This window comes from Parasteatoda tepidariorum, chromosome 5, assembly GCF_043381705.1.
Source record: "Parasteatoda tepidariorum isolate YZ-2023 chromosome 5, CAS_Ptep_4.0, whole genome shotgun sequence".
Classification (NCBI taxonomy): Eukaryota; Metazoa; Arthropoda; class Arachnida; order Araneae; family Theridiidae; genus Parasteatoda; species Parasteatoda tepidariorum.
Genome location: NC_092208.1, coordinates 11,336,982 through 11,481,160, shown reverse-complemented (window position 1 = coordinate 11,481,160; position 144,179 = coordinate 11,336,982). Strand labels below are relative to the sequence as shown.

At 29.5% G+C, this 144,179-nt stretch overlaps 5 protein-coding genes across 22 annotated transcripts in view; 3 read left to right on the top strand and 2 right to left on the bottom strand.

The window, feature by feature from the left end:
* Positions 1–17,200, top strand: part of LOC107450925 (ras-related protein Rab-35) — an 18,045-nt gene extending 845 nt beyond the window's left edge. For both annotated transcript variants that reach the window (XM_043046094.2, XM_043046095.2), the window contains exons 2-7: positions 3,313–3,363; positions 4,226–4,349; positions 5,436–5,560; positions 9,656–9,780; positions 11,669–11,795; positions 15,319–17,200. In XM_043046094.2, coding sequence (XP_042902028.1) covers positions 3,313–3,363; positions 4,226–4,349; positions 5,436–5,560; positions 9,656–9,780; positions 11,669–11,794 — 551 coding nt within the window. In that variant the 3' untranslated portion in view covers position 11,795; positions 15,319–17,200. The remainder of the gene's footprint in view (positions 1–3,312; positions 3,364–4,225; positions 4,350–5,435; positions 5,561–9,655; positions 9,781–11,668; positions 11,796–15,318) is intronic.
* Positions 17,201–27,175: 9,975 nt separating this feature from the next.
* On the bottom strand, positions 27,176–34,601 carry LOC107438974 (putative leucine-rich repeat-containing protein DDB_G0290503). Its single transcript, XM_016051407.3, has one exon. The coding sequence runs from the start codon at positions 34,446–34,448 to the stop codon at positions 27,393–27,395; it is 7,056 nt and encodes a 2,351-aa protein (XP_015906893.2). The 5' UTR covers positions 34,449–34,601; the 3' UTR covers positions 27,176–27,392.
* Positions 34,602–50,569: 15,968 nt separating this feature from the next.
* Positions 50,570–116,838, bottom strand: LOC107438973 (NAD kinase). 15 transcript variants are annotated; one of them, XR_006225589.2, is made up of 13 exons: positions 116,526–116,838; positions 109,581–109,703; positions 72,283–72,366; positions 68,474–68,603; positions 65,611–65,719; positions 63,289–63,374; positions 62,433–62,535; positions 60,727–60,824; positions 59,905–60,004; positions 57,078–57,235; positions 55,482–55,564; positions 54,056–54,329; positions 50,570–51,450 (listed from the first exon to the last, which is right to left on the bottom strand). XR_006225589.2 is itself a non-coding variant. In XM_043046096.2 (13 exons), exons 2-12 carry the CDS (start codon positions 109,688–109,690, stop codon positions 54,128–54,130), a joined length of 1,263 nt encoding a protein of 420 aa, XP_042902030.1. In that variant the 5' UTR covers positions 109,691–109,703; positions 116,526–116,838; the 3' UTR covers positions 50,570–51,450; positions 54,082–54,127. The 15 variants fall into 15 exon arrangements, 10 of the variants coding, with proteins under 10 accessions (XP_042902030.1, XP_042902031.1, XP_071037094.1 ...); XR_011636816.1 differs by lacking the exon at positions 116,526–116,838 and adding an exon at positions 111,769–111,907; XM_043046096.2 differs by having other exon boundaries at positions 54,082–54,329.
* A 15,227-nt stretch (positions 116,839–132,065) lies between these two features.
* Positions 132,066–136,172, top strand: LOC107438975 (protein starmaker). Its single transcript, XM_016051408.3, has one exon. It carries the CDS (start codon positions 132,347–132,349, stop codon positions 135,431–135,433), a length of 3,087 nt encoding a protein of 1,028 aa, XP_015906894.2. The 5' UTR covers positions 132,066–132,346; the 3' UTR covers positions 135,434–136,172.
* A 3,843-nt stretch (positions 136,173–140,015) lies between these two features.
* Positions 140,016–144,179, top strand: part of LOC107438976 (uncharacterized) — a 65,836-nt gene continuing 61,672 nt past the window's right edge. The window contains exons 1-3 of one of the 3 annotated variants that reach the window (XM_016051410.3): positions 140,016–140,143; positions 141,022–141,127; positions 142,557–142,747. In XM_016051410.3, the coding sequence (XP_015906896.2) occupies positions 141,103–141,127; positions 142,557–142,747 (216 nt within the window). In that variant the 5' untranslated portion in view covers positions 140,016–140,143; positions 141,022–141,102. Of the gene's footprint in view, positions 140,152–140,218; positions 140,315–141,021; positions 141,128–142,556; positions 142,748–144,179 lie in introns of those variants that run through there. The other 2 variants (XM_043046103.2, XM_016051411.3) reach the window with 2 other exon arrangements.

The following is a 144,179-nucleotide window of genomic DNA, read 5'->3' as shown; positions in this document are numbered from 1 at the left end:
TAGTAGAAAAACAGGGAAAAGTTATGTTGTGGGTCAAAGCTATTTAATCAAAAATTGATTGGTGCTTTTAGATTCTGTTCAAAATGACTTACAAGCACGTAAGTAATTTTCTTTACTCATATGCAGGTAATAATTATTAAATAAATAAAAGTCTTGTAAATCAATATATCATTCTTTGTATAAAGTTAATTGCCCTGAGGTAAAAGGTACTTAATTTATTGTAGGGGTTCCTTAATAATCTACCATTCTTAAGTTAATGCTTAATTGATTACTTGGTTGTTTGTCATGGAACAAAGAAGTTGAAATTTGAGTGGCTTTGCAGTAAATTTATAAAATTAAGTTGGAATTCAAACTAATATATTACAGGGTTCGTTGATTTAAATCAGCTTGATTTAAATCATGATTAAAATCAAATGATTTTTTTAAAAAAATCATTGATTTAAATCAACTGATTTATATATATATTATATTGATTTTAAACGTTAAAAAACAGTGCTTTAAATTATTGATACTTTTATTATTTTCTTTTCTTAGTTTTAAAATTTATTTTAATTAAATTGCTGCATTAATTAATTTTAGTTAACGAAGTTACTTTCTTTCTTGGAGTGTGTTAAACACATTTAAAATTACATGTTTAAATATCTTTTGATTCTTAACATTGAAAGTACAGATTAAAGTAAATATTTAATGCTGTCTTAATATAGACTTGCATAGCTGTAGAAAGTAAATAAACATGCTTTTTTTTCAAAAAGCAAATGTTAATTAAAATTCTACCTTTTGATTAAAAAAGCATGAAATTCAAATCTACATTATAGTTTATTGATGGAAATTTCTATATTTCTAAAGCTTGAGGTTATATTAAAAAGAAATGACCTTAATATGCCAAAAATAGAGGAAAAAAAAAGCTGAGTTCAGATATTTTTTTCCTGATATAGTGTCATTCTTCCCTATCAAAATCTATTTGAAGCAGTAGGGTTATTAACTGGTTTTTATTTTTCTTCTCATAATATGTTTACGGTATCTTTGAAATTATCAGATTTTCTTTTGTGAAAAAAAAATTCCAATGAGTACATAAATTTTTTTAAAAATGTTTTTTAGCTTAACTTATGTATTTTGATAAAGGATTAAAAATGAATATTTTAACATAAAAATATATAGATTGAATATTTATTTTTTGATGAATAACAACATTTATAAACACAATCTGTTGCATTTATTTTGCCATTTTGTAAATCATGAGAAAATAAAGAGATCACAATTTTAAATTAAAATTATGCTGTGCTAATTGAAACTTTGTGTTATTAGTTAAAGCAGTATTCTTTAAATTATCTATTTTATCTTGTCTTTTAATTTCAATCATGCCTTTGTATCAAAATGGTCGCTATGCATTATAATGAAAAATTATTTTAGTAAGTTAGAGCTTCTAAAATATTGTTATAATATAGTTTTAATATTAATTTAATTTTGATTAAACATTTATAAAGTTTTTTTGATCATAAATTAAAGCTCTTATAGTGTATTTAAATAAAAATCAAAAAAATCTGATTTAAATCAAAAAAATCTGATTTAAATCAAAATAATCCGATTTTTTTTTTATTTTTTAAAAAAAAATCCAAAAAATCACGAACCCTGATATATTATCTGTGCACTAAAATTCATGGCCATGATACAAATAATGAAATAAAAAATCTAAAAGAATTATTTTATTAAGTAAAATTTTTTTTGTTTTTCTGTTCATCAAATATTCATATGCCTATATTTTCTCTAAAATTTTTCAAACACAACAGATTCAAAAATTTTATTTCCTAATGCAGTGACCTGTGTCGTCCCTCATTTCAGTAAATTTTCTAGTTAAATCGGTTGACTAGCTTAAATATTTTCTTTTTTGTATACTTCTTGCATTTTACGGAGGTATGGTTTTCTTAAAACGTGTCTTTCAAACAAACAAAAAATTTACTTATTTTACACGACTTGGGTTATCTTTAAACTGTTTTCTTATTTTGGTATAGATCATTTCCTCTAAATGTTTTATTAACCGTATACATTATCAATTTTGAAGGTTTAAAAAATATTACTTACTGCTAAAATAAAAATTTAAAAAGCTGAAATATCTCATGTTTTACAAAATTTATGTGCAAATTTTAGAATTTAGAATAATTTGCAAGGTTTGGAAAACATCAATAATTTGAGGAAATCTTCATGGAAATTTGCACCACAACGAATTATCCTACTTTAATTATGGTTATAGGTACCTAATATACTAGTAATGCTATATTACACCTTCCCTTTTGTGAAATAGATAAGTATTGAATTATGTAGTGAATTGTATATATTAATAATATGAACAATTCACTACCTAAAAATATATATTAGATAAGCACTTTTATTTATTAGTAATAATTATAATAAGTACTTTTATTTATTAGTTTTAATTATAAGTAATTTGATTATACTTCTAATTGATAAGTATTGAATTATAAGTTACAATTCTGTAGTGACAAGATTTGTAAATTTATGAACTAAATTACACAGCAAATTATAACATAAAGATATACAAGAATAGAGTAGAAGAAATTAAAATTATCATTTATTTGAAAAGCTATATTTAAGTGTTATACTATCCATGTTACTATTATAATATTAACTTATCCATGTTGGCAGCTATATATATCTATTAATAGCTTTAACCTGAGGACAATTTGATCAAGTGAATTAAGTTTTGTGTCCTTTTACACATTTAGTAGTATTTTAACAAATATATAATGTAGCGGAAAAAAATTTCATATATTTTTTAATATCTTAGATAGATTTCTATGAGGTTAGAAGAAAAAAAGCTATTTTCTAGTTTTAAGGTATAAATAACATTTTGTGCTGTTATAGAACAGTTGTGGCATGTTTATACTGTTGTTTTTATTTATTTACGGTCATAAGAAAAACATCTTGTTCCAACTAGAAAATATTTTTTCTTAAAGATATCATAAAAATCATCTTAAAATTTGCACAGACACTAAAAAATCTAATTTTAATTTTGAGTTTTTAAAAAAATAACTTTAAACCATGTTTAAATTTTACAAAATATCTTTAAAATATTAACAAAATGATGCAAAATAAGTCACATGGCTCTAATGTGACATTTATTTAAAAATTATTAAAGTAAAACTCAAAAGCAAAATGTTCAAAAAGTCTGAAACTTGTTATTTTTCAGGTCAGGAGAAGGTTTAACAAACATTATAATCAAAATTATTAACATAAAATAAAGATAATATTTGACCTATCTGTGATACTTGCATTAATAAACACTTTTCGTTCTAGGAGTTGGGAAAAGCAGTCTGCTTTTGCGCTTTGCTGACAATACTTTCACAGGTTTGAATTTTATTTTTTTTAGTTAAAAGTAAAATCTATGAATTAAATTTGTGTGTGTGTTTGTTTTTTCTTCTTTTTTTTGTAATGATAGTGTATATAATCTTAAAACACTTATAGTTATTAAAAGTTAGGAATGTACTATTTGCTTCAATGTAATTTTCTATTATATTGATGCAACATATTTTCCTAATATTCCATTTAACAGAATTATCAAAATATTCATAGGATGTATTTATATTTTACTAATTTATTCTTTATGTTTAGCTGTTAAAATTTAGTAAAAAATTTACGCTTTGAATTACGCAAAAAAAAAAAATTATAATAATGAATTGTTCATGCTTTGATATGAAAATGTAAAAGATTGATGATCCTTACTAATTTTTTAAATTAAATTAATTTCAAAGTTTTTTTTCTTTTCAATTTTAAACACTAAACTAAAAGTTAGATACATAAAAAAAAAATTAAAATTTATCAGATAAGTCTCCTTAAATTTCTATTTTTTTATAATCTAATTTCTATGCATCCACTTACAAAGAAAATAATTTCTTTTTTCAATAATTNTTGTTAAAATTTAGCAAAAAATGTGCGCTTTGAATTAGGCAAAAAAAAAAATTTTAATAATAATAATTAATTGTTCATGCTTTGATATGAAAATGAAAGATTGATGATCCTTACTAATTTTTTAAATTAAATTAATTTCAAAGTTTTTTTTTTCTCAATTTTAAACACTAAACTAAAAGTTAGATACATAAAAAAAAATTAAAATTTATCAGATATGTCTCCTTAAATTTCTATTTTTTTATAATCTAATTTCTATGCATCCACTTACAAAGAAAATAATTTCTTTTTTTGATAATTTCAGGCAATTATATTACAACAATAGGGGTTGATTTTAAGATAAGAACAGTTGAAGTCGATGGAGAAAGAGTGAAACTTCAAATATGGGATACTGCCGGACAAGAGAGGTTCAGAACTATAACATCTACGTGAGTAAATTTCATAAAATGTCATTTTATCAACATTGTTTTTATACTACTTGAAAAGGCTTTAAGAAGATGTATTGTAGAGTTAAATTCTGATAAAAGCTGGTGATTTTATTTTATTTAAATCTGATTTTTTATTTTTTGAAGTCATTTCAAGAAGTATAGTGTCCTGCAGTGGGCGATCGTTAAGACAAGGTTCCCCAGCAGATCACTGAAGTCAAGCATCACTGGCTGCGGTCAGTGTGCGAGTGGGTGACCACTTGGATCAGTCTGCATAGGGACCGAAGATGTGCGATATTGGTCCTCGTTAAACTGTTCTACCGTAAAGTGCTCAACTTTGCGTGCAGGTTGTCGGGCTACCGAAGCGGGGTGCCATCCCCTCTGCAGAGGATCAAAATTGTGATTGCATGTCTTCGGATCATCCTCAGAGATGATTCCCAAACCGTCGCCAATAGCCCATTGTGCAATTCTAGTGTGACATAAATGAACTACCACAACAACAAGAAGTATAGTTTATAATAAATTAAGTGTTTTAATTGAAATATCATTAAAAATAAATCATAATGCATTTTAAACTATATTACTAAACTAAATTTTTTTATTTTATTTTATAACCGTTGTTGAACAGCCAACCCAATTTTTGGGGTTTACGACTACTAATTTTTAACTCCGTAGCCTTGTAATTTTTAACCCAATCCAGAAGACAAGGGAACTCCTGGATCAAGTATTAGGAGAAATTGCCTTCGTGGAGGAATTTTTGATGAAACTAACCCGCATTAGCTTTACATTGTGAGGAAAATCGCAAAACCTCCCACGGTTAGCCTGATGGCAAGGGGACTCTAACCCATGATCGGTCTACTACTGAGGATATTTTACAGCAGCACTGTGGTTGATGCAAGCCAGATGCGGAATTCGTATTGATTAGCCACCGTAGGAATTCGAACTCCATTCACCTCATTAGAAACAAACCCTCAAAACTCAGGTGGAAGTTTTTTCTAACCCTGGCATATATATTCTTTTATAATCATTTACCTTGTCATAATTTAATTTGTTTTATCCATATGCATAATTTTTTTATTTCTATTTTAGATATTATCGAGGCACTCATGGTGTGATTGTCGTATACGATGTGACGAATGGCGAATCTTTTGGTAATGTAAAACGATGGCTACATGAAATAGACCAAAACTGTGAAGTTGTCAATAGGATATTAGGTATTGTGTAATACTTCCAATGCATTCCAAAAGAAATAATTTTAGACCATTTCTTCATGTTTTGTCCAAAAAATGTCTACCATAAAGCTCAGTCATTGTAGTTACTTAAATACCTTATGTTAAATGTTCAAATTATGAAAATGCTACATGTGTTGTGAATTTTCACCACTCAGAGATCTGTCCAGACATTTTGTGAAAGGTCCTATTTTTGTAAAATTGTAAAAAAAACTTCTCATAATTTGTAATTATAAAATAAGCGTTAAGTCACATTCTTTCAATCGGGATCCTGCTTTTGTGAATTTGTGCAAATAGGGTCCTGTTGTCGCAAAAATTGCTAAAACTTTTTCAAAAGGTTTTTAAATTGTAAATAGATACAAGATTCTGCGTAACAATTGCTGCTACTAAATTAGAGATGCAACATACAAATATTTGGTATTTAGCTTATACTGCTCAACACAGTATATTCATTTCGGACGAATAATGGAAACAAAATCTCTCACATTTTTAATAATTTCAATTGACATATTTTAAATAACACAATTTAGTAATGTATCACTTTTAATGTGTTATGCATTAAGTAAATTTAAACAATTCTTAAATTTATAATTTATTTACAAAATTGTAAGAAATTTATTTTTCTTTACATAATATTTTTTTAATTAATTTTGTGAATAAATATAAATTGATCAATTATTTATTCACACGATGTTTGTAAATATAGAAATATTTTCTTAGAATTCTGTATTTGGAATTTAAACTTATGGAAACTTAGAAAACTTAGTTCCTTTTAAATTGTCTTTCTTTCTCCCCCCCCCCCCCCCCTGGAAGGGTTTATTCCATTAACAAAACAATACTGAAAATAAACAAATTTGTGAAGGGTCTGATTAAAAGATCAATTATTTTGTGACGGTCTGTTTTTATGAAAAGATATTTTGTGAAGGGTCCGTTAACGGACCCAAATATCTTCTGAACGGACCCCTGCCACTGTTTGTGTAGATATTCAGAATTTATTTGAAAAAATTGTTTTTTGTATTTTTATCAAAGTAGAAGCTTAGTTATGAAGTAAATTATTCAGATTTATTTTTTATCCTTTTTAAAACGGCTGTCGAAACTATAAACGGTGATATGGTTCTACATACTGTCATCCCATTTATTGATGATAAAGCTTACCTGTGTGTGCCACTCTTCAGTCCTAGGGACTGAAATCAGTCTTAAGGGAAAATCAGTTGATTAAGTTTCATAAATTAATATCTCTTTTACCATTTATTTTTAAGATTAAAATTTCAGTTTTTCCTTGAAAATGTAACAAATATTTCCTGTTATAACTCAGTAATGAAATAATGAGATTGAACTTCAATGCTACTTGCTTAAACAAAATTTGTACTATTGTATCTCAATTTTCTTGTTTTTATTTTTCCCCAACATTTTGAAATGATGGCCAAAGTTAAAGTGACATTTTCAAAAAAAGAGAGAGAGAGAGAGAGAAACATAGAGATGGAGCAAAACATAAATAATGGTAAAGTGCAAAATAAGAAGTGATATGTATAGTTTCATGAGAAAAAATATGTATATAGCTTCATGTAAAAAATAAATTAAATAAAATTAAAATTACATAATTGATTTAAAATGAGCTCTTATCATAGAAAGTTACATTTTGGAGTCAGTGAGCTCTAAATTTTTGATAAAATTGTAGTAAACAACTCTTGATTGTGTTAATTGGTCAAATAAATAAATTCAATTTTGAAATATTTTTAGAGTGGCCCCCATGCTTACCTTTTCCAAGCAATAGAATATTTATCTGTATACATTATATCATACTCAAGTTATGGTTCTAGATGTATGTGAGAAAGTAGTGCAGCATGTAATGGAGCATTTGGGATGAGTTTTCTATCTTATCGCGAAACAGTGATGAAAATTATTCAAATACTTCTGTTGTCTAACCCTGTGGCAGAATTTTTTCGGGCTTTCTGCAACATACCTCTCTAATACAGTAGAGAACCGATTATCCGAAACGATCGGGACCGTCGCGATTCCGGATAACTGATTTTTCCGGTTTTCTGAAACGCTACAAAATGCCGCTTTTTTAATGTTTATAAAGCGAAACTAAAAAATTATTTTGAAATAGTTTTAGAAATAATAAAAAATGATAAATAATAATACACTTAAGTTTAAAAAAGGAAAGAAATTATGAAATAAAAATTATATACAGGCTTATATATGTTATTATTAACATTAATAGCATGTATGAGCTATTCGTGCTTATGTGAGATTCGTCTACAAACTGCTTTTGATCCATCCTCTAAATCAGTTCTTTCGTCAACTCGATACGCCGTACGCTCTAAATGACAAAATGAGCTCAAAATCTTGCATGAAAAGAAAATTTTTTTTAATGGAGGAAAATTCATTTCCGATTCCGAATTTCATTCTGGTTTTCCGGTTTTCTGATTTCCGGATAAGAGGTTCTGCACTGTACTAATATCTTTCTGCAAGATACTTAAAAATCACAGATATGCATGTTACTAATTTAAAGTAACAACAGCGTTTACTTCAAATAAGTAAAAAAATCGGATCAAATAAAATAATTTTTTTAATTGAGTATGTAACATTTCTTTTTTATTCTAATAGAATGGCCGGTATTCTCGCATTTTGTAGGAAGATAACACGCTAATTATTTCCTTTTTTCTCATTTTGTAATTCATCATCGCATTAAAAAAATAAAGATCGTGAAATCTGTAGCAGTAACTATCAAGGAAAAAAGATCGATGACAAAGTCACATGAATTGGACTCTTCAAAAAAGGGTTGCTAAATGCGTGTTTTCATTTCGAGTTTCAGTTGTAATAAATAATATCGTATTACAAATATCGGATTTTAAAAGCTGTGTGGTAATAACTGCATAAAAAATAGAACAAATATTTCTGCAGAAACAAAAACCAGATTTTTTACTTTATTTTTCATTATTCTCAATAAGAATCGTAAAATCACAAGCATTTTTTCCCCACTCTGATGTACGAGAAAGGCATCTTTTGAATATAATTCTGAAAAAAAGATAAAATCTTTTGAAAATTTGTGCAAAGAAAAGCAAAATTTATTACTTCCCAAAGGAAAAATCTTTATTCAAGAACTCTAACATTCTGCACAATGTCGCCACAGGGTTTTCGAATATGATATAATGCCTCGAACTCATATTTATTGTGGTTTGTGTGATTTAATACCTACCAGACAGATTTTAAATTGCTGAAGTTAAATTCATAAAAAACTTTGACAATATCGTGGACATTTCTAAAAAATAGTTAAAATTGAAGTCCAAGTACTTTTGAGCTGGCAACAGATAGACGGTAACAAGATCTCATTTATTGTTTATAACTTATTAAGATGTTAGGATCAGAGATGGAGTTGAGGAATTACGATATTTAAATACAGTTGTGCTGTGCATTTGGCTTTTTCCATTGGAAGTTTATATGTTGTACAAGATAATTTTAATAGGTGATCAAAGTGGTTGCTAATGATGACTAGTTTTATAAATTTTCTCAGAAGTCTTCTAAAATTTTATGGTTTGTGGAAATAAATGAAAGAAATGAGTTACAATATATCATAAATTAAAAATTCCATAAAATTTATGAAGTTTATTAAATCAGCATCTGACGTATTGTAAATATGAATGAAAATTTTATCAAATAAGTCCTTATATAAATTTTTATTGAATTAGAACCATAAATTGTATCATTTTATGGAACTTTTAAAAAAAAAACTTCATTTCCTCAACTATACAATTTTAGGAATTTGTTTTTGACTGTGTTTCTATAAAGATTTTTTTAAAAAATATATATAATATTTTTCCCATCTATTTAACCATTTCACAGAATCAAAATTTTTAAAGTAATTTAATTTGTCCAAAATAAAAAGATATTTGTTCTTTTGCATCTTGTTCTTACATTTTATCGATAAAAAAAAACGTTTATCAATAAAGCATTCTTTGTGTTTTGGAAAATAATAAAGATTTATTGTAAAATTTTATGCAATAACTTTGTTCTTAATGACTGGTGTGTTCTAATGATTTTATTTCCCTTTCAATTTTTATTCCTATTATTTTTTAGTTGGCAATAAAAATGATGATCCTGATAGAAAAATAGTTTTAACTGAGGATGCACAACGATTTGCCGACCAAATGGGCATTCAGTTATTTGAAACAAGTGCAAAAGAAAATATCAATGTTGAAGAAGTGAGCTTTGCTTTTTAGTACTTGCACTAAATGTTTTCTTATTTTTGAACTTAATAATAAGTGATCATTGATAAAAAAAAAATAAATAAATAAATAATTACCAACAAAAATACTTTTGAGTGGTAACTTATAAATTTTTCTTTTAATGTATATGAGTGTACACTTTTGAGTAAGATGATAGGGGTTTTACATTCTGATAACATTCAAGGTACATTTACATTCAAGATATAAATGAATTAACTGACTATCAAATACATTCAACTCAAATAATCTTGGTTTAAAAAAAATTTCAGTTTATTTCTTTTTAAATGTGTCTATAATGATACATTTAGTTTAGTTGTTTTTAAAATACATTTTAGCACTGCTTTTCTGAACCTAACTGAAACCACTGGTTAATAATTTAAATGAAAATAATTTCAGGTATTTAAAATCAATATGCCGGGCACAATTTCATCGACTTGCGAATAGCAAAATGCCATTTAAAATGGCCAAATGCTAGTTACAAACAAAAAATGCAGAAGCAAAAATTGCTAGTAACTTCTGGTAATCTGGATTTTTTATTGTTTTTCCATCTTTATTTATCTTAATTTTTCAAATTCCAATATTTTTTGTATGATATTATGACACACGAATTTCAAATTATAGAATTATCACTTCTTGGCATTCTCAAATAACGAGGATTCCATCGTTTTTGTTTTGCAACATTAATAGTTTTTTTTGGTGAACTCCACAAGATATTTGAAAAATTCTGTTTTTTTTTAATACAATGATATTTCGACACTCGCAGTTTGAATTTGAGTAATCACATTTTGATGCGCATGATTCGCGGCTATTCCGTCATTGAATTTCTTTGTTTTCTGATCGTTTTCTCAGAAGTTAAAACTGACTAACTCTCTGGCATTACAGTCCATGTTGGACCCTGGCCTCACTAACAATTTTTCTCCAAAATCGCCTGTCTCTAGCTCTTTGTTGTCAGTTTTGGATCTTTAGAATCTTGAGGTCTTTTTCCACCTCGTCTAACCATCTCTTGGCCGGCCTTTTCCTTTGGCACTGGCCCTTGAATATCTTGTTTACCTCCATTCTCTTAAGGTGCCCTAGCCATTGAATTCTTTATGCTTTTACATAATTGATTATATCTTTTTCTTTGAATAGTCTTAAAATTTCGAAATTTGTATTCTCTCAGCGATTACTTTAGCTATTTCTTGTTTTCACAGCATTTTTACATGCTCATATAAATTTCAATACTTGGAATGCAATGTCACTTCAACACCCAAATATCGAATTTGAGTAATCACTTCTTGGCGTGCTTGATTCAGGACTATTCCATCATTAATCCACATTATTTTCTCAGCAGTTATTTATTTATTTTTTAAAAAAAGATATTTTTTAATATCATGTTTTTACGACACATGAATTTCAAATTTGACACACTCGTGCCGTCATAAATTACGTAATTTTTTATTCTTTTTCTTGGAAGTTATTACAGTTTTTTGCCTACTTCGAGCCTGGCAATTTTCAAGTCATTTTTAAAATATTGTTATTTTAAATATGATATTATTACTACCTAAGTATTTGGAATCGTGCACTTCAGTATTTGCACTTTGATACAAGTATAAATATTTTCCATTCAATGATTGTCTTACTGCGATAAGTTGCACAACAATGATTATGTAGAATTCTTTGCATCACATAATGTATTGTGATGCCGCATTAAAAAATACTTGTTTGAACCGTGATTTTGCTAGCAGTATTTTTTAGCGCTAGCAAACTTTGCGACTGATTTTGAAAAATGAAATCACACTGTGCTATGGTGTAACTTCACAGAATTAACACAAGTGTTATTTTAGAGATAAATGCTCGTGCATATAATAATGATATTTCATTCCAGATGTTCAATTCCATAACAAGAATGGTGCTGAAAAGCAAAAAAGACCAAAAAGAAAGACAACAGCAATCACATGAAACAGTGAAACTACAGAAAGCTTCTCAAAGAGGAAAAAAGAAATGCTGCTAGTGTAAGTCAACTTAAATAAAAATTTAACTAGTTTTTAAGCTTTTATTTTTTTATTACTTAATTTTATTTTATCATAATTAAATTTTTATTGTGACATAAACTGTTAAGTACTCTTTTAAATTGTATTAATTGCAGTTGGTGTATTATATACACTTGTGCATAGTGTTTTTAAAAAATATTTGGAGATGCTTATTTTTGTTTTTAAAAGCCTCTTATACAGTTTCTTTTTACATTAAGTTTTTACAAAAAAGTGCCAAATTTTGTATTTTTCGAAATGAGTTTTTTGTTCTTTTCCATATCAATTGTCGCCATGATGCAAAAAGCGTGATTTCCACAATGTACAATGTTTTCGCAATTCATTCCATAGCCATTTCGGCATGCCGTTGGGCTGCAGCGTATGTCTGCATGCACATACACTGTGCCCAATTTATTGGAAAAAATTATTACATTAACTTGTACAACTCTGCAAGATATTTCCAATTTCAGGCTTCAAATCGAACCGAAAATCTTTTGAATTTTTCTGATTGTGCAGGGGTGATTGTATTCCTGGTGTATCCCAAATTTCCGGGTTTTTCGTATCATCCCTCCAGGCCTAGAAATTAGGAGATGACTGTGGGATTTTTTCACAGAATTCCACATATCTCAAGACCATTGATTCGCAAACTTCCACAACTCAAAAGGTAAAATCAGACAAAATTTTGCCTGTAATCTAAAATTTAAAGTAGGAATTAAGTTCTACAATCTAAAATTCAAATTTTGAAGCCTTAGCTAAATCCCATTAATGAGATGTTTTTATACGCATGGCTCATCTCCAATTTTATTTTTATTTTGTCTGATTTTCATTCTTTTTAATATTTGAAACTATGCGGAAATTTGCTAATGTCACGATTCATATTCATGTCATTATAATATCAAACATCGATTTTCATATTTACCTGATTTAAAAGTTACTCATTATGAATTGTATTCTCATGATTTAAAAATCGCACATCTCGATTCGTATTTACCTGATTTAAAAATCCAATATCGCTAAGTTGGCATATAATTTCTTGTCACTCATAATCTGTGTTTTTTTTTTTTTTTTTTTTTTTTTTTTTTTTTTTTTTTTTTTTTTTTTTTTTTNTTTTTTTTTTTTTTTTTTGTTCTAAGTATAAAATAAATTTATCAATCTTACTTTATTTGAAAATCATATTCACTCCTTTTGTGAAATTTTCACAAATCTTTGTGTAGTTGTGATTTATTTTAGAATTAAAACATTTAGTCTTTACAGTTAACTTGACCTATGTTATTTAACAAGAATGGCAGCCTTGAGACGCCATATTATTTTTAATGCATGTTTCAAATTCCTATTAAAATAAAACATTGCTTTGTTAAAATTGGTCAATGTTTTTTTTTTTTTTTTTTTTTTTTTTTTTTTTTTTTTTTTTTTTTTTTTAGCACTTAACATTTACAGTATTTTTGTGCACAACTGTACATTTTAATGCCCCCTTTTGTCCAGAGCACTAGGATCATTATATAGAGCATTGGCTGTACTATAATAAAGACAATATAAATAATATAAAAAAGTTGTTATTTTTTAAAAACAGTAAATATTAAAAACTTTCTTGTACTGCATTAAATTTTATTTGTTACATAAAACTGTAGTTTTAACTCTACCTTTAATACTTATCTAATTAATTGTGTTAGCCATTTTTAATTTCCAAAACAAAACCCTACTTCTGGAATATTTAAATTAGTTTTGGAAATAGAATTTCAATGAGGAAGAGGGCTTGGAATGACCCCTTTCCTCTCAACCAAAGATTACTGTGCTCTGGAAAAAATCCAGATTTTTCGCTAATTGCAATCCGGAAATCCAAAGTCCAGAAGTTTACAGAAATCATCGATCACATTTATGTATAAAAATTCTTGTATATTTTATTTATTACCATTAGAACTAGAATTTATACTTGGCATCTCTTTCATTTGTAAATATTTTTTCTTGTAGAATAATAAATGTGATTAGAGATAAAAGTAAATTAAATACATAATTATTAATTTAAATTATGCTGCATATAATTTATATAGAATTTCACATTGTGAAAATATCAATGATTTAAATTTATAAAGCCATTAATTTTTTGAAATGCGTCTAATGATTTTACTCAGGAAATTTTCAGGGCTTTTTTAATTGGGCTCACAATCACCCCTGCTCAACTGTCGAAGCATTGGAGACGAGGAGGGATAATTCTAAATATGCTTTTAATTATTTTCATGTATTTTTCGCAATTTAACTTATTGTGGTTATTTACTCTATTTGGCAGTATCTTTCGAAACATGTAAAATACAAGGCCATTATTCAATCACAGAAATATAAAGTGTGTAATAGTTTAGATTCTCTATTAATTTTGTTTTCTGATAAAATATACCACAGTTATGTAATTAGCATTTTTTGAAAGTAAGTTTATAATACATTTGTCTGTTTTTAGATACTCTATAAATATATTTGATTTTGCATAGTTTATGTTTAGAAAAAATTAGCATATACTAAATTAGTTATTGTTTTAAACTGTAAAAAAATTTATTTTAAAAACCTAAAAATAGACAAATGTGCAATTTTAAAGTTCTCAGAACCACAAATGTTAAAATTTTGTTGCTTTACATCTTTGAGAAATAATCTATAGAAGCTCTAAAAATAATCTAGTATTGTTTCTCCCAATCTTATAAAGCCATCTCATTTATTTTCAATTTTTCTTAAATGTTAATGTTTTGTCTAATGACATTCTATCATCAAATACTTGTTAAGATAGTGAAAAATTAAACCTTAAATCCAAGATGTTGAGGGAAGATGCCTGTAGCTACTTCTAGAATTATGTATTTATATCAAACTTTTTCCTATTCTTTTTGTATAGAAAAAAATATTATATGTTGATTATTTAATTATTTCTATATCTTTGAAAATATTCTAAAAGCAATTTATGGTGTTTAACTTTGTTATTAGGGTACCCTTCCTTTAAACGGATAATCCTCATAAATCAGGGGTTTGATTGTGAACCCAACTAAAAAAATCCATAAAATTTCTTGAGTAAAATCATTAATGATGAATTTCAAAACATTAATGTCTTTATAAATTTAAATCATTGTTATTTTCAAAGCATGAAATTCTAAATAAATTATATGCAGCATAATTTAAACGAATAATTATGTATAAGTTTACTTTTATCTCAAATCACTTTTATTATTCTACTAGAAAAAATATTTACAAATTAAAGAGATGCCAAGTATAAATTCTAGTTCTAATACTTTTAAGTAAAATATACAAGAATTTTTATACATAAATGTGATCAGGGGTTTCTTGAAACTTCTAGACCTTGGATTTCCGGATCACGGTTAGCGAAAAATCCGGATTTTTTCCGGGGCACAATCATGTGTGATAAATTTACAATTTTTTCAGTTCCACGAATGTCCCCTTAACCGAGGTTTCACTGTTTATATATATATTTCCGAAGTGTTATTATTAAAGTATCAATTTGTGTATTTATTTTCAGATAATATAATTATATGTTCCAAAGAAGAATGCTTTATACTCCATAGCTCAACTTTAGAAAGTTATCATTCATCATCAATTTGTGCAAGATAAGTGCCTGCAGTATTGAATGAAGCAAGTCCATCGAACATATCTGGGAACTGTTCCAACAAAATTCCATGCTACAATGGAACTTTTGCATGAGCTACACACGTTGAAAAAGCAGTACTCTCCAAGGGGGAAACATCACCATCCGATTTATTCTGTGAACTGAGAGCTTTCTTTTTTTTTCAGTAATGTAAATACATATTTTTAAGCTTGCCTTAGTGATTGAGGATCTGCTTTTAAAACTAGAATTCTTTTTTAAACCCTAAGGAGATTCTGCGGATAACCAGTTATGTAGATGATGAAACTCCGAAAAATATTCTGTAGCTTGATTTGAAAATTGCATTTAATTTGGTTAGCATTGCTTCAGTATTGCTATAGAGTATATGTTAACCATTTCAATTTCTAGAGTTATTAGTTCTTTTACTTGAGAATAATGTTTATAATTATGCTTAAGTGTATATTAATTTTTTTTACAAAGTTTGGTACATCCACGTGTATACTAGTCTAAATGTTGTTATAAATTATATATCTGTATAATTTATATTTTGTAGTAATTATTACTGTGGTTTTTATAATTTTGCAAATAAATGACATATTTTAATATTTAAATTGTACAAATAATTTCTTTCTGCAATGAATTGTTAATTTTTTTAAACATTCCTGAATGTATGATATTTTTTAAATTAATTATATAAAAAATTAATGAATTTAAATTGCTCATATTCATAAATAAATATTGTTTAAACAAGAACTTGTTTCAGTTTTAAAATTGTGACTATATGATTCGATTTATTGTAATAAAATAAATATAAAACTGTTAACATTAAATAATTATCTCCATACTTTGACAGATTATAGAAAAATTTCAGTGATTCAATTTTTAAATTTCCAATATTTATTTTAAAATTAGATAATTATGAAAATCTTATTTAACTTTTGCTATGTGTGGCTTTATTTTCTACTAATTAAAAAAAATAGTTATCATGAAAAGTTATGTTACAATAAGATGGCTTATGAGCTGCAGCTTTTTATCTTTGATGAGTTTTAATGTAAAATATATATATACAGGGTGCATCGCCAAATTTTTAAACAAAAAATAAGCACTCAAATATTTTTAAGTACTTTTTTCTAAAGAAAATCATAATTAGGATACATGCACTAAGAAAAAATATTTTCTTCCTATTGTGGAAAGTTCTTCATGTATATATATTAATAAACAAGATGCAAACACATTACGAAAACTTTATAATGATCAGGATAAATTAGCTATATTCTGACGAAGAACTTTTTCTTGATTATATTAACCTCCATAAAAAAAATTTATGCAAAATTTTAAATATATTCAATATTGAATCGTGCGTCCTGTTTTTCAAATTAATAATTACTTTGATTATGAAAAAAATAATTATTTTAATTCAAAATTATAATTAGTTAAACTCTAATTCAAAAAAGCTATTGGGTGTGTTTTATTAAGATTTAAATAAAAGTTACTTGTGTAATTATATTCAACAAAATATTAACAAGATTAATATTATTGATCATACTGAATTTATAAAGATATGTAAAGAATTAATCTAACTGAGAAAGCTTAATAAATTCATATTACTAATGTATGTTAGTGAATGGCCCATATTAAATTCTGTTACTTAGTTCAGTATTTCTTTAATAAAAGGATTAAAAAAAATTTCAATAGTTCTGGAATGTTAAGACAATAAGTAGTGAAGCTAAACATTTTTGTCAGAAATAAATTATTATATGGTCCCTACTTCCATAGTATTTAGCAAATCTGAAATTATTGAATTTTTTATTTCAATTGTTTTTAAAGAGAAGAGACAAATTAAAGTTTTTGGGAATGACAAATCTAAAGTAACATAAGATTTTCTACTGCATTCGCTATATATTAAATAGTGACACTTTTTTTTTAAACATCTTGCCTTCAAATATTATTCAGTTTTTTCCTAAAATAGCTTAAGAGAACTGAAATTTTTATAAAAAATTTTATGCAATTAGTGCATGATCCCTCAGTTAATGAAGACCTGGGATAAAAAATCTCAATTCTTATCTTTTGTAAATTTAATTAATAGAAAGGAAATGGAAATTTTGAGATGATGAAGCTATGAGATTGTTGAATGCTCTGGACCTGCATGAAAATACGTAATAAATGTATGAACCCCAAGTCAAGATCAATTATGGTAATAAAATATTGTTAAAAGGCCATTGGCTTGCCAGTGACAAAGAGGATGGTGCTTCGCCAGCTATGAAATTCACAAGAAAAGAAAAAAAATTTGATATTTGGTGAGAAAAAATTAAGCACTGTTTAGATTGTTCCTATAATCAGCAAAAATTCGAGAAGTTTTTCGCTTCGATTTCAAAGGGCAGAAAATGAAGCATGAGATATTTTGCAAAATGCAGTAGAGTTGCAGTGCAAGAATCCTTCCAACCGAATCCACCTCAATATAAGCACTTGCGAACTGCAAGTATTTCATCAAACATGTAAAATGATTGACACTTTCATACAGTATGCCAAAATGGATTGTGGTTGATTGAATTGTGAAAGGAACAATATGAAAACCACGCTTTTTGCGTAATTCGCGGCTAAAATCGACATGGTAAAGGAAAAAATCTTTCTTTGGAAGGGGGTTAATTAAGCACCTTTTAAAAATGCTATGCACCCTGTATATTTATATATATAAATTTTGTAGCTTGTGATGACAATGAAAATCTTGCTAAACAGCTTTATAAAATAATTTATTTATTATAGTATTTAAAAATATTTGAGAAAATAATTTATAGAATAAGAGCAAAATGAAATCAATGTGCTTAAAAATTGCTTTTATAAAATTATCTTTAATAGCTAACTTTTGTGTTTCAATAGTTTTGCTGTCAACTTTCTGTTGCTTATTTTTTAAAGGTATTTTTTTATTTCAGTTAAACCATTCCCATTCTTTATTTTATATTTAAAGCAATTACCATTATCTAACAATTTTAAAGATGTGCATTTAAAGGTTTGGCAAGTTTTTTTCTTCCAATATAGCAGAGTTGTATACACTTGACAGGAATACCAACTTCTATAGATTTTCTTTAATTCCTACGGATTTCAGCCAAACTACTGTCTTGTCATTTTTACTTCCTGTTGTATTCACTCAGTGGTTGCTTTCTTTCTAAGTTTTATAAACACTTTTAAAAGATTTTTTTTAATTTAATTTTTTAGTTCAGGAAATAAAAAATTCCGATTTGGGAGTCATACTTTATGTTAAGCTTATTTTTGCTAAACATCCTTTACTCGACACATATTGTTTTGATTCTTTCTTAAATATAAAAAATAATTATTCGATCTGTTAAACGGATTTCAAAACTTATACCTTGAAGCAGATTTTATGGATTATTTATTAAAGTAGTTACACATATATTTATGAGTTGAACATTTTTCGAAATTTACATTATCTAATGTTAACAAGTTCTTGTTATAACTTTAATGTATGAATATGTAATTACGCAGACATATTGTTTGTGGAAATCAAGTTATAAATACCAAATTTGTCTTTTTTTAAAAGGCAAAAATTGGTAATTAATAATTTTAAAAAAACACCTTTTTTTTTTCTAAAAGTCACATAAAAATTTTCTGCACGCAACGAAATATTAAATAATTTATATGTATAGCTGCACTTTAATAAAATTCACACATATTTTTTATTGATTCTGAAATAGGTTTCATTGTTGCATTATAGAAACCTATTTTCAGGTGATCAACAAAGAAGTTTATTTATACATTAGAGTCTCTAATTCCCAATAATATCTGCAGTGAGTAAAGATTCTTAAAAAAAAATGTGTTTTTCAACTAAATTTATAGAGTTTTTTTAATTTTAAATATAAAAAAGCATCAAGGCATTTTTTTTAATGACCTTTAGTATATTCTAATATTTCTCTTGATACTTTCTTTTGATGTTATTATTTCTTATTATGTACTCCTTTTTATTGTACAAAAAGTTTTGTGTTACAGAAATAAATATGGTTTAAATTAAGTAATATAAAAATCAGAGAATAAAAAGAAAGAAAAAGTGTTCACTGTTTTAACTATGTGCAGACTTTTAGACTATGTTGTTAAAATAGCTGGGGGAAAAAAATTCTTTTTACTTTAGGAAAAATGTATATAAAACTTTTAACATGTTTATAAGTAGGACATCGTATACGGCCAAAAAAAATTTACTGATATTTATCCAATAATCATGGAAAAAAGGCAATTAAATAAATATCAGTATTCTACAAAATATTTTACTCCAAATTGTGTTTATTAGAGACACTATTGTATAAAGAATCTTAGAAAATTAATCAATTGTACAGTACATTGTATTTTCATTTCAGAGTTATTCAGTAAATTCATAATAAAATTTTTAACTTGAAATTTCAAATTGTGTATTCATTTATTTCACAGTTGTTTAGTTTAAATTGGTGTTTATAATCTTTATTTATAAAATGAATCCAGGCTGCTCAGTAAAATGTCTTTTTGAAACCGAACTATCCTTCAATTTAATAGATATTTTGAGATTTTAATAAATCTTAATCTGGTCTTATGATTACTTCTTGCGGCGTCAATTCTAACTAAGGAGTCTGGATAATATGGACAGGAAATAATAGCTACATGCTGTGTGTGGGAAAAAATGTGCACTTGTCTTTTAAAAATGAAGTTGTAAACTTGTTTCCAGGAGCTTCTGCTCCATTTACAGTTTGCAATTATTTTTAATTTTTTTTATTTTCCTTAATAAAAATTAGAATGGTATCATCATTATACAGAAAGAGTATTAAAATAGACTGTAAATAAAAATCTGATGGATTAAAATTGCAGTTGATATGCATTTACGATGATATGGTTCTAAATGATAAACTCAATACGAAAGCATAACATGTACAAAAAATAAAAAAATTTTGTATATTAATTTTTCACCATAAAAAAAATTAAGCTAATAAATAAAAGCCTAAATGTCAGAAAAATATGTAGATAATTGATGAAGTCAATCTAATGTAAATCAGTACTATAATAATTTATGTGGTATTATATAATTAAATATTTATTCCAAGGAAATTATATATATATTTGTTTTTTTTTAAAAACTAAAGTTCATGGAAAGAATTTTAAGCATATCATGCTATTTAACAAAATTTTAAGGATTCTTAAGCAGCACCATATTTCAAAAATATTTAGATCTAACTAAGATCATATACATTTTTACATACTTGGTGTGCTGAGCATAGCATAGAGCATTTGCCTCAAAATGAGGTAAACCAGGTTTGAATCCCAGCCTTAGCTAGTCTACGAATTCCGCTTCCGACTTGTACCAACCACAGTGCTGACGTGGAATATACTCAGAGGTTGATGGATCATGGGTTAAGAGTCCCCTTGCAGTGAGGCTAACCGTAGGAGGTTCTTGTGGTCTTCCTCGCCATATAACAGAAACACGTTAATTCCATCAAAAAGCCCTCCACGACAGCAAATTTCTCCCAGTACTTAATCTAGGAGTTCAAAATTACAAGGCTACATAGTGGGACATTAGTAGTCGTAAACCCAAAAATTGGGTCGGTTGTTCAAGGACAGTTATAAAATGAAATACTGTGAGTGCTAAGTTAACAGTAAAATATATTTATGCTAATTGAACCAGCAACAATCATCCAGGTTGGATCCAAAGCACACCATGCATATACCATCAGATTTTGCTGGCCTAACAAAAATAAATTATCTTTCTTAAAAATGTTATATTTTAACTTAAAGTGAGAAATTTTTGGTACTTCTCTACCTTAATTCTGTCTTCAAATGTAAGTACTATAGAGTTTCATTTTCCGATCAAATTGATGATAAAAATTACTCACCAACTAAAAACACTAAAAGGAGTTTTTAACACATGCATCGAAATCCTGAAATGGGTAGCAAAAAGTAGCCTTTGTTACATGCATCAGCTTCATACACTGAATGCAAAATTTCTCCACTTGGTGGTGCAAATTATTACACTACTTAACACTTAGTAAGGCAGTTAGTTTTTTTTTTTTTTTTTCGAAGGCTCTGTAGTTGCATAAAATAAAATACTTTCTTGCAAATAATATACTATTTTCATAACTGATGTGAGTTTGCAACAGTTACTTATGACCATTAGGTCAAGTTTAGTCAACCTTTAACCAGCACCCTTTATGTTTATTCTGAAAATGACGCTAAATGTAAATACAGAGAAAAGCCACAGTTTTGAGAAAATTAAAATCGTTTCTGATCTCATTTTTAAATACTTAGAATTTTACTCCAATGTTACATTATCTGGGCTCATAAAAATTTGCAAAAAATAGGAATAAGGCATTGATTTTGATCATTTTCATTGATTTTGATCATTTTCATCTAGGTGGGAAAATGGTGTTGAATTGGCGACTTTTTTAAAAAAATTAATAACTTTTAAAATGTTTTAGTTATTTGATCATTCCAAAGCCCAGAAAATTCCTTGCAGCAATAGAGCATATACAGTTTAAAATTATAGCTTTGCTACAAGTGCAAGACACTTAAACTGTGGCTTTTTTATTTTCTTTGGCAAAAGAGCCAGAACCTTGTTAAGAAAGAAAGACCTTGTTAAAATGTTAATATTTCAAAACAGTGCATTTTTTATATTATTGTTATACAAGGAAAAATATCTAAGTTTATTTAACTATAGTACAAGTAGGAACTTTTTTTTATATGATTTAGAATTAAAATATTTCATCGTTGAAAGTAAGTGCTCTTTAATCTGGAATGTATTATGAGCCAATGACTTGCTTTTTATATATAGGGGCTTAGTAATTTAACTCACAAATGATATTTACTCATTACATAGGTTTTCAATCATTTGACAAATTAAGTATTAAAAATAAGTTTTTTTCAAGAATTACTTTTAAATTTTTTTCCAGTCAGGTTATGTTATTCCAACAAAATTAAAATTTACATTAAAATCTAACTTTTATTCAACAAAAATTATTGCACACTTTGCAATAAAAAAAAAACATTTTCTTCGGTAGAAAGCATAAATTTCTTACATAATATTAACTCAAATTAAAGGCTTATGCCAGACATCAAAATACATTGCAAATAAGAAAATGATAATGAAAATAATAAGGATCATAAAATTAAAAAATAAAGAAAAATTGCTTACTACAAATGGGTAGTAATAACAGTTAAAAAAAATTAGATTTTATAACAAATGCATTTCAAAATTTATCACACAATGGAATTTCAATAAATGTTTTATAGTAAATTTTCAAATTCAAAACTTAAACTACAACTTAACCTAAAAATAAGACATTATTTGTCCTCAGAGAAAAATAAAATAAACGATAAAAAGCAACAACATTTCCTTGATCTGAATAATAATCTGAATAATTCATCACATATACACATTACTTATATAACTACATAAATGTTTTGAAGAACAATTATTTAAAAACACTAACAAAAGAATTTTTGATTTGCCTGTAAAAAATCCTTTATAGAAAAATGGTTTACGTTCATGGTTTATCATGCTCCTTAAAAATAGAGCTTTTAATGAGCTTCTTGTATAATAAGTGGCACATAATTAAGCATCATGCATTTCGCATAATGAAAAGACATAAGTTTCAATTTTTTGTTATTTTCTTTAAGAAACAGACAACTTAACTTATTACCTTGGTGAATCAAACTTCGGTATACTTTTATACAGTAAAGAACAAAATTGAGTATAAAAATAAGGCAATTTTAATTTATTGTCTGCAGTAAAAAAAAAAATAAAGAAAGAACAAAGCAATGAATTTAAAAAAAAAAAACATTCCATTCCATGAAGTGGCTAATGCAGAATGTTATTCATTGCTTATGCAGGCAAACATATACATATATTAGCAAAGTATGAAATACTGGCATTCTATGGAATGTCTAGGAACTCTATGTAATGCCAGACATTCTTTAAATAAAACACTAAACATGTTAATTATTACATAAAACCCCCAGGCATTCCGCAAACTAACAAATGCTATTTGGGTAAAAATGAAAATAGGTCCTGATGATAAGGCTATTATATAAATGATACACATTCCTCAAAAATACAAATATTATTCTGAAAAAATAACGAGAGTGCCATTAAAAAAATTATTCCAAGTACTTAAAGAAAATTGAAAGTTGTACAAAATAAAATTTATGCCTTTTTTATTAAGGAAAACAAAATTTTCACATAAAAAATTAACATAATTATTGCAATGTTGTAGGCTTGAATTACATTTCATTACATACAAAATAAATTGGAGAGATATTTCATACTTTGCCAGTTTCTCATTAGGGATTCTATAGAATGCCAAGGAAATGTGTGAAATATGAAATGTATCTAGCTAGTTTTAGGCATTTTATACAGTGCTTAGGCATTCCGTAGAATACCAGATTTCTAAATTTACCAGTAACACATATGCTATATAAATGTTTTGAAGAATAATTATTTAAATAAATTAGGAGCAGAAATATTCTGGCTTTTTAGTAATCCTGCACAGAAAAAAAAATCTTTGTTAATCTTAGGAAATAAAAAAAAAAATGATATTGGTTTATTATGCTCATTAATAAATAAAAAAATACACTAAAATAAACTTTTTATTATTTAAGGTAATTTAGCAACTATTTAGATTTTTTGCTTCACTGTTAAAGCTAGACAACAACTTATCACTTAAAATGTGTTTTCTAAAACTGTAAAATAGTGCCAAATTTATTTTCTCTTAACCTAAAATGAGGTTTATCTGGATTAGGTTAAAACAGAAAAATTAGTTATTACTTTTGAGCTTAATAATTTCTTTTGTTGATTCCTGCGGCTGCACAACTATTCTGCAAAACGAGCTAGCCTTTCAGTTTGACAGAGAAATCATCTCACTGAATTGTGGTGAAATATAGAACCAACCAACATATTTCAAAATAAGACATGACAATTACTGTAAAAATATAAACATTTTGAAGATGGAGAATTTCAATTTTTCCTGGGGAGGGTGTATACAAATTTAATTGCCCTCTCATACTATCATATACACACTTCTATCATTCTCATATTATCATATACACATTTCTTTATCTAAAAAAATTTAATGAACAAATTATGTTCTAATGACTATTATAATTTGCATTTAATAATTTCTTTCAAAGTGCAAATTCATCTCAACTTAAGTAAATTTTCTCAACAATGATTACATTCCATTTTAAAACAGAACAAAAAATACATATAATTGCAATATCATACAAAATTTACTTAACATTTTGATAAATACTCAAAATCTTGTTTAAAAACATGTTATGATCAGTTGTGCGCATAAAATATGCACAATTGCAATTCATACAAAAAGTTTTAAATATTCTTTCACACATTTTTCATAAGTAAATAAACTTCCTTCAAACTATAACAGTTTGTAGAAGGTTAAGCTTAAAAAACCCACCTTCTGACTTTAAACGTGATGTGCATTTTTATGAGGTAGATACAATATTTACAACTACTATTTCTTTCAAGATCTCTTTTATAAGCACCACAATAAGCATAACAAAAGCATTAAGTAGATACAATATTTACAACTACTATTTCACAGGGTTCATGATTTTTTTAAAAAAAATCAAAATAATCAGATTTTTTTGATTTAAATCGGAATTTTTGATTTAAATCAGATTTTTTTGATTTTTATTCAAATACACTGTAAGAACTTTAATTTATGATTAAAAAAAATTATAAATGTTTAATCAAATTAACTTAATATTAAAACTATATTGTAACAATATTTTAGAAGCTCTAACTAAAATAATTTTTCATTATAATACATGGCTTTGAATGCATAGCAACCATTTTGAAACAAATGCATGATTAAAATTTAAAGACTAGATGAAATAGAGAATTTAAAGAATACTTCAGGGGTCTGTCTGGGTTTTTCTGAGAGGTACCTATTTTGTGAAAATTAAAAATTATATTAAAAAATCAACACAAATATAGTAAAAATATGGATTTATCGCTTCTTATGAGACACAAAAATAAAATTTTAAGAAAAAGTATTTTGTGTGATTATTCTATCACTTTTCCTAAAGTTGAATTTGTAAAGGTACCGTTAAATAGTAGTAAATTTGGCTTGGACAGACCCCTATACTTTAACTATTAAAACAAAGTTTCAGTTAGCAAACCATAACTTTAATTTAAAATTGTGATCTCTTTTTTTTTTCTCTTGTTTTTAAAATGACAAAATAAATGTAGCAGACTGTGTTTATAAATGTAGTCATTCATCAAAAAATAAATAAATATTTAATCTATATATTTTTATATTGAAATATTCATTTTTAATTCTATATCGAAATAGATAAGTTAAGCTTTAAAAAAAAATTAGAAAATCTATGTACTCATTTGAATTTTTTTTCACAAAATTTCTTAATAGAAAATCAGATAATGTCAAAGATACTGTAAACATATTATGAGAAAAAAATACCAGTTAATAACCCTACTGCATCAAATAGACTTTGAAAGAGTTTGAAAGGGAAGAATGACACTATATTAGGAAAAAAACATCTGAATTCATCAGCCCTTTTTTTTTTTTTTTTTTTTCTGTTTTTGGCATATTAGGGTAATTTCTTTTTAATATAACCTCAAGCTTCAGAAATATACATTTTCCACCAATAAAATATGATGTAGATTTTAATTCACGCTTTTTCATTCAAAAGGTAGAATTTTAATTAACATTATTTGTATTATTTTTTGAAAAAAATTCATGTTTATTAATTACTTTCTACAGCTATGCAAGTCTATATTAAGACAGCATTAAATGTTTACTTTAATCTGTACTTTCAATCTCAAGAATCAAAAGATTTTTAAAAATGTAATTTCAAATGTGTTGGAATTTAACACACACCAAGAAAGTAATTTCGTTAACTAAAATTAATTAATGCAGCAATTTATTTAAATTAAATTTTAATACTAAGAAAAGAAAATAATAAAAGTATCAAAAATTTAAAACACTGTTTTTTAACTTTTAAAATCAATATATATAGATAAAAAAAATTAGTTGATTTAAATCAATGATTTTTTTAAAAAAATCATTTGATTTAAATCATGATTTAAATCAAGCTGATTTAAATCAACGAACCCTGCTATTTCATTCTCTTTAATAAGCACCACAATAATACAAGACCATTAATTATAATTTAAGAGCTGAAATATACAATAAATGAAAAGCTTAAATTAGTTAATTATGTACTTAAAGCAACAAGTGAAATTCTAAAAAAAAAACCTTTAAATGCTTAGTTTAAAAATGGTACCATAGGTTCTTACACAGTAATTTTTGGTCTACAACCTTTATTGAATGAGGGTCACATAGTAAAAAAAATCCAGCTTTTGTGTCATTACTAAATTTAATTTTCATATCAGTTGATAATTTAAATAATCATTAATATAATAAAAATAATATCAATTTGCCATAAATATTAGGAGATCAAATAAAGTAAATTGTGTACTTTACAGACATACTTACAAGGAAGATATGAAATATTTTTGCATTAAAAAATATTAAAATTTTGCTTACTTAGTTTATTTTATACAACAGATTTTTAACTTTCTAAGTAGAAAATTTTGTTTTATAATTATTTCTTTAATTTTTAAATAAAACTTTTTACTATATTACATAAACATGTTTTGGTATAAAAAAAATTCTAAAAAAAAAAATTTCAGATAAAGCAGTTTTTAATGAGAACAATGTTTTATGAATCTTTAGATGCTCCTATAATTTTTTAACTCTTAAAAGAAAAAAAAAAAAAAAAAAAAAAAAAAAAAAAAAAAAGGCACTTTTTTATATTACGCTCTTTAAATATAAAGCAAATATTTTTTTTTAATAATGTATTATTTGTAGTAAAAGAATCATATCTTTTTCAGATTTTTAATTCTGAGGCACATTATTTCTAAGCAAACATAATACAAATCATAAATTAATGAAATTATTAAATGACTAAAACATCAATTATCACTTCTGAAGATTTGCATAGGCCATAAGTTGCCTTTCTAAAGATGTAAATTTATTTTTCTTTTGTTTCTTTTTTACCCCTTTTTTGGCAACAGCTATCAAACTACTGTCTGGTCCCTCCTGGATTTTAGAATTTAAATTTTTAAGTTTATCAAGATTTACTTGACTATTTTTACTATCACATTTTCTATCACAGCTAATAGTTGTCATTTCCTTGTCAGTCTGACAGTTTTTATCTGGTACACTAGATTGAGTCTCTATATTTGAACCTATAAAACTATCATTCTGTTCATAATTTGTTTCACAACTTGAATGCTTAAGTTTATAAGAAGTTTCTCGACTATTTTCATCATTTATATTAGTTTTCACACTCTGAAGTTCTTTTTTTTCACAAGAAACAAGGTTTTCACTAGCCTGGGACATTTTAACACAGTTAAGATTTGTTAGCTCACTATCATTTTTATCATCACTTTCTTCATTTCTGTCCACTTTGCTACATTCAATATCCTCTTTTGCTAAATTTGTTAGCTCAATATCACTTTCAACAATTCTGTTTGCCTTGTTACATTCAATATCCTCTTCTGCTAATTTTGAAAGCTCATTATGACTTCCTTTATTTCTGTCCACTTTGCTACATTCAGTATCCTCATTTATTAGCTCATTATCACTTTCTTCATTTCTGTCTTCTTTGCTACATTCAATATCCTCTTTTGCTAATATTGAAAGTTCGTTATCACTTTCTTCATTTCTGTCTGCTTTGCTACATTCATTAACCTCTTTTGCTAAATTTGTTAGCTCATTATCACTTTCTTCATTTCTGTCTGCTTTGACACATTCATTAACCTCTTTTGCTAAATTTTTTGTTAGCTCAATATCACCTTCAACATCTCCGTTTGCATTGCTGCATGCAATATCTTCTTTTGCTAAATTTGTTAGCTCGTCATAACTTTTTTTATTTGTTAATCTGTCATCACTTCTATTATTTTCTTCTTTTTGGTTGGTTTCACAACTACAAATCTCCAAATTTGCTAAATTATTTAGTCCCTTATTACCTTTTTTATCATTTACATTACATTGGATCTCATAGTTTCCTAAACCAGTTGGTTCATTTTCTATTTCTTTATTTTTGTTTACTTCACAACACTGAATTACTCCTTTTGCGTTATTAACATCTATTTCATGACTTTCCCGATTTTTATCAGTTTCTGCATCTTGATCATACTGAGTTCCACCTTTTCCTGAGATGATAGAGTTATCTGCTTGATTTTCACAAGTTGCATCAGTTAGATCACTATTCTTTTTATTCATTTCTGAAGTTTCGAAATTTTTGAGCTCCTTATAGGATTGCTCTATATTCTTGTCACAAAGAATTTCACTTTCCGAAGTGATAGAATTTTCTTCTTGATTGTTCTGCTTTCCTAAAGCCAGATCAGCTTGTTCAAATATTTTCTCCTTTTCAAACTCTTTATAATACCGGCTTTCCTCATAGGATTGTTCACTGTCTGAAGAAGAATCACTCAGGGTTGCTTTAGATAGTTCAATTGTAGCTGAAAGTCTTGTATCAGAATTTGCATTTTTATTCCTTAACAATTCAGGTTCAGCACAAACTAATGATGTTTTTTCAAAGAAATTTAGATCATTACAGCTATCATAATTTTCCCCAACTGATAAGCTTTTTTCAAGAGCATTAATTTGTCTTAAAAAGTCTGAATCCTTTCTTGTCCAGTTTTCAAAGCAAATATTATCAGGCAGTCGGTGCAAAATAACCTGGCACGGAGTGATTAATGACAGCAACTCATTATCCCTTGTGATCTTCATCTTGAAATTTTTAGCTTTGAAATGTGAAGGTATACAAGATTTTCTATTCTTTGTTTCAGAGGACATAGTTCTTTTAAGCTTAGACGCCTTATCCTTTTTCAGTTTACCAAGAAAATCACTCTCAAATTCTTCATGAGAAATTCCATCTGACGATGATATGGAAGAAGTGCAACCAACAGTCAATTTTTTTGAAGAAGCTGTTTCAACAGACATAAAAGAATTTTCAGAAGATACTGAAGATGGTCTTCTCTGGTTTTTACCCTTGAATTTAAGATCAGCACCAGAATCTTCATTTAGATTGGAATTAAGACAGCCATTGCTTACAGATCTTTTGCGTTTTAAATTAGAAACAAATGTTTTCTCAGTTTTCAGCTTAGATGTGGAAAAACCTTTGTCAGTCATAGATTGTTCATCAGACCGACTTGGAACAGTTTTAATAGATGCTGAAGAACTTAAAGAAGATGATGATGAAGATCTACTAATAGTTTTAGTGTTCACATGTCTCTTTTTCTTATGGCCGGTATCTACAAGTTCATCAATATCAGATTGGCAATCCTTGTCTGAATCTTTATTTGTATCACAAATCTTAGTTTCACTATTCAGAGACAACCTTTTATGCTTCAACTTAGAAGAGGAAGATGAAGATCTGCTAATAGTTTTAGTGTTCACGTGTCTCCTTTTCTTATGGCCGGTCTCTACAAGTTCATCAATATCAGATTGGTAATCCTTGTCTGAATCTTTATTTGTATCACAAATCTGAGTAAGGGACAACCTTTTATGCTTCAAGTTAGAACTGAACTTTTCACCAACTTTTTCTTTTGGAACAAACCTTCTTTTCTTCTGCAATGGATGAACAGAATTCTTATTCACTGCTTTTTCAATTGATGATGAAATATCTACAGAAGAACACGATGAGGATCTTCTATGATTTCTATCGGATGATGATTTAGTTGATGTAGGTTGAAGGTTAATGTTTTCCTCTTCAGATGATGAAATATTTTTTCTTTTTCTAGATGTTTTATGAATTTTTTTAGAATTATTAATGTATGAAGAAGATTTTAGCCTTACTCTTGTATCTCCAATATTTGTTTTCGACTGTTTAAAAGTTAATTTGTTTTTAAATGAAACGCTATCATCAGATAATGATAGACTCATTTCCTTACCTCTTTTTTCAGATATTTCATTGACACTGTTTATAGAGGAAGGAGATGACTGTCTCGCTAATACAATTTTAGCATTTGTTTTTTCTAGATTTGATGTAGACTTAACTGATATGATTTCATCATCATCAGATGAAACAATTCCCTTATTTCTCTTTTTATGTGTTTTATAAACTTTTTCAATACAATTTACAAAATAAGATAGTGTTTTTGAATTATCAATTTCCTGATTTTTAGAAGTTGATGCATTCTTTACGGTAATTCTATCATCCCTACCTGATAATAGAATTTTTTTATTTATTTTTCCACGCATCCTATGAATGCCTGTAACATTGCTGGACGTCACCAACCGTGCTCTTTTATTTGTTTTAATTAGATTAGAAGTTGATAAAGACTCTAAAGCATCGCTTTCCTCATCAGATGAGGAAATAATTCTTTTGTTATTTAAAACATTCTGTTTCTCAGAGGGTTCTTTAACAATGAAATATTCTGAAACATTTATTTTATTTAAAATGACTTTGCATGGTTTCATTAATGATACAAGATTTTTTCCAGATTTTATAATTTCATTTTCTGACTCCTCAAATATATCAACATCAGATGTAAGATCTGTGAGTAAGCCTTCTTCACTCATATCTTTGTCTTGTGACACATTTTTGGTTGATGATATTATATGCAATTTCTTCTTGGATGATTCAAGTTTTTTACCTTTGTGTTCCGATTCCTCAGATATATCTACATCAGATGTATGTGGAGTATGAAAGCTTTTTGTACTGGAATTGTCATCTTCTGCAGCTTTTCTGAGCGATGTCTTTTGATGTGATTTTTTCTTGAATGATTCAGATTTTTTATCTTCATGTTCCGATTCCTCAGATATATCTACATCAGATGTATGTGGAGTATTAAAGCTTTTTGTACTTGAATTGTCATCTTCTGCAACTTTGTTGAGTGATGTAGTTTGATGCGATTTTTTCTTGAATGATTCAGATTTTTTATCTTCATATTGTGATTCCTCAGATATATCTACATCAAATGTATGAGGAGTATTAAAGCTTTCTGTACTTGAATTTTTATCTTCTGCAGCTTTTTTGAGCGATGTCTTCCTATGTGATTTTTTTTCGAAAGACAATGGCTTTTTACTTTCATATTCCGATTCTTCAGATGAATCTATATCAGATGCGTGCAGACTATCTAAGCTTTTAGCACTTGAATTTTCATCCTCTGCAGCGTTTTTGAATAATGACTTTTGATGAGATTTTTTCTTGGATGATTTAGGTTTTTTACCTTCATGTTCCGATTCCTCAAATATATCTACATCAGATGCTTGTGGAGAATTTAAGCTTTTTGTTCTTGTAAATTTCTTTTGTGTGATCATTTTAGATGATGACTTTTGATGCAAATTTTTCTTGGAACACTCAAGTTTTTTACTTTCATGTTCAGATGAATCTACATCAGATGCAGTTTTAGTATACAAGCTTTTTGCATTTGCATCTTTGTTTTCTGAGGCCATTTTAGATGATGACTTTTGGTGTGATTTTTTCTTGGATGATTCAAATTTTTTACTTTCAAGTTCGAATTCCTCAGATATATCTACATCAGATGTATACAGAGTATCTAAGTTTTTACTTACATCTTTATCTTGTGCAGCTTTTTTGAGTGATGACTTTTGATGCAATTTCTTCTTGAATGAATCAGGTTTTTTATCTTCATGTTCCGATTCCTCAGATATCTCTCCATTAGATGTATGTGAAGTATCAAAGCTTTTAGCACTTGTATTTTTCTCTGCTGTGCTCTTTTTAGATGATGACTTTTGATGCAATTTTTTCTTCAAAGACTCTGGTTTTTTACTTTCATATTCCGATTCTTCAGATGAATCTATATCTGATGCATCCTGAGTATACAAGCTTTTTGCATTTTCATCTTTGTCTTGGGTGGCCATTTTAGATGATGACTTTTGATGAGATTTTTTCTTCAATAATTTAGCTTTTTTACTTTCATTTTCTGATTCCTCAGATATATCTACATCAGATGTAAGCGGAATACATAAGCCATCTTCGTTTCCATTTTTGTCTGGTGAGGCTTTAAAGAAAGCCATTGATGAAGACTTTTGTTGAGATTGTTTTACAGATGATTTTAACTTTCCATACCTCCTATTTTTAGAAAATAATTTATCAAGAATCGGAATACTAGGTAGGCTACTGTCAGTTGATTCACAACTCTTTCTGCTAGACTCTGTTGATGCAGATAATTTTCTATTTTTTAGACTTTTAAAAATTGGTTTTTCAGATGAGTATGAAAATCCATTTGATGCTTCAACATTTGACTTGCTCCCCCCTTTGGCGCATAGTAATGTTTTTGTTTTGTGAACCTCATTGGATGAGTTATTAAGCTTCGAAAAATTTATTTCCTCCTCAGATAGTTTATACAAGACAACTCTGCATGGTTTAATTGTAGAACAAAGATCATTTGCAGATGTCTCATTTTCAGAAACATTTTCCTTATAATTAAAATTTGGTAATGGATTTCTTGTAAACACTAACTTCGATGCAGTAAGTGCATAAGACTTCACAAATTTTGACTTTGTCTTCATAACTTTTTTATTTATTGGCAATTCTATATTTTTTAATTCTATACCTTCTGTGAGTTTTTTAACTTCATCAGGTAATTCCTCTTCAATGTCACTAGCACTTGAATTTATATCACTATCATCAGTTCCAGAATTAAATGAAAGTTTTCTGGACCTATAAGTCTTAAAAACTGTTTTTTTTTTAGTTTCAGCACGTGTCTCGTGTTCGGAAAAAAATAATTTTTTAAGCTGATCTTTTCTAGCTTTTTCTAAATTTTCACTTGTTGCAGTTTGATTTTTTATTGATTTATTAGAAGTTAATTTGCTAGTAATATTTTTTGTAGAATTCTTTTCTTCATTTTCATCAACATCTTCTCCAGTTGAGGATAATTTTCTGCGATTTATCTTTTCAACAGATAGTCTCATACTGACATCATCATCACTTGTATTATCACTATCTTCAGCTACATGCAAAAAATTTTTATACTGTAAATTATCAACAGCAGTTTCTTTTTCAGTTTCAGATAATTCATCTGGCTCAAAAGAGGTTAATTTTTTAGGTCTACCCCTCTTTTGAGAATATTTCTTTTGTTTGGCAGATGGTAGATCTTTATGTTTATTTTTCTTTTGTTTAATTCCTAAAGAGGAAAGTTCATTTGTTGCCATTCCACTTTTAAGAACTTTTTTAAAAGTGGACTTATGTAATTTTTTTGTTGAAGTCTCCAATCTATTTTCACCTTCTTCTGATGAATCAGTGAGACTTATTTTTTTCTTTTTATTAGTTCTTACATTATCACTTTTTGAAATTACATCACTATCATCAGTGTCATATGGAAATAAAGATGTTTCCAATGTACAAACTACATCATTCTGTTTGCTTACACTTCCATAAATTGTTAATTCTTCCTTTGTAAGCCTATTCAAAACTATCTTGAAAGGTTTAACCAAAGACAAGATATCTTGATTTGATATAATGGAATTATTTATTGTAAGGTTTTCATCAGTTTCGTCAATAAGGATTGATAACACGTCAGTTTGAGAATCAGAGGATACCTTACATTCAGAAAAGTTTGAGTGAGATGAAATACTTCTACTCTTATTCGAAGATGCAAATTTATTGTTTTTCATATTAATAAAACCAAAATCTGCTTCTAAATGGTCCTCAGAAGGATCAAAATTTGATGGTGAAATATGCTCTGGGAAATTAGGATTGTCGAATTTCGAAGATTCGCTTTTTTCCAGGATTTCTACATCAGCAAATTCCGAAAGATTCGGTTCCTTTGGTATAGTATCGCTTGACTGTTGCGTTGAAGAAATTGAAGCTGACCTAAAGTCACTCCTAGAAAGACTACCCTCTTCGGGAATAATTGATCGGTCAATTGTTGATAATAGATCGTCAATTGACGGCACACTAAAAATTCCAGTACAGCTATATTCGGACGAATCAGATTCAACCACACCATACTCTTCTTTTGATTCTTCATTTTTAAGATCGTCATCTGATTTGGACATTTTATAGACTTATGAAAGCATACAATTTGAGTTTAGAAACTAATTTATCACTTTTTCAGGTGTCGCATATAACTTTTTATTTGATGTGACGGTTCTTTATACTTAAAACACATTTTTTCATTCCGCTAATGTATTTATTTTGACTGCTTTAGCTTGTAATTTTAAAAAAATTTTACGAGATTTTTGTGTTAGCTTATAGCTCTAATCTCATAATTAATGAAGTCTGCGGGTTACGGGTAGAGACATATTCATGACATACGTCAAAACCAAAAGTGACACTTTAGCGCTAGTAGCTGGTGCAGTCTTAATTTTCGCGAAATTTTTTTATTCTTAACATGGCAATCTAAGACGTACACTGTTTAATTCAATTTCTTCATTAAATAAGAAAATAATATTCGAGCTATTTATTCTATGGGTGGCCTAATGTAAACAATAACAAGCGTCCTTAAACCGGAAGAAATTTAGAANCGCCACCTGCAGCCCATTTCGATCGCCAATAACAAGCGTCCTTAAACCGGAAGAAACTTAGAAAATTTCCGGTGTATCCCTCCGCTTATGTTATGACTACGAGGCTATGTGTTAACAAGCCTAATATTCTATGCAGTTTTGTTATTATAATTTGGGTTCAAATCTAAACATAATTGTACCATTCATAAGAGCTTTTAGAAATGTATTGATTCTCAGAGGTTGTAAGGCCGAAAAAAATTTTGGAAAGTTAATATCTTATTGTGAGTAATTAATTATTATGAGTAATTATTGTGAGTCATTTTTCTGGAAAAATTGAGTCGAGATGGAGTGGTATACAAATTAAAAACTATCACCTTTTTTTTCATTTAGAAAACATTTTTCTGCCCTCTAATTCAGTAAATTTAAAAGAAAAACCTTATTTAAGTTGCCAAAATTAATAAAAATTTCGAAGATGAAATTTATTTTCAAAATAAGACACCCTCCTATTACTATCCTACCATTTCCAACATGCATCCCACAAGTTATCTAAATCCTTACTAAACAGGGTTTTTTTATATCCTAATGCCATTCTAAAGCGTTCTAAAGGTATCCTGAAACTGTCCTAGTTATGACATCATTAAGATATCTGCAGGTGGGACATTCTAACACGCAGATGACATCCGTAGGACATTTAGCGGTAAATATAGGACTTCCTCTGGAAGTCACAGAATCAAAAAGATGACAACTTTAGGATGTCATAACGAAGTCAACGTGCTGTATGGGTTCTTAAGGTTTGCTATGTTTTGTATTTTATCCCGTATTTGGCTACATTTGAATAAAATGTCGCCAAAAATATCTTTAAAAATATCTTTTTAAGTTAGCCTAATTAGAAAATATTCTAATGATTATAATATTAATATGATAATGCTGAAGTTTAAAGGCTGAAGGAAAGAACTCGGTACATGTGAAATACTGCAAAAGATATGATGCAATAATATGATGGCGCGTTTTTTCAATCTGCGGTGTAAAAATATATCGGAAGCAGTAACCCGGAAGTCTTGCGAGAGCAATTTAACCACTAGCGCCACCACCCTTAGCTTTACACGATCACACATCCATATATATTTATATCATACTAAAAATAATTTTTAATTATAAACATGCATATATGAAGTAAATTTTTATTTTTACACCCTCAATTTGCTTAGCAGTAAAGTTAATATTGAAAACTCTAAAATATTTTAGAATTTATTATTATTTTAAATAAAATAAAAATTTCATTAAAATGAAAATAAAGTCTCTTTCTGTACTCTGTACAAATAAAACTTCGGGAAAAATTTAATAACAAGTATTACGCAGATTGAAATTAGCAAATTATTCTCTTTAAATTTTAACAGTAACTTCTGTTTGGTTATCACAAAGAATTAATGTACAATTTTAAATTAGCAAAAAAATTCTTTTCCATCTATACTTAAAAAGTTTTCTAAAAAAGTTATAATAATTTAACATACTAGTGCATTAAAAGCTAGTTTTCATACAATGCAAATTTATTTTACATAAAATCTCTACTAAATGGCAGCACCAGTAACAAAATGGGAAGTTTCGAATATTGAAAATTTCGATCGGCTTATATATTGGCGATCGAAATGGGCTACAGGTGGCGTAGAGTAGAACTCTCTACTTATGGCAACACTTGCATGCTTTTACCATTAGCGTATGAAGAAGGAAGTACGTTAGTTTAGGTTTTGATTTTCAAATAGATCGAAAACTTTTAAGTTAGGAAACTATATGGAACTAAAAACTATTATTGAACATAGTTCCAAAAGAAAGAATAGTGGAAAATTTTAAAAAATATTTGTGACATTTAAATACGAAAAATATGAAGAAAGGAAAATATCATAGTACAATCCTATTCAACTGAGAAGAGAAGGAGAGGGAAGGATCAAAATATTAAGAAAGAGGAAAATATCATAGTACATTCCTACCCAGGAAGCATAAAACCTTACGGCAACCTTGTGTCAGAATTTTCTTTTTATTGTCACGAAAATGTTTGTACTAAAAACCTTGTTTCAAATAAAGCAAAAATGTTGCAATTTCAAACCTTTCATCCTAAAAGGATTAAAAAAAAATTTAAAGCTTTTTTGAGAAGTACTGTCACTTAGGTCCATAATTAAATTTTAGCTGACGTCACACTAGCTAAATGTAATAAATACTAGCTAAATAGTATCCATATATAATCTTCAATACTTAAAATTTAAATAATTTTCAAAACCATGGAAACTGCTTAAAATAATTAAACATATAAAAGCTGTAGGGTATCTACCACTACAAAATTATAACTACAATTCACTAGTTAATTCACATGTTAACTCGACTCTATGTAGGGGTACCTTTTCATACATGACGGTTGACATGGTCGATCACTACTATACCCACATTGGTGACCCGGACGTGATGTGAACACGCCTACCTTGGCAGTAACGCCCACTTCCTTATGAACACGCCTACCTAGACAGTAACGCTTACTTCGATGGGTGGTCCACATTGAACAGTTGACTTGCTACTTGTGACTGCGACATTATCCACCTCCTCGCACTGTTGCTACTCAGTCTCGATCACGCACAACGTCCGCTTGCATACATTCGACTGCTAACGGCAACACGGGAACGACTACGACCGTGAAGTTAATACACCTCTCACTTTCAGCACTCAAAAAGTACGGTGATCTTAATACAGCTCTCCAGGCTTCTCACAAAACAGCAATCAATCAACTAGTGGTATCCGTTCATCGAATTCTATCACAGATATAATTCTGGTGGGGGGAGTACTGTAGGGTATCTACCACTACAAAATTATAACTACAATTCACTAGTTAATTCGCATGTTAACTCGACTCTATGTAGGGGTACCTTTTCATAGATGAAGGTTGACATTGTCGATAACAACTCACTCCCCACAAAAGCTATAACTGGGCAAAATGCAAAATTTTAATAAACTATTTGAAGCGAACTTATATTGTTTTTTGTTTTAGCAATGGTGAAGCAGTTTTAGAGACATGAGCTAAACAGTGATATTTTTCAGGGAAGCAATGATATGTAAACATTTAAAAATGGCATGTTATGTTTATTTAAAGTAAGACAGATTCACTTTAGCTATTCTACTCAAAATTAAAAAAAATGTAAACATAATTATATGCAAAAATTTCATTTTGTCAGTTTAAAAGTATTCATATGTCAGGGATGTTTCCCAGACCGTCGCCAATAGCCCATTGTGCAGCTCTAGTGCGACGTAAATCAACAACAACAACATCATATAAATAATAAAAAAAATTATAATTAACAGATTTTCAGAAAAAGTACTTTTGGTTTACATATATGGCTTAAACCACTTTGGTTCAAACCAGCCAACGCTACATTAAACTAATATACTCAAAATCGTGGGGCATGAAATAATTTTTTGCTTTAATACTTATCTAATTTATTGGAACTGCACTTACATAATATAATTAACGTAATATAAAAATTATTAATTAAGATATTCAAAANATGGGCTACAGGTGGCGTAGAGTAGAACTCTCTACTTATGGCAACACTTGCATGCTTTTACCATTAGCGTATGAAGAAGGAAGTACGTTAGTTTAGGTTTTGATTTTCAAATAGATCGAAAACTTTTAAGTTAGGAAACTATATGGAACTAAAAACTATTATTGAACATAGTTCCAAAAGAAAGAATAGTGGAAAATTTTAAAAAATATTTGTGACATTTAAATACGAAAAATATGAAGAAAGGAAAATATCATAGTACAATCCTATTCAACTGAGAAGAGAAGGAGAGGGAAGGATCAAAATATTAAGAAAGAGGAAAATATCATAGTACATTCCTACCCAGGAAGCATAAAACCTTACGGCAACCTTGTGTCAGAATTTTCTTTTTATTGTCGCGAAAATGTTTGTACTAAAAACCTTGTTTCAAATAAAGCAAAAATGTTGCAATTTCAAACCTTTCATCCTAAAAGGATTATAAAAAAAAAATTTAAATCTTTTTTGAGAAGTACTGTCACTTAGGGATAATGGTCACTTAGGTCCATAATTAAATTTTAGCTGACGTCACACTAGCGATAGGTATCCATTTATAACCTTCAATACTTAAAATTTAAATAATTTTCAAAACCATAGAAACTGCTTAAAATAATTAAACATATAAAAGATATAACTGGGCAAAATGCAAAATTTTAATAAATTATTTGAAGCGAACTTATATTGTTTTTTGTTTCAGCAATGGTGAAGCAGTTTTAGAGACATGAGCTAAGCAGTGATATTTTTCAGGGAAGCAATGATATGTAAACATTTAAAAATGGCATGTTATGTTTATTTAAAGTAAGACAGATTCACTTTAGCTATTCTACTCAAAATTAAAAAAAATGTAAACATAATTATATGCAAAAATTTCATTTTGTCAGTTTAAAAGTATTCATATAAATAATAAAAAAAATTATAATAAACAGATTTTCAAAAAAAGTACTTTTGGTTCACTTATATGGCTTAAACCACTTTGGTTCAAACCAGCCAACGCTGCATTAAGCTAATATACTCAAAATCGTTTTCTCAATTCCAGACAATCCGGGGCAATAACTTTAATAATATTGGTCAACATCAATGCTATGCTAACCTGCCTTGTAGAAATTTCATAAAAAAGATTATTAAGCAAACTTTAGAGGATGTATTGGGGGACGGTCTTTAATGTCTCGGAACTTGTTCCTTCCAGCTTGGGTGTCTCATTTTTTTACTGTGTCTTTTATAAACTCTTCTTCTTTTACTTGCTTCAATTTTATTGATATTTACTTTTGTACTATTTAATTGGTTTTAAAAGTACTGTTTTTAAATGTTTTACATTATTGCTCTTTTGTAAATTTTGCACGTTTATCTTTTAAATTGTTCTTTTAAATTATTCTTTTAATTGACACTTTTAATATATTGCTGTCTTAATGTTTATCACCTTTCATGATTTTAGCTGCTCTACGCCCGCCATGTTCATGGGCTGTTGCCATGTCTGATGTGTATTTTATGTATTTTATGTTTGTACTGCTTTCTGGATTTTTTTAAATTTTAATAAACATTTACCCGTATGCCCTAATTAAGGGCGGGTCGGGGTAAATTCTTCCATACTCAAAATCGTGGGGCATGAAATAATTTTCTTTTGCTTTAATACTTATCTAATTTATTGGAGCTGCACTTACATAATATAATTAATGCACTCTAAAAATAATTTCACGTTCGTTTGAATAGATTTATTCAATAGAATACATTTCATTCATAATATTTATTTTATAGAATATGTATTTCTTTAAAAATTTCTAAGGCAATGTGTTTCTTCTTCATTTTTCTTTTTGAAATAAAATTTTTCATAAGTATTATTCTCACGGATCCAGTGACTGTTTGGGGGCTCCCTTCTGGTTATGCCCATGCGTAAAAGACGGTACTGAGCCTAGACTAATTATTCTGTAGTAAAACGCTTTTAAATCTTCAATTTTACCTGGGGTTAAAATCTCTTTTAAAACGTTTTTGGAATCTGTTGAACAGATTTTAAATGCAGCCCCTGTTGTAAATTAGCGTAAATCCTTCCACAAAAGGAAATGTTTACCGCCGTCCATGGTGGGAATCGCCTCCACAAAACTGTAAAATACTAAAAATAGGAAGTGTCTCTGTTTTGTTCGAAACCTAATTTGAACCCATGAAACGTTTTAATACACCCAACTATTTTGAAGGGGGAAAAAATGACAGGCGTAAGTGTAATTTGTGAGGTGCTCACACTCATATAAAAAATTCTGCTCGTTTTAGTTGTTATTTCAAAATTTAATTCAAGAAAACCAAATATTAAATTTTGATCTGATCGTTGCAGCTTCTGGGATTTAATAGTCGATTAAACTTAGCAACGTGTACTGCAAGGATTTTCTTTATTGATTGTAAGTAATCATTTTCTAAATATTTAAATAAATGCTTATACTTAAATAATTAGTTAGCGTTGTATGCGTTCGTTATATTTTCCAGAAATGGTGTCTATATGCAGGGACGCTGGGATATGACTGCTAAGATTTTTCCAAAATATTTTATTAAGTGGTAGAAAGTTTAAAACCAAAACTTGCGAAATTTTAGATAATTTTGATAAAATTTAAAATGCTTGTATGCGAAATTTCGAAATGAACATTAAATGCGAAATTTCGAATTATTTATAAGCAGTGGTGGAAAAAATAATTTTATATCACATTTATCAAGTTTTTTCTTCACGAATAAATGTCGACTAATTTTTAATAGAATATGAAGTATTTTGCATTGAAGCATATCTTGAGTTCAAGTCTTTTTAGATTTATTAAACAATTTGTAGTTTGAAACGCATATTATAATTTGTGAAAACGTTTAAATTTAATTTTGCAATCATAAAATCACAAATGGAATGCTAACACGATAAAATACATTAGAAAAGAAACATCCTATTGATATTTCATAGCAAAAAGCAAACGATTTTAAAATAATGACAGCTGCCTCTTCGGGCGCCATCTTTTTTCCCCCTTTTTTTTATTCTCTTTTTTTTTAAAATTATTATTATTAATTTGGTGACATCTGAAGTGTGCCACAAAAATTTTGAACAGTTGCTTTTAACCTCCTAGAATTACTAGTCATCCGTAAAAGAAATAGCTCAAAATAGAAATTTTTTAACTTGCGTTAAAAATGTTTTTCTGTCCCTCTACGTTAAAAAAATTTGCTCTTCAAAAGCATTGTTATAGAAATCTTTCATTAATTTCCCGCCTTATTTCATACATTGATAGGAGAATTATTACATCAGAAACTCCATCGTCAACTCTGCTCGAGTAAGTAGAATTATTTATTAGCATAAATTTTGATTTAAATACTATGAAGTTTTCTTTAAATGGCCATAATTGATTATAAGATTGATTGTTATAATATTTCGGCTTTCACTTGCAAAAAATCAATGCAGATAATATTTTTTCCTTTTCAGCGTGAAGCGGTAATTTTTTAAAATATAGCAGTTTTTAGAGAAATAGTGCGGGAAGCTCTTAGTCCTCCTAATTAAATTACTTCAGCTATAGTTAGTTTTAAAAAAAAATTTGTAGTAATTAATACTTTCTTTAATTCGGTTTAACAATGTTAAATTCCTGAAAATATTCCTAAGACATTTGAGTAGTCTTATTATCAACATCTAGACTTATTATCAGTTTAAAACATATTCATTATAATATTACTGCCATTATTTTCCTTCCCCCCTTTAATTTGAACTTATCAAAGTCATAACCTTTTCGAAATCTTTCAACTGATTACAGGTGCAAAATCGTAGCGTCGGAAGATAGGTGGCAATCCTCCCTTACCCCCAATAATTTTCCTCAACTTTAACATTGTTAAATTTTTGTTAAAGAAAAAAAATAACAATAAGCTATTTATGCTGTTTTATTTATAAAAGCTAAAGTTATAAAACGAATTATATATAATGTATTATCGCGTTCACAAAAGCAAAGCTGGAAGCTCTATTGGATTTTTCAGTAGACTACTGGAATTTGCCAGTTTCTCCTGGTCTACAGGTTTAATTAAAATTCTCCTGGTTTCTGTAAATTTTAAAAATTTCCAAAAATTGAGTATTAAAAAAATCCTTATTAAAATAGAATTTTTGTACAGATTATCGCTTGCTTGCTAGAATAGTTAAATAAGTATTACTAATACATAATGAAGCGAACCTCATTTATAGAATTCAATTCAAAACTTTTTTTGTTCCAAAATGTTCAGTTTATTTTTATTCAGAACTCTCTTTTTAAATTAATTAAAAAATCTTCTAACTCTCTTTGATGAATTAAATGTCAATTAATATTCGAAATTATGACTAAACATAATGCGTAACAGTTCAAGTATTTTTAATGTCAATCATAACTGGAAAATATTGCGGTTTCTATTTTGATGACTACAAAAATCCCTAAGTATAAAATATTTAGTACATTATATAACAATTATTATGAAAGCCGAAGAATAATGTTCAGTGCCTGTCACTTGAAAAAAAAAAGANTCAATTCAAAACCTTTTTTTGTTCCAAAATGTTTAGTTTATTTTTATTCAGAACTCTCTTTTTAAATTAATTAAAAAATCTTCAAACTCTCTTTGATGAATTAAATGTCAATTAATATTCGAAATTATGACTAAACATAATGCGTAACAGTTCAAGTATTTTTAATGTCAATCATAACTGGAAAATATTGCAGTTTCTATTTTGAGGACTACAAAAATCCCTAATTATAAAATATTTAGTACATTATACAACAATTATTATGAAATTTATATATTATTTCATAAAATCAACTGGGTTTTATTCCTAACCATGTTGGCGGCTATGCAAAAGTGATATCTTAACCGTCTGTTTCCTTTTATAAAATAATTGTTACTATTCGATTCTACAGTCTACGAATAAAATTTTTAAATTGCACGTATTAAGATCGATTGGTCCCGCAGTGGACTGATCGTTAAGACACGGTTCCCAGCAGATCACCGAAGTCAAGCATCACTGGCTGCGGTCAGTGAGCGGGTGGGTGGCCACTTGGATCAGTCTACGTAGGGACCGAGGGTGTGCGGTACTGTTTTACCGTAAAGTGCTCGACTTCGCGTGCAGGTCGTCGGGCTACCGAAGCAGGGGTGCCATCCCCTCTGCAGAGGATCAAAATTGTGATGGCTTGTCTTCGGATCATCCTCAGGGATGTTTCCTAGACCGTCGCTAATAGCCCATTGTGCAGCTCTAGTGCGACGTAAATTAACTACTACTACTACTACTAAGATCGATTGAGCCGGCCAAATGGCCGAGCAGTTAGCGCGCCTGACTGCGAGGCCAATGGCTGCGGGTTCGAATCCCGCTCTGGGTATGGATGTTTCTCTCTCTAGTTTTGTCATCTGTTGTGTGTGATTTGTGAATGTGACCCACCTTATAAACGGGTTTGTGGTAGTGTGGCGTGGGTAATGTTGCTGACTTTGGTTCACAGGTTCCCAATGGGTAACCTGAAATGAGTCACAATTCCGGCATCTTCTATCTAAGGCGAAGAATAATGTTCAGTGCCTGTCACTTGAAGAAAAAAAAGATTGATTAAAAAAAATTTAAAATAAAACTGATAGTTGTAGTTATTTTCATGCTACAATAAATTGCTTTAAAAATGTAATCTACATATTAAAGAACAAGTATATACAAAAATAAACAAATCTAAAGAAAGCGTAACACAGCTATAATTTGGAAATAAAATCATCAAATTAAAAATATACTAAGAACGAAAATAAATAGACCCGTCTTCTCAATAAATGAAATGTATAAGAAATAAAAAAAATTAAAAATTAAAATTTGGCTAAGAGAAAAATTTAATATTTTCTAATGTTAATAAGCTGAATTTTTGGCATCATTTTCTAACTAGGAGTGGTAAGAAAATTTCCACAGCAAAAATGCTGTGTTTATTTTTTATAAGATCAACAAAAAACTGTAACAAATAAATCTGAACGATGAATAGCAATTAGTTGATGGCCCCTAAATTTGAAATTTTGACTTAAGGAATTATCAAGGTTTAATATTTTTCGTTCGTTCAGTACTGTATAAATCTTTCATAGCATAAAAACAGTACTGTATAAATCCTTCATAGACTGGACGAGTGAGCCATAAGACTACTAGTAGAAAGGGCTGGAGCATTATCATATGAAAGTGAATTACCTTAATTACATTAAGTTTTGGGCTGAGGAGATAAATTTTAGCACTCACATTTCTAATCTTACACTGCGTAAAAATAAACAAAATCTTCCGATTAAAATACCGTCAAGAAAAGAACTCAAACATAACTACTTAAACTTATGTGGATGCGTCGTTTCTTTTCACATATCTAAACGATTTCGAAATAAATTTAATGCTCTGGGATAACGTTGAATTTTCAGCGGTTATTTTAGAGAAAAGCTCGCTTTTATAATGTATGATGTCGATAAAAATATTGTAATTGAAGAGCGATCTGTCAGATTTAGCGAATCATTAGGAGGGGGCCGTGCGGGCACAGCCTAGTTGGTAGGGCACTGGGCCCATCTCCAACAGTTCATGGGTTCGATCCCCACCGGCCGAAGACTCCCCGTGTAGTGAATGGTGACTGATACACGTTAAATCTGTCGAGTCGCAAAGTCCTCCATGTTCCCATAACAAATCAATTCCTCTGGGGGTACTGATCCAGGAGTTCCCTTGTCTTCTGGATTGGGTTCAAAATTACAAGGCTACGGAGTTGAACATTAGTAGTCGTAAACCCAAAAATTGGCTCGGCTGTTCAACGACGGTTATAAAATAAAATAAAAATCTTTCGGATGAAGTAAATTTCGTACAAACAAAAGTGAGTGTAGCATATGGAACATTGAGGATTTGACCCAGTTTGATATATAAGTATATCAACCACAGTGGCCGGAAGTAGTGAACTACAAGGAGCGAAACTACGCTACTTTTTTTCGTAGTTTGTAGTGTACTGTGCTACCTTTTAAAATAAGTAATGTAAAGTGTAGTGCAACAAAAAAAAAAAAAAAAAAAAAAAAANAAAAAAAAAAAAACAGTAGTTCGTAGCGATTTTTTACAACTACTTTTTATGTTTGTTTAGCAACGAAACAATGCTCAAATTCAGCGCTAATTTTTCGAATCGAATTATTACAATACTTCGCGAGTCTGTCAGTGGACGCTATAAAAATGCTCCTACTGCTGAGCATAAAAAAGAATTATGCATTTAGAATTATGTATTGCTAATTTTAAACTAGCCATTACGAATAATAAATATAGCTAATTTATCACTTTGGCCCCACCTTTAAATGCGAATGTACTCTCATAAATTATTGATGTTCATCAAACTGAAGAAAACTTTTTTTTGTACTTTAGTTCTTAGAGAAATCAAAAAAGCATTAAACACTTAACAAAATTTAAAATATTTGATAATTTCCTAGCATTTCTTAATTGAATATTCGCTGTCGAGAAAGGCATAAAAAGAAAGTTTTAAAAAATAAATTCGTAATAAAATGGTTTAGCAAACTGGCTTATTTAAACATGAATTTATATTTCTTAATGATTGATCACATTTGAATAAGCCAATTTTTTTTATTCCGAACTATTTTGAACATGGGTGTAAATTAAGTTTTCTGGCCAAATTCGTCTTCTAAAAGTAGAGAAATAGTGACTACATCTCTAAAGTACAGGGATGAGATTCTTCCGCGGATTCGCGGATTTCCGCTTTTTCTCAGATTTTTCCATTTTTCCCGCTGAAATTTTTTTTTGCACAAGTTAAAATATTTTATGAGGAATTTAATTTTCCGCGGAGCGAAATTATTGAAGTCCTCATTCCTCCCTCTGAAGTTCCTCTAAAAATCATTTCCTTCGGATAAAACTGGTTGACCTTTATACAGGGATGAGATTTTTTTCGCCTTTGTCTCTCGAATTTCAGCCCTTTTATCAAAAACTCAAATTCTCTAAAAATTTCGCTTTTTTTAAATTTTTTTTTATTTATTTATTTATAAATATCCCGTTTTTTTTTAAAAAAAATTCAGTCGTTGAAGTCAAATAATTATATTTATTTACGATTTTCAAAGAAAAACAGAAAATTCAAACTACGTCCTTGCTGCTAACCCTTCCGCAATGTTTACTTATATTAGCTATTTTCTCCGATTTCACGCACAGAAAATAAGATTTTCCGTATTTTTTATCCGTCAGCGGGATAGCTCGTATTTTCGTAATTTAGACGTCGCTGCTTCTTGTATTCTGGAGAGAAAGCAAACAAAAAAAGCGAAAAAAAATAGAGGTGGATTTGTGGTGAAAATATTTATTTGCTCATTCAATTAATCTTGTAAATTTTTATTTATTGTGTAAACAAAAAACAATTCAAACAAGCCTTTTAGAAATCCCAAGTCCAGACTCTGCAAAGATCTCGATTTTTATTCACGCGATTTTAATATCAATCATCGATTTTCGTATTTACCTGATTTAAAAGTTGCGCATTGCAATTCTTATTTACGCTTTTTAAATATCGTACATTATGACTCGTATTTACGAGATTTAAAAATCTAATATCGTGTTTTGTATTTTTGCATTTTTAAAATCGCGAATTTATTATCAAACATCGATTTTCGTATTTACCTGATTTAAAAGTTGAACGTTGCGATTCTTATTCAGGCCATTTAAATAATGTACATTGCGATTCTTATTTACGAGATTTAAAAAACCAATATCCCGATTTGTATTTACGAGCTTTTAAAACCCTATGTAGCTACGCGAGCTTAAAATCCAATGTCGTGATTCGTTTTTGCGGTTGTAATATCGCGCGATTTTAAAATTATGCATCTTGATCTAAAAATTACGCATCATGATTTGTATTTTCGCTTTTTTTAAATTCGATGTAGTTTCATATTCACGTGATTTAAAAGCCTCATATAGGGATTTATAATCACGTGGTTTACAAGTTTAAAAATCGCACTTTTTTGTCAAATTTTTGTTTATATATATATATATTTATTCTTGGTTTTCCTCTTTTTTACTTTCTGCCTACTCTCATCCCTGAAAGTAGTTTGTAGTTGCTAAATTTAAAAAAAAGTTGTTGCTGTAGTTAACTACATTTGTAATAAAGTAGTTGCAGTTAACTACAAAAATAACATAGTTTTTCCAACCACTGCTCAACCGCAAGTCGGAAATGAAACCTAAAACACCCTCCAACCGAATCAAGGAGTGAGCATTCTCATGGATCGTCTCAAGAAAGTACCGAATTACAAAATGAAAGTAATCAAAATACTCCGGCATTAAGACGCTTTGAAAGAATACAAAATAAATTATCCGATAAACGCGAGCTTAGCCTTGAATGGATATCTGTTCATCTAAATTATGACCAGGTGGTATTCGGATATAGCAATAAATAAAATATAGCAATAAATATTCGGAATGGAAAATGAACTTCTTTCGATGGAGAAACATAAGGTTTTCAAATTAATTGAGAGGCCTAAGAATGAAAAGAGAATAAAAAGTAAATGGGTGTATACAATTAAAAATGTCGATAATAACAAAATTCACGAAGCGCGACTGGGTGCAGCTGGTTTTAATAAAATTAAAAATGCTGATTATTCTGAATTCTATTCACCTGTGGTAAACATTGAATAATTCAGTTTATTAATTGCTTTTCCAGCAAAATTGGATTTATTTGTTAAATTTTTGATGTTAAAACTGCATATTTATGTGGTGAGATTGATGCAACAGTATGTATAAAAATGTCTCCAGGCTTTGAAGATAAAAAAAAAAAAAACATTGGTCTCACTTAACTTGCATCTGGCAATGGCGTATTTACTAAAATAAATGACAATGTTTTTCTTTTCGCAATTTGTGTGCATGTAAATGATTTGGCAATCTTTTCTAATATTTTAAAAGTATACCTGGATATCATTTCAAAATTTAATCAAACGTTTTAATTAAAAGAAACAACTAATGGTTCAAAATTTTTAGGCATTAAGATTTCACAAAAAGAAGACGGAATTGATTTATCTCAAATTCATTACATAGAATGTTTAATGAAAAAATATGGTTTGGAAAAATGTAAGAAAACTAATACCCCCATAACTAAAGGTGAAGATAGAAATCCCACTGATGATATAGTAAATAGACTGATTATCAGGAAATCGTTGTTGAACTTTTATATTTAGCGAGTAGAACACGACCACAGATATTGCTTTTGTAACTAGTTATTTATCACAATTTAATAAACGTTCCGTAAAAAAGCATTATGTTTTGGCTAAAAGAGGTTTGAAATATTTGAACGGTTCAAAAGATCGAGTCATGTTTTATAGTAAAGAATTCGGTTTTTTAAACTGTAGAGCGGATGCAAGTATATATCGTAAATAAAGAATATCGACGGAATTACTGTTCCCCAGTATAACACCGTTACCAGATAGCAACAAAAATTCGACAGTCACGTGGCCTCAATTGTCTAGTCGCACGTGACTTCGGAGTCGTCCACGCGTAGGTCCAAAAAGGGTACTAAGTCCGCCTTTGGTGACGTCATATTTCGACATCCCCGAAGATATCAACATGAGACCAGAATGGGCCATATAATTGTCGCAGTGACGTTACCCTGTGACGAAAATATAACAAACTCACAATTTTACAGGGTCTATTAACTGTGACATATTTACGTTTCAACAGCGTTACCGTGTGACGAAGATTTCATGTATTCAGGTCTCAACTGGGTCACGATGAGACGAAACTGAGACATATTTACGCATCAAAATAGTCACTGTATGACAAAGATGTGACATATTCACGTCTCTACTAGGTCACAGTGTGTCGAAGATATGACATATTCACGTCTCAACTGGGTCACAGTGTGACTGAATTGTGATATTTACGTCTCAATAGGACTTTCGAGTGACTAAGTTACGACGTGAATATGGCACATCCTCATCAGACCACTGCTCCTGATTTATCATTGGGCCAGAGAGGCTCAGGCGTATTTTTTTTTATAATTTTTTTGTGTGTTTTTTCTTAAGAATTGTTTATTAGATTTATGAGTGAACAAAAATTTTAATAAATATACACTCAAATTTACTAATATATCTGTCAAGACTTTTAAGAATGAAATTTAGAAAGGCTGGCTAAAGAAAGAAAATTAATGAAATACTTAAGCATGCAACACGAATATCAAAAAAGTCGCAAGTGAATTTTATTTTTCATTTTAATTTATTTTCGAACAGGACAAGACAGGCTTATATTTCAAGAGGTAAATTGTTTAGGATGTACTTAATGCGGCTTTATAAAAGAAGAAGTTTTTTTAATTGTCTTTTTTCATTTCTCAATTGCACTATATAAAATTTTTAAATAAACCATTGATGATTCTAGCAGTTCAGACAAAGATCGCTCAGCTTATTCTTTGAGAATATTATACTTTACTCATGTTAAAAATAATTTAATGGCACTTAATAAATAAACAAAAATTAATTAGATTTGAACTTACGTCCAGGGGCCCCCTGACAGTTCTGTGCTTAGGATCCCCGCATCTCTAAATCAGGCCCTGGTCACACGGTGATATCGCTGCGCCAATTATATGTCTCAGTGTGGTCTCGTGTTGACGTCAAAATGTGACGTCGATGTGCATACGTAGTAATCTTCAAAAACTCATGCATTGTCGTCACAGAGGTCTCTGTGACAGTCGTGCAATTTTGTTGCAATCTGGTAACGGTGATATCTTGGTACTATACTAATTACATAACTAAAAAAACTACACTCAGTGGCGCGACAGCCCATAGAGGGCCAAGGCCTAATGTGTCCATCTCAGTTTTCTTGACATTGGGCTCTGGGATGCAGGAGCAGATGTTCCTGTTAAATGGTCAGCCGAATGCAAAAACCCCCAGTGTTTATTTCCCAAGCATGCGAGGTACTCATTTATCGACCAACTGAAGGGATGAAAGGCTGAGTCGGGTACTGCCAGCTACATATCACTTGAAATTGAAACAAAATTTCAATTATTGTTTTGTTAGATCCCTAAAACATAAACAATACTGCCAGCATCTCTTTTTTTTGTTTAGTAATTGAACAGTAACCTGTCGGCAAAAATACAAATAAATGACCATCAGATAACAGAGAGTCAATAAATCAATACGGCATCAAAATAAAAAAATACTTTAATGGTAGAATGAATATGAAATACAAGTTTTCTTTGTAAAAATTATTCACATTACATCATTTGGAACGATTTCAATGAATTGTAGTGAGAATTAAAATAGGCCAAAGAACTCAATTCGATATTATCATGCAAATTATTGTTTAAACCATAATGAAAGACATACATATCCTGTTTAAAAATCAATTTTTCTCACAATAAATTTCACCTTCGCTTACAAAAGACAACCCCTACCGTAAATCTTTGCGTTTCGATGGGTTTTTTTTTTGTAGTCAAAAAGAGGTATAATTGATAAAAAGTCAGACATTCTAGGATATTTTGTATAAATCTATGGGCTTAAACGAAGCAATTGCCGATGACCATAGAGCATTTTCCAAACATTAAAAATTCCAAATCCAAAAGATCAAGTCTAAATAAAAACTGATGAATTATAATGAATTAAAAGCATATTATGTCAAGTTTAGTTGATAAGGAAAATTAAGGCCATTAAAAATTGAGATAGGCTTAAATTAGCTCAATAATAAATAGGCTTAATTAATTAAAAATAATTATTTTTCATTTATACTTAATCCGTCTTTTAAGAAAATGATTTTAATATGCTTTTAATTGTTTTGACCGTTACAGTGCCCATCGAAATACAGTCAAGTCGACTACAGTCTTTCCGTTTAGTTTACAAATAATTCTGTTTCGTACAGCTGCCTCTCGGACAAATAAAAAATAGCACTTAGAAACTCTGGTGTACATTTTGAGGTGTTCATCTGAAGTTCCTTGAAGACAATACTTTTCTGAGTTGTCCGATAAGCCATTTATTACAACCATGATTTTTTTGTGGAAGACACGCCAATTCGACCAATGAAACGATTTCTGAAATATAAAAAAAAAGAAAGAATGGTTATAATTTAAGAACATCGGTTAAAAAAAAGCTTAAAATTGTATAAAAGTATCTGTGATTGATCAGACGAAGCAAATGTGTTAATAATAACTCCCAAAGGTGGCGCTTTGGAAAATATTGTGTATTTCTTATTGTCAATGACAGAAATTGGTGGTTGTTGACTTCCACCAGAAAAAGTTGATAGTCACATAGTCGCTCAGGTAAATGTCCGAAATATATACTAGGTCTCGTTAAATGTCACTGCCCGGTATGCCATACATCAATGTTTTTTAAGGTCAAGAGTCACTGCCCGGTATGCCCTATATCAATGTTTTTTTAAGGTCAAGAGTCACTGCCCGGTATACTTTTGCCTGGTATGCCCTACATCACGAGGTACTGGCTTCCTGCCAATAATATTTTAGTGTCTCGCTGAACCTACACCTCATTCAATTATTAGAAATTTGAAGAAAAAAAAATTATAAAATGAAAAGTTTCTTTCATTTATTGTGGGGTAGTGAAAGTGCGGAATTTGATTTTTCTGCCGTAATTAAACAAAATGATTAATGAATGAATTAATGAATTTAACAATGATCAAAACATAATTAAATTTCAAGTAGGGGACATCAACGAGTCCTTCGCGAGCTACTGGTGTCTTACCGATGATATTGATCGGTATCATATACCGATGATATATGATACCGATGTGTCTTGCTGATCTACCTCATTCAATTACTCCAGATGAGCCGCGATGGTTCAGGGCCTGCCAGTCAAGAGATCCAGATTCGAATCCCAGCGATGGCTGGGTGATATGAATTCTGCTCCCGGCTCACCCTGACCACAATGTTTACGTAAAATATGACAGACAAATCATTGATTAGCATATCATTGCCATTGGGAAGAGCATGAGAGATTTTTGTGCTTTCATCTTCATGTAACGCAAATGAGGTTTACTTCCATAAAAGAAAACCTCAATGAAGGCTAGTTTGTCCCAATACTCGATAAAGCCCCTTGTCTTCTGCGTTGAGTTCAAAATTACAAGGCATTACAAGGATTTAAGCATTGATAGGCGAAAACACAAAAAATGGGGCGGCTCTTTAATGCTTGTTATAAAAAAAAGATTTCAGATGATAAGTAGTTGGGCTAAATTTATTGCTGATGCTCACCAAAAGATTAGCGAATTGAAGAGTATAATTAAAACCGAAATAGTTGAAGGTTTTACTGACTAATTCGGTTAAAGAGGACAAAAATCGAAAACGACAACAGGTTTGGCAGATCAGCATTTAGATGCTATATTGAGAATAGCTGCTACCAAATATTTCGAATGGTACTGATGCTAAGTTAAGCAAAAACAACGTTTAACATCACTTTAAGGTCTACATTATATTAATCTCTTTCTTTAATTCAGATTTCTTTTCTCTTTACTCAATGTGAAACAACATGAGGTTCACATTTTCGTCTAACTTCCTGGCTAGATATCTTTCAGATTTTGATGGTCAAAAAATGAATTCGTCCGGAACAAGTCCTTAGACTGAATTCATAATTTATAACATCAGCACTAAATGACTGCCATAATTCTGCCGTGCAATCGAAATATTAACGCAATCGACAAAAAATTCAAAATCGAGATTTTTACACAGTCCCTTGACGCACTGTAAGATTCTATGTTGTTGTCGTTGTTGACGTATGCCTGTTTAGGCAGAGGGGATGCGATTGTTCTTGTTCTCCAGTGGCGCCATCTATGGCCAAGAATTCGACTTCTCCTACCGACGAGGCTATCCCGGCCTAAGATTCTATGTAAAATCTTAATTATCAGGTGATACTATACAGCTTTATTGTATTTACGCGACTGAAACCGGTTTGTACTTGTTTACGTTGTATCAATTGGCTAAATTAGACGATATATAATATAAATTAGACGATTGGATAAATTAGACGATAGGTTATATAAATATAGAATATTTATATGATCAGGTTTTTTATTATATTATAATAATTAGACCAATTTAATATACGCTCTGTGCTTTTTTAATAATTGCATGTTTTGCGCGAGTTTATGTACAATACTTTTATATTTGAACATACATATAATGGGTTTTTATTCAGGAAATTTCTTCATATACCTCCTACTTGTATTTATTTTTAACGCATTTCATTACAATGTTAACCAATTGATACACGAACGTAAACAAGTTCAAACCGGTTCCAGTCACATAAAAACAATAAAGCTGTATAGTATCACCTGATAATTAAGATTTTACATAGAATCTTACAGTGCGTCTAATAATTTGACTAGAGACTGTATATCCAGCATTTTTGTATAAATTACTATTGCAAAAAAAGTTTTTTAGAAAAAAATTCCATTTTTATACAGTTTATTAAAATTCTATTTTAGTGTTGATAGTATAAAGAAATAAAAAGAATTGCCAAGATTCCCAAAATCTATCGTGAGGCACTTTAGTTGTTTTTTCAATTGCACGGCAGAGTTAAAGGCTGGTTTTTAGTACCTTGAAAATGAAAATAGCCAGTTTAGTACATGATAATATGAACAGTAAATGAAAGCTTATTCAAGATATTAACTATTTTTAGTTTATTTCATACTTTAAATTCTATGCGTTGATGCTCACCTAGGAGCCAATAGTGATGGAATCATATCGTGGAGGCAATCGATTCCTAGGAGTCAATGTGATGACTATCAATGGAATCAATCGTATCAGATGAAGAGGAATGGACAAGGTCCGAATATTCGTCCAACTGTCGCTGCTTCTTCCTCACATTCCAGTGCAGGCATTCAGCAAGACTGTCGAACCAATCACTTATTTGGTCTTGAGAACAAATGGAAGGAATGGGGTAGATTGACATGGTCACTCGAAGGCTGCAATTAAGAAAGACAATTAACATTATTCAAAATTATAAGGACATTGATTTAATAACATTTATGAGGTTAAACAGAATGAGATTTGAAGGGTTAATTTCCCGTTTAGTTTTAGCTAGCCCAACACAACCAGTGGCGTAGTTCCGGGAAGGGTTAGCGGGACAAAACCCCCTCCGAAATTGTACACTACTTGATTAATGAGCTAATTCGGTTTCAGTAAGTAATTTTTTGTCATTACGGTAAAATTAAAAATTTCAGATACTTATATACAGAGCATGGCCAAATTATTAGACGCATTATAAGATTCTATGTATAATCTGAATAATCAGATGATACTATACAGCTTTATTGTTTTTACTCGACTGAAACCGGTTTGCGACGCCCGGTGGCTGAGCGGTAACGCTTCGCGCTGTCGCTGCACAGGTCCCTGGTTCGATCCTCGGGCAAGGCAAGGTTGACTCAGCCTTTCATCCCTTCAGTGGGTCGATAAATGAATACCAAGCATTCTTGGGAACTAAACACTGGGGGTTCCGCGTTCGGCTGACCACCTGACCGGAACATTTGCTCCTGCACCCCAGAGCCCAAGGTCAAGAAAACTGAGATGGGCACAGTAGGCCTTGGCCCTCTTTGGGCTGTCGCGCCACTGAGTTTAGTTTTAGAAACCGGTTTGCACTTGGTTACGTCCGTGTATCAATTGGTTAAATTAGGCGTTATATAATATAAATTGGACGATATGTTACATAAATATAGAACATTTATTCCATCAGGCATTATATTAGTGTATTATAATAATTAGATCAAATTATAATACGCACTGCAGTTTCTTAATAATTGCATGTTTTGCGCAAGTTTATAGGCAATACTTTTATATTCAGGGGTCTGTCCAGACATTTTGTGAAAGGGCCGTTTTTCGTGAAATTGTGAAAAAATTACTCACATTCTTTCAACCAGGGTCCGCTTTTATGAATTTGTGCAAATAGGGTCCGTTATTGCAAAAAAAAAAAGTTTTTCAAGGAGTTTTTAAATTGTATAGACATACAAGATTATGCTCAACACTGTAAAGAATAAAATAACATGAACACAATGAGTAAAATAACATGAACAATAAAATAACACATAGAATAAAATAACACGAGAGTTGGAAGCACGTACCTGTCACCGTGTCTAAGTTCTTGCCGTTTTCTTCCATCAAAGGACACCCATGCCAGGTTTCGGGATTCAGGAGACACCATAATCTGCAATACAATTTATCATTGTTTAATTTAGTTTTCTCATTTAATTTCATTGTTTATGTGGCACCAAATTAAATATATTTCAGTTCGATATGGCTGAAAATTAAGTAATTTTACAAGAAATGATGAAAATCAATATTTTAGCTATAAATTACTATTTATTTTTTTAGTGAATAACACTGGGGAACAAATTTTTTGTTGCATTTATATAATTACTTTATCTTGCTTAATTCAGATGTGGGGATTTCAGTTCTGAAATTAGTTTTGCCCTCAAACCCACTCACTTTCTATTTTAAATGGCATTAGTAGTCTATTTTTGTCGAAATGTACGAATTTAAAAACGTTATATATAGCAGGGAGTATCATAAATATTGCTACTAACTTCCAGGGGAGCTAGGGCACATGATCAGGACTAAAATTGCACAGAGAACCATGTCTGGAAACGTCGACGTAATCCCCTAGAGGTGCTTCCCCTATTATGACCTGTTCAGAACCACACAACGAAATAGTTCATGATAGGGAAGCGCTTCTAGTGGCGTATGACGACATTTCCTGTCAAGGGATTTTACGCAATTTTAGTTCTGATCATGTGCCCCAACTCCCCTAGAAATTAGTAGCAGCATTTATGAGACCCTGTTATACATAACGTTTCTAAACAAGCAAATTTCGACAAAAAGATAGAGTAAAAATGTCGTTTAAAAAAAACTAGCTCAGAAAAAGAAACCGATCGCAGATTTGAAATCAGCGATACGAAAGTTCGTATCCCAGCGATGGCTGGTCGATTCGAATTCCGCACCCTTCTCGCACCGACAATAGGGCTGACTAAAATATCCTCAGTGGTAGACGGCTCTTGGTTTAGAGTCTCCTTGCCGTCATGCGGGAGGTTTCCGTGGTTTTCCTCTACATGTAACGCAAATGCGGGTTAGTTCCATCAAAAAGTCCTCCACGATGGAAAAGTTCTCCCAATACTTGATCCAGGAGTTCCCTGGTCTTCTGGATTGGGTTCAGAATTACAAGGCTACGGAATTGAACATTGGTAGTCGTAAACCCGAAAAATTAGGCCGGGTGTTCAACGACGGCTATAAAATAAAATAACTTCGGACGCAAGTGTGTGTTAAAATCAATTAAAAACTTTTAAGATGTTGGAATTTTAAGTGGTTCGTATCTATGACATAAAATGGAATATTGCTAAATAAGATTGTAATAATATTTACACCTTTTGATACAGGTATTATTTGAAATCAAAGAACCCTTTATTTCTGTAAGATAGTTGTAATTGGTGCGTCCTTTGCACATAGCAATGGTATTTCAAATCAATTCTCTCAAAACTAGAGCTAATCAGTTTTAAGAGCTCTGTTTCTGATCTTAATCTCACGTCAAAAAAACTTTGTTAACTGAAAAAACTAGGAATTAGTGAATTTCTCCTTAACTACATTTGGAATGCAGTAAATACAAATGTGCATTATTCGGAGCTTTGGTTGAACTCAGTGTCAAAGAAGTTCTTTGAGATACTTACTTTAAGTTCAACTCCTGCTGGAACCACGATGGGTCTGAAAGATAAGGAATGTGGGCAAATGGGGGTGATCATGATGGCAGGAACGCTGGGGTGTATCATGGAAGCACCAGCGGCCACAGCGTATGCTGTGCTGCCAGTTGGCGTTGAAACAATTAAGCCTAAATCAAGAAAAAAATCGATAAATGGTTAAACCAAGTTTTTGGCTGAAACAAAAGTGTTAAAGTAATCAAAACCGAAATAATTTAAAAGTGCTTGTGTTTGTTAAGTAAGACTGAACTCGAAAGCGTACATTTGAGGAGGAAAATTGTTGTACATGGTGAGGCGGAAAAAAGTTATCATCACGCAGTACATCATACATGCTCTTTACTCATTTTTTGTCATATTCGGAATTCTGACTTTGAAAGAATGAGATGTAGCAACAGTGTGAAAAATATATTCTTAATAAAGTTCGAAAGATGCGTTTTTCCTCATATCTGTAGAGCTAAAAAGAAAATTCTTATTATTAACTACATCTAGAGATTTAACGAAAAATACGAAGAAAACATGGAACATAAGAAACATAAAAATACGAAGAAAACGAGGAAAAAAATGTATACATTTTTAAAAGGATAACAAAAATTATTAATAAAAATATTAAAAATTTGAAAAAAATTAAAACGTTTGAAAATAATACAAAGTAACGATATAATCTCGTCACCAGCACACACAATTACATCAGCAAAAAAGAGGGCTTTCTAATATTGTATTACTATGGCCAAAACAAAATATATATACATATATAAAGCTCATCATTAAGTCGAAAGTTATTCAGAGTGTTATAATATTGCTCATAGAAATATGATACATAATATTGTTACAGATTTCATTAAAAAGGATTTATTAAAAAATTGTATGTGATCAGAAAGTTGCTTTTCTATGTCAAATTCATTAGAAGTCCCAATCATTAGAAAGTTGAGCACTATCATCAAAATAACATTGAACCAGAATGATATACATAGTTGGCCAACAAAATCGTTCGAATTTTGACTATATCATAATGTACCGAAATATTTCGTCTGCAGAAATGTTAAACTATATAATATCGTTCACTGGGAATTTAAGACATCCTAGTCTGGGGTCTGTTTAAAAGAAATTTGGGTTCGTCAACGGACCCTTCACAAAATATCTTATCATAAAAACGGACACTTCACAAAATATTTTAACTTAAAAACGGACCTTTCGCAAAATATTTTAACTTAAAAACGGACCCTTCACAAAATAATTTATCTTTTAATCGGACCCTTCACAAAGTCTTCCGCAGACACTTCTTCCTTTATTCGTCTGAAATGAATATTCTGCCTTCAGCAGTATTGGCTAAATACTAAACATTTATATGTTGTATCGCTAATTTAGTAGCTGTAATTGCTGTTTATTTTTTTTAAATTTAATTTTTTTAATTACGGTTTTACAGTTTTAAGCATAATCTTGTATTTATTTACAATTTAAAAATTCCTTGAAAAAGTGTTTTGCAATAACCGGACCCTATTTGCACAAATTCATAAAAGCGGACCCTGGTTGAAAGAATGTGAGTAATTTTTGTCACAATTTCACGAAAAACGGACCTTTCACAAAATGTCTGAACAGACCCCTGCTAGTGCAGTTTAAAAATAGGTAATATGAAGCATTTAATGTTTGATGTGGCATTGAGATGACATAGTTATAGTATCTGAATCATTTAAAATTATTTCTATTTTCACGTTAATATTGTTACTGTATAAATTTGAATCAAATTTCTATAAAGGTTTAGATACAAGATCATGAAACAACAAAGACGCGGATATGGTTTATAATTACAGTCAAATCTCGCTATAGTGAACTCCCGGATATAGTGAACGAAATGTTCGCTCCCGTGCACATGTAATAAACATGCTATCAGGGGTCTGTCCAAACATTTTGTGAAAGGTCTCGTGAAATTGTGAAAAAATTACTCACATTCTTTCAACCAGGGTCCGCTTTTATGAATTTGTGCAAATAGGGTCCGTTATTTCCAAAAAAAATTTTTCAAGGAGTTTTTAAATTTTATAGACATCAAGATTATGCTCAATACTGTAAAATTGTAATTAAAAAAATTAATTTTCAAAAATAAACAACTATGGCTCCTTCTAAATTAGAGATGCAACATGCAAATATTTGGTATTTAGCCTATACTGCTGAACGCAGAATATTACTTTCGGACGAATAATGGAAGAATCGTCTGCCGAAGACAAAATTTAATTCGTTTACATCCATCTTTCTTGTTTTCTGCCCTGGAAAGGGTTTATTCGATTAACAAAATAATAATGAAGATAAACAAATTTGTGAAGGGTCCGATTAAAAGAAAAATCCTTTTGTGAAGGGTCCGTTTTTAAGTTAAAATAGTTTGTGAAGGGTCCGTTTTTATGAAGAGATATTTTGTGAAGGGTCCGTTAACGGACACAAATTTCTTCTAAACAGACCCCTGATAGTGATGTATACTTCGGCCCCTTGAAGGTTCACTGTATTAGATTGCAAGAACTACAAGGAAATTAAAAGAAAACGTATCAATATAAAATGTGGAGAAAAAAAACTATTTTGTTACCGATTTTAGAACAACATAGTGGGTTATGTTCTCAAAATAAGTTATCTTTTCACAAGATAGTTCCATACATAGTTCAACAGGAATATTTTTCAATATAATCAGTTTTTATCGATATATTTGCATCTTAAGCGGTAAACGAAAAATGAATCTATATCTTTAAGAACTTTTTTAACGTATAAGATTCAGAAATAGAAAAATGAATCACGCGATTTGAAGTCGAAAAATGCTTACCATCTCCTTGAACAGTCGTCACATGCTTTCCATCAAGGTAAAGGTCAATGTTAGAAAGATACGGAGATGGACCTCGATCGACAACAACTTCGTTCAGAACCTAACAATTGCATATTTTTACGTTAATAATTTGAAATAAAATTGCAATTAAAGCACTTTTTTCAGTATGAAAGTAGGTCAGAAAAACAAACTATATGTATATAATTGCAAAAAAGAAGAAAGAAAAAAATGCTAAAATTAAGACAATGAGCTTGAAATAAAATTAAGACTATCTTGTTTGCAGAAAATTTATCGATTAACAATATTCTTGTTTAAATACTGCTTCATAGAGTGAAAAAAAAGTATCCAATTTACAGGACTTCGTTTTGAGTGTTTGTTTTTGACAATAAAGCGGTTGATTTTAGAGGGGTGGTTATTAATATTTATCTGTGGCTACTGAGTTACGTAAGGTAAAAAATATTTATAGAAATATAATTTACAATGGTTTTAAAATTAGGTAACTTAGAAACATTTTATTTGCATCATTTCAGTAATTTGAACCAGTCTGTAAAATTAATAATAATCACATTAAACAAATATTCGTGACTTTTTATGTATATTGTTTAGTTCGAACAATAAACATACAAATTTATAAATTGTATTCGACTAGTTGTATAAACTGTATTCGACATTAATAGTTGAGAATTTGTACTTCGACTTTTATGTATTAGCATAATCATGGGAGGAATTTCTGAAACTCATTTCAGTCTCTTTAACAAGGAAGTCGAAGTTTTTTAAAGTAATTAATCATTGTTTTTTCATTTACAAAAATTTTATATTTACCAGGAATGTCGTGTGAGGTTCATTCTTTTTGTCGCTAAGGTCATTTTTTCTGACAATTATACAGCGAAGCCTACTCCTTAGGGTAAGAGCAGCATGACCTGAAAAGAGAAAAAAAAGTTCAAAAAATGGTATTTAGAATAATAACAAATGGAACACAAATCATATTAAAAAAGGATAGGGCATATATAGAATAAAACAAAGCAGCAACGCGAATGAAGAACAAATAAAATACTTAAATGGACATACTATAGTTTCGATTCTATAAACAAGAACCTTTATTAGCTTCTGAATTCATCAAATAATAGTAAAGAGGCAAACACATGTAAAGTGGTTAAACTAATAGGAAAAGAGGAAGAAGTTTGGACTACTCATATACCGGGTGTTCCGTTATAAGATGTTGTGGTCATCGGCCATTATGGCAGAGGGTTGCGCGATTGTTCTTGTTTTCCAGTGAAGATGGCCAAGAAATGGACTTCTGTCACACCCGTTTTATAGGGCACACCTATTCACACATCCATTCATTCATACATAGATCATAATTTTGACCTGAACCAGAGAACGATCAATCTCCAATTCAGTTCTCCGGGAGGTATAATTTGTTATGGAAACATGGAGGACTTCGTGACCCGACAGGTTTAACGTACATCAGTTACCATTTAGTACACGGGGAGTCTTTGGCTGGCTGGATTAGCATTTGACACTTTTGCCTTTTAAAGTTTGGAAACCTATAAAATGCGATATTTGAATACAAATGTTTTACTTTGTGCTCCACGGATAAATTTTAAAACTACGCTGCAGATCAATACAACGGTTCCAGTTGCTGAGCATTTTACTGCAACGTGTATTTCCTATCTATACACAATACCCGTCGTACTAATAAAGCAATTAAGAGCCAACCGAGTTTGGGGGCTGGTCGATACGAATTCCGCACCGCCTCGCACAAACCGCAATGCTGGCGTAAAATATCCTCAGTGGTAGATGGATCATAAGTTAAAGTCCCCTTGACTTCAGACTAACCGTTACAGACTTTCGCGGTTTTCTCTCCATGTAACGTAAATACGGATTAGTTCTATCAAAAAAGTCCTCCACGAAGGCAAATTTCATCCAATACTACTTGTTCCAGGAGTTTCCTTGTCTTCAGAATTGGGGTCAGATTTACGAAACTACTGAGTTGAACATTAATAGTCGTAAACTCATAATTGGGTCGGCTGTTCAACGACAATTATAAAATACCGCAATTAATAAAACAACACTGGCGTCAGTAATAAAATGGCAATTTTTATAGCTCTTTACGGGTTTCTTAATATTTGAGCTAGGAAAAGAAGCTATCAAAATCTAAACAATCATTACTGATGAAAGCAGAAATGAAAACATTAAAAAAAAAAATTATTCCTAATGAAAGTTTTAGGTGTTTCTAATGGTTGCCGATTAACTACTCTCTTTTTCCTTTGACAGTCAAACAGTATCTGATGTTTTAGTCTCGCCTTCTTCAGTAGTAATTCGTTAGATTTCGGACAGACTACACTATTGATATTATGATATACAGTGTAAACACTATTGATATATAAACTATTGATAATACATGATTTCTGACAGACATTATTATTTTCGAACAAACACACTAGTTCAAAAAAGCAATTGATATGGAACCCTGTATATAAAATTAGAAAAAAATTAAGTCGAAATAATTTTATAGATAAAATTACCTTCGAGAACATTCGTGACTTGTTCTTCGAAATTGTCGAATTCGAATGGCGTTAAGAATCCTAAGGAACCCAGGTGAAATGCCATGACTGGAGGAACGCTTTGCTGAAAATGAAAAATTAAAATAAATGACAACATATAAATCTGGCGTAAATTGATATGATCACAGCAATAATTTGGAATATGTTAAAATTCTGATCAGGCAGGTAATTTCGTCGTTATTTGTACATCCGGGTATGTAAATAATCAAGAAGAAAAAATGCAAATTGTCGATTAAGAAACACTCAAAGAGCCATGATGGCACAGGGGACAGAGAGCTCTTCTAATGAGGTGACTCGGGTTCAAATCCCAACAATGGCTGGTTGATACGAATCCCGCACCGCGCCCAGCTCACACCAACCACACTGCGGACATAAAAATATCATCAGCGGTAGACGGATCATGGGTTAAAGTCCCCTTGCCGTCAAGTAAATCGTGTTAGGTCTTCGTGGTTTTCCTCTCTATGTAACGCAAATGTGGGTTAGTTAATTAATTACAAATCTGCGGAGTTGAACATTAGTAGTCGTAAACCCGAAAAATGGGTCGGCTGTTCAACGACGGTTATAAAATAAAAGTTTAAAATATCGTTTTAAAGTAACATGTAAGTTGAATACATAACATTGAGTACATCGAATACATTAATGTAAGCATAGTAATTAATTTCAATTTTTAACCTTATACAAGTGGTTGGTTTTCAGTTTTAGGCCTAAATATCAATGCAGAAAAATTATAAAATCTCAACGGAAAAGCAGGAAAAGTGTGTTAAAAATACTTGAAAAAAATTGGAAGACATTTCGACAGTGTAAAAAGAATGTTTACCTGAAAAAGTGACGAGGCATACAAAAGCGTGCCATCCCCACCCAGGCAGATGATGAAATCGATTTTGTCAGTAAGGTCATCTTTACCTAGGCAGAAATAATGGAGCGTATTACAAAATAAATAAATAAAATCATATAGAGTGCAGTAGAATTAAAGGATCAGCTCAAAACTGAACAATCTGGACTGAAAAGTTTATGCATTTATTGCAAATTACTACTGCGGACTGGGTTGTAAATAGACATCTGTCTTTGTGTTATCAATCATTTTATTAAATTTAAATAAACTATGAGTTGATTTACTAACATTTCAATGCTATTTGAAATTACATTTTGAATAAATAATGTATGTTTCCCTATGTAACGTATGTTTCTCTATTAGCAGTGCGCAAATTAAAAAACGGACCACTTTTGATCAGTTCTTCAGTTTCTGAGACTCAATCTCAATGGTCCAAGCGGTTGATTTTAAATATGCTAACTAATTAGTACAGACGATATTTTAAGTCACGAAATTAAACCCAAAATCGTACTTTCTCTAAATAAACATATCTTTGAATTTCAGACCCCCAGAATATACGGGATAACCGCAATTTGGGAAATATAGTACCAGTAGTTTGGTTGGGAGAGCGGTTCAAAGTTTGAACCCCTAAATGTCAATTTTATTTTATGCATATTTCGCCATATCTCAAGAATTTTTGAGAAAATTGAATATTTTATACACGTAATTATAAAATTCATTTATCCAAAGATAATTCCACGCAAAAAATAAGTTCTAGTAAATATTTATTATTTTTTTTATTTATCAATAGTCGAAACAATTTTCAATTGTAAGGTATACAACTTTTACAAAATTTGAGCAAATTAAAACAAAGTACAAAATTTGAGCAAAATCGATTGAATAGTTCCCGAGAAATCAAATTTTAAATATACGATTTTTCTAAAATCCAATATCTCAGAAACTGTTCTACCGATTTCGCTCAAACTTGGTATTTTGCCATGTAAAATTAGATACTTTAAAATAATGTAAAAAATTGATTACCTTACAATTTAAAAACTTTTCGGCTGTTGATGAATGAAAAAATAAAATATAATAAATATTTAGTAAAGTTTATTTTTTAGGTGGAATTATGTTTGGACAAACGAATTTTATAATTGTGGGCCAAAATTTTTCAATTCGCTTTAAACGTTCTCGAGATATTACGAAATACGCATAAAGGGAAATTAACGTTAAAGGGTCTAAACTTTGAAACGCCCTTCTGAACAAGCTATTAGAACCATAATTCTCTATGGCGGCTACCCCCTATGTTGTTGGAGTGATTAATCTGAATCCATCGAAAAAACGGTATGTTTATTCAGAGAAAGTACGTTTTTGTGTCTGATTTCCTAATTTAATTATCGCCTGTACTTATTAATTAGCATATTTCAGGTCACCCTCTCGGATCATTAAGATTTAGTTTCAAAACGTGATCATTCGATCAAAAGTTATCCGGGGTAGTCCGTTTTTTATTTTGTGCACTGTACATCAGTATAAATTTCTGTGTTTGGCTTCAGTTTCCATGTTTGCAGTCTTAAGTCCTTTATTCCTGTAAAGTAAAGCACTCTCGCAACAGTCCGTTGTGGACGGCGGGTCCCATGGATGTTAAGGTTACATAATTTCGTAACCAACGGCATGATTGTGGCTTGGAAAAGCGCACAGGCCGCCTTTACATCCCAAACAAGCCAGTATCCATCTGTCGGAAGATGGATGGTCTGCAAGCCGCCACGGGGGATCGAATTCTAGTACCTTACAATGACAGCTCAGTGCCTTAATCAGACATTGTGACTCCCTTTATTCTTAAATAAAACCAAAATTGGCTGATGATTAGAAAAATAGGCAGATGAAAAACATCGAAAGAACATACATCTCGTTGCATTCTGCCTGGAAAACCATTAAATTATTTTCACCCGATTTCAAAATAAGTTAGAATTTGAGTTAACAAATGGGGCTGCTGGCTGAAACAATGTTTTTTTGATAGGTGTAAGATCATGCTATCTGAAATATTTGAACTGGAGTCTGTTAATTTTGTTCTCAGGCTGCATTTTTATTGATAATGACGGTTATTTTGAAAGTATTGTTTTATAGATTTTTCAGTTAGTATCGCCATCTGGAAACGAATATAATAATGATTTGTAAGACTTGGGTAAGAATATTTGATTTCGTAAACAAAACTCGGCAAGCCATACTTTTCTCTTTATTTCTTTATTTAGCTTTTTTAATCGTTGATTCTATTCGGGATATTCTTTATAACAATATTAATATAACATGGATAAAACAGCGTGTGTTTACCTTCTTTAAATGTGCAGAGTTTTTCTTTAATGGGTGTGTATGATGAATTGAGGAGAAGATAGTTTTCATCCAGTACAGATGCCTCTACGAAAACCAGCATGTGTTTTTCCTGCAACAAAATATCAAGTTTGAGAGCTTTCAACTTAAAAATTACATCGTTGCATCGTCCACTTCACTAAAACCAAACGCTGCAATAAAAAAAAAAAAATGGATAGTGAATTTTCCCGAATTTTGACAAAACCGTTTTCTGGAAAATGTTCCGGATGAATATTTTATTAAATTTGACTATTTTCATTATTTTTAAGTTACAAATTTAATCAAAAGTGTCAGAGTATTGTATCATATCGATTATGCGTTATATCGAATAAAAAAGGTGATATAACATAAAATAAAAAAGGTATGAATGAATAAGTTCTCAATCATTCCCAGAAATCAAATTTCGGAAATTCTGTATGACAAACAAGAGTACTAGCACCCGTGCCGTTCTTTCAAGCAGTGCGAATGATTTTAATATCAAGTAAAAAAAATTCTGGAAGGTCTGTCATGATGCCATAGGTGATGAAAACAAATTTACCATGGCTTTCAATTCATAACAATCTAGAGTACTTTTCTAGAATGATTTTCTGAACTTTGTTGCTGAGAGGACAGTCCAGCTATCACGAGAACTCCTCCCTACTGACTTTGTTTACTGGTCTGAAAACAAGAGCAAAACCATTTTTAATGAGAAAAATAGGGAAAATGATAGGATTTATGCAACTCACACAAACGTGAAACTGTTAACTCTACATGCCAACTGGATAAGACTTATTTTCGTAACAACCAGCACGTGTCTCTTCTGTCAGAAGGAGTTCTCATGCCAGCAGAACAATACATTTTACAGTAATATTTACTTTATAAGCAGCACCAAACTAGCGCGTACCAGAGTAGTTTAGATAAATATAGTATACCGATTTCCAATATTTATCTACTCATTCATCTAAATTGTAATATTATTTGGAGAAAAAAAAACGATGCAAAAGTCTTAAGGGGAGTCGGTAGGGCATATAAAATGCTAAAACTGACCTTTTCGATGTACCTTATCTAAACTACTTATGATATAACTTTGAAATTTTTTGGGATTGTATCAGTTATATGCTGTGATAATGTTTTAGCGTTAACAGAAATACTTTTTGAGTTATGAAACTTCTGCCAAAGATATGTATTAACAGTTATCTCAGTGTAAACATGTATATACAAATGTTCTGCGAAAAGAAAAACTGATATCTGTTTAGATCCTGAGAAAAGGTACACCGAAAAAGGTCGGCTTTAGAATAGAAGGGCTAGTTCACTCCGCTCTTAGAGCTGAAGCTACGATTTCCCTCATGACGTCACTGTGTCCGCAGATCTCGGAAGATCGCACGCAAAGATATTATGATAACTTTGCATCTTTCTCTTTGTAAAAATAAGTTAGACTTTTTCTGGTTATTAGCTTTCAAACTTTACGTAATTAACACATTATTTCCATTCATAAACATAGTTTAAAAAAACTTTCTTGGCCAGTATATTAAGAGAATACTATTTTAAACTTATAAAAATATTTTACTAGTTGGCGAAAATGACACTATAAATACTTTATTTTAAAAAGTTCAGTTTTAACTTTAATTATTAAGAAAAATGAAAGCATATATCGACACTTTTTTTATCTACATATTCTTTTATAACGATAAGTTAAGTTAAATTTAGAATCCCTGATTTTAAAATATGTCGTTAATAGCAATTTGTTCATACTTAATCATTAGGAAACATCAACCTTAAACGCTAATTACTGAAACAAAATAATAATTTAGGTTCATAATGACATTAGAAATTTTACAATTGTTTATAGATATTTAAATTTACGATGATATAATTTATAGATATTTAAATTTAAGAGAATATAATTTTTAAAAAAAATCATAAATATTTAGAATAACTACATTAAAAAATATGTTATGAAATTAGGAGAATTTCAACTATATACTATATATTTTATTTATACTTTTTATTTACATTTTAATTTTCTTTGACTTTATCCATTTTTTAATTTTTTTCACATGTCTTTCTTTTTGAAGTAACGAGGCGGTTTCTATTTGGAGAACAAATTTTTATTAAAGTTCTTAACGATAGAAAAAACGTATTGCTGTTTTATATTAACTGTGTCATTTCGGAATCCATTCTTTACATAGTTGTTCATTTACTTTAGGGAACACGCAGAAAATTATATTTTTTTCCTTTTGTTCTTCTATCAGAATTTTTGCAAGTTGCAATCGCGCAAGCTGGCATTTTGTTAATAGTTTTAAAATTTTGTAAATTCACGGCAAAACTGAAGAAAGTCATTATATAAAATAACCAATGTCTTAGAATATGTCACAAAGAGAAATGCTACAATATTAGTTAGAACTAGTAAGGCCGAACGCTCTGTTCTTGAAGTAAAAGTGCGAGCTTTGCGCCCAAGTGACGTCACTAGAGAAAATCGGAGGATTGGCACGACGAGAGTTTCTTCAAAGGAGTGAACCAGCCCATTCTTTTTAGCCCTGGGCTTTAGCATAATTTGGTATATGCCCTACTGTTAATCAAACAAATACCTCAGATTTTACGTTTTGTCAAAAGGCAAGCGACTTCGTGAAGAAATTATTAGAAAGAATAACGAAATAGAGAGATCAAGAATTGTTGAATCACCAAAAGTGGGAGTGAATTAAATTTCTGAGTATGAATATGTTATTAAAAATAGAATAACGCATAACACGTGAGTAACACATGTAACACAAATATGCAGAATACATTGAAAATTTATAATTCAAAGACTCGATAAGAATTGTAAAAATGTTTGCAACATAGTACTTACGAAAATGAGCCAATTGACGAGATCGATGAATGGCTGAATGACTGCAATATCGTGAACCTTCTTGATCACCAGGACTGTAAGAGGAGGTTTGTTCCATGTCAGTCGTTGACTCGCAGGATCCTGTATTGTCCTAAAAACGGACATTTATTAACTGTTATTTTTTTGGAACATTAATTCAGTGTTATTGACAATGCATCTGAAGAAAATTATTTTTTTACTACACTGTAAAAAAAACTCGGTAAATCTTTAACCAGTATTTGGTGCAAAGTTTCTTATCATCCCAAAGTTTAGTCAAGTAGAAGTCACTTTATTTTAGTTACACCATAAATTGTCAAGTATGATCGAGAAATACTCCCATGGTGCAGCTGACTGCATCAAAATTTGGTAAAAGACATAAAACTTTGACGGTGTCTGTAAAACGGGTGCGACGTATGGTGTGGCAAAAGTCGAATTCTTGGCCATAGATGGCGCCACTGAAAAACACGAAACGCACACTGTGCCTTAAATTTGCTGGAGTTCACCAAGCAGGTTTGCCCGTGTTGCAACTGGCATTAAAAACAACAGCAACAACTTATTTAGGTTGGTAAATGTTTTATTTGCATTAATTACAGTTCTTTTCTTTTATGCTGAATTTTTAAATTTGGTTGGCTGTACAAAATGGTTAGAGGTATGTCATAAAATAACCTACTTCCGGTAAATAGTTTTGTTACGGTAAACAGCAAACTTGGCTTGCATTTGAGCGCTTTAAAAATACCTAATAATGGTGAAACTTTCCTCTGCTTTTGTAAAAGAAAAAAAGAATAAAAAACTGTGTTTTGTTTCTTCAAAACACCTACTTTTGGTGGAACCTTCAACTGATATTTGGAGCTAGTGAAAATATCAAAATATGGTAAAATTGAGCTCCATTTTATGTCGCCAGCAAATGAATACCGATTTTTGGTGTCACGTGGCTCGGAATTTTTAACAGTGTATATGTAAATGAAACGAAAAAAATTCTTTTATATTTTATTAAATCCTAAAGTGTACAACCTGAGTAGTTTTTGAGTTTTGTTTCCATGTTGTTTGGTCTTTTTTTTATATATAACAAGTCTTGAACAACTGACTGAATTAGTAGCTACTAAAGTTCCTGCATATAATGTATTTAATGATAATCGGGTAACAGACACGACTTGTTAAAAATGTTCATAGTAATTTTGTATCCAATCTAGAAAAACAAAGGAAATCCTGCATATTTCCATATAGTCATGGAATACGAATAGATTCCCTTTCGTCAAGGAAATTTTTTTTTGGGGGGAGGGGGTAAAAATAGCCCGAATAACCTTTACCAAATCTTTATATAATGCCCATATAATCTTTGTTTCTTTTAAAAAAAGAATTTGACAACATATTAATTAAAGTAATACCTTATCAAATTTTAATTGTTAATTTTTATTGGACTCTTATATTTAAATTACACACAAATTAAATTATTTTCTCCCGTTTTTCATTCACGCAGGTCTTCTCTCTATTATCTTAAAACCCGTTATCCTTTTTGACAAGATATTAAAAAAGAATTTCACAACATATTAATTAAAGTAATACCTTATCAAATTTTAATTGTTAATTTTTATTGGACCCTTATACTTAAATTACACACAAATTAAATAATGTTCTCCCGTTTTTTATTCACACAGGTCTTCTCTCTATTATTTTAAAACCTGTTATCCTTCTTGGCAATATATTAAAAAAGAAATTCACAACATATTAATTAAAGTAATATCTTACCAATTTTTAACTTTTATTGGACTCTTATATTTAAATTACACACAAATTAAATTATTTTCTCCTGTTTTTCATTCACGCAGGTCTTCTCTCTATTATCTCAAAACTCATTATCCTTTTTGACAACATTATGATCTTTTAAGGGACACGCCAAAATACAAGAGCACGACTGCATAATTCAATAAATTAAGAAAATAAATGTCTGAAAATTGTATAAACTTATTTTTTTTTATTAACTGTCGACAATTTTTCTTACAGGTTTTATACAAATTTCTGACAGTGAAAAGGATCTTGTTTGTTCAAACTAAGTAAGACTCTATTTTAATTCTTGAAGAAAAAAAACATTTCAGTTTCCCAATTACCTTATTTTCAAAATAAAAAAAAATTAAGAAAAAATAATTGAATCTGATAAAAAGCGCTCTTAAAAAGTGTAGCGTCATAAAAACAACGTCGATAAAAACAAAAGTTTTTATCGATAAAAAAAAAAGAAAGAAAAGGCTATATAGAAGAAAACACGAAAATCATTCTTAATTATTAAATGAAAAATTTAAAGCTCAAAATCTCAATTTGACTTTTTCCTACTGCCATATTTTTTTTTTAAAAAAAAGTGAGGATTCAAGAATAAAATTTACTAGAAACGCTCTTTAAAAAATGCTGTGTCATAATAAAAACGTCGATAAAAAGTAAAATTAATAAACAAAGCAAAAAAGAATTGTTCTTAGTTCTTAAAACGTAACTTTAGCGTTGAAAATCACAGATTTCTATGAACAGGAAAAAAGTTACAATAAAAGAATTAAGTCTTATTAGAAATGCAGCTTTAAAAACATATGCCGCCCTATAATAAATACAGAAAATTAGCAGCAACAAAAAATAAGGAAAGAAAGAAAACAAAACGAGAAAAACGTTCTTAATTCTAAAAATAGAATGTCTCTAGAAAAACAAATAATTGCAAGCACATAATAACATAAATTTGCAAGTACATGAATTTTAGAACTCAACAAATATGCGTAAATGTGTAATCGTCTAATAATGTATAATTGAAAATACTACTTTATATTATTCTTTACTAAATCTATTCAAATTCAAAGAAAAAAAACTTCACCGAATACTTGCCTGATCAATCGATCAACCGAGTATTCGGCAAAAAGACCAAATAGGCCGAATACCGAATGTTCGTTATATCTCTTTTTCTATTTTAAATCAGGGGCGCAGGGGGAGCACGTGTACCTCCATAGGTTTTTTGATTAAATCCCCTTTTTCGTCAATTAGGAGCATTTTTTTAATTGTGAATTTTTATTTATTTATCGTAAAATTACCTTTGTTTAGATAAAAACTAATAATTTTTAATTATTACACAAGAACAAAAAGTGCAAAACTTGCTGATTTTTTTAGAAATATTTTTAAATGCAAAGTAGCGTGCTAAGTTAACTACCCCTGTATCGTCTTCACCTGTTTTAAATAGTTCCAATATTCGAGTACCTAACTGGAAAAAAAAAACAATCAACTTCCTTTATAAATTTAACACTAAAAATCTCACACGTAGCCAACTTATGCAAGTCTTGAGTAAAAATAAAAGATCTCATAATAGTTTTTCATAAATATGTCATAAATACTTTATTAAGCATTAAATGAAGTTGCAAATTAAAATTAAATGGAGAAAATATTACTTTAAGCGATTCAAGACTGGCGAATGGAAAAAGAAACATTCCATGGCCATTTCTATTTTATATGTACTAAAAAGTACGTGCGCATACAAATACGAGAGAACCGTATTCAGATCATGTTCGTGTAATCTTGGGCAGCTGGAGTCAGAAAGGCTCGTTTAGTATGTAATCAAGTGGGATAAGAAAAGAGAATCACGTGATCACATATAAGTGATTATCCTCTTGACGGAGTTAAACTACAGCAATTTGAAGAACTTTGAACTTCAACAGTGTTTTCAAAAAACAACTAGTATGAAATGCTGAAACTGTTATTGTTTCTTCAATGACAAATTAATTCATTTAAGATGAAAATAAATAATTTTGATAAACAAATAAACAACTTACATTACCATAGCAGAGTTTTTCATTATCCGGCCACAGGGTCCGAACTGACAAATAGGACTGGGTGCATTTAAAGACCGTGTTCGCCTGCAAATAAAGAAGTAAATTGTCTTAGACCTTAAAATAGAAACATTAAGAGTTTATGTATAATGATAGTTAATAATGAAATATTATTTTGCATAAAAAAAAGCAATGACAAATTTCTACACTACTGAGAAACAGCGTCCAATGTAATATGCAACATTTAGTACAATACTATTACTTAAAAAATAATAATGCAAGTTTTTTTTCCACTTTGTGCACTACTACAAAGCGATTGTCTATGTAAAAATATTACTGGATTTGCCCTTGTTAGTCGGAATTTTTAATAACAATTATGAAATTAAAAAAAAAAGGTAGGAAATTTTTGACCAATTTTATGGCCCAAAAATATTTATTATTCGAGTCAAATAGATTTTTTTTCATGACCAAAATACGAGGAAATACACTATAAAAACATTCTACAATATGCAAAAAAGGTGAAAAATTCAAATTTAGCGTTTTTATGCAATATATAAAAATAAATAAATTTAAGTTACTTCTGCTTAATTAATTGAATTCTTTTTAAAATAGCTTTAATGAATCTACTTTATTCTAATTAAAAATCATATTTCATTCCATTATTTAAAGCATGAATTTTTAATGAGGGTGTTCCTCTCTTGTTTTCGTTACACTTTATTTTGCATGTCTTTTTTACAACGTTTAATAAAATGAAAAATATTTTTACACCTTTTTTACATCAACGAAACAAGTCTTTCAAACATTTGTGCTGTGAATTGCTTTAACTAATTAAAATAACAGTTAAAAATATATCCAAAACCATTCCAAAAGTATCTACCTAATGCCAGCGTGATAAAATATTTTTGGAATAATAAAAATAACTTCTTCAATCATAATTTGATTACGCAAAATGACAATTTGCATGATGATTTGATTTGATTACGCAATTGATTACTCAAATGAAATTAGCGCCATCTTTCCTTTTCCGTGGCTTATTTTATTTTCTCAGTCTGAAATTCACCTTTGTACTAAATTTTCATGCATTTTAAAATGATGAGTGCTATTTTTGCCCTTTCACACATTAAAAAAAACACATTAAATTTATTTGCATAAACATTTCTGGATGAATATATACATATGCATTCAAACAATAAAATTGGATTTTTAATATGTGGAAATTTCAACAACATTGTGTCATTGAAAATTGAATGTTTGATTTACAATAAATAACTAATATTATTCTTTCTTGGTTGCCGTTAAAAAAATGACCAATGTACCTGCGATTGTATATTGGGTACCCATTACCACAATTAATAAAGCATCACTGGCAAAAATAATAGATTTACGTTTTTTTCTAGACCCCCCCCCAAAAAAAACAGAATTGTAACATATCATTTTAAAAAGCTCATATAAATTCACCCTTAAATAAACAATATATATTCATACATTAAATATTTTGTCATGATTTTATCAATAATCAATTTTCATTATTTAGTTAGAAGTAATACTTTACATCTTATAAAACAATTTCTCATAATTAAAATAGCACTTGAATTTTTTTTATAAATTTAATCAAGCATGATATAAAAATAAAAACATTTACTTCATGACAATTGCAAATGAGCAATAATTTATAGATATTTTTTAAATTCCTCGAGTTCATACGTTTAAATATTTTTTTAAAAAATTTACGAAGCATAAATTAATGTGAAATTCAATTAAATCTCACCCTGGGTCATCAGAATGCAGTGGACAGTGTCCATTAGCGATCGACGATATTAAATGCATGCATCCATTGGAATGAGAGGAAACATTTATGTTGTTGGCTAACATTTTGGGAGAATATCAGGTGTTAATAGAACATAGAATTTGGGAAACAATCCTCTAACAGTGACATACAGATTCAGAATTGTGTTCCATTAACGCAATGAGGCATGTCAAGGAATGATGCAAGTTTCTAACGTGTGGGTTCTCGCCAAAAAGGAATTTGGTTTCGTCTCGCTGAGTTTTAAAGCGGTTGAACAGGGCGCTTCACAAAAAATTCGCCAAAATAAAATTCTCGCAAAACCTGAATCGTTTCAGTAACAGTGCTGGCTAGAATGGAATATATATCACAAATCGTGATAAAAATAAAATAGTTTTATTGTTTTCATTTGAACGCAGAGATTATTAAAGAATTTGAAGAAGAAAAGGAAAAAAAAAAAAGAAGAACTAAGAAGGTTACAATAAGGAAGTATCATGTTTGCTCAGAAAGAAGGAAAGTAGCTTAATTTTTCAAATGGCATTGAAATTTTTTCTTATCAAATCTGTAATTTGCCGGAGGTTTTCAGTAGCTAAATTAGTTAATATTAGCGTGAGAAACGAAACGTCATCATAACTTTGTATCTAATGTTCAGACTATCACGTTATCACAAAACGCTTTGAGGGGAAAATTTTAATTAAGCTAATTAATTCGTGAAGACGATATTTTTAATCATGAAATCAAACAGAAATGAAACTTTTTTTTAATGAAACAAAATTTTTTTTGACAGATTTGTATTCTTGCCCATCAAAATATGGGGAAAAGGTAGCTGCAAAGATCTTTGTTTTTTAAAATTGCATACTTTAAAAAAATTTACATACTTTTATAAACCTTATAGCACTGAAATTTTTTCTTATCAAATCCGTAATTTGCCGGAGGTTTTTAGTTAATATTATGTAGCTAAATTAGGTAATATTAGAGAGCAAAATAAAGAAACGAAGCGTCATAACTTTTTATCAAATGTCCAGGCTATCGCGTTAACACAAAAAATTTTAAAGCGAAAATTTTAGATAGGCTTATTAATTCACAAAGAAGATATTTTTTGTCATGAAAACAAGCACAATATAAATATTTTTTTAATGAAACAAACTTTTTTTCGACAGATTTGTATTCTTGCCCTTCAAAATATAGGGAAGGATTAGCCGCAAAAAATTTTGTTTTTTAAAATAACATAGTTTTAAAAATATATAAAAGTTTAATATACCTTAAAATTTCAATTTTTTTTTCTCAAAAATTAATAAATTAAAAAAAAATAATTCAAAAAAAAATATGTAAAATTATTTTTTGCATGAAATCATCTTTGAATAAACAATTATTATATTGGCTGAAGTGCTTGATTCGCTTAAATGTCAAAAAAATCGGTCGAATAGTTCTCGAGAAATCAGATTTCGGATATATGAGTTCTTAAAATTCAATAACTCCGAAACTATTGGATTGTTTTCGTTCAAATCATATTTTTTGTCTTTTCAAATTACGTGTTTTAAAATGAAGCAAAAATTCATATACCATAGAATTCAAAATTTTATCGATTATAATTAAATAAATTAATGAAAAACTCTAAGTAACTATTAAAAATTATTTTTAGAACGAAATTACACTTAGAATTAACGAATTGTATCGTTGTGTGCGAAAAACTTTCCGATTCACTTGAAAAGCTATCGAAATATGGCGAAAAGTGCAAAATCCTAAACCATTAAAAGTGAATAATTAAATAATGAATAATTAAAAAAATTGAACAAAATTATATAAATGAAATAAAATAAAAACATTAAAAGCATAAATAAATGCGTATGAATGGACATACTATAATTTCGGTTTCATAAACAAGAACCTTCCTCATTGTCTAAACACAAAATCACAGTAGAGAATGTAACAAGACAAATACGAAGTAGTTTAACCAATAAGAGAAAAAACCAGCCTGTAAAAGATTATGAAAGAAAGGGAGTAAAAAATTGGTATAAGTTTTTGGACAGGAACCCTAAGGTGCAAGATGTAGAAAATTAAGGTCGAAAGATCATTAACTAAATTTTTAGAAATTTTCAAGATATGGAATGATTACCAGAAATCAAGGTCAGTAAACGAAGATTGATTTTAACAGAAAAAAACTCAGATGAATGATTAGTTCAATTTTTCTATAAAAAATATATTATTCACTTGATTTCCTGATTCATGTTCTTTAAGTCGAAATTTGAGGTTACGCATGGTTTTTCAAATATATTCACTTCAAATTGCACACTGACATGAAATTTGATGAATACCCCAGCTGTTAGTCTCAACAAACTTTCTTAGGGAACTTTTCGCTGCATCAAAGATTTTTACTATTACTTTTTACTTTAGAATGAGATGATAAAATTAAAGATATGTTAATAATAAAACACTAACATGAAAAGCATTTTATTTCAAAGAGTAAATTATTGATAACTTTACAAAAAATTAGATTAGCAAAACTTTGCTTTTATTCTTTTCATCAGTTGAATCTTTATCGTAATAGAAATACCCCTTTTATTTTACTAAATTTTTACTAACTCGATGGTATCTTACAGTCAAAATTTAGACTACTTTTAGACTAGCTAGAGCAGTCAATGTTCTGAAGCTCCGTGCTCCGTCAATACTAAGATCAATCATTTCCCAGGGCCGCTACCAACAGAATTTATCGCCAATCGAAATTTTCCAACCACATTAAGACTAGCTAGAGCTCAATTTTTAACTCAAGCTCTATGCTGGATAACAACACTATTTGCAATCATTTTCCGACAAATAGAATTTAACGCGAAGTTACTGCCCAAGGGATTTTAAAGCCTGTCAAACTTCGAAACACTTTCTGACTTACTAGAGTGCTCACATTGTAAGGGTATACCTCTGTGTTTCACAACAATACAAGTTTCAATCACTTCCTGCTAGCTGTAATCAGAATTGATCACAAAATTAATCGATTACTGTTAGAAATTTTGAACACTTTCCATCAAACATGATCAGGCACAAAACTTTTCAGAACCAAAACAAGAATCGTAGGGTATATCACTTTCGTAATACACTTCTAATAATCTATTATACATATCAATCTATTATTATCTTCTATTAACGGCGCTTGATAGCACCCGTTATTCTGAACCATCAGTTATACCAGCCGTAAGCAAAAGGTTAACAGCGCTTGATAGCACCCGGTATTCTGGACCATCAGTTGTACCAGCCGTAAGCAAAAAGTTAATATATATTAATCTATTGTCACCGATAATCAACTTCAAAAGTCTTTCGAAAAAGGATGTGATTTTTAACACCGATAAAAAATTTCGCTTTTTTTTTGTTTCGCTAGAAAAACATAGCTTTTTTTTTAAAAAAAAATCTATATGTTGTTTTATTATCACAAATTTCTATTTTAAACAGAAACAATTTTTAAAAAATCCATATATTGTAGTACTTATTGAATACTTATTTTCAAAAAATATTTGTATGATTAAGTCCAGAAAATAGAATTTAAATTAAGAGGAAATAAATACTAACAACGCTTTTATTTTTTAATGATCAACTTCTAAACACTAAATATACTGTGAATATACTGTGAAAAATATACTGTGCATAAACAACACTCATTAAGATTCAGAGTGATATTATGTATCAATACTAGTATAAGAATTTTACATTATGAAAATTTATCAAATCAAAGATTTATCATCATTTTGATAATATATGAGCCGATATCACAGCAAGCAAGCTATTTCCTTGTAAAAATAATTACTTTACATATTAAATAGAACTGTATTCAGCAGTTTTAGTGATTCTAAAAATAATAAGTGTAGAATTCTTCACATAATATAAAAGTTAATTATAATTTTTGGAGAATTAGCTTCAAAATAATTTTATTGTAGAGCAAAGAATCTTGAAATTTATCATTAAAGAAAAATTTAATATAACAGCTTAAGTTTATTTCATAGAATATTGAGCGACCAAATCCAGATTTTTATTTTCAATTTAAACTCAAAATAACAAATGGTACAACAATGTAAATGATAAAATTCATAAATTATTTATATAAAATTTAATACGATTCTTTCGAACTTTAGAATAAATTAGCATTAAAAAAACTAGTTTACAATTCTATAAAAAAAAAACTACGAAAATAAGTTAAGTGTTTAATTTAAAAAACCTACAAGATTAATACAAACAAAGGAAGAAACTGATAAAAAATATTTAAAATCTCAGTATCAAAGAAAAAAAATACAAAAAAAAATAATAATAAATCTAATGCATAAATATGACCGGTGAGAAATCAGCATAATTAATTAAAAATAGCAAATAAGCATTGAAATTCTGCAGGCTTCGTTTTTCTTTTCCCAGCCAAGAGACACAAAACTACGCCAAAGTATAGCTAATTGTTGATCAGATTAAACTCGTTAAATGTAAAAATATAACTTTATTTTTAACTTGTTAGCGAAATTTTCGACTAGAAACAATTTCTAGCATGAAAACTTTTTATCAAAAAAATTAACAATTATTTCAGCGTGTAATGACATAAATAACTTGTTAAAAGTGATAAGTATAGAGCTATCATAGCTTTTAAAATCTAATTATTTCAGAAAAAAGGGTTTTTTTCAACATTATATTTGCTCAAGATAGACATTTTGAATTGTTAAAATTAATTTTAAAGACAATAAAAGGTACACATATCTATTATTTTGAGACTCAGTCAGATGAAAATAGCCTGTTCATCACTTATAAGTCAACGAGGAAATGATCGCGTCGTTTAACTCCAGTAAATTTTAGCTCTCGACAAATTCAGGAAATATTACCCATGCGTAGTAACTCTCTAACAAAGTTAGATATTAGGGACTCTAGTAAAAGCAAAGAATTAATGTTCTATTATTACTTTTTAAAAAAGGATTACAGCGTTTTATACAAATCGTCTATAAAAGTTATTTTACTTATTAGTACAATGTAAGCAAATAAGCGAATAAAAAAAACTATGGATGAAGCTGCGATGTAATTTAACATATTCTATAGTTAATTGTTAAATTATCCAAACCAACTTATATTATACAATTTATGTTAACTAAATTTTTTTGTCATATACTTTTGACAGACATGTATTTTGACATTTTTATATCTTCATTCTCATGTGGAGAATTTTCATTTTGTTTTTTTATACAATGCCATTCTAAAACTGTAAAACACTTCATTATAATAATAAAACATTTTTTATATATTGATAAAAATAGTTTTTTTTCATGATGCTACATTACTTAAATCTACACTTTATAAGTGAATTTTCGTTACTTTCTTCCCTCACAATTTATCGTTTACGCAAAACAGAAGCATTTAATTAATTAATGTTTAGATGCTAATTACATACTAATAAAATATTCAGTTTTTTTTTAAATATTGACAAAAAAACTTCTCGTATTACTTACTTAGTTGAATCCATTTTATATTAGCGATTTTTTGTCACGTTATGTCACCATTAACATAGTGCAAAACCATTAAAAATTATTTTTTATTCATGTTTGATTCTAATCACAATAATAAAATATTCAGCATTTTAAATATTGATTAAAATATTTGTTTCACATTGCTCAATTAGTTGAATTTATTAATATGCAGTCATTTTTTGACACATTTATTATCATTTATGTAGTGCAGAAACATTGACATTTATTTTGCACTCATGTTTCGATGTTAATAATATGTTCCATTTCTTAAATATTGATTAAAAAAGGAATTCTTTTTCTCATATTGCTTGATTAGTTGAACCTATACAACCTACATTAGTGCATTCATTGACACATTACATTATCGTTTACGTAGTGCAGAAATATTAAAATTTAAATTATACTCACTTTTAATGAAGGTTACTATTTTTATCAAATAAATCCGTTAACACTGTTAACAGATATAATACTTTAATCACATACGCATTTTGTATTTTGTTATGCTTTTCAAAGCTTCCGATGCTAAAAATGAAAATCATTAAGAGTTTCAAATAAACATTGCACAGCCAGAATCGTTACGTCTCAAATATTTTTTTTTCCTTCTACCGTCAATGAAGGTGCCGGAAATGTCACTGAAAACCAAGGTGAACTTTTTTTCATACAGTTAGTTTTTTTGGTTGTGAAAATATAAGTATAAAGAGTTTTCTTTTATTTATCTATTGAAAATGTAAGTTAGGGCAAAAAAGAATCTCAAAAATTTCGCCAAATGCACTATAGATAAAAAAAAATTACATTTAAGATACCTATAAAAATATTAATTTCAAACGATTTCTCGTTATAGTTCTAATTTAATTAATAAATTGTATAAAAAAAGCTACTAAAATGCAGAACTGCACAGAAGCTTTGAAAATATAAGTATAAAGAGTTTTCTCTTATTCATTTATTGAAAAATGTAAGTTTGGGCAAAAAGGAATCCCAATAATTTCGCCAATAGATAAAAAATCACATTTAAGATACCTATAAAAATATTAATTTCAAACGATTTCTCGTTATAGGTTCTAAATCAATTAATAAATGGTAGAATAAAAAAAAGCTGCTAAAATGCAGAACTGCGCAGAAACTTTAGAATTTAATTGCTCACAAAACAACAGAATCTTTATTCTACTCTGAAAAAAAAAAACTCGGTAAATCTGTAACCAGTATTTGGTGCAAAGTCTCTTATGATCCCAAAGTTTAGTTAAATGAAAGATCATTTTATTTCAGTTACACCGTAAATTTTGAAATATGGTCGAGAAATATTTCCACGGTGCAAGACTGCACCAAAATTTGGTAGAAGACACAAAACTTTGAAGGTGATTGTAAACTAAACGATATTTGTTTACGACGCCATATTTTCTTTACAACTCGGTCTCGGAGTATCGGGACGACTAATGCATGTTGCTTCTTTCTACTAATTTAGTTAGATACATGGCTTGTTTGTATGAATTAAAGTTCATTTCTTTAATGTTGAGTTTTTAAATTTGGTTGGAAAATAGTTAGTCATAAAATAACCTACTTTCGATAAATAATTTTGTCACAGTAAATACTTATACCTTGGCCTGCATTTGAGCTCTTTTAAAATACCTAACAATTGTGCAATCTTCCTCTATTTTATAAAGAAAGAAAGAATTAAAATAAGGGTTTTGTTTCTTCAAAACACCTACTTTTGGTGCAAATACTGATATTTGGAGCTAGTAAAAATACCAAAATTTGATAAAATTGAGCTCCGTTTTATGTAGCCAGCAAATGAATACTAATTCTTGGTGAAACGTGGTTCGGAATTTTTAACAGTGTAAGTCGACAGTTTATTTCTTTTTAAATTTAGACTTTTAAAAAGCAAAAATTTAACTTTCCGATTAAGGAGAAGAGTTTTAAATTAAAGTATCCTTACTCAATCTATAATGCTGTTCTACAGAACGAATTAATTAAACTTGGCCACGAGTTGAAGATAAAAAATATAGTTTTTAATTAATATTAATAAATAATGAATTATATAATAAAAATAAATTGCATAAAATATATATTACAGTTACATAATTTACATGTAACAATAAATTATTAATAGATAAATACTTAAAAAAAGACGAAAAAATAGATACGATTTAAGCACCTAAAAAACAATCTGTAAAAAAATTTAGCGAGTGGCATTTCGGGTAACTTCCTTGTAAATCGCATATCATCGTTATTGGAAATTACGAATTATGATTTTATTTTTAAAAACCATTATTTCCTCTTTATACATTACATAAGAAATGACTGCATACGTATCTTGATATTCACATCATGACAGGTAAAAATAATTTTAAAAATGTAAATAGAGGAAACCTTTTAAACGAGTTTGTTACTTAATAGAACATTTGTTTACATCTTTGTGCTTTTTTTATTGTACTCTTAAAGAAATCTGCCTTGAATAAACTGGAACAAATTTTTTAACTTATAAAACCGGATTCGTTTATGAAAAGAAGAAAATAACATAAAATGCTGTTAAAAAATTACATTTTGCAAACATTTTTTAGAGCTGCAAACGGAACATATTTTTTTACGTTTTTACATATAAATAGCCAGTTATATAAAAATGCATGAATATTGGTACAAATAACTTTTTCTTTAAATCGTTTACTTATTTTATCAACTGCAAAGTAATTAGAATTAACTTTTTCTCGTTTTTTCACTCATAAATAGCCAGTCATCAATAATGTATAAATGCTACTACAGTTTTGTTTAAATCATTTAATTTTTTTAAATATTTAGAACCAGAATAACTTCATGGAAATTTCTATTGGAATGATCCAATCGTTTTTAAATAAAAATAAATATGTATAAATATCGGAATAGATTTTTGTCAAAATTTATGAAAGCATTTTCTTTAAGCGATTTACATATACAATGCCGACGGTTTCTCGAAAATAATTAACTTTACATGTTGCCTGTGCATTTTGAACTCTACATATTGGTTAACTCTACATTTCTCGATACAATTATTGAATTTTTGATTAATTATTATTTTACATGATTATTCTTCCTCCACATAACTCTATTCTTCATACAATTGGATACCTGCAAGTGACGTCATCGTAGGTAAATCGTGGCAGGTTTTCGGTTTAAAAGCCAATCAGTTTCCACACACACATGACGTAGCTACCAGGTATGCAATTAAATCTTATTTAAATCACATGATTAGGCATAATCACTTCACTTCTTTTCAAGTTACAAGTACTGAATTACAGTATCGTTTGCTTCTTTTGTTTTTCATAATGACGTGAAAAATTATAATGTCTTAAATGATTACTAAAAAAAAAAAAACTAATTCATCATTCAAATTCATAAATGCAAAAAAGATTGTTCATTTTTCTAAGTTTAATTATTCCTTTTATTTTAATAATTTAAAAAAGAAAAAGTACTCTAAAAAATATTTCCAGAAGTATCGAACTAATTACACAAATTGACTTAAAAAAACTGCATTCGTTTATAATGCAGATAGTTTTTTTACGAATCAAAACCAATAGATAAAAAGCAGAATTAGATAGTTTCATATTCACTAATAACTTGTTTCAATGCAGCACAATTAAATTCATGAAAGTTTTTTTAAAAAAATAGGTTAACAGTATTTAAAAATAAAAAATTTCATCGTTGAAAACGGAATACATCGTTGAATATGAATTGTTCAATGTGGAACAAACTGAAAAATGTTTTAAAGTGTACGTACTTTAACATTCCTAAAATGTCATTTCCAATTTTATATAAGTGTTTCTTTAAATGTGTACCTAAATAGCTCAATGTCAAGGTAACTGTCAATCTTTCTTATTTCCAATTATTCCATTCTTTTCCTGGGTCTAGTTTAAACCGATTTGAAGTGATTATTGAATGCGATAAAGTTATTCGAGTTAAAAATAACAAGCAATTCTTTCTGTCGTTAAGAATAAATGCATTGTTTTATACACCAGACAAGGAAGAAAGCCTCCTGAGTCTTAGCCAATCATTCAGTGATATTTGATTAATAGAATGGTGTTCTTTTTCTGTTTAAAAAATGCACAGTTCGTAAAATGAAAGGTAATAATAAATGATGATCATAATTCCAATTTTTGACTTTTGAACGTTACGGATACATCTTAATTTGGATGTAATATAATGATAATTATCTCAGATAAATTAATAAAATTCGCTAAGGAAAAATTTATTTATTGAGTTGACTGAATTGTGACCACATTCAAAAATATAAAAATAAAGAAAAGAAGTCCCTTATAGGGATCAAAATAATCATTCTCTTAACATAATTTCTGTTAAGATTTGTAATCAACAGTCGGGACTGGGAGACCAAAAAGGCAGCCCAGCCCTTCGCCAATAATTAGCAATAGAAAAGTGAATGAATTATTCCAAACGGACAGTTAGGAGCATGGATAGAGATCCAATGTTGGGGAATTATCGAAAGATTGCATAACCAAAAAACAAAGCCAACCCCCTATAATCAATATTAAATTTAAAAATAATTTGGCGAAAGCGAATCGCCAAAAAGTGAGAGTGAGTATAACCAGTGAGAGTTAGTATAACCAAGTAACTTAAATATTTTTGTGGTAAGAAATAAAAAATAAAGAGTTATAAATGGATTTTTGTTTTCGATTTTGTCGCGACAGTGAATTAATGAGTCTTACATTTGAATTGAAATAAAAAGTTAGCCGTTACATTGATTGTTAAAAAAGGAATAATATATTTTATATTCGCTTTTATAATTTGTAATAAAAATTAAATAATTTGTTTAATTTAATTAAAATTCGATTAACAATGATTTAAAAAAAAATTCAAGAAATTTTAAAAGCAATGAAATCTGTAATGCCTATTGTGGCATCACAGACACTTTCATAATTTTAGATCTAATGATAAAATTTTTACATTCTAAGAAGTAATCGTAATGGTTCAAGGATGAGAACTTATTTTTTGTGCGTGTATGATTTCCTAATTTAAAACAATGTCGGCGCAATTTAATTAGTGTATTCAAATCATAGGATATTGTATGTCTGCCTTCTTACTTTTACTGGAAATCGTATTTATTTGCGGTGTTTTTCTAACGAATCGCCATTAAATTCATTAAAGTACAGGGTTATTCATAATTCCCTCAGGGGTTTCGAAGCGTAATAGTAAAAAAACGAAGACGAATATGGCAAAATCGAACATACGAAATTATTTCGAAAGTATTCAAGTTTTAATTTAAACAGTTGCCGGTAGATGGCAGTAACTTGTACCACTGAAGCCAGTTGTAGTAAAGAAAAATGGCGTTTACAGGCGGAGGAAATTATGAATAACCCTGTATAGATAGCAAATAAAGTAAATGTAGGTCTATTGTAGAGATCTGTTAAATTATTGATTTCCTAAGTATAGAGATGTATATTGATTTATAAAATACAGAGTAATATGAAAATATATCGCGATAAATAAATATAAAGATATATTAAATAAGCTAAACATAATTATTGACATTGAGATATATAAAAACAGGGGCTATATATGAAATATATTGAATAAGATTAATATAAAAGTAAAATACAAGTAAAATACAAGTAAATTAGCTTTAATCCAGGCATTCTGAAATCTGTAAATATTCGTAAAATTTCAGATACTTTTGTTATCGTTATTTTTATTTTATGGTTTCACTTTTACTACTATTTTTTATAAATATATATATTTCGCATTTGCATTTACTTAAATTGGGAACCACAACACTAAAGAGTTAGATAAAGAGATTTTTTTTCTTTTGCTAAAATCTGTCAGTGATAAGGCACTCTTTTAGTCATCAAATCGCGACACGAATTCAAAATAAGCTGACATTAACTCAAGTTGAAAATCACGCTATATCAGCACGATTTTTCTACATCGGTTGCGTTTGAAGATATCCTTCATCTACTGTCGGTAACTCACAAAAGAAGGTAAAAAAATCNATAAAGAGATTTTTTTCTTTTGCTAAAATCTGTCAGTGATAAGGCACTCTTTTAGTCATCGAATCGCGACACGAATTCAAAATAAGCTGACATTAACTCAAGTTGAAAATCACGCTATATCAGCACGATTTTTCTACATCGGTTGCGTTTGAAGATATCCTTCATCTACTGTCGGTAACTCACAAAAGAAGGTAAAAAAAATCAATATTTGAATCACTTACAGATCACTTAAATAAATACTGATAAGATATACACACACAGACACATATCTGTAACAGTGTGTTGTTATTAAGCTACAAGGCTAAAAATGGGTTTATTTTAGAAGCAAGGACGCACTTTCCTTGTAATACATTGAAATTGTATTTTCTCTACAAGTAATAAGACAGTTTGAACTCCGACCCACCCCAGGGGGATATACGGAGATAAAAAGTTAAATTTTACCAAATGACAGTGGTGGTGATCAGTTAAAAGTGAATTAACTAAAAATGTTGAAACGTGTTTTAAAAAACGTGTTTTAAAAGAATTGAAAGCTAAAAGCGCCGGTGTAAATGTCGAGAATTAAATGACTATAATAATAAGGAAACAAGAGATGAAAATAACTAAAATCAATGAGAGCTGAAAGTCCTAAGTGTAAATGTCTGAAAGTAAAAGTCTGAATAAAAGTCGACAAAGTCTAAAATCACGAGTAGATAAAATTTCAAAATGTAAGGCTAAAAGTTGATCAGTTCTATTGTTGGTTCACGACTGGGGTCAGTTGATCTGGGGTCCTCGAAGTTTTGCTTTATAATTTGAATCACAATTCTCCTGCAGGCCAATATAGCAAAGAATTGGTGTTCCTCTTCGTAGTTATTCATGCGGGTTCCACGAAGTGACCGGAATCTTGGACAGTGCTTAATTTGATGTTTAATGTGCTATCTCACTCCACAGTAATTGCATGAAGCTGATTTCCTAAAATATTTTTGTTGATAGGACCCGAACCCTCCATGGCCAGTAAGGAGCTGGTTTAGCATGTAAAAACTTAAATAAGGTATATCCCTGTGTATAAGTCTACTTTTCAAACTCCTAAACTTTTCTGAAAATGAGGGGGATAACAAACACACCGGTAATAAAGTTGGACATTAGTTGATTCTGAAATATCGAGGCATTATAAACAATGAGATAGTTATGATTAACTCTAAATCAATGTACCTCTTTTTAAAAATATGTTTGATATGTTTTATACAATTATTTTTGCGTTTTTCTCAGCATATTTTGCTTGCATTTAAAATTTTTCACTTAAATACAAAGAACAATGTGAAATATTTTTAATATGAGGACATTTGACTGAGTAAGCTTTTTATGTTTTTCAATTTTGGATGATTTTTCAGCGGTCGACTTATACACCTGACATATCAAAAATTTGATAACTTGTAATCAAAAATAAGGGGGTCGACTTAACACCTGGATAAACGGTAATTTGACTAGGTTTCCACATCCGGCTTGTTCCAACCACAGTGCTAACGTAAAATGTTCTCATAAGTAGACGGATCATGGGTTTGAGTCCTCTTGTCGTCATGCTAACCGTAGGAGGTTTTCATGGTTTTCCTTTCCATGTAACGCAAATGCTGGTTAGTTCCATCTACAAGTCCTCCACGAAGGTAAATTTCCCCCAAATGTTGATCCAGGAATTCCCTTGTTTTCTGGATTAAGTTCAATATTATAAGGCTACGGAGTTGAACATTGATAGCCGTAAACCCAAAATTGGGTCGGCTGTTCAACGACGGTTATAAAATAAAATGAGATTTGACTAGGTGTATTCATATGTCAAATCTTAAGAAAATGCTAATTGTGTACAGCTACTTAACTTTACATTATGGCACAACTCGATCCGAATATGTGCAACTCGAAGTTATCGATTTTCAATTTTACATTCGAATTTCTCTTAGAAATGTTCTAAGTTTTAAAATTTTCCATAGCATTATGAGAGCATTGTTACAGCTCACGTGCATGTTTTTTAATTGTTTGAAAGTAATAATATTCTGTTAGTGAACATTAATAAATTTTTAAATTATTGTTTAAAAATAATAATTCCACGCAATTGTACAATAAGATTACTCTTGTTACTGAAATTTAGATTATTTTAATTTCAAATTGTTTTAAAATGATAATATCATAACCATTTATACCATTATTACAGTTAAAATGTGGATTTTTTTCAATTTTTATTCTTCAGAAATTATAATACCATGTTAGTTAAAGCTAAGACCTTTCTTGAAGGTTATATTAATTTTCAGCTGCTTAACAATAGCAATACCATTTTATTAAACTATACCGTTGTTGTAGTTTAAATTCGTATAATTTTATCTTCAAATTATTCAGAAACGCTGAAATGATAGTGAACATTAAGACCATTGTTATAACTAAAATCCACACGTGTTTCTTTTTAATGCTACAAAATTACAAGACAGGGACATAATAGCACTACAAGACAGGGCATATAACTTTTCTGGATTTGGTACGGGAAACTTTTCTTATTCTATAGTGGTTAAGGGGTTTATATTTTGCTTCAAAAAATTTTCTTGTTTTAAAATACTTAATTGTGCTCAAAGATTTTACCAGAAGACTATTTAGAGAAAGAATGCTGATCAAAAGGACTACACAATTCCCCACCCCTGCCAGTGAGCCCGCTTTAAAAGAAATATTTTTTTTTTTGGCATATGAGTGCTTTGTACACCCATCAAAAACACAACCGATGCTTATGAAGGCTGATTTTTCGTAAATGAGTGTAAAGTTTACAGGGCAATCCTGGTGAAGACAATAGAGCCCCCAATCTAGCTGGTACATTTAATATGTAAACCAAAATATCTCCGAAGATCCTTAGTTTAAAATAATGAATATGATACCAGCAAAGTGGGAAATGGTTAAACGTCTCTCACATTCTTTAAACATGACTAATCCGCAAAGTATTGAAGATATTTATTTCATACTTATAATTAGTATGGTTATAATCTATTATACACTTTGTAACTAAAGTGGGCATCTCAAGAGGACGCGATTTTCCCATTCTCCACATTTTCCCCTCTCCGTCACCATGGTTACAGAAAATCTTGCCTTTTCCTCACGGCAATACGCTTCATTAAGTAGTAGAAATATACTGGTGTAAGAAAGAAAGACAATTTGTTGTTACCATACATAATATTTTGCTCAATAGCATAAATCCCATCAATGCTATAAATATCCTGTGGTATAGTAAACGTGAGTCAAAATTCTGTGGTCATAGAGGATTTTCGATTCATGTAACAAGTACAAGACTGTATTACGTTAAATAATCTTTGAGAGATCAAAGACTGAGAAAATTATGGCAAAAAAACCTACCAGAATATGATAGAATTCGTTATATTTTCTGATTCAAAGGGAACACTTAAAAAGTACGATAAGTTATACTGTGATACTTTTGTAATGTTAGTATGGTCAAAGTACTATTCTAAAGAATATATTTAAAACAATAAGAAAACATTTCTTGCAGAAAAATTATTACAACCACTGGTTTAGTACCCCGCTTAATTGTGTGAAAAGTAATTGGGCTTAACGTATTGAAAATTGGCTATTACTCATTAAAGATAAATAATTGTAAATCTGTAAAGACAATCAAATACTTCTATCAAAAATTGTTGCAAAATAAGGTAATATGAAATTGCTTATCAATATAAAAACTGAAGAAGACTTTTAAGTTTTAATCCATTAATTTTGAATAATAATCAAAATCGAAAGCGTAATAATAATGGAGAATAATATTAAGAAGGGATGATAAATAAATATTGCAGATAAATACCGTCAAATGAGGGGAAAATAAATAATTTACAACTAAATACCGTTATAACTCTGGGAAATTTTATGCTGATGACAGTCAAAGACATCCAAATTATTAATGAAGTGTGATTCTTATAACCAATGAGAATGTTTAATAAAGCACAACGACAATTATATTTGTGTGACGTATCGAGAAATTATTTGAGTTAGATATATATAATTATTTGAGTCATTTGCCTTAACGTTAAAATTTGGAGAGAAAAAAAGGTGCGCAGAAAATGATGAAAATATCACATCACCTACCTAATTTTATGAAAAATCCGCATGTGGGATGGAAGACTGTTTTTTGGTTTATCGATAACAGCCTCGGCATTGCCGTTAGAACACTGGACAACGTTCATGTGAACTTAACAATTATTAAGCAAATTACTCCTCTTTTTTCTGAGGAAAATTAAATTTAACTGCTATTGACACCTTCTATCGGAGGTCGATATTTTTCATAAACTATTTTGCTTCCTTTCTTAGGGGGGAAGCGGATAAATGATGAGGAAGATAACTTTATTATTTTTTTTATCAGTACCTTCCTTTTTACGTAATCACTGAATGCCGCTTCTTTTTCAACGACTGAAACATTCCTCAAGGGATGAAAAGATATTTTAAGCAAAACTTGAGTATTACATATGCAATAAGAAAGATCACTTATTTTTAGTGTCAACACGATCTAAATAATATTAAAGTAATATCATGCAGTCAAAGTAATATTACCGATTACTTTATAAATAAGTAACATTACTTTATTTCAAGCCTTATTGAAAAACAATCAAAATCAAACGTGTAGTAATAGCAGAGAATAATAGTAAGAAATGATAACTAAATATTTTTAGTACGAAGGAACATAAGGAAAATAAATGATATACAGATAAATACAGCTATATCTTTATAAATATTATATTTATGACAATCAAAGTCATCTAGATCTCATTTGTTTACCATCATATCATTTGATTTTTTTGTCCAATGAGAATGCATGAAATGGTGAAACGACAATTATCTTTTTTTGACATGAAGAGTATGTTAAAATAATAAGCGGGCACGCTGAAAAACTAGAAAAATATTAAGTGACCTACCTAATTTTATGAAAAATCTTCAATTTCGACAGACAGCTCAATTTCGGCCTGCCGACACGAGCCTCGGCGTTGCCGTTTGTACGCTGGACAGCGTCCATGTGAACTTAGCAGTTGTTAAACAACTTACTCCTTTTTTTTCTAAGGAAAATTAAGTTTTTCTGCTGTTGAGCTTTCTATCCAAGGTCGATATTTTTCATCAACTATTTTACTTCCTTTGCTTTGGGGAAGTGGACAAAAGTTGAGGATGATAACAACTCTTTTTAATTTTTTTTTTATCAGTACCATCCTTTTCACGTAATCACTAAATGCCGCTTTTTATTTATTTATGTATTTTTTTTTAGATTATTTCAATGACCGAAACATTCGTCTAACGACAGAAGAAAAAAAAACTATACAAACATGAGTATTACATAATGCATAGAGAAAGATCACTTATCTTAAGTGTCAACACGATATTGCTTGAAGGGTGCACGCGGTCTCGTTTGTTGATATCGAGATAAACATATCTAAAAATATAACTACACATATCTAAAAACATAATAATCAAAAACCGTTTCTCATTATTGTCGGATAGTTTTTATTGGCCAGAAAAATCACATGGTTTCTTGATTAATAAGAGGATACAGATGATCTTGATATTCATCACAATAAAACTAATGAAAGTTTTAAAGGTGTTGTTTCACTATAAAATATTTCTGTGCCCCTAATTTGAAGACATTAACATCTGACATTCACTTTTGTGCTTATACTTTAGTATTATCACTCTTTTGATTTTGATTATTATTCCCAAATTATTCCAAATTAAAAAAAGTCTATTATAATCTAATCTTAAGGTACTACCTGCGATAATCCTTAGATACTACGTATGATAATCCTTAGGTACTGCCTACCTATTATGGTAATATAGTCTTAAAGTAAACGATAATCCTTATGTACTACCTATAATAATCCTTAGGTACTGCCTACCTATTATGGTAATATGGTCTCAAAGTAAACTTATGTTACTATCTTACTATGCAATATTTTATGATAAACAAATTTAAAATGGGATATGACTTAGTAACAATTGGATACCTGCAAGTGACATCATCGTAGGAAAATCGTGGCATTCAGAAGCTAATCAGATTCGGTACACGAGCGTGACGTGGCTTACAGGTATTCAATAAAATTAGAGCCCCTGAATTAGACAGGCCGACTTATCATCTATTTTTGGAGTAAAGAGCTAACATAAGCACAATACTAACATAACGCTAACTTGCGAGCTTGTTTGCTCCAATATTGCTTGATAGGTCAGCTCTGATAGTATAGGAGCCTTAAATGAAATCTGATTTAAATCACGTGGTTAGGCATAATCACTTCACTTCTTCTTCAGTTGTAAGAACCCAATTATTAAACAGTAAGTAAGTTATGTTTACTTTTTTATTGAGCTTTCCATAAAACTGTGCCAAGTCAACATGTGCAATTAAAATAATGAATACAAAATTCGAAAACATTGTTGAAAACTAACTTTACGCACTATTGCTACAATATCTCTAGAGCGAAAAATACATTTAACGAGTTTTAATGGCAATCAAAATTTAAAAAGGAATTTATAAATAAAATTGTAGATAAGGTTGCATTGGTATTCAAATTATTAGAATTCAGATTTTATATTAGACCTATAGAATCGGGAATTAAATCTATAAACCATATATGTGATAATGTAATAAAACATTTTGGGATCTTTTAATTAAGTATATTTTAATTTTTATTTAAATACATTTAACAGTTGTATCATTATATTCAGTGTCTTACTCAGAAGACAAGCACAGTTTGTGACCCAAAATATCGAGTCAAATTCATCTCCATGAAGGTCTTTCTTTCAAACATAAATAGACCCCATATCTATCTATCTATCTATTTATCTATTTATCTGTTTATTATCTATCTATCTATATAGATAGATAGATATAGATATTGAACATAAAAAGCGCATATTCGTAGAAATTATTGATAAACAAGAACTTTGATCAAAATAATTTTAACTTACCTTAAGATCAAGTTATCACCATTAATAGAACACACTTTCAAATTTAGACTAAGAGAATATTATATTCAATAAACATTTACCCTATTACTCTAATATAAACCGCAAAAGTAGTAAATGTTAGCTGTATTAAAGTTAGCAAAACTAATAAAATTAACAATCCCAATGTGTTAGATAGAGCTTCGGTCAACAGACATAAAATCAAAAAGAATTACTAACATCAACAACGCTCAAACTGAAATCCCAATTAACGTCACCTCTGACGAAATTTCCTTCAAATTATGTTTCGAATTTTCTGCTTGGCGTGAAAATAATAACTTTTTAATTTGATCACGTGGTAAGCAAACGATTTGAATCATATGATTCTTTCAAACATAATTTTGAAAAAGATATTAACCTTATTAAACATTTTCTAGAAGTTATCAGACGATCTTTCTTACATGCATATATGCTTTTTGGGTAGAACATACGTGCGCCGTTTAATGTGTTTGTGCTTTTAGAATATAATTTGTTTCACACAATAATAACTTAATCAATTTATCATTGCTATTATTAACACCAAAATATAATTAGTAATTACCTAATGCTGGGAGTTGACGGAAATTATTGGAGCGGAAACGATTGACGTAATGTTTATACTATTTTTTCCTTATTTTGTAAGAATAATTTGTTCTTTTAAGCTTACATCAGTACTTGCTTATGCAAAAATTTTTAATTATTTTGTATCTTACTTTATTAAAAAATAAATATTAGCTGGTTATATTCATATACTAACAAAAGATTTCAAATTGAAATAAATTATTCCTAAAGTCTATAAATTCTTTATTGAATGCGTAATATTCTTCATAACACAATTAATTTTTTTAACTAAAAGTGCTAATTTAAACTAAATAAAGTCATAAATTTAAATACAAATTTTTGAGGTATATACATTTAATGTATATCTTCTTGGAAAAAAATTTAAGAACATTTTATGTGAAATATTCATACATTTTTCTACTTTTATTTTTTTAACTTAACAATTTTGAATTAATTAATTTAAACAATTATAATATTAATTTAAACAATTATAATTTAATTAACAATTTAATTAATAATTTAATTATTAATTTAATTATTAATTTAATTAATAATTTAATTAATAATTTCATTATTAATTTAAACAATTATAATTTAAACAAATTGTTTTATGGTACAGTTCAGACAAAAGTTTTCTAGAGATTATTAATTTTTATGTACAAAATTCAACAGCTTGGGGGAAAAGTTCAGACATCGGACTGAAGTTCTTTCTATAGTAGAAAAATTGTGACTTTCTCTTAATTTTAATTTAATTTATTTGGAATAATTTTGAGTATGTCATTCGTATTGGTACGTAATTTTTAAATTGGCACATTTCTTTACCGTATTTAACTCTGTAAGAAGGAAAATAAATTAATTTCGCGCTCAAATATTTTATTTTTTGTAAACGCAATATCTGAATATATTTTTTTTTGATGCTGAAAGTGTTGCATATTTAAATGGTGGGCATCTATCGAACACTAAGAATGAAAGTCGATTATCGAATTATCGATAAATTGCCTTTTTTAATTTGCAATAAATCATTTCATTAATTTAAAACTAAGATTGCTTTTAAACAAGTGCAACAAGAAAAATATGAATTGCTTACATGTTAATCATTTTTTAAGCAAATCCTACTAATGTTAAAAGAGCTATCGTGTCAATAATTGTGAAAAACATTGTTTTGAAATACCGGCACTTCGCAAGCGCAAGATTATCTTAATTAGTACGTACGTCCATGCAATAGGCATGCAATAGTGTTTTAACTTACACTTTTAGAAAATTCTCATTCATGTATGCATTTAATTTAAGTAATAAACAAAAAAATTTATATTTTCTTCTTAACTTCACCTCCTAAGCTCCCCACATCATTTACATTTCCTTCAATTGTTAACTGCAAACTGTGGTGTCTCAGGAGAGCCACCACTTTCGCCTTTCAATGAGATGAACCGGGTTCGTATCCCAGCAATGACTTGTCGTACGAATTCTGCACTCGGCTCGCACCGACCACAGTGCTGACGTAAAATATCCTCAGTAGTAGATAGATCATGGGTTAGAGTCCCTTTGCCATCGGGCTAACCGTGGGAGGTTTTCATGATTTTACTCTTCGTGTAACGTAAATGCAGTTAAGTTCGCAATCATAAAGTCCTTAATGAAAGCAGATTTCTCCTAAGACTTGATCTAGAGTTCCCTTGTCTTCTGAATTGGGTTCAATATTACAAGGCTACGGAGTTGAACAGTAGTAGTTGTAAACCCAAAACTTGGGTCGGCTGCTCAATGACGGTTAAAAAATAAAATTGTTAACTGCATATCCTATATTCATTTTGACAGATAAAATTTATATTACTACACTTTAATTATTCGCTTTTATGTTTGCAACAATACAATCTTTCAATTGAAATTTTGACGACTTCCTGAATTGTTAGAGCACTTGATTCTTTAATACAGTTCTATAATACCTGATGACAAACAAGTTTCAATTACTTCTAGATCTCTACAAACATAATTTATCGCAATATTATTATCAAAGAGTCAATCGTCAAAAGTCATCGTTAATCTCTATGCTAGATAGCAATTCAAGTTACAATAATTTTCCGATTGCAACTAACAACATTTATCACAACATTACAGCTTGAAAACCATTAACCATCAATCTCTATGCTAGATAACAATCAAGTTAAATAATTTTCCGATTGCAACTAACAACATTTATCACAACATTACAGCTTCAAAACCATTCACCATTAATCTCTATGCTAGATAACAATCAAGTTAAATAATTTTCCGACTGCAATTAACAACATTTATCACAACATTAATCTCTATGCTAGATAACAATTAATCTCTATGCTAGATAACAATTCAAGTTACAATAATTTACCGACTGCAACTAACAACATTTATCACAACCTTACAGCTAAAAGCCATTAACCAAGCTTAACCATTTCCAAGTCTCTACAAGCAGAATGTATGGTCATTTGACGGCTAAAGTTAATTTAACGTCAATTAACAACAATTTCCGACTAGTCCGAAATTTTAGATGGAACCCTGCACCTGATGCTAATAATAAGCTACAAATGTTTTCGAAATATTTCACGCGAAGTTTATATCTCTCTTTTCATTCAACAAAAATTTCGAAGTATTTCTGACATAAATAAACTAAGATATATACATCTAAAAAGAGAAAATAAAATAATATTAAAAATGCACGTGTTTTAAGTTTTCTAGAAAGGAAAAATTAGCTCTATTTTTGTTACGCATAAAATAAAAAACGTTGGACGACTCACTTGCGTAATACATTTCTATCACAACAAAAAACTCTTCGTAATTTCGAATGTGATATAAGTACGGATTGTTGTACGTCATGAAAAGTCTGACACAAAAAAAATAATAAATATTATATATATAAAATTATAAATAGTTTTTTTTAAACTTTCATACGCAATGATAAAAAATATAGAGAATAAAAATAAAAAAAATTTGAAAAAACACCGGTTCGTTAAATTTTAAAAAAATAGAATTTAAAAGTTACAAGAAGATATCTCCCAATATAAATACAATGTATTATAAACATTTTAGAACGCATAATTTTTTTTTATTTAAAAAAAGCAAAAAATTAAACTCACCAGAAATTATTGAAGGCAATTTCTGCAATAGCCTGCAGTAACATGTCAACGTGCTCTTCATGTAAAGCAAATACGTTTGTTTCAAACTTTTCTACTTTTATTTTGAACTATGCCATCGAATATGGTGGGTCGCCTATAAAGGTAAGGATTTGGGTCACAATGTTTCCCTCCCTCAACTAAATTCCATTAAAACTGACCGCCATCAAGTGTGACTGGTCACTTCGGCGCCTCCAATTGGAATGGATTTTCATGGAATCACTTTTTTTTTTCTCCAGAAATAAATAACTTAATTATTTGCCTTTACACACCAGTCGATTTTAATAGATAATGACCTCTTAACCTTCCTGAATGCAACCATACACCGCTTCTCAACCCACTCTTATGTTGTTTGGACACGTGCGGTCGGAAATATCTTTTTTTGTGTGTACATTATTTGTTGTATAACTCTTTCAAGGTTTCTGGGAAATTCTGCTTGCTTTTAACAAAACCGTTTATTTAGTTAGTTTTTTTTAAATTTTATTTATCGGTCACTGTTTTAATGATTACATCAGTCTCCTCTTCAGAAATTTTTATCAGCAAAGGGTTATAAAACAATAATCGAATTGAGGGGAAGAATTTCAACAGCAAACATACTCTTTGATATAAAGCTTACAAATTTTAAAGCAATTTATTGGTTTAAAATATTAATTATACTAAACAGTGACTTTTTTAATAATAGCTTTCCTTTTCACAACAATAATCAAACTGGAGAGCTTTATTTTATTTTATATCCGCCGTTGAATTGCCGACCCAATTTTTAGGGTTTGAGACTACAAAAGATCAACTCCCTAGCCTTGTAATTTTGAACCCAATCCAGAAGACAAGGGAACTCCTGGATAAAGTATTGGGAGAAATTTCGCCTTCGTGGAGGACTTATGTGACCGAATTAACCGGCATTTGCGTTACGCAGTGAGGAAAACCACGGAAACCTCCTCCGGTTATCCTGACGGCAAGGGGACTAACCCATGATCCCTCAACCACTGAGGATATTTTGCGTCAGCACTGTGGTCGGTGCGAACCGGGGGCTGAATTCGAATTGGATTCGAACCCGGTTAACCTCATTGGGAGGGGGCGAACGCTCTATCTCCTGCTGCAAATTTCATAATAATCCCGAATTTAATCCTGTATAAATATAAACCCAGAAAAATTAATGTATCTAAACCCTAGAACTACTATCGCATTTTTTTTTTCAGATTGCTCACTCTTAGGATACTAATTATTTTAATCTACAAATGTATAAATAGTGAAACTCTTTTCTTTTTAGTAAAGGAAAAATGAAATTCTAAAACCATGCAACATCACAACCTGTGAAATTTTTGATTTTTATGCGTTTAGTTCGAGTTATATACCTTAGGATTTAATTTGTATATATTTCAAAAATACATAATTGGGTACTAGCAATTCGAGAAGAAGTGAAATGATTATACTCAACCGTGCATAATCGAGATATCTAAAGTGTACTGTATTTGCAATTGTGGTATATTTTGACTATCATGAGTTGACCGCTAGCAATATCATAATGCCAAGTGATGCTAAATATAATTAATCTCTATTCTGATTGGATGAACTACAAAACACGTTTAGTGCTTAATATAATAATGTAAAGCCACAGGGAAAGACAGCAAATAATAATTAATAAAAGAAATTAATTTAGCTTTATTAATTGAAGAAAAACCAGGTACGTGGCATTTTCAAAGAAGCTATAATCAGGGTAAGAAGAAAAAAGTGGTCCTCGAACTATTTTATTGCCTATTTATCAGGAGACGGGGCTAATAATTCTTTATCTTATTTTATTTACCACTGACTAATTTGAAAATAAAAATCATATTGATGCTATTTAAACTGATTAAAATACCCCTAAAATGTCACTTACTTGGTTCTTTAACTAAACTCTTCAATGTGTCGGTATATGCCTTTCAGTTTTGTGCATGATTTCGTAGTGTTGCTCAGCACAGATTAATCAATTTTTTTTATTCACCCCGAACGAAGAATGGGTATTCAGATAGTATCATTATAAAAATTAAAACAAAAAATTTTTTTCATTAATTTTTAATTAAATTATTACATATATATTTTAAAATTAATGAATTAAATTATTTAAGTGAATTAAATTATTTATATATATATTTAAAATTTCAATATCAATATTAAGATCTCTCTATCTCTCGTTATATTTATTATTAATTAAATAGCGGCGCATTTTATTAGTATGTTAATCGTAACGAAAAAAAATAATTTCCTGAATTTGAGATTTAAGGAATAATCAACTGTATTTGAAAAAATATGTGAACTTAAGAAAACAGGATTGTGGATCTTAAGAAGAAGAAATGCATAAAATGTCGTTTTACTAGTGAATAAGACTTGCATCATTATAGCAATTCAAATAGTAAACAGTTTTTTTTTATCTCTTTTGAAATAAGTTTTTTTTTAAATATTTTTAAAATTTTAATATGAATGTTAACATCTCTCTGTCTCCCCTTAAAACATCATATAATTATCATTATTGACTCAATGTTAGAGAGTTTTGTTAGTATGCAAATCGCAACGAAATAAACAATTTGTTATATTTAAGATTTAAGCAGTAATCAACTGAACTTAAAAAAATGCGAACATAGGAACATAAATTGTGTAACACAAATAAGAAATGTAAAAGTAAAGCATTCCCGCAACAACCCGTTGGTGACCAGAGAGGTCCTGGAGGTTAAAGCTGCACAATTTTGTGACCAATGGCAGTTAATAATGGGATACCTGCAAATGACGTAGTGTGGATATCTCGATCCTGATTGGCTGCTGAAACGTGGCATTTGTTAACGTTATCGCAACTGTTCTTTCCATTCTAGTTCGAGTTAGCCAAACCAGTCAAGTATCAATTCTCTTAAAGTGACACTTTCTAAATTCTTTTATAAAGATTTCAATTCTTACGCCATCTATTTCTTTTTTAACACAAAGATAGGCACCGAAGTCACGTGGAACATAAACAAACTAATTAAGCATCAAAGTTGTCAGGTACGCAGAACAAAAATATATCACGATTACAATAAAATACATAAACAAATAATAAATCTAAGCTAAATAAAAGACGTAGACGAGAAAAAAAAATATTTTAACAAACTCGAGGAGCGATACGGCGTTATATTTAATTAATTCCACGTTCATTAAAATTCTAACTTATGTGAAGAAACTTAGCTCAACTTCAACACGCTATTTTGCTTTATAACTATCAACTGGCGCTGACGTCATTGGTCACATGTGTGGTCATCTGACTTGTTCTTCTTGAAGTACAAGTACCCAATTGTTAAAATTTCAATTGGGTATATTGACTTATATTCAAATGCTATTTTTTTTTTTTATTCCATTGCACTCCCTAGGCAATTTTTTACACACCATTGTAATTTTCAAGTGTCTAAGTCTTATAGTTTTTGTGCAGCTAAACGAAATTTGTGCAAAACAAAACAAATTTTGTTCAGCGAAACAACATGCCCCTGATTTGGGTATATAGTTAAACAACCAAAACAGAAGCGACAGTGTCTCTTTCTTCTTTTTTTTAACATAGGGAAATAAAATGTTCCGTTTATTAAATTAAAAAATGTTTCACTGTGACCATCAAACAAAATTATTAAAATTATTATATTATTGCTATGTTATAATAATTATACTGCAGTTATTATATTATAGTTATTATGTTATGACTATTGCAATTTTGAAATTTTAATTGCTATAATTATAATTATAATTTTATAGTTTCAATCATTATAACATAATTTTATAGTTTCAATCATTATAACATAATTTTATAGTTTCAATCATTGTAGCATAATTTTTATAGATATTATAACTATAATATTGCAGTTATTATTATAATATGACATAACATTTATTATCATTATAATTACGATAAATTAATGAAACAAATTTGAAGAAATTAAGATTAAATATTAAAATGAATGCAAAAAAATATATGCATTAGTTATGTATAAGTTTCAAATTTTTTTAAAAAAATTTTCTCGGCTGTTTATTTTAAACAGAAACTATATTACACGTTCAAATCTTTTGCTAAAACGAAATTCCTTTAACCACAGAAGATCTCGATGTGGGACAAAATCCTAATTTACAGCGGTACAGCACCAATTATCTTTTGTTAGTCGGCCCCTGGAATGGACTCTAAATTTACAACGTCACTAAGTTTTATCTCCTTTTTAGTTTAATTCGTTTATTTTATTGAAAACCATAAGCTTGTCCACAAATCAGAAAAAAACGCGCAAAACAATAAAATAAAACTTGCATCATTTCTTAAATGATTGGATACTTACACAATCACACTGTAACGACAAAATTACCTTAAGCAATCTTCCAATATGGTATCATCTTCTTGAACTTTCCATTCATCGATAATTTTGCCTTCTACAAAACTCCGGATGAGCAAAGTTGAAGGTTACCATAAGAATGTAAAAGCGTGCAGTAGCCGCAAGCAGCGAGGTTAATAGGTCTCTTAGGTAACAGTTACCGAAGGGGTCACCTCAGACATCACCATTTCCTAACTTCATATTTCATGAAAGACTATAAACATCATGAAGAAATAAAACATTCTCATTTACTCTCTTAATTTCACTTTTCCTTTTTCATTACCCGAGGCTAGATGTATATGAGTTGCCTTTAATGACTTTTTGCCATTAAGTGTTATCTTAATTGCTATTTTCACAAATTAAAACTGTTGTTTGTAAAACAAAAACCTGTTATTTTGATATTCAAGAAGTTAAGAAAAAAAATATATAGGTACATATTATGAATTAATATGAGAGAAAGTAGGGTAAGTTGTGTTGAACTTAAGCTTCAAATATTTTTTTTTCTAAATTCATTAAGCGAGTTAAAAATCTGAAATTTGCAGAAAGATTTCTTAAAACTTTTATGTTTTGTTTGGAAAAAAAATGAAATGATTTCATTTCCTCTTAGAAAATAACAAAATTTTCACTCCTTAAAAATATAACTTTATCTTACCCTCCAGATGGGGTAAGATGACTGAGGATGGTGGGGTAAGATAACGAATAGAGAATATTATACTTGTTCTTGCTAACTACATTTTGAAGAATTATTTACAGTCTTTTTTTAAAAAATTCATGAAATTAAAAAATTTGAAAATTTAACTTAATGTATTTCCTAATAGACCCTTTGGCCTAATAGACCATCCAAATGAAGATAGGGTTGTACTTTGTGCTAACTGCGAATAAAGCACAAAAATTAACGTACCATTTTTGTGCCTTTATTTGTGCTTTATTTACGTTATTTTACTTCTTTCGTGCCCCAAACAATTTAAGCTTTAGCTTATAAATTTAGCCACCAAAACATCTAAACTCTATAGATCTGATTTGCAAATATACTAAGTTTGCAATGCATACCACTCTTTCAAATACATTAACAGTTTCATACATAATTGTTTGGCTTTATTCCAAAGTTTTAAAACATCACCGATTGTCTTTACTACTAAACTCTAATAGAATTTTTAGTTTTAGTAAGTGACTTAAGTCAACCTTTTTAAGGCCTTAATTAGTGTACTCACCACGAATTTCCCTTACTTTTAAAGGTCCTTGGCAGTGCTTGCTTTATCATAAGGCCTATGAGGCCCCTAAATGTTACAAATATACTCTGCGTGTGTTTTTCCTTAAGAATATTCTGTTAAAAATATGAGTAAACAAAAATTGAAGAAAGTACAAGATTAAATTTTCTAATATATCGTAATTTACTTATGTTATAAATAATTTAAAAATACTTTATAATTAAACAACATAAAATTTGGTTTAAAATATCAACCAGTAGGCCTGAGACACACTGTGCTTGGGTCCCACACTTCTCGTTGGTCGTTGGTAAACAACTATTTTTACTATATTTGTGCTGCGATTTTTTAGTAACTTCAAATCTAAAGCATGTTTGAATAAAGTTGGTAGCCATGTGCTAATTTTAGGGAATACATATAGGTATTAATGTTTGTGTTCAATTAGGACATATTAAAATAGAACATTGCATATTTATGAAACTAGGGATGTTCCGTTAAGGGTTTCAATACGTGTTTTTCAAAATTTTAAAGACAATAACTTGGTAACTTCTTTCATAAAGAAATTTTAAAACAATCCTACTGTACAATTCCTTTCGCTGTTAGTAGCATTTACAAAATCTATTTTACGAATAAAAAGAAATAAAAATCTTTGAGTTTTATACTTTTAACGATAAAGGGTCTAAAATTGAATCCGCCTCTCTGGTTAAACTATTTGAATCAGATTGCAGTTTCCTTACTCAGCCTTCGTATTTTGAAAGTCAAAAATCCAAATTAATCTTATAAAAAATGTGTTTATTCAGAAAAAGTACGTTTTTGGTTCTAATTTCAAAAATTAAACAAAAAAATCTAAATTTAAAATATCGTTATCTACTAATTAATTATTTAAATATTCTATATATAAAAAATTTAGATCCTTTGTAAAAGAAAATATATTAATACTTAATTTAATACACGAAACAACTAGCATAACTCTTTAAATAATTCTGTTTTTGATATTTAAAGAATTCAAGTTGCTTGTAAAAAAAGAATAATATTTTATTTCAGGCTCAATACCACGAGGTCGAATCTTTATTAAAATCTTCGATGTTAAAAATATATATATATGCATAATTAATTTAATTTTAGACTAAAATTTATGAGAAAAAAACCTTTAAATTTTTTGATTAAGATATCAAATTCTTTTTTCGAAGAAAAATTTCGCATTTCAGACTCAAATCTATGAGGACAATTATATAACACAGCGAAGACCATATAAATTAACAACAAAAATACATTGATGTTACATAAACATAACCTGCATATTCAAGGAAACCATTATACGATGAATGTTCTTTCTTATCGATTTCGATATGAAAATATTTCTATTGATTATCGTTCTTTTACTAATAATTCGCTATTCTAAATTAAACAAACAATTTTTTTTTAATAAGTCTTCCTTGTATCGTCATGCATTCAAAAACCAATGCTAATAACTTCCGCATATAATCGATAAATATATATCTAATCGATAAGTCGAGGTCAAACTGTCGACAGACTCATTTGAAAATACAATTTAGAAGAAACTATGTATGGATTCAAAAGTAACCTTTGCGGTCGTCCTTGTTTTTTGGGGTTTCGAGTTCTTCAAACAATTGTATGTGAGGTCGCGTTACACTTTCCTTCCTGTATACAAAACTTATTATTTATTTTTTTTTAGTAGACAAGCCCACAGACTGATGAATAAATATAATTTTCTTAATCAAATATGAGTGCGTGCGGTGTTAGAAAGGTCAACTAATCGATTGAGTACGAGCATTGTGAAAAACACTTAATCATTAATCGATTGATGCCGAAAAAAATTATTAAATGGAGCAAATAAACATAAAACAACGAATCTCTTTAGCGTGGTTGAAAATTTATCATGTTCGTTGAAACTGGGGATTCCTGTACTTTGTACTGAAAGATTCAGTTCATATGATTTTCATAAGCAAGAAGAATGCTAGATTATGAAGCCTTTGCATATGGAGGGAAGCTGAAGGGGGCTGCAGCTCTAAGAGGCATCCAATCGGCAACTAAGAAAACTGTAACATATTTACACTATAACCAATTTATTTCAGTTATTTTTATTCTAAAATTATTTTTTTAGTAGATAAGTATTTGACTTATGCAAAACATTTCACGGAGAATTTCTAGCAAATTTATTAATGAAGTTTTAGGTTATCCAAATTTAAATAATGTTGATATTTGAGAAAAAAACTAAGAATACTTTAGCAGGAATTTATAAATTTTTTGCCACAGAGTAATTTCCTTTTAAATTATTAAAAAAATTGTATTGAAAGATGAATTCAGATTATTTTTTTTTAAATTTATACACTGTTAAAAAAATTTAGTGTATCTCAGCACCAAAATGGTGGCAACTACTTACACTAAATTGGTGTTCCACTAAGTGTTTCTAAATTTTTTGCCACAGAATAATTTTCTTTTAAATTTTAAAAAAAATTTTATTGAAAGATGAATTCAGAATTTTTTTTGAATTTATACACTGTAAAAAAATTTTGTGTATCCTAACACCAAAATGGTGGCAACTACTTTTACACCAAATTGGTGTTCCACACTAAGTGTTCCTGACACCAAGGATAATTCCTGGTGTAGTGAAACATCAAGAATATTCTTGGTGCTAAGTAGTCGCCGTTCTTTTGTAATTCAGTATCACTAAAATTTATAATTAGGGCAAGATATAATACTCAAGTAAAGTTGCTCTTACGATACAATATAAAGTAAGAATCATTAACTTAGAATATGATATTTCTTAACCCCTTCCTTCTCGCTCCCTTGAAAATGACGGGGTGAGTTTTCGTTCGCTATTTCTCGCTCCCGTGATACTGACAGGTTGGAGTGTTCAGTAGTAATGTGCCAATAAGAATAAAACTAATTCCTTTTTTTGCCCGGAAAACATTTTATTTCTCATTTTACACATCATATACGGATACAGTACCAGGATATTTTTAAGGTGATTGAAAATAGTTGGTTTATTTTAAACTAGATATTAACACTAATCAAATACGTGTATTTGGCAAAATAGACACTTTTATGACCGTTTTCTTGAAAATAAGCCGATCGTTAAGGGGTTAAAATAAAACTAGTTTGTTAAACAAACATACACACATGACAGAGGAACATGAATTCGAACTAGGCTCAAGACAGAAGTGAACAGAAGTTAAATATTATACAATTATCTGATACATTTGGCAAATTTATGTGAATATTTTTACGGGAACATAAATATCTTTAGTAAAGATAAAAAACATTCATGCCTTTTATAGAAGTTTACTTAATCTAGTTGTCAAAGCAATCCGACTAGACGATTGAAATTACTCGGCAAATAATCGACCACAATCAATATTCTCGCTCTATCAATAAAAAGGATTGAAATTTAATCGGTATTGTATAGGCTATGATCAGTGTCTTAACGCAATCGGAAAAGAAGATTTAAATTTCTTGGCAAACAATCAACTATGATCTTGGAACTTTATAATGCACCTTTTTTTTATTAAATTGCCCTTTAGTTCTCTTTACAGTGACAATGATTATACCTTTTTTTTAAAAAAAAAAATGTCATCGAATTGAGGAGTTCTCCCGGATATCTTCACACCTCCACACACTACTGTTTTGAAGCCGTAGAATATTGAAATACAGGACAACAAATGATATACAATATTTAAAAAAATATATGTGTAGCTATATGTATTACCTTCGTTGAACAGTCAACCCAATTTTGAGTTTTCGACTACCAATGTTCAATTCCTTAGGCAAACTTGGGAGAAATTTGTCTTCGTGGAGGACTTCTTGAAGGAACTAGCCCGCATTTGCGCTGTACGGAGAGGAAAACCACGAAAATCTCCCACGGTTAGCCTGACGCCAAAGGACTGTAACCCATGATTCGTCTACCCACTGAGAATATTTTACTTCAGCACTATAGTTGACTCAAACCAGGTTTGGAATTTGAATCAACCAGCCAATGCCGGGATTCGAACCCTGTTCTAATTTTGAACCCGATCCAGGAGACAAGAGAATTCTTGGACTTAGTATTGGGAGAAATTTGCCTTCGTGGAGGACTTCTTGATGGAACTAACCCACATTTGCATTACATGGAGAGAAAAACCACGAAAACCTTCCATGGTTAGCCTGATGGTAAGGGGACTCGAGTCCGTGATCCGTCTACCACTGAGGTATTTAACGTCAGCACTGCGGTTAGTGCGAGTCGGTTGCTGAATTCAACCAGCCATCACTGGGAAGCGAACCCGGTTCAACTCAATGGAAGGCGAACTATCTATCCCATGAGCCGCCACTGCTCTTATTTGCGGTTTTAGTATGACTGGTATTGTGTATTGCATTCGGTCTAGATTTTCATTATTTTTAAGACCTCATTTCCTTTCTCAAAGACATTTATAAACTATATTCATTTAGATTCTGATTAACACGTTTTAAATATTACAAAAACAAAAGCATGTAACCTTGATATATTTCTATTTTGTGTACCTGTCAACTTCGATGCATAATTAGTGTCTTTATGTTCCATATGGTTTCGTGCCTGTCTTTGTGTTAAGTCTCTGTGTAAATATATGGTTAAAGAATTGAAATCTTTGAGAAAGAATCTTTGTGAAAGAATTTAGAATCTGTCACTTAAGAGTATTGATATACTATACTTGTATATAGTATACTTGTTACTGGATATAGTATACTGGATATAGTTACTGGATATAGTATACTTGTTGGGGCTTGGCTTACTCGAAATAGACTGGAAAAAACAGTTGTTAACGTAAACAAATGCACTCTTCAATAACTAATCAGGGTCGAGACACCCACACTACGTCACTTGCAAGCATCCCATTTTCCGGCATATACAAACTTGCAGGCACGAAAAAAAGGAAAAAAAATTAATAAAATTTTGAAAACGACGTTTTCCAAGCAGCTTGAAAAGGGGAAAATAATTTATTTTTGCCAGATCTGAAATAAAAAACCTGCTACATATCACTTTCGTAATAAAGCAAAAAACCCGCATGTCTTTCGAAAGTAATGCGTCCTTATTTTTTCAAGTTCAGAAAAAAACATACATATTTGCCTTTTTAGTCTGCTTAAAAAACAAAACTTTAAAACTTTTTATTTTATTTTATTTTATTTTATTTTATTTTATTTTATTTTATTTTATTACTAAAATAATTTTCCCTATCTGTGATTCTCTTTCAAAGATTATTATAAATAATAATCATGAAAGATTAAATAGGAAGTTCAGTCTTTATGATACATTCATTTATTATACATTGATAATGAAATTGAATAAGTAGTGGTACCACTATTGAAAAGAATTCAGTCACAAGGAAAATTACGATACCCATTTAACGCAGATTACGTCACAGTTAGAAAGCAACAGTAGTCTAAGAAAACATGATAAGCAATTTTTAAGTTTATGTTGTCGTTTTAAATAGGATACAAAAATGATAAATTGTCTTAGAACAATAAAATCGGGAAGTTTCTTAACATAATAAATTTTTGTTATCGGATTGAATTTCCGCTAAAGTCACTCATATCTTAAATTATCAGTTTTTTTTTTTTTTTTTTTTTTTTTTTTTTTTTTTTTTTTTTTTTTTTTTTNTTTTTTTTTTTTTTGTGTGTATGTATATGTTGCTCTTGTCTTAAATACGACACAAAGTTGAACATTGAAAAAATTTTTGAAGCGATTTTTTTTAAACAATTTTTAAAATAAGGAGGGTTTTTTTTAAAGGATTTTACTCAAAATATATGGATCGGAAAATATAAGAAAGAAAAAGAAAAGTGTAAGGAGAAAAATAAGAAATTTACTAGCCAAAAATCAAATATTTAAATTTTTCCTTCCATTTAAATATGTATATTTTCCTGACCTCTATATACTTCAGATTGATAGATTTATAAGGACGCATATATGATATCTGTAAACTGTCTGAACTTGGTATTTGTAAGCTTGCAGTTATATACATTCATTTCAAACCAAAACTCTAATTCAGAAGATCACACAAAAAATGACTTTAAAATGCATGTAATACTGAAGATACATGTAATACAGATATACATGTAATACTGAATATATTTTTTTCGAGTAATATACTATGATATAATAACTTATGATTTGCCTCCAATTTATTATTAGAAGAGTCCTTATGTATCATCTGGTGCGAAGAGGATAGGTAGATAGGTTATTATTAGAATAATATTCTGACGAATTACTGTACATTATTTATCCAGGCTTTCTTTTATAATGGAGTAGTTTCTGCTTCTACGACCATGACGGTTTTGTTTTTTAATACAGTTATCAAAATTCGGTTAAAAATTACGGTTCTCCATCAAGTAATGTATGTTTCAATTTTACTTTCAGAATAAAATTATAACATTAAAATGTTGGAAATCAATATTTTTTAATGTTTGAAATCAATTTTTCAACAAGATAATTCCAGAGTCCATTAACATAAGTCCACAAAATAATAGTTCAGAACTAAGTCTGTATTGATTCTAGACTATGTTTATAACCATGACTATTCTAGATTTATGTTGTAATTTTACTTTCGGAGTAAAATTATAACATTAAAATGTTGGAAATCAATATTTTATTTCATTTCTGACAATCAATAATTGTTAGAAATCAATTTTTCAACACGATAATTCCAGAATTCATTCACATAAGACCACAAAATAATAGTTCAGAGCTAAGTCTGAATTGATTCTAGACTAGTCTACTCTCAGCCTTAAATTGAACATTTTAGATAATCTATGAGGTATAGATAGTAGAAAAAGATAGTATTGATTCAGAAAAGAAAATGAGATTGCGGAGTTTCTCTACTAGTCCTAAAATGTTGCAAGGATCTTTCAATGAAAAAAATGTTTCATTTGATTGAAAAAATCGGCGATCTCGCGTTAATTTTTAGAAGTTTTTAATAAATTTCAACTAGGAGAAGCAGATGATATTTGTGATTAAACTCTTATGGAAATTTGATATTTTTTCTACGTTTATTTACAGGTTTTCGATTTTATTTTATTTGGTATTTTCTATTACTTAATGAGCGAGCTTTGCAACTTATTGAGCAAGTAAAAGTTTTGCAACTATTTAAAAAAATTTAAGAAAATGTATATCGCACACTGATTTTTTTATTAAAATTGACTTTTAATTAAAAATTAGATTTACTATGAAGGGTAAAGGTACTGGTACCTTGGACCAGTACAAATATTTGTTCCACCCAGTGAAGAAATTTTAAAATCAGTTTACGTAGTCGATGCTTATAACAACAGGTGCTATTTTCTGTGTGTGATTTTTTCAGGCTTTTTGCTGTGTGCGTACGTTTTTTTATTTTTTTAAATAAAAGAAATAAATGGTTAAAATGAGTTCAATGTACAACACTTTCCCCTATTTATGAAATTTTAAAAATCAAATTCGAACAGTTTCCTTTAGATGGCAGCACTTACATATAAACGTCTTACTGATTACAAATGAAAATCGTGATGTTTCCGTTACAAAAATGCTCTTCTGGGCATGTATTAATAGAAACATTCAATAATTAATTGACTTATTAATTTTAAAACGTTAAAAAAAATACTTTACTATTATTGACGTATTATGGTGGGATATAGTTATTATAACTAAAGAATTAAACATGAATATATCTACCACATTATTTTCTGAGAGAAATTGTATTAAGAATAGCTTCCTGTCATTTCTATAAGTTTGAAATTTGTTTTTCTTCTCTTTTTTTTTTGATAAATTCCTAAAATTTTAGTATTCTTACCGAATATAGCAATACTGCATTAAGTTTATATCATAATATCAGCATTAAAACAGATTTTTTTTCTTACCTGAACGGTTTAAATTTTTGTTTAAATATCGCAGTAGGAGTTTTCTTAACATCGTCCTCAGCAAATCCTGCTTCTGTGTGATTATTTTCATCTTTTGCTGTTGTATCCATGCTTAAAATTTATCTGCATAAAAGAATAAAAAAATTTAAAGCAATAATGAAAAATATCGATCTTTGCAATAAGCATTAAAGTTTAAGAGGAAATTCTTTACTTTCTGCAAGAGTTGCATTTCAACATTTTTTGTGACTGTATTTAAAGTGAAGATAATTTTACTTACTTTCCAACCTGCAACAAACTTCATTAAACAAAGTATGTTTATTTATTTTTGTAACATCTGCTTCAATTATATATATTTTAGATTCAAGGATGTTTTACTTCCTCAGAGGGAACTTGTAATTTTGGAAGTTATTGTCTTTTAGGCATAATTTAACAAAATATTTTTCCTCGTCAAATTTTATTCCTTACTTATTTCAAATTTTTAGATCGATACATAAATAATTAATGTTTAGTAAAAATACACAATATTTATTTAGTGTAAGGGTAGGAGGGAGACCATCAAAGTTTCAAGTAGGATGGAAACCATCAAGTTGCCACCATCAAAGTTTCCACTTGATTCAAAATACTTAATATTTAGAATTGTAACAGTAGGAGGGAAACCATCAAAGTTTCCGCTTTTCCGCATGATTTAAAGTATATAATGTGCATTTACTGAGAAGTTAAAAAGGAGAAATATATCCTAAGTGGTCACTTGTTTTAAAATACTTAATATGCATTATTTTAAGCAATTCAAAACGCAAACGAGAGTCTTTGACGAATTCAAAATACTTAATTTTTATTTAGGATTGGGTATAATATGAAAAAAACACAACTACTTCGATTTAGTAGGAACAACATATGACGCAATGCTAAACGAATGGAATTTAGTTGTTGTTTATTTAGTTATTGTTATTAGTAGTTGTTGTTATTTGTTTTAGTTGTTGCTGTTTATTTAGTTGTATTTAATTTCAATAACTTTTCTTTATAATGCAATAAAATCTGGCGAACAGCTATTTAAACGATCGAACACTTCGTTTGTTTATTTGTGGCTTGAAGTTAGGCTCGCAGAAAATGCCGTTCATGGGTTAAATTTAGTAGGAACAACACAACCTGTGACGTAGACTATATTATACCCAATTGTAAGTGTGGGACGAAGACCATCAAGTTTCCACCATCAAAGTTTCCACTTGATTCAAAATACTTAATATTTAGAATTGTAATAGTAGATGGGAGACCATCAAAGTTGCCCCTTGATTCAAAATACTGTATACTGTACACAAAATAATGTTTATTTAGAATTGCAAGAGTAGAAGGTTTTGAATAAAAAGTTCCAAATAAGTAATAATTTTCAAAGAATTAAAAAATCGTTTGATTTAAATATTTTTTGTTATCGTTTTCTAAACATATATTTAGTCATAAATCTTTTTAAGTTGGCAATCTATTCTATCTCGTTTTTAGTTTTGTAGGTATAAATGTCAAATTAAATTTATATTTCTTGAACTAAGCATAAATTATTTTCAAAGTTGATTTGAATAAATGAAATTAAAATCAACTGCAAGCGATATTGCTTGGAATTACATCAGAAATATATTCTTTATCTTGAAATGATTTGGATCTTATTATGGCAGGTAATAGAGGTTCTACTTAATCATCAATTAATCAGTCAATGAAAGAGAAGAAGCAGTACAATAACAATCTACTCACATGCACAGTGAAGGTTAAAAGTATCAAATCTGATAGAAGCAAACAACACCTATCGATTATAAGTAGATTTGGTTCTAATTACTTCAAATGATAGATGTTCAACTGCATTTATTATTCAGATGGTAACACATAAGAAATATCACATTAACTTCAGTACATGTACATCAAAGATGAGAAGAATAAATCCCAGAAACTAGAGAAAGTATCAATTATCCTAAGTTGATTCGGCCCTAATTACTTGCTATAATAGCTCTGCAGCAATTATAAATCAGTTTATGATACAAAAGAAACAATTTCGTAAAAAATTCTGTACTTGCACACTAAAGTTAAGACTAGTAGTACCTGATAGAAGCAAGCAAATCGAATAAAAAATATTGTATTATTCTTTAACGAAAAAGAAGAAACATAATTGTGTAAATATGCATATTGAAAATATGAAGAAACAAACCTGATAGTAAACATTGCTTATAAAAATTATCATTTTCCTGTGCAAATTCGGTCCTAATTACTTAGATTAATCGATGTTCTACTGCATTTACGAATCAGTTCATAATAGAACAAAAAAGAATGTAATATAAACCTCCCTGTATGCATACGTGAAATAAAAAGGGTCAAACCTGATATCGAAGTAAACAAATCATATAAAAAATATCGATTTTCCTGTTGTTATAATTTCTTTAGAAACATTCTCTCGTTATCGTTACCAAGAAGCTTTATTATCTTAACAGCGGAAACAGTCTCCGAGGAAGAAAGAATAAAAGAAATTTATGGGCTTCTTCATGAAAAATAGATTATAAATACATTTTAAGAGTGATATAAAAAATCAATAATGGAAAACGAAACATGGAAAGTGAATGTCTACCTCTTTTAAAAATCTTGTACCCTTTAAATTTTCTTTCAATAATATTTGGAGAATGTAATTAATTTTCTACTCACAACTAAAGACGTTTTCGTCAGAGAAGTAACCCTATCATTTTTCCAGAAATAATTAGTTTTTTTTCTTTTTAAAATCACCCAAGAAAGTTAATTTCAATTTATAAAATTTATTAAAAAAATTTGAAAGTTTATAAAATATGCACATAATTTTAAAATTTTTTAGAAGTTTTTATAAAAGTTAAAGTTGTTAGGCCGGTCAGATGTATTCTGTATCTTAAAAGCCATTCAATGATTTCCATGTTAAAAAACGCAAGGGACGCAGTCGCTGTTTTGTGTGTTCAACTTTACGGTACTTTTTGTTTTGCTACGCAAAGACTATAAGATCTAGAGATTTCAAATTATACAAAGGTGAGTAGAAACATTTACTGGAAGTGCGAGGAAAGAAAAAAATGCAACATTTGATAATCAGTTCGAGAATTATCAACTGTTAAACTTGTAGTAAAAAATACCCAGAAGGTCGCTCTGCAGCCAGCAAAAATTTTACTAAAGAGTTGAAATTTGAAGTGCTGAAAGGACCATTTTTATTTCTGAACTTCCCCAGAGCTTTTTTCGAAATTCCAATCAGTTACTGCAACTTGCTTAATCTTCAATTTTTTTACTTACTTTATTTGCTTTAAATAATGTATATTTTTCTACTGTTGTATAAAACTTTATTTACCTCTCTCGAAATTTTTATTTTATATTCTCATGCTTAAACGCTGAGGAAGGAAACAAAAAAATAGGTGAGGAAAATATTAGATGTAGCCAGATCTTACCATTCTATTAAAATTTTTTGAAATATGAAAAAAAAAGCTTAATTCATGAGTTCTAGAGAGATTAAAAAAACCATTTCCTATTTGAATTGATACCTACGATTACATATCGTTAAATTACATAAGGCATAGTAAAATAAGGTATAGTAATCTCATAAAGTGTAGTAAAATAAGGCATAGTAATGATGTAAGGTATAGTAAAATTACTTTCTCTTTATATACTTGTTTTTATTGCGTCTATTTTCCTGGTTTAATTTTTTTTTTCTTGAGCAGTTGAATATTATTCAAATCCAGATAATTATTCAGTTACATATAAATATTAAATATAACAACAACAAAATATTATAACAAAACATAATATTAAAAAATAAAGCAAAAAAAATATTAAAAAAATTATAATAGTTATATTTTTTAACTACAAAATGTTCTTTTTTTTTTTGAAAATGTTGACTTAACAGCTGCACTACTTTTCTAATAAATGATACTTATTTCTTAAAAAAAAGTCAAACCATCAGGTTTTCTCCCAGTAATGGGGTAAAACCGGGTACACTTGTTAAATCTACGGAAAATTTAGGAATACTGAAATTTCAAGTACCCCTCTACTCTGTTTCTCTACTCTCTCTCTCCTATATGTAGCATGATATAGTGCTAATTTAAAATAAGCGATAACATGCTTTCACTCTATAAATATAGTTAGCTATGACATAAATATAACATATATATGTCTTTTTCTTTCCTTAATAATGTGATCTAAATTCAGGGAGATTTGTCTTTTTGAGATAGACACGTGACTTTATCTAAAATTATTTGTTATCGGAAAAACGACATTATATGCATGTTTTTTAAATAATATAGTTATTACTGTGCCTAAAAAATTCAGAAAAATTACGATGAGTGGATGTAATTTTAGATGCCATTTATTGAACATTATGAGTCGTTTTTCAATCTCCTTGAAACTATTCTTTCATGGCTTTAATATTTTAATTTTTAAACAAAATATTACATATTATAAATTTATTATTTAAGATATGGAATAATGGAGTAAAATTAGAGACATTAAAGTGTCTAAATTTACATTCAAAAAATTTTTAAGTCATTTTGCAAATTTTTTTTCAACGATATTTATAAATTTTCAGTTGTGAATAAAAAATCGAAAATAGGTTTTAACTGAACAATTATTTTGAGAAAAATGACATTTTTTAAATTCCTATCAATTGGTATCAATGGTAATTAAAAATGTTACCTATCGTTAAAAAATATTCACTAAGTGAAATTCAAATTCAGTTCACTGAGCAAATTTTTTTCTATAACATTATGAAAATAACGATCAAAATGATAAAAATTCAAATGAGAGTCAGTTTGCGATAAAAAAAAATTTAATTCTTCTCTTAAAATTTAGAGAAATTAATAGTGAGGAATATACCATTGCTAGTTTATATCTTTGTTTGTAATACTAGTTTAATTGATATCAATAGTAATTAAAAATGCGTGTTTGTTTATCTATTCAGTACTAGTAATTTTTATTTAACAAATTTTTAATTGACAAATTTTTTTAAGCCCAATAATGCATCAAAAAATTGAAAATTTGCAAAACTGTAGATATTTTACGAAAAAAAATATTTGAGTTCTTAGTTATGAATAGTTTTGGTAAACTATTAACCTGTTGTTAAATCAACTGAGTTGAAAAAATATTAAATGTATCACATGTTTGTTTATGTTTTGGATAATTTAATAATTTAAAAGGAATAACGTTAAGAATTTAAAGTAGTATTTAAGAATTTATAACCTAAAGAATTTAAAGTAGTTATATTTCTTTAAAAACCTATCCTTATATTTAATGTGTTTAATTGAAAAACTCACAAAGAATTCCTAAAAAATTATTATTTTACCAAATTAATTTTTACTAGCATATAAATTTTAAGAGAATAGTTATAATAATTGTTTTTTAAATTTCTTGCTATGCAAATATAGTACTGTCACCATGGTTCTGCAAGATTTTTATACGTTTTTAATACTAGGTTATAACAACAGAAAAATCAATATTTTTTATAAGATCTGTTTACTTATACTATCAGATTGACCCTTTTTGTTTTAAATATGCATGCAAGAAAGTTTTATATTATTTTCTTTTTTGTTCTATCATGAACTGTATCGTAAATGCAGTAGAACATCGATTATTCAATGTAATTAGGACCGAATCTGCATAGGAAAATGATAATTTACTAAGCAATGTTTACTATCAGGTTTGTTTCTTCATATCTTCAATATGCGTATTTACACAATTATGTTTGTTCATTTTTATTAAAGAATAATACAATATTTTTATACGATTTGCTTGTTTCTATCAGGTACTACTAGTCTTAACTTTAGCGTTCAAAGACGGAGTTTTATATGAAATTTTTTCTTTTGTGTCATAAATTGATTTGTAATTGCTGCAGAGCTTCCATTATTGCAAGTAATTAGGGCCGAATCAGCTTGTGATAATTGATACTTCTTCTAGTTTCTTGGTTTTATTCTTCTTACTTTTGATGTACATGTACAGAAGTTAATATGATATTTCTTATGTGTTACGATCTGAATACTAAATGCATTTGAACAGCTATCATTTGAAGTAATTAGAACCAAATATACTTAGGATAATCGATATGTGTTGTTTGCTTCTATCAGATTTTATACATTTTGACCTTCAATGTGCATGTGAGTAGATTTTAATTGTACTGCTTCTTCCCTTTCATTGACTGATTAATTGATGATTGAGTAAAACCTTTATTACCTGCTATATTAAGATCCAACTCATATAAAGATAAATAATATATTTCTAATGTAATTCCAAGCAATATCACTCGCAGTTGATTTTAATTCCATTTATTCAAGTTAACTTTGAAAACAATTTATACTTAGTTCAAGAATTATAAATTTTATTTGGAATTTAATGACTACAAAACTAAAAAGGAGTTAGTTATAATAGATTACCTACTTAAAAAGATTTATGACTAAATATAAGTTGAGAAAACGATAACAAAAAATTTTTTTAAGCAAATGATTTTTTAATTTTCTGAAAATTATTACTTATTTTGAAACTTTTTATACCAAAACCTCCTACTCTTGCAATTCTAAATAAATATTAAGTATTTTGAATCAAGTGCTTTTGAACATTTATCATTTGAGTGGATCATTTGAACATTTATCATTTGAATTACTTTTCAATAGCTGGTGCATAAACATAATCAATAAAATGTTCTGACTACAAAATTTAAAAATAATACTTGAATTCGTTATCAAGATTGGATCAGAAAAATTTTAATAATATAAGACTCAAAACCAATTATTTACACTTTCCCTATCTGACTTATATAACAAAATTTCATAAGAAAAATATATAAAATACCAGCTCAAATTTATTTAATTCTATTTATAAAAACAAATGAGGTTATCCAACAAAAGATAAACAAATTATACGATAAATAAGAAGGGAAAAAAAGATTAATGCATTTTACCAGTTCAAATTATCACTTACGCAATGAGTTGGCTTAGGAAACAACTATTACTCTTCAATTACACCATACAATCATCGCCAAACTAATTAGATAAATATTCGCTAATTTTTTTTTCTCAGTTGCTAGTATGATAAACGTAAACAAATTAATTGACCGCCTTTTTTTACTCAGTGTCGCACCGATACCGCTAGGAGCAGTGGCGAGTCAGTAGACTTTCTGATGGGTTTGCGTCAAGGTCTTCCTTAACATCCGAAAGATATAGCCCCGGGGTATAAAATAACTTCTTTTTCTAGCTCGTTTCCACATAACTGCCTTACTGTCGGTCACTGCACTGGTTCACCAAGTAGACGCCCGCCGACACCCTGAATTTTTGTTATTATTATATTATTTTTTATTCTCTTTTTCTTGGCTTTTTAGGATGATATGCAGTTTGAATATGAAAGAGAGCATATAAAGTCAAACCCCGCTATAGTGAACCTTCAAGGGATCGAAATTTCTGTTCACTATAACTGGGAGTTCACTATATCCGTTCAGCAAACAATTTTAAATGATTTTTCCGAACTGCTCCCTTTTATTGCACATTATTTAAATAAATAACCAATGAAAAGAAATGCAAAAATGATTTAAAAAAAACAATATGTTTTACATTTTATTTTTTATTACTCTGCGTCTTACGTACGTAAAATTCAGGGATGACTTTTATTTAGGGATGGGTAACTGAGATAGAAAAGGCAAACAAGAAAAAATGCTTATGAATACATTCCACTCAGTAGCTGGTTTTAAAAAATCGGTGCATGTATTTAATGTAGAAATTTCACAATTACCAAAAAATGAAGAAGAAAAAATCAGTCGAAGACAGAAAAATTTCATAATGTCCAATTTCCTCTCTTCTTTAGGTTCACTATATCCACAAAAAATAATATTATGTCTGTATAGCAAGTCACGGGAGCTAACATTTCGTTCACTATATCCGGGAGTTCACTATAGACCATGTTCACTATGGCGGGGTTTGACTGTATATACACGGAGAAAAAAAAGCTCAGGTAAAATTACCAAACTGTATGTTGATGACATTTCTGGTAAAAAGAACTATATTCTGGAAATAAAACCAAAATATACGATAGTTAAAACTGTTCATTAGGTAATTTTTTCCATTAGGTAACGGTTTACCAAAAATTCTATTTTTTATAGTTCTTATTACCTTACTAATAAGTAAAAAAATACAAAACTGAAATGTAAAATTTTATCGAATAAATGGTTTTTATTCTATGCTAAGGTATGATTAAATTTTCAAATTTTGTCACATATTATAAAACTATATTTTACAGTTAATTTTACCAAAATCATTACATGAGTGTTTCGGTAAAAATTACAGAGCTTTTTGGTATTCCCATAGAGCCAGGATCAAGGTAAAGTTTACCATAGCCTGGTAGTTTTGACCATGCTTTTTTCAAAGTGTAGGGTTGACCATAGGATCCTATTTTCCGGAAAATATTCCTGATTGGGAACTTGTGCCTTACCTAAGTGTTTCGGTAAAATTTACAGGGTTTTTTGGTGTTCCCATAGAGCCAGGAACACGGTAAATTTTACATTACCCTGGTGGTTTTGACCATATTTTTTTCACAGTGTGGGGTGGACCATAGGATCCCATTTTCCGGAAAATATTCCTGATTGGGAACTTGTACCCTCCTTCAATTAATGATTCCTATTTTGTCAGCTGTCCAAAAATTTACTCAGAAATATCCACGGGTTGTCCATGAATTCACGCAAAAAGTTATTTTTTATAGAGAACATAGGTTTTTCCAGAGGCGTATCTACACTAAGAAAGAAAGCTTAATTGGAAAAAAAAGACTACAAGAATATGATAAAATCTACTGTGTTTCTGGCTCTTATGGGAACAGCAAAATGCTCAGTACTTTTTACCAAAGTGTTTTGTTAATGATTTCGGTAAAATTAACTAAAAAATACTAATTTATAATCTGTGATAAAAATTTAATAAATGCTGTAAAATTTGGTAATTATACATTGATACCTTATAGCCCGGCATAAAAATCATGGATTATGTTTACTTTTCAGTTTTGTATTTTTTACTAAATTTATTTTAATAAAAGCCAGAATTCCAAGTTAAACATTATCATATAAACGGGAAAATTACCAAATGCATAGTTTAAATACCGTATTTTTTGTTTTGGTTTCATTAAACAAAATTTTAGTGTCATTTTTTAGCAGAAATGTCATTACTATACAGAACAGTATTTTTTTCTCCATGTAGAGTTTACAGCGCTCAGAGACTAACTCGGCGATTAGAAAGGGGCTTTTCGAGACCACTTTAAGTTTTAGATAATGTAAACACTTAAATCAACTGCACTTGGCATTGTTTTTTTTGTTGTTGTTGTTTTTTTAGTTTTACATTGAATTAGATTCTGAAACTTTATATAATTATTTTTAGCCCACATAGCTTGATAACTCAAATAAACTTTCATTCGATTCGGTTTAAAATAAAACGCGCTGCATGTTGCTGACGTAGTTTCCATTACACTTCGATGTTTTTTCGACTGATTAATATTTTCTAAAGATGTTTTTCACTCAACATACCTCCAATTTGTAAAAAAATAATAATTAAACCTACGTGTAAAATAAACTACAATATTAATAGGTAAATCGAAGAAGTTATGTGACCAGCAATTAGCGAATGAAACTCGGGATATTTGAAAAAGAGAAACGAATTTTACCCTGGAATTCAGGATTTTATCCAGTCTTTCATAAACCGTGACGTTTTTGCATCACTAGTTCCATAACTGCATCGCATCACTAGATCCATAGCCGATAAAAATTAAGAACCGTCGATCTAACCACTTTTTGTTTGTTTTTTTTCTTCGGGTCGTAAGTTCAATGGTTACCAATTTAGAATTTTTCACAAGCACTTATTTTCGATCATTTTCTTTATATTTCTCAATCATACCAAGTATCTCGATTTTGTGAGTAGAATTGTATTTCTCTGTTTAATTAAACGAACAAAACCTAGGTGAAGTCGATCTTTAAAAAATCTAAATAATAAGGTTCTCATTGAAATAAAAAAACATAGCATTGTTTTTTTTTTTTTTTAATTTCTGTAGCAAGAGTGAAAAATGTTTTCTGGTTTGATATTCCATATAATTTACCAATTTTACCATTTTTTATGCCATAAAACTTTTATAAAAGATTATTCACTGTACATAATAGATAATACATAATACCGAGTCGATAATTTAAAAGATATTTTATTGCTCTAAATTATACCTTCCCTTCATGTTTTACAGATTACAAGCATATAACTTTGTTTCAAACAGTTTAAGTTAAAGCCAGAACCACTATTTACACCCAGGAAAAGTCGATATAACAAAGACACACGATCAAACAGGAATAATTTTAATGATATTCCTACATGCAAATCTTCAAATCAGCATAATTATCTACAAATCGGCAAATGTCTGCTAAAATGATAGACAATCCGGTAAAAAATAGCATGCATTCATTTCTTTGCAGCCAACTCGTGATAAGGTGTTATTACCATGACAAGTTACGAAGTTACTCATAAGTAGAGAGGAACGGGTTACCTTTGCAAAAATATCTGTTACTAATATCTGTTGAGAAAAGAAAAGGTTTGAAATAATTTTACCAATACCTGTAAACTAAAAAAATGAAACATGTTATGAAAGTTGTGTTTGATATTTTTCTTGTAACAGATACTGTATTCGAAATGCTTAGAACAGCTGTTTTCAAAAAGAGTTTCAAGGGTTTTGACTTTTTTTTTTAAACCAGTAAGGATTTTTGAAAGCTATTATTTAAATTATATCCAATTAATAATCCACAGTCTATTTCATATTTGGGCTATTTATTCAAAATCATTAACGGAAAAGGGCAATGAAAACAAAATAAATACCAAAATTTGACTAGCTATTTTTTTTTTTCAATAACAATATATTGAATAAATTATGAAAAGGATTTGTGTTTATAAAAAATTCCATCAGTATTTTTCAATGTAAAATTACAATGTTTAACAAAGTTTGAAGAATAATGTAATTCTGATAACCATTTTCATTTTTTACAACAGTTCCTTTTCTAAAACTGTAATCCAGCTTGTTATCCTTTTCAGCTATGCATATGTTACTGTGAATGACCGAAATTGGTGGTTGTTAACTTCCACCGGTGAATGTTGATATTACATAGTCGCTTTGGTAAATGTCGGAAATATATACTAGATCTAGTTAAGTGCTACTGCCCGATATACATTTGCCCGGTATGCCCTACATCAACGTTTTTTTAAGGTCAAGTGCCCAGTATGCGTTTAATCGGTACTCCGAACACTGATCTTTCCCCTAATCTATCCTCAGCAGATATTAAAATATCGAATAAATATTATAATATGAACGAACATAATAATATGAACGAATAAATTATTATCAAACTGAATATAATAAATATTTCGGACATATTCACCTAAGCGACTATGTGATTGTTGACATTCACCGGTGAAAGTCGACATTCTCTTGATTTTGATCATTCACGGTATCACATACTCCAAGAACAAATTCAGATGCCCCCCGCTCCAGACCTGTGAATTTCACTACCTAACATAAAATCCAATTTTAAGACTATTACTGATGAAAATATATCATTCTTCATAGTAAATAATTTCAAAATAAATAGCTGCTCATGAAATCGGTGTTCCACCACAAGAGGAAGCTTGATCATTTAAGGTGCCAATGCAGGAAAAAAAAATTCACAAAGAAACTGCTGCATTGCGTTTGCCAATGACATATTGAGAAACTTTGTTAACCTTTGAACTTTACTTTCTTTTCGATTATTCTTATTCTCAACTGATGAGACATTAACCCCTTTCTTTTCGCTCCCGTGAAAATGACGAAGTGAGATTTCGCCCTCTATTTCTCGCTCCCGTGATATTTCCGGGCTGGAGTGCTCAGTAGTAACTCGCCAATAAGAATGAAACTAATTTCCTTTGCCCGGAAAACATTCTATTTCTCATTTTACACACCAGATGGCAGTATTTTTAGGATAATTGTATATAGTTAGTTTATTTCAAACTAGGTGTCAGCACTAATCAAATACGCGTATTTGTGAGTGGATAAAAAAATAGGCACTTTTATGACCGTTTTCTTGAAAATTAACGGATCGTTAAGGGGTTAATAAAACACAATTTGAGTGGAACAATTCAGATAGTATTAGCTTTTTATCACACTAATTAAGCAATGGCGTGCAGAGATTAGGAGACATCCAGTGACTAACTAAAAAGAATAAAAATTTAAATTTGTTACTTCAATATGCAACTCATATAATATGATGAATCTCTTGAAAAATATTTTTTTAAGAATAATAATATTATTTTCAAGTAAGTTTGATGAAGTTTTAAAGTATTAAAATACAATACTAGAGAAAAAGATGCCCTAAAACATTAAATATTCTTTATATTGCAAACATTTTGTAATTGACGAACATTAAGGAACATTTAATTGGAGAATATTAACGACTTAATTTTTACCATTAGTATTATGTCCGCATACATTTATATGAAAAACTAACTTATAGTATGGATTTCAATTTTTATCTATCTTACAAACATTTAAATAAATATGTTCTGTTTCCCACAGTTGCAATATTTCAAGAGCGACGTCTAATCGGGATAAGTCTGGTCCTAGCATTCATACTTTTATATGTTATTACAATCAAGTTGCAATTTACGGGGTGACTACTAATGTAACACTCAAAAAAATAGGATTTAATTTTAATCGTTTCTTAAAACAATTTCTCTCTCACTATTCCTGTGATTGGCGCTTTCTATATGTGCAGACGATTTTTGCTTGAAGCAAAACATTTGGAACAAATTTAAAAATGAAATTGAAAAAGCAGTCATTTCTTAATAAATAGCACGTTACTTTCAGAACAGATCCCATAGTGGAACGCTTCTTAAATACCTGTTCCACAGAATATCACCCATCTCCTATCTAAAAAGTCAATCAGAAGTATTAAGGCCGAAATAATTATTCACATTCATCACGACTTGATTTTTATTTTCATTCTATGGTTTAAGAACAAAACACAAAATGGCTTCAACGGGCTATTATAATTTCCTGTAGTAGGAGTCGACCATTTCCATTATATCGCATCTTGACCGTGAACTTAGAGGATCGGTTCAACAACTTTCAACTTCGCATCCGGATTTGCCAATCCATCGAAATGTCTTCCACAGCGGAATAAATTATGCTCGGTCTTCAAGAGCAACTATTAGTAATGACAGCCATTATTGTCTAAATGTGATTGTCTCTGTTGCCAATTATATTTCGATAATTGTTTTCCTCCACTGACACATGTACAGGCCCTAAATGTGACCCTCAGTTTCTGAACTATTTAGAAGAGTCTGTAACGAGCTTTCGAAAAAAGTAATCAATTACTTCGTTGTTTAAATAAAATTATTCTACACAGGAAAGACAAACAATCTTTTGCATAATTACTGTAGAGGGAGGGGCTCCACCAATTGATTGTTTCACTCACCAACCCCCAAGATTTTTTATTACGTTAACACAGATTTAATTTCAAAGTTTCCGATTTTTATTGGGATTTAATTTTAAATTTAATCATTTTGCTCTGGTAACCATGGCAACTCTATTCCCAACCTATTTTAGAATTTCATATTTTATTATTGGTTGCTTTAAAAACTCTATAAAATATTTTAATCAAGATTTTTTTAGATTACTTCGGAATTTCATATTTTATTTTTGGTTGTTTTAAAAACTCTATAAAAAAATTTTCAGCAAAGTTTTTTGGCGATAGTGCGAGAAGTTAATTTTTAATGTTGCGTTAAAATTTTTAATCCGAGTTTTGTATTCATTAATTTAATTGAATATGTTTTTTTGTTGAACATGGTGTGTTCATTTGTATTTTTCAATGTATGAATTCTCTATTCTTTACAATGTACAAATAATTATCCACTTTTATCTTTACTATGCATTTCGCATTTAAAATTAATGAAAACAGATTTTTTTTTAAAAATTAAATATTTATTTTCTAAGCACGAATATAATTTAAGATTTTAATGAACATGCAGAATTGCTCATTAAGTTTAATTAATAATTATGTATGATTGAACATACTATGAACTACCAATATATGCAATATGCATACATATGTTCACTTTATAATTTAATCTTTCTTTTGTATTTAATAAAATTTTCATCAAATTAAATATTAGCAAACAAAACTAAGATTCATAAATATTAAATAAAGTACATTTTTGGTACACGTTGAAATGTAAAATATAAATTCAATCTCAAGTGTCATGACAATTTCATGGAACTAAAAATTTAAAATATCAGAAGTCTTCACTTCTTATAAACGTTATATTTAAACGTAACGCAAACTATTTAGTGAAAGCAGTGAATAATTGAATAATTAGACGAGGTGTTTTGGCTTTCAACTGATATTCTAAATTATGGTTTTTCGCCAAATTCTGGATTCATTATTCTAAACTTTATCTTAAAATATTGTACTCTTTTGTAAAAGATACAATAGAGGGAAACAAGCGAGCTCTATAATAGATATGTTAATATAAAATGGGGCTATTTTGTTCTAACCTTTTAAAATACTCAATATAGAATTTTTTTTTAACTGAAAAATTTATTTGTACATTCTTTGTCTAAAAAAAATCATATTGAAAAGAAAAAAAATTATTAGAAAAATATATATTTAAAAAAAAAAAAAAACAAAATTNAAAAAAAAAAAAAAAAAAAAAAAAGCTATTAAAAAGCCTGAAAAAAATAATGAAGAACAGTAATCTGGTCATCAGCTAACACGATTATGTCCGCAAAAATAATTGATGATTTAATTATTTTTAATTTTCAAAATTACATAATTTTGTTAAATAATATTTACCCCGAGGAATTAATCTTACTTCGCAATCATGATGATAATATTAATTTCTTGGATTTAAGTATTAAAAAAGAAGAAAATATTTGCATCATTGATTTATACGATAAGAGAAATGATTTTAATTTTAATATAAATAAACTAATTACTTAACATTCCAATGATTCTAAAAGCAATTATTTAAATATCATTTTTAATCAAATGAATAGAATTAAGAGAATATGTAATAATGTTTATTTATCCAAAAAACAAATAGAAAACTCTTTCAAAATTTGATTTTAAAAAAACAATGGATACCCAACAAATGTAACAAAGTTAATAAAATCATTGAGTTAATTGTATGTTATTATTATTAATAAATTTACTAAAAAATTTCTTTGTTAACTAAATTTTTAATTACCATCTGCAAATCCGTAGCTAAAAACCTGTGAAAACCAGGCGAATCGTGTTCTTTTTTTTTTAAATAAATGTTAATAATAATTTTCTAAAATCATTAAAATTGTGTTACTAAATATCAACCTTATTAATTATAAACTTTAAATTATCCAGTATAATATTATTACCTGGCGTACATCAATTTTCAGGCCAATCCAAGGTAACTTACAAATCAAACGCGCTTCAGTACAGTAATAAGAACGCGCTATAAGAAGATCCCTCTGTTTACGCTTTTAAACCTCTATTTAAGAAATTCGAATTGAATGTTATTCAAATTAAAAGTTAATATTGTTCAAATGAAAAATAAAGACAATATATTTTTCTTTATAGGGATATTTGTAGTGCTGACGTCACTTCACTTAAATGCCAAATGAAAATTGATCAATCATCAACCAGTTACTAGTAACAAGCAATTGAAATACGTCTCATTTCAAAGTAAAATGATGTAAACAACGTATTGCCATAAGCAACCACTATATTACGGCAATTCATTGAATGATAATAGTCAAATAATATATAGCAGTAAGCCTCTGGCTAGCACATCTCCAATCGAAAATATATAAGCAACATAATGTGTGTTTCTTTATAATGAGTTATTGTTAATATAGTTTAAAATACAAAATTTTAAAATCACCGTTTATACGTTGTCTCATTTATACTCCACTACAGTCAAAGTTCAATCTTTATTAGTACACTATTTAAATAGTTTATTTAAATGAATCAAAAAACAAAAATTATCCGTGATAAGTCTTTTCTTTTTTTATCTTTTCTTCTGTTTAAATACATAAAAGTTTATCCTGGATTCGGGAAATTTTAGTTGAGGCTGTGAAAAGAAGTTTTTCCTCTTCAATTGGATACTTACACTTCAAGAAGAAGATCATGGATACCCACATCGATCTATGACATCGGCTCCAGCTGATCATTTATATGCAAAATGGCGTGTTGAAGTTGAGCTAAGTTTCTCCACAGAAGTTAGAATGCTAATTAACGTGAAGTTGATTGAGTACGGAACTGGACATACTATAGTTTCGGTATAAGAATTTTCCTCGCTGCCAAAGAACAAAAGAACAAGTTTTAACAAGAGAATAAAACCGAAAAGGGGACAAGAAATAGGTGTAAGGGGATTTGGTTTGGAACCCCAGGGTGCAACAGATTAAATTAGAATATACTTCCAAACATGACAGTGAAATACTGTTAAGATCATTAACTATATAAAAATTTTAAAAAAATATGGAATTACCCTCAAGAATCGAGTTCAGTAGATGAAGAGCACTATTGAATTATTTTAGACCTGTGATTAGAATTCCAACTATATAGAGCTATGGAAGATTGGTTAATGCCCTGATTTTTTACATATCTTTCGTGTTCCTTGAGTCAAAGTGTAAGGTTGCGTATAGTTTATCCAATATGCGCAAGAACACATTAATATAAAATTCGATAAATACCCGAGCTATTAATATCTACAATAGGGTCTTTAAGGTTAGTTAAATTTTGTTTTTTTTACAATAAAAACGACTTTAAATCAAATTTAGTTTAAATCTAATCACCTTGGATACTTTTTTTTTCAGATAAATACGGTAACAGATTGTTAAACTTCGAATCAAGCAGTTGGGTGGATTGCGAGATTAATTTTCTGCAAATAGAATCAACAATATTAAAAGTTCTTAATTGAGGTGAAAACTATTCGATTCTTCAAACAGTTGTCTTATAATTATACCCCCAAATAGAGCTTCAAATGCAATGGTCAAATCAATTGAAGGAACAATTTTTTTTCTTTTGCTATAAGAAAACTAACAAAGAAAATAAAAATGGGCACAACTTACACACTAAATAAGAAAACTGATCACTTGTCTAGCACAGCAGCTGACCGACTCCTTATCAGTCAGTGAAAAAGATGTCTAATACCGTATGTCAAAGGCCGGGATAGCCTGGTTGGTAGGGCACTGGGCCCATGTCCAAGAGTTCGTGGGTTCGATTCCCGCTGATCGAATTCTCCCAGTGTCGTAAATGGTGACTGATGCACGTTAAATCTATCGAGTCGCAAAGTCCTCCATGTTCCCATAACAAATCAATACCTCTGGAGGTACTGATCCAGGAGTTTCCTTGTCTTCTAGATTGGTTCAAAATTACAAGGCTACAGAGTTGAACATCAGTAGTCGTAAGCCCATGAAATTGGATCGGCTGTTCAACGACGGTTATAACATAAAAATAATACCGTATGTCAAAGGCCGGGATAGCCTGGTTGGTAGGGCACTGGGCCCATGTCCAAGAGTTCGTGTGCTCGACCCCCGCTGGCCGAAGACTCCCCGTGTAGTAAATGGTGACTGATGCACGTTAAATCTGTCGAGTCGCAAAGTCCTCCATGTTCCCATAACAAATCTAAACCTCTGGGGGTACTGGTCCAGGAGTTTCCTTGTCTTCTGAATAGGTTCAAAACTACAAGGCTACGGAGTTGAACATTAGTAGTCGTAAACCCAGAATTGAATTGGCTGTTCAACGACGGATAAAATAAAATTAAAATTATATCGTATGTCCGTGTGTACATGATCGTCTCTAACAGCTGCACAACATTCTAATTGGCGTTTTATACTATTTAACAGGGTCCATAACAATCCCTATAGCAATCGTACACACTCTTGCACTCCAATAGCTTAATGTTCCACTGGTGGTATTCATTCACAAACTGAGCCTTGTGTGGACAGGCGTTACTGTCCATAATGACGGAATTCGGTTCGCATGCTTCGTGGAAAAGTTTCACATAGGGTGCAAAGATCTTATCCCCATACAGTTGACCTATTAGCGTACCTCTATTAAACACGAAGTCGGTATGCCCATCTGCCATGATGCCTGCCCAGACTATCAGACACTTCCGCCATGTTGGTCCTTTCTGACAATGTTAGAGGTACGATATCAACTCTCCAGATGAGAAAGTCTCAAGTCGCTGTCCAGACTGAATAGCGACTCATCAATGAAGAAAACCCATCCTCAATCATACTCTGTCAAAGACAAGTATTGGAGATCGAAATGGGCAACAGGTGGCGTACAGCAGAACTCTCTATCTATGGCAACACATTGCATGCTTTCACAAATTCACTCACAAACAAACTCACTCACTACAATTTGACGAGTACACATATATAGCAGACACAGCACAGTTATGGTGAGAATGGTATTTATTGATGAAGAGCTACTAAAAATATTGCCCATGAAAGGACGGACAACTGGTGAGGATATTTGTAAAACATTTATAACATATGCAAGTCTAATAAATTTGCTTCTCCAGAAACTGTCTTACGATAACCACTGATGGAGCACCAACAATGGCGGGAAACGTGAATGGTTTTAGTGCTCTCTGTAAAAAAGATGGGTCATTTCCAGATTTCATGTCGTATCACTGCATTATCCACCAGCTAAGTTTTGTGCGGTCAAGTACTACCATTTGGATACGTAATGAAAATTATTACCAAAATAGTCAACTTAATTCGAGCAGCTCCTTTGCAACATGGACTTTTTAACGCTCTGTTACAAAATCCTGATGATGCTGACCTCATTTTACATACTGAAGTATGCTGCCTCAGTGAAGGTAAAGTACTTGATAAATTTATACATTTAATCGAAGAAATAAAAAATTATCTTGTAGCCAAAAATCAAATATTTTTAGAGCTGAGAGATCCTCTTTGGCTAGCAGATTCGTCTTTCGTAACAGACATAATAGAAAAACTAAACAATTTAAACTTGGGAAATGGTAGCAGGGAAAGGACAAACATGTAGCAAGAATGATTGGGGCTATAAACTCGTACAGAGCTAAGCTAGATTTGGGGATATCACATTTGCAAATGAAGTCTCTTGTGCATTTTCCAGACACGAAAACAATGATAGGTGACAGTGAAATTGACTTCAACATTTGTTAACAACCTCCAATTGTTTCAAGATCAGTTTGAAAGGCGCTTTCAACAATTTAACACCTTTTCTATGGTCACCTTTTTTGTAAATCCTTTTACCTACCAAATAAACGTAACCGAAATAGCAACATACACTTCAGAATTTCTTCAAGTAAGGCGAGAAGAACTAGAGATAGAAATTTGGATCTTCGGAACGACAATATCCTCGAAACTATTATATCAGATGAGAAATTCTGGAATATAGTTAACAGAAATAAATTTTTCTTAAGAAGAGCAGCATAAAAAATAAAGTCGTTTTTTGGTTCCACATACTTGTGTGAATCATTGTTTTCGACAATGAATATCATAAAATCAAAATACAGATCACGATTTACAGATGAATACCCTTGACGATTGCTTGTGAGCAGAAATTTCATCATATTCTCCCAATTATGAAGCGCTGGCCAGTGAAACGCTATGCCAAAAATCACATTGACGTTATTTCATATATTTTACAAATAATTTTTATATTTCGTATGCTTTGCAAGCAATTTAGTAATCATTTATTTTACACAAGAATATTAATGCTAATTATATTCATATGTTAAATTAATTTTTACAATTAAATTTTTTGGAGCAAATATATGTAGTGCGTATTATTACTATGTCTACCAACTATACAGTTATCTTGAAAAAATAAATGGTGCCCGTCATTTGACCGATATTCTGGTATTTACTCGTAGGTACAAAAAGTTTGAGGACACCTAGACTCTAGTCGATAAAGACTTTCCATACTAATGATGTGCAAGGAAACGAGTAATGCATAAGGAATTCAAAAAGCAAGGTGTAAGTGAAAATAATTAAAAAAAAAAGGAACGGGCTAAGCTACGAGGTTTCAAAATGTCCTTATTCTGCATGTTTGGACGAGCAAATAAGGTTTCTCTACACTCAGTGATCACAGCACCACTCCCTAACGACGTCACAGGCAATTGTAAGCCAGAGCTGTCTGAAAAGAACTTAGCTATCAATTGATGCCTTATTTTAGTATGGATGGTGTTTTCAATAAAAATGTAAACAATAACAATCTCGAGCTCGGAACCTACTCTAGTTCCGATTAAAAAGTTTGCTGATGCTTACTACATGTTATTCTGATAGGCGATGTTTTCAAACGGATAATTTTGTTTTCAATAAAAGAAATAAATTAGATAATTTCTGAGCTCAAATCTGCCGTCTTTCATAAGATATTAATGTTATTATGTAATTCTGAGTAGTTTGGAGTGAAAATGTGTTTTAGTTATTTTGTTATTTATTATTAAAAAAGGTGACATGGTTGCTAGATTTTGAATAACTCGCTTTTTTGGCAGTCTTGATTTGGCCTCTTTCCATTTGTTTATTACTGTTTGTTCGTGTTGCAAGCTGTGCACCATCTTACGTTAGTGTTAAAACTTTTAGTATTGTAAACACAAGTATTATTAGCATTGTAAACATAAGTAATAAGTAATCAAATACATTGTTTGCTAGAATCTCAAAACACAATGATGCCAAATGGCCTTAAAATACAACTGAAGCAGTAACCCGGAAATTTAGGCAGTCCCGAGCTTGCAGCGTTCCCTATTGTAGAAAACACCATCCATAGGCGTTACTAATTTTATACATTTAAAAAAAAACACCGTTTCTCCCTTAAATTGTTTTCAACGCTGTACTTATCTCTATCATAATTTGATATTCATTTGTTGTTTAGACACTGAGAAGAATTTTTGTTTATGGATGGTGTTTTCAATATAAATGTAAACAATAACAATCTCGAGCTCCATACCTGCTCTAGTTCCGGTTAGAAAGTTTGCAACTGCTTACTACAGCTTATTCTGCGAGGCGATATTTTTAAATAGATAATTTTGTTTTCAATAAAAGAAGTAAATTAGATCATTTCTGAGCTCAAATCTGCCGTATTTCATAAGATATTAATGTTATTAAGTAATTCTGATGAGTCTGAAGTGAAAATTCGTTTTCGTTATTTATAGATATATTGTTTAAAAAAAAAAGGTGACATGGTTGCTAGATTTTGAATAACTAGCTTTTTTTGGCAGTCCTGATTTGTCCTCTTACCATTTGCTTATTACTGTGTGTTCTTGTGGCAAGCTGTGCACCATCTTACGTTAGTGTTAGCATTTTTAGAATTGTGAACACAAGTATTGTTAGCATTGTAAACAAAAGTAATAAGTAATCAAATACCACGTTTGCAAGAATCTCTAACCACAATAATGATGACGTTGTGAGACAAATGGCTTTAAAATGCATCGGAAACAACACCATCCATAGAACTGAAACTACAGCATGTCCAGTTTTGTATTTTTATTTCTGCTTTTTTTTGCCTTAGTCTGAATAGCACAAAGTATACCCTATTCTTTTGAGTAGCTTATTGTTGTTTTGTAATACAAATATCAAAATATACCTTCAGATATAATTTTTTTCATTTTTTATGTAGTTTTCCTTGCATATTAAACGTATTAGTTGAATTTTATAGATCTTTTGAAAAACTCATTAAAAATGCTCATTACATTGTTTTAATCAACTAAACAAATGCATTTAAAATGTTATTTTTATGCTATTAATGTCTCCTACTCTAATTATCTGTTTTTTCAGCAAAATGAAAACTAAAACATGCTGCCATCATTCTGCGTGCAGTTCACGCACCTCTAATTGCTGTCGAGGGAAAAGGAAAACCTAAGAGAAAAAGAGAACTCCCAGGAGAATTTATTTTCCTACACGAACGATCGAGAATAGTATATGAACGATCCTCCTGCTGGAATGTCCCTCATTCCAGAATGCTCGTAAAGAACTTTTACTATCCTTCATATTTTTTATGAATCCAGCATTTACTGATATTCGCAATCGCAACGCTCGTATACGTCTTCTGGGGAGAAGACGGGTTCCATGCTTTTAACCCTTCCATCTCCTCCTCTTTTCAGTTTAGAATTTTTTATTTCATAACCATCGTTAAACAGCTGACCCAATTTTGGGTTGACGACTACTAATAGTCAACTGCGTAGATTTGTAATTTTGAACCAATCCTGATGACAAGGAAACTCCTCGATCAAGCGGGGGTGCCATCCCCTCTGCGGAGGATCAAAATTGTGATGGCATGTCTTCGGATCATCCTCCGGGATGTTTCCCAGACCGTCGCCAATAGCCCATTGTGCAGCTCTAGTGCGACGTAAATTAACAACAACTAATTTTTACTGCAAAATTATGCTAGCTATCTAGCCTCAACCATAAGCTTCATTAATGGAAGCACAGAGCTATAAGCTAACACACAGTGCTTGTCACACTTTAAACAATTTGTAAATAAACAAAAAGAGACTAATGCAAACTTCTTTCAACGTATAAAGCTTTACAGTTTTTTTAATTATTATTTAAAGTCATCGATTTGGAAGGAACAATATGGCTTCCAAATCTTCGTCTGAGAAACCTAAGTCTAGAAGTTAATTTAAAATTGTGGGATCCCCAAAATTGTAAATTATGCAGATAGGGAATCAGATGAAGATTCCGTTGAAGAAGATATCAGAAGGAAGGTTTTAGTGAAAGATTAAAATTCTGACATTAGTATGGGTAAAACTAAAAGCAAACAAAAAACTCTTACTAAGAAAAATAAAGCCAATGTTTCAGACAATGATGCTACAGAGGAAAATAACAGTAAGGCACAGAAAATGAAAGAAGCCCCAAGAAAAAATAAGCGTAAGTTATCAACTTCAGACTCCGAAAATGAAGATAATTCTGACGTAAGTATACGTCAGACTAAAGACAGGAAAAAATCGTCAAAGCCTAAATCTATAAACTCCATAAAAAGTGGAAACTATGCAGATAGGGAAACATCAGAGGAAAATTCTGATGAAAGCATGAGTGAAACTGAAAACAAACACAAATCTCTAACAGCAAAAAGTAAAAAAACCAATGCTTCAGATGACGATGCTATAGAGAAAGATAAGAGAAAGGTACAGAAAAAGAAAGAAGCCCTAAAAAAAAGTAAGCGTAAGTTAACAACTTCAGACTCCGAAAGTGAAGATAATTCTGATGTAAGTGTACGTCAGACTAAAGACAGGAAAAAATTGTCAAAGACTAAATCTAAAAGATCCTTAAAAAGTGGAAATTATGCAGATAGAGAAACATCAGAGGAAAATTCTGATGAAAGCATGAGTGAAACTGAAAACAAACACAAATCTCTAACAGAAAAAAGTAAAAAAGCCAATGCTTCAGATGACGATGCTATAGAGAAAGATAAGAGAACGGTACAGAAAAAGAAAGAAACCCTAAAAAAAAATAAGCGTAAGTTAACTTCAGACTCCGAAAGTGAAGATAATTCTGATGTAAGTGTACGTCAGCTTAGAGACAGGAAAAAATCAAAGCCTAAATCTAAAAGATCTTTAAAAAGGGTAAATTATGCAGATAAGGAAACATCAGAGGGAAATTCTGATGAAAGCATGAGTGAAACTGAAAACAAACACAAATCTCTAACAGCAAAAAGTAAAAAAGCCAATGCTTCATATGACGATGCTATAGAGAAAGATAAGAGAAAGGTACAGAAAAAGAAAGAATCCCTAAAAAAAAGTAAGCGTAAGTTAACAACTTCAGACTCTGAAAGTGAAGATAATTCTGATGTAAGAGTACGTCAGACTAAAGACAGGAAAAAATCGTCAAAACCTAAATCTATAAGCTCCATAAAAAGTGGAAACTATGCAGATAGGGAAACATCAGAGGAAAATTCTGATGAAAGCATGAGTGAAACTGAAAACAAACACAAATCTCTAACAGCAAAAAGTAAAAAAGCCAATGCTTCAGATGACGATGCTATAGAGAAAGAGAAGAGAATGGTACAGAAAAAGAAAGAAACCCTAAAAAAAAATAAGCGTAAGTTAACAACTTCAGACTCCGAAAGTGAAGATAATTCTGATGTAAGTGTACGTCAGCTTAGAGACAGGAAAAAATCAAAGCCTAAATCTAAAAGATCTTTAAAAAGGGTAAATTATGCAGATAAGGAAACATCAGAGGGAAATTCTGATGAAAGCATGAGTGAAACTGAAAACAAGCACAAATCTCTAACAGGAAAAAGTAAAAAAGCCAATGCTTCAGATAACGATGCTATAGAGAAAGATAAGAGAAATGTGCATAAAAAGAAAGGAGCCCTACAAAGAAGTAAGCGTAAGTTAACAACTTCAGACTCCGAAAGGGAAGATTATTCTGACTCCAAAAGTGAAGATTATTCTGAATCTGAAAGTGAAGATTATTCTGACTCCAAAAGTGAAGATTATTCTGACTCCGAAAGTGAAGATAATTCTGACATAGCTATGCGTGAGACTAAAGGCAGGAACTCTGAAAGTGAAGATAATTCTAATGTAAGTATACGTCAGCTTAGAGACAGGAAAAAATCACGTCAGCTTAGAGACAGGAAAAAATCAAAGCCTAAATCTAAAAGATCCTTAAAACGTGTAAATTATGCAGATAGGGGATCATCAGATGAAAATTCTGATGTAAGTATGTCTGAAACTGAAGATAAACACAAATCTCTTACAGCAAAAAGTAAAAAAGCCAATGTTTCAGATGAAGATGCTATAGAGAAGGACAACAGTATAGTACAGGAAAAGAAAGAAGTCTTAGCTAAAAATAAGCGTAAATTAGCAACTGCCGTCGAAAGTGATGATGAAAATGCAGGTGCACGTGAAACTAGAGGTAAACACAAATCTCTTACAGAGAAAAGTAAAAAAGCCAATGTTTCAGATGAAGATGCTCTAGAGAAAGACGACAGTAAAGTACAGGAAAAGAAGGAAGTCTTAGCTGAAAATAAGCGTAAATTAACAACTACCGGCGAAAGTGACGATGAAAATGCTGATGCAAGTGCACGTGAAACTAGAGGTGAACACAAATCTCTTACAAAGAAAGGTAAGGAAGCCAGTGTTTCAGATGAAGATGCTATAGAGAAAGACAACAGTAAAGTACAGGAAAAGGAAGAAGTCTTAGCTAAAAATAAGCGTAAATTAACAACTGCCGTCGAAAGTGACGATGAAAATGCTAATGTAAGTGCACGTGAAACTAAGGGTAAACACAAATCTCTTGCAGAGAAAAGTAAAAAGGCCAATGCTTTAGATAAAGAAAACAAAAAAGTGCAGAAGAAGAAAGATTTGACTAAAAGTAAGCGTAAGTTTGCAGGCTCAGACTCAGAAGAAAATTCTGATGTAAGTATGCGTGAAATTGTAGATGAAGACGAATCTCTTACTACGAAAAGTAACTCTAGTGATAGTGATTCAAGTGTAAACAACTATTTGCAAGGAAATAGGCGTTTGAATGCCTCGAAAGAAGAAGTAAAAAGAGCCACCTGTAAGAAATGTGGGACTTCATTTAAGACAGATCTCCAACTTACTAATCATATACGTTTAGTACATTCTTCAGTAGTGCAGAAGTGCGTCATTTGTGATGAAAGATTTAAACAATATCAAAGTTATATTTTTCATATGAAATCTTATCACCCAGAAATTGAGCGTTATCCCTGCAAATATCCAAGATGTGAATCTAGTTTTCATACTGTAAAAAAACTTCGAGATCACGAAAAAGTACACTATAAATATATGTGCCGATATTGCAAAAAAGGTTATGCTGTGAAAGATAGTATGCTTGAACACGTAGATCAAGTACATTTGTGACATTTCTCTTCTCGTAAGGCATTGAATTTTAGATTTTGACATTTTCTCTGACTGCATTCATACTTTCAGTACATTCTTAAATTCCACACAATTCAAGTATTCTAAACACTTGTGACTCAGTTTGTGTAGTGGGTTCAATCTTTGCCTACCATAATCTGATGGGAGGTTCAATTCCTCATATACTCATATTTTTCATAATACTGTGTACAACATTGCTACTGGTCTTAAAAGATGAAATCATAACCTGGTTGTTGTTAAAGAAGAAGTTATTATGCAATTTTCTCAGCAAAAAAAAATTTAAAAAATCATGCTTTCAAAAAAACCAATCTCTAGGTACTCTTTTTTTTAATACATTATTTGAATTACTTTTTATTAAAAGTTTAGTTTTAAACTCCGTCTGTCTCGTAAAAAACTTTGTTTACTCTGGTTGGCAAGTAAACAAACAATTCACCATATAACAGCTTTCGACATAAGATAAATTGTGTACAATATCCGTGAAAAATTGCATTAATTATCAATTATGGCATAAGAATGGCAAAACAGGCATGTAAACTATCGACTACTTGTAAATGAAAAATTTCTCAATGTCTGAGGAATTATTATTTTTAAATTTTGGAATTTACAGAATTTAACTATGTACTTATTGGTATTGCAAATACTATATTTTACAATATCATATATCATTGTATATTAATATGTATCATGTATATTCTTATGAAATATCTAATGGTTGGAACAATTTGTTTTTATATTTCCTTTTTCTTTCACAATTTTAAAATGTTAATTTTTTGGCAATCTGTGTGATTAGCAATAAATATATATTTAGATCAGTGTTTCCCAAAGTGTGGTACATGTACTCTCAGGGGTATGGGTTCTTTTGCAACATATCTTGCAACAAACAAAAATTTCAAAAAATTTTATTTAAAAGCAAAGCTAGCCATGAAAATTTGCGATTACTTATTTTTCTATAGGCTATTTCTTGCAGAGTGCTGTCCACAGCCAGTTGTGATTTTTAACTTTTGTGCAATATTTTTATAGTAAAAAATACATTCATTTTTTTATTAGTGTTACACAGCATTACGAAAAATTTAGAACGGGTACACAAAAGTCATAAGTTTTGGAGACACTGATTTAGATAATGGAATGACCTTTTATTTATCAATAAGTCTTTAGTGGACTAATGCCTGGTCCTTTTGGATAGCAGATTAAAGCCTGAAAAGGAGATAACAATTGAAAATATCTATTTTTAAAAAAATTCCCTGAAATATAGAATAAAAAACACTTTTTTTTCTGTCTAATGTTGGAAGTTTTGAGATTAAAGCTTTAAATGCTAAAAGAAAAGATAAAATTACCACATTTTAAGAAAGTACTACTATGAATTCTGTTAATCTCACTGCATACAGATGAACAAAATTAACACTGAAATCAGAACACATGAGTATTATATCTCAAAATAAGATTATTTTTTTTAAAAAAAAGAGGCAAAAGGGGCTAAACTTTTTTAACAGATCATAGATTTTTAGCATTTAAACAGATCATAGCGAGATCCCTTAATATATTCTTTTGTGGTGTCCACAGGAAAATGGATTGCTTTACGCAACTCTATTTTAGATATACAGTGTATCCCAAACTTATGACTTTTGTGTACCCTTTCTAAAATTTTCGTAACGCTGTGTACCACTAATAAAAAATAAATGTATTTTTTACAATAAAAAAATTGCACAAAAATTAAAAATCACAACTGGCTGTTGACACCACTAATTATTAGCTGTCAACTCTGCAAAAAATAGCGAATAGAAAAATACTTAATCTTAAATTTTTATGGGTAGCTTTGTTTTTAAATAAAATATTTTGAAATTTTCGTTTGTTGCAAGATATTTCGCATAAGAACGCGTACCCCCTCTAAACTGTTCCCGTACCCCTGGGGGTACGCGTACCACACTTTGGGAAACACTGGCTTAGGACCACAGATTTTTCACTTGTATTATTAAAAAAAATCTGATTTTTAATTTCACTCCAAAAAGCAAGTAAGTTTTTTTATTTCCTTCAAATTTCATAATGGTATAATTTTTATGTAGTCAAAATTAGATTAAAAGAAGTCAGTGTTTAATTCTCTAAAAGTTTTTTAAATCTTATTTTCTAATTCTATTCTTTTGTTTGATTTATATGAAACTTTTTGTGCAGTGCTTTAAAAATAGGGAAGACTACTGCCTTCTTTTTTATTTCATCAATATGATATAAAATTACATTTTCTTAATTTTAGCGTTTTTAAGAGAAATAATTTTCAAAAAAAATCGAACTCTCTAATAGAGACCCTAGACAAAGGCGCTCCTTCGAATGTTTAAACCACTTTTAAAAGTTAATTTAAATCTTTACTAAATGCACTGTACCTTTGGAACTATATATTGTATAAAATAAACAAAAAAATTATGCAAAGAATGTAGAACTTGTTTAGTTAAAAGTTATTTCGTGGGAAATATAATTTTTAAGATTATATATTCTTTTTATTATTTCGTTCAATTATTTTTAATTTATAAAACATTTAAATTGTTACATAATTTTATTATGAAAACAAAATCTGCTCTGTAGAATCTAAATAATAAAATTTCAAAATTTTTATTTATTGCAAAAGTTTTAAATTTTGAATTCTTTTTTTCACCTAAAATTACATTGTTAAAAAAAAATGTACCATTTATAAATTTACTAATAAAAAATTATAGCCAAAAACATTTTGAATTGTAAGTTATAAAATTTTTACATCATTTTATAGAATATAATTTTATGTATTGAAATGTACAAAATTGGAGCGAATTGTTCCTGAAAAATCAAATTTTAAAAATTGAAAAAAAGAATGTATATATAAAGTTTGAATTCTCAGAAACTATTAAACCGATTTCGTTCAAATGTTGTAGTTTGTCCTGCAAAATTACATTTGATAAAATGATATAAAAATTGTACACCCTATAATTCATTTTTTTTTTCGCGATTATTAAATAAAAAATAATGAATATTTACTAAAAGTTGTATTTTGCATCGCATTATCTCGAACTAAACGAATTTTTTAAATGTGTAATTGTGTCAATAATGTGTCAATTGGCTTAAGAAGTGAAGAAATCTGCAAAGGGTAAAATTAACATTTAAGGGATCAAACGTAGGACCGCTCTCCTGACCAAACTATTGGGACCATATCCCCTCCCCCCTATATGGGACCATATCTCCTTAATAATCCGAATACATAAAAAAAATCGTGTTTTCTCAGAGAAACTACTTTTTGTGTCTAAATTCGTAACTTAAAATATCGTCTGCACTAAATAATTAACACATTTGGGTTCACAGCTTTCAATGTGCAATCGTTTTATTTTTGATAGGATTTTAAAAATTTATTACAAATTTCTACATGTTTTATAAAACCTATACTTTTTATTAAATGTCTTAGTTTCGCGTAAAAGCCATCAGTTTTTTTTTTTTTACTTCCTTCAATGAATGAAATAAAAAAATAAGAATTCTGATTATGGTTTTCTTCCTTTGTAAATAATTTATTATAGACAATGAAAAAAATCTAATTTTCAGAATATTAATATTTTAGCTGTATCATTATACTTTCCTTGATTGTAGAAAGCAGATAATCAAAATTAATCATAAAAAAAGATAGAAAGAATGAAATAGATTATTGATTTGTTCTCTAAAGACTGTGAAAATGCTGTTTTTCATTATTTTAAAATAAATTTCTCTTATAAAGCATACACATTAATTATTAGAAATTTATCGCCTACTACTAATTAGAAATTGGAGAAAATTTAACAATCCCCTTCCCAATATTTTATAACAAATTAATCTAAGATAACTATCACTTTTAAAGTAGTTTATTAAAATAACTGACGAAAAAAAGGAAATAAAATATTACTATCGTCTGTGAAAGATTAATGTATTCTTTTGCTCGGAGTGATACCCTTTTGTGTTTTTAACCGGACAAATTATTTTTAATGCTTTTCCCCCATAAAAAATGTCTTTAAAATATTGGCGATCGAAATGGGCTGCAGGTGGCGTAGAGCAGAGCTCTTCACCTATGGCAACACTTCACATGCTTTCCCCATTAGCGTGCGGAAAGTCATAGAGGAAGGAAGTACATTAGTTTCTTTCTTGATTTTCATATAGATTAAAATCTTTTAAGTTGGAAAACTATATGGAACTTCAAACTACATTAAACATAGTTCTGAAGAAAAGTATCACGCAAATTTTAAAAAATATTTTTATTAAATAAAAAGGAAAAATATTAAGAAAAGGGAAAATATCGTAGTACATTCCTATACAACTAAAAAGAGGAGGAGAGGGATGGGAGAAGGGCTAAATGCATGAAAACGGTATCTCCCCAGATGGTGTATTCGAGTGTTGCGATCGCCAATAATCCACTCTATCCGTGACTCTTCAGAGATGGAAATTTCCATGTCGTGGGTCCGTGAATTGGGGAGTATGACAATTCGAGATCCGATCGCTATCAGCGAGAATGGTCCATTAGAGGTACTGCTCGAGATGAATCAATTAGACATTGCCAAACTTATGCAGTGAGAATGCTTCATAAAGTTTCCCGGCTACTGCTGCTATTACGATTTTTGAGTTTTTCTTCGTAAATTTTATGATTAATGGCAGCGATAAATAATGTTTCCGTTGTGGAAAAAAAAAAAAAATTAAAAACGTTCCTGGCTCACTGAAGTAATAAAGTAATAAATTAATTGTTTTTATTTAATTTTTAATAAATTGTAAATTATATTTTATTTTCGTTACAACATTCTTTTTTCCTACTGTGTCTTTCCTATTAAACTATTTTTCATGTTAAAAATTATTGTATTGTTATGATATTAACACAGACAAACAAAACATACCGTAATTTTTTTTTGTTTCATTTTTAAACATTCGTTAAAATTTAAAAGAATTTTTTTATGTCTGTAATATTATCAGATTAAAATTATTATGTAAAATATTTTCATAATGAGCATTATTATTCAACAAATTTAAATTTATCTCACCATTGGAGCTTGCCGTAAGATAAATAAATTATTAATATCTTTAAAAATAAAGATTGTTAATAATAGTTTTTAAGATAAGAAGGAAAAATTAATTGGTTATCAGGCTGTTTTTCAAATATTAAATTTAAAAAATGTAATTTCCTGCTATTCACGAATTAATAACAGAAGTGTTTTTTTATTGTAATTAAAAACCACTATTTGTAGTGTTAAAACCAATTCATTATTGTTATATTTAAAGAAATAAACGTTCAGCGTATATATTTCTGAATATTTTATTTAATCAAAGATCTTTTAAAAACTTTCACACGCATTATATAAAATTGTCCTCGTATAAATATATTTCATAAAACAAAGGTTTAGAATACAGAATTACGTATCTTGGATTTGTCGCCTCATTTTCCTGTGATTTCAATCTTGAATTCTCATTTTGAAATCTCACTTTTAAGTGATTTTTCTATTGTTTTGTATGAAATTTAAAAATTGTCAAAACATGAAATACACCCAATTGTAAATATTTAATATATAAATTATTAAGGGTAATATTTATTATAAATTGTTGTATAGAGTTCCTGTATTGAGATCTACATCTGAGATGCCAGGTTCATCAAGAATTGATTTTTATCATTTGTCACTTTTTATATAGAAATGGAATTGTCAAAAGATGATTTAGGTAAGCATGCATTCTAACAAAAGTTTATTGCATTAATAATAGTTTTACATTATAGAGGCCATCAAGAACTTCACTAAATATAACTGGTAGTATTTTTAAATGATTTTAGTCAGAATTTTTCTGATATATGAGGAATAGTATCAAGTAAGTTAATCCACATTAGCATGAATTTGTATAAATGTGAGCTTCATAGTTGAGTGATATAATTTGTAAATTTATTTACTATTAACAAGTTAGCGGGGGCCTAAGGCGAACTGGTAGAGTTTATTTTATTAGGTACTTACGTATTAACGCAACGCAAGGAAGTAGAAGCGAAAGACTAAGGGAAAATCTGGGAAGTGAATATAGCTTATTTAGTGTATTGTGGAAAAGAAAAGAATAATATAATCTAAATTATATAAGGAGTTTTTGATCACAGTGAACAAAAGAATTGGAATGTTATGCCTTTTGAAGTTTTTGCTAAACGAAATACCTCATATTTTTCACTCTTTAAATTTCTTCAACTATAAGAAGTGAACTCTTCTGCTAAGCTTTCCACCCATCCAAAAACTTATTGTGACTGTGTAATGTTTGTGCCAACTATAATCATCAAGGGCACTAAAAGCATTTTAAACTTGCAGACATTAAAAATGGATATATGACATCATATTTGTGCATTTTTAAAATCGTTTTAAAGAAAGGTTAAATAAAAATGTAATATTGTCCAATATTAATTTAATATTGTCTCATTTGTGCGTTATTATTTTTTTTTAAAGAGCGAAATAAAATTTTATAAATACAGTAGGGAACCGATTATCCAGAATGAACGAGACCATCGCTATGCCGGATAACTAATTTTTCCGGTTTTCTGAATCGCCACAAAAAGCCGTTTATTTATTATTAAACCCAACTAAAAAAAAATTTTTTTTGGAAATCTTAAAAAGAAGAAAAAAATATGGAGTAATACACTAATGATTATTTCCAAAATGATGGTAAGGTAAACATCTTTCAAAAAAAAAGAAAAATCTTATGAGGAAATTTTTTTTTTTTTAAATGACGGGAAAATTTATCGAATTTTGTTCCGGTTTACTGATTTCTGGATAACGGGTTCTGTACTGTATTTTGAATGACCAAACAAAATTTCCCAAATAATGATAAACTTAGGGATGGTAGTGTTGAGATCCAAGCACACCTGTTTTTAAATGACGTAAAAATTTGAAAATAAATAATGCTTTGAAAATATTAAGTATTTACAGAAATTTTTTTATTAGATCTAATTTTTTCTGTGCTTTTAAAATTGAAATAAAAGGAAATTAATTTACTTATTAATTTTAATAGGAAATTAATTAAAGGAATTAATTACAACAATGCATATGATTAACTTGTATAATGTCAAAATACGTTTATTGTGTTGTTTATTTTCTAATGTTATAAATTTATTTTTCTGTAGACAGTCACATAATGGAAGGAGGTAAAATTGAGAAAAAAGTCCGTTCTGCTTTTTCCTCTGTTGAAAACTCTCCCCTTATGGACAAGGAAAGTCTTTTAAGATACAGTGCCAGCTCTAGAGATGAATTTTGGGATGCACTCAGTTCGAATTATGATTATTTGATGGATGATGGTTTAATAAATACCTGCAGAGTATGTATTCTATTGATTATTAATGTGTATTTGTGTATTATCTTAAATTTTAAACCTTTTTTTTTAGACTAATGCTGCTTGAAGTAAAAAAATTTATTGAATACTGTTTTTTAAGTAAGAGCTGTTTTGTTGCTTACATTAATATGTGATGTTTGTATCATAACGGGTGCTTGTATGGCGTCCTGACATTCTTTGGGAACAACTGTGCTGTCAGTTCTCTATCTTTAAAATGTTCAAGTTTAACAAATGGTCTGCTGCGTTTCAGGTACGGTCAGTGATGTGTTCTTAGTCGGTAAAAAGCCTGTCTACTAGATACATTCACTGGCAGTTTACGAAGCTTCCTAGTGGCATGCTGACATGAAATTTTTTTTACTCAATTTCAATGAGCTACAGCTGAGTCCCGAGCTTTATTGAACTCTTTTTGGCAGAGAAGTTTTGGACCACCCCTTAATACAGCCCAGATCGTTCCACACATAATTTTGGCTGCAACCAGTAGAACGAAGATGTGAAAACGATCGTGACTTCTTGGTTATCAGTCGTGACAGCAAGTTATTATGAAGTTAATCTAGTTGTTAGTTATGATAAGTGTTTAAGCATCCTTGGAAATTATTTTGAAAAAAAGAGAAACGCATGTAGAATCAAAATATAAATTTGCTTCACGAAAATTTTCTTTTGTTTGGTTTTATTTTCAAACGGGACTTACTTAATAAACAGCCTTCGTAAATTGCTATTTTTATAAATTTTGTGAGTTTTTAACTGTTATTCATGACTGTGAGCTTATGTTTTGGTTATTTTAAGCATAAGCACTTTTATGCTAATTGTGAAAATGATGCAAAATGTCAACATTTATATGCACTCATAAAAATGCCCTTATAAGAAGAATTATTTACTGATTTCAATGATTATCTTCAAAGCAAAAAATATTGCCTAATGGACGGTTTTAAAAAAGTTTGATATTTTTTTTAAATATTTAAACTGTCTGATTGTACTTATGGACATTATGAATCCTTATGGTATGGTAGTATAAATACTTTGTAATTTTAGCTTTGTTTGGAGTTAACACTTAAATATGACTTTTTTATTTTATTTTTTGGAGGTAATTTGAAAAAGACTGTTGATTATATTTCTGCCTAAGTTTTTACTTTCTTCTTTAATGGTATGACAGCCTGCTGGTGTTTTATTTTTGTGAAGAGTCCTACATACAAAACTATTATTGAGTGTGACCACCAGTAAATACAGATATATATGGCTATATTTTTTAAATAAAACGGTTATATATAATTATATGTTCAATTGCTGGATTCGAAAATTTTTTGTCAGAATTTAGTTTTGTACTTAGCTTTAAAAAAAAATGTTTAGGTAAATACTTTTAATTAATAATTTTCAAAGCTCTAATTAGATAATTTTTTTATATTCTTAGAATGAATTTTTA

Excerpts from the sequence above, each read along its gene's own strand:
- LOC107438974 (XM_016051407.3), bottom strand. The coding sequence starts at position 34,448 with ATGTCCAAATCAGATGACGATCTTAAAAATGAAGAATCAAAAGAAGAG.
- LOC107438973 (XM_043046096.2), bottom strand. The coding sequence starts at position 109,690 with ATGGATACAACAGCAAAAGATGAAAATAATCACACAGAAGCAGGATTT. Across the intron at positions 63,375-65,610 it reads ACTCTGCACATTTAAAGAAG|GTAAAGATGACCTTACTGAC; the intron begins GTAAACACACGC and ends ATTTCTGCCTAG. Across the intron at positions 57,236-59,904 it reads GACGACTGTTCAAGGAGATG|GCTTAATTGTTTCAACGCCA; the intron begins GTAAGCATTTTT and ends TTCTTGATTTAG.
- LOC107438975 (XM_016051408.3), top strand. The coding sequence starts at position 132,347 with ATGGGTAAAACTAAAAGCAAACAAAAAACTCTTACTAAGAAAAATAAA.